The sequence below is a fragment of the Phocoena phocoena genome, chromosome 12 (genome assembly GCF_963924675.1).
Source record: "Phocoena phocoena chromosome 12, mPhoPho1.1, whole genome shotgun sequence".
Taxonomy (NCBI): Eukaryota; Metazoa; Chordata; class Mammalia; order Artiodactyla; family Phocoenidae; genus Phocoena; species Phocoena phocoena.
Genome location: NC_089230.1, coordinates 79,386,636 through 79,530,814, shown reverse-complemented (window position 1 = coordinate 79,530,814; position 144,179 = coordinate 79,386,636). Strand labels below are relative to the sequence as shown.

The 144,179-nt window shown below is 39.9% G+C and overlaps 1 protein-coding gene across 1 annotated transcript; it reads right to left on the bottom strand.

Annotated features, from left to right (window-relative positions):
* Positions 1-33,445: 33,445 nt before the first annotated feature.
* COL12A1 (collagen type XII alpha 1 chain) lies at positions 33,446-143,594 on the bottom strand. Its single transcript, XM_065889016.1, has 65 exons — positions 143,522-143,594; positions 136,276-136,392; positions 134,314-134,457; positions 133,823-133,882; positions 131,633-131,896; positions 131,294-131,458; positions 130,510-130,683; positions 128,467-128,757; positions 127,455-128,057; positions 126,019-126,291; positions 122,699-122,971; positions 120,801-121,073; positions 112,201-112,473; positions 107,022-107,288; positions 106,365-106,557; positions 105,653-105,774; positions 103,723-103,872; positions 103,522-103,641; positions 103,259-103,423; positions 102,537-102,683; positions 100,152-100,291; positions 99,507-99,636; positions 97,677-97,819; positions 97,235-97,364; positions 95,266-95,402; positions 94,042-94,171; positions 91,364-91,503; positions 90,978-91,110; positions 90,852-90,878; positions 90,012-90,154; positions 87,535-87,664; positions 86,768-86,907; positions 86,210-86,339; positions 84,858-85,000; positions 83,614-83,743; positions 82,836-82,978; positions 81,027-81,156; positions 79,144-79,263; positions 77,892-78,038; positions 76,328-76,444; positions 76,031-76,177; positions 75,425-75,499; positions 70,855-70,994; positions 68,842-68,965; positions 68,528-68,671; positions 66,611-66,775; positions 64,343-64,381; positions 64,107-64,245; positions 60,765-60,907; positions 60,350-60,459; positions 56,178-56,327; positions 54,685-54,762; positions 53,318-53,404; positions 51,744-51,797; positions 50,629-50,724; positions 49,375-49,428; positions 48,956-49,009; positions 44,544-44,597; positions 43,150-43,221; positions 39,728-39,763; positions 39,553-39,619; positions 38,846-39,034; positions 37,832-37,900; positions 36,675-36,845; positions 33,446-34,436 (listed from the first exon to the last, which is right to left on the bottom strand). Exons 1-65 carry the CDS (start codon positions 143,592-143,594, stop codon positions 34,261-34,263), a joined length of 9,363 nt encoding a protein of 3,120 aa, XP_065745088.1. The 3' UTR covers positions 33,446-34,260.
* Between the last annotated feature and the right edge of the window lie 585 nt (positions 143,595-144,179).

Genomic DNA, 144,179 nt, shown 5'->3' with positions numbered 1-144,179 from the left:
CAACTTTTACTTGACACATTTTTCCCTTTTAGATTTGGAGACCAAATCTTCTTCAAAGATTAGTTTCTGCATTTGCCCAAATTTATATTTGTATGCTGAAAGACTGAGTAGGCTCAATTCACTGCAGCCTAGTAAGACGGACCCTCAGGTCAGAGACCAGGAACCAGTGGATTACCCGGCCCTCAGGGCCAGAGACTAGAGGATGCCCTGAGAAGATTAAACATTTAGTACTCCTTCAAACCACAAATATATAAATCCCTTTGAACCTTTGTTTAGTCAGATAAAAAGAACCGGATTTTTCTGCTAATAAAAATTTTATGTTCTCTGTTCATGTTCAAAATAAGGGATTTATTACATGCGTTTACTTTATGTGCTTCTGAGCCAGTCAGCATCTTAGCAGGCATTTGAAAGGGTTTAACTTTAGATAATAAAACAAGTCAGTCTTCTTGGGAAATAGCCTTATGCCACATATTATTTGGTTTCAGAGTAGCAGCTGACTATGCCTGACAGCTTTGGAAGAGGAAACTCTCTTGTCTCTTGGTAGAGTGGCTTGGAATTGTTCCATGAAGTTTGCACAGATTTTTAACAGAGATGGAGACGTATGGGTGAAAAGTGTTTAAATTTCTACTAGGGGCACTGTCTCTATTCGCTGGATCAAGACAACTGGTATTTCATCAATTATGTAAGTAGCAGTGGAAACTTGAGTTAACTGATGCCATGTTTCTAATTTATTTTAGTGAACTTTTTTAACACCTCTTTATCTGGCTCTTGTTCAGATTGCTAATGACTTGAGCCTCTGAAATCTCTAAGTTTCCTGACTATAATCAGACCCATACTTTCTTAAGTGTTATATGACAAAAAAAATACAAATACAAGAAATGCTTTTCAGAAAGGTACTTGTCTATGAAAGGGAGCGTTGGTACTCCAATTCATGGATATCATTAATTTTAAAAAGCTAAAGCAGGACTTCCCTGGTGGCGCAGTTGTTAAGAATCCGGCTGCCAGTGCAGGGGACACAGGTTCGATCCCTGGTCCGGGAAGATCCCACATGCCGCGGAGCAACTAAGGCCGTGTGCCACAACTACTGTGCCTGCGCTCTAGAGCCAGCAAGCCACAACTACTGAGCCGGCGTGCTGCAACTACTGAAGCCCATGCGCCTGGAGCCCATGCTCCGCAACAAGAGAAGCCACCGCAGTGAGAAACCCGCACACCACAACAAAGAGTAGCCCCCGCTCGCTGCAACTAGAGAAAGCCCACGTGCAGCAACGAAGACCCAATGCAGCCAAAAATAAATAAATTAATTAATTTTTAAAATAAATAAATAAACATGAAAAGATAAAGCAAATACTCTCCCCCAAGAACACGGAAACAAATGTCTTGAGCTGGGTTTTGCCTTGCACAAATCAATAAAGAATCCCTTAAGGACTCCAGACAACAGTCTAACTTTAAGTTCTCAGTCTCATAGAACAACTATTTTAATTAAATACAGAGATTCCCCCACCAACTTCAATCCTCAATTATTTAAAACTTTTTTAAAAGGCATTAAAATGGCTTTAATAAAGATACTGACAAACTCATGACCATGGAGAGCAGAAAATGGGTTTCCAATGAAAGCAATGGTTATTGCTGCTATTTTAATAAATGAGGTACTATAATTAGGAAGGTCTGGGCGCTGCCCTCATGCTGTTTAAATTAATCCATAAAACTCTACATGTGCAGCTTGTTCCACACTCACCCTGAAAAAATGTGACTGCAGAAGGCAACGAAAGTCCATATGTCTACTGCTAGTAAGGAAGGCTCACTCGGGAACACTTTGTAAAGGCCCGGGATGTGCACAGTTAAGGTTAGGATTCGTAAATTGAGATAAAAAGAAACATCATAGATGCTGCTCCATAAACCTGAGTGTTCAAACATCTCTCTGCATCTTACAACTGTGGAAAGAAAATAAAAGAGAAAATTTTTGCACAATAATGACTCTCCCAGGAGAATTTCCTTTCCTGTTCCCTCTCAACGAATCTGATAAGGAAATGCGTGGGACCAGAAGTATAGAAGTTACATGAAGTAATTAATATCACTTTTTATTTTTAAATCCAAACTTTAAAAAAAAGGACTATAATTAGTTGCAGGAAAAATTCTTTGTATCCAAAGTAATATTAATGGGTAAATAAATAGAATATGCTGTTTTTTAATAAATGTTCCCCCCAAATTATTTCAATCAGACAGGAAAAAATCCTATTGAAAAGAAATTAATGTGGAAGAAATTCAATCATGTTCCAACAAGCACACATCAAAAGTTGGCATTCTGTAATCCTTAGGTAAAACTAGCATTCCATTAAGTATCAGAGATGCAAGCATTTTTCCAGATAAATAAATTCCATTTCTAGTCTATTACTTTGGAAAGGCTGACAACTTAGTTAAGTATATGGCACACCCTCATCAAACACTCTCCAAGCCACAACATCCTGGAAGAATCATATCAGTTCTCCTTTCTAACATCTACAATTAATAAAAAAGATATGAATTTTCTATATATATTTCCAAGTCATAACAACAGACTACAATAACTTCATAGGGAGTATTTGAAAGTTCTGAAACAAAATCTGAGTGAATAACAGAGGGAAGGACATACTATGTTCATAAATGGGAAAATTTACTACCATTAAAGTGGCAATTTTATCTCAAAATAAAATACAAATTTAAGAAAATTCCAATTAGAATCCCAATGTGGTTTTATTTGGAATAGATTAAAATAACTATATATTTCATGTGAATAAAATGTGTATGAATGAATTAATAAGTGAAAACTGCCAAGAAGTGTTTAAAAGAAAAAAGGAAAGTTAAGGGGTAAGAGACTTATTAGAGAAATGTGGCCCACTAGATATTAAAACTGACTTTAAAATCACTATCACCAAAACAATATTTTATTGACATGAAAATAGACAAGTAGACAAATGGAATTAACTAGAAAACCCAAAGAAATCTTAGTATATGAAAAGAGTGACATTTCAGTTTTTAATGGATGGATTATTTAATGGTATTGGCAGAACCACAATCCATCTAGAAAAAATGTCATGCCATTTACATGAATAAATTTCAGATGGGTTAAAGATCTAATTGTGTGTGTGTGTGTTTTAAGTTTTTTTTAATTGTATTTTGGTAAGAACACTTAACATGAGACATTAACAGATTTTTAAGTGTACAATATGGTACTGTAAACTATAAGCACAGTGGTACCTCTAGATCTTATTCATCATCAAATCTCTAGAGCTTGTTCATCTTCCATGACAGAAATTTCACACACTTTGATTAGTGACTCTCCATTTCCCCCTCCTCCCAGCCCCTGGCAACTGCCATTCTATTCTATGAGTTTGGCTGTTTTAAATACCTCGTATAAGTGCAATCATGCAGTATTTGTCCTTCTGTGGCTGGTTTATTTAATGGAGCATAATGTTCTCAAGGTGACCCATGTTTTCACATATTGCAGGATCTAATTTTATATACATATAACACAGGATACGTATAGACCTTCATCAGAAAGACAGGAAATCCAGAATTCCCCAGAAGAGAAGACTGGCAAATTTGACTTCTTTAAAATGTAAAATGGGACTTCCCTGGTGGTCCAGTTGTCGAGACTTCACCTTCCAATGCAGGGGGTGTGAGTTTGATCCCTGGCTCCCACATGCCTCGCAGCCAAAAAACCAAAAAACATAAAAGAGAAGCAATAAATTCAGTAAAGACTTAAAAAAAATTTTTTTAATGTAAAATGCCTCTTTGATAAAGATTGTATTTCCTCACAGAAGACATTTGCAGCCCTTGTAATTAACCATTGGTAAATATCTGTAGATGAAGAGCCCCTCAAGCTGCCCATCAGAAAAATGGGCAAAGGATAACTGACAGAAGCAGAATAGAAAATTTGAATGGCTAATAAGCATATAAAATGAGCTCAAGTTCATTGCTTGTTTTCAAAATGCAAAGAAAAAAAAATGACAACAATGAGAGGCTATTTTTTACACACCAGATGGGCAAATATTAGCACTCACTAATGCCTGGTATTGGCAGGGGCTCTCATATACTGGTGATGAGAATATGAGTAAATATATTTCCAGCAAGTGATTTGGCATATCTATTAAAACTACAAATGTGTGTAACCTTTGATCCAGCAATTCCATATCTAACGTTACATTCACAGAAATAAGACCACCAATACCTAAAGATGAATGTTCATGAATGCTTTCTGCAACACTGTTTGTAGCAGTAAAAACTGTTAACCTCCATCTCCATCAGTAGAGGAAGAGCTGGATAAACTAACATAAAATCACACTTAGAGGATCCATAGAATATTGCTATTGAAAAGAGTAGGTTTATCGATATGTAGTTACCCGAAAAGATATTCATCATATACTCTTCACGTAAAAAAAAAATTTACCAAACAATGTGTATAGTGTAATTGTGAAATTTTAAAAACTCTTTGTGTCTGAGAATATTTGTAGATAAACAGAAAAAAAAAAAAAAAGCATGGAATGACACATACCAAATGGCTAACATTAAATTCAAAGAGTAGGAAGAGAGACTCTGTAGATCAGAAAGAGAAAGGAGAAGGCTAATATTTCATTTGCTATCTTATTACCTGGGGAATTTAAAGATACAAATACATTGTAAGGCAATATGTTGCCATTGTTCACGGATACTTTTTTCATCTAAATTCCACCTGCTCCTTTGGCCTACGCATGTTCCCACTGCTGTCATCTGGCCTTCAAAACAGGTGGCTCATGGATAAACGACTGATCTAAGAATTCATGTGAGTCAAAAGCATTTTATTTACTAAGACATTGCCCAAAATGACCTAACAGAGGCTCTCCAATAATTATAGTGAAAAGGTAATTTCAACCTAATTTTCCCTATGAGTAGTAAACAAAGAGGGGAAGAGAAGTAAGCCAGACCTCTGATATCTTACTTCTTAGAAATTGTGTAAAACAATCTGTGGTCTGGGCTTTCTTTTTTATAAAACTTTGGGCCTAGGAGGAACGTATCTCAAACCAGCTCAGTTATTTATCCAATTATTCTCTGAAAGCATATCCATTGACACATGAGTATTTTTGTACGCAAATACTCATAAAGTTTTACTTTCTAAAGAATGGGAACAATTTTCAAATTTTTAAGCACTTTCGTAATAATAAAAAAGTTACTAACATTTTTGGAAAGCTTACTTTGTATCAGGCACTGGGCTAAGCGCTTCATATACATATTTTATCCCACTATGACAACAATCCCATTAGGTAGATATTATTATACACTCTGTTTTACAAATGAAGAAGCTGAGGTTAGGGACTGTATGTGATCTACACAAAGGTACGCAGCCAGGAGTTGGCTTGGCCATTAGGGAAGCCACTTTGCCTCCCTATAGAATATCAGAGGCTCCTACAGAGTAAAAGAGGTTTCCCTCAGAATGTTCTAAGGGCTGGTGAAACAGGTCAGCCAGGGGTCCCCTCATAGACAGGACCATAGGTGTTCCAAAAGATCCAGTCATTCTTAGGGTGGTTCAAGGACAATGAACCATCAGCCAATGAGCTTTGACTTCATTACCTAAATCCTACAGCAACGGGGCTGTGATAAGTGAGCAGGTAAACACTCTAAGAATAGAAACAGCAATAATCCCATAGGACACTGGGAATATGAGGCATCAACAGACCTTGGATCTGCACAGCAGTGCCACTCACTTTGCATCCACTCCAGGAACAAACCAGCAACAGACACAGTTAGAGGCTGTTTGCAGTGGTGAGAGATATTACCCTACATACCAGCACAACAGGATGGGGAAAGAGCCAGCACCATGCAGCTCTGAGCAGACCAACATGCAGCAGGCCTGTGAGTTGGACAAGGACTCCCATCCGACGGGGAAGATGCAGAGAAATGTTTCACTGTAACTGCTATATTGACCCTGTTTTTAAAAACATGCACCATCCTTGCAGAAACTTCCCTAGATCTGACCTATATTTTCCCACACAAAGAACTTTGGAGAACTCTACCTCATCTTTCAGTTTTGGGGGGAATAGCCTTTAAGGAGAGCTCATTCTATTTAGAATGTGAGGGTCAAACATGACATTAAGGTATATAGAGCCATAGGTAAAGTGAACTCCATAAACTTACAGAACAGAATCGTAGGGCAACAAGATTTAACCAGCTTGTATTCACTTAACTTTGCAGATACACAAAACTAGGTGCCTACTGGAAATACAAGGTTGACCGTCCAGTTTTTTATTGCCCACAGGGATTTTCCGATGAATTAATTTCAATCTATGGAAGACAAGCTAAAAAGTATTATGGCATGGTATCAGAGAGATTAAAAGATTGAAGAGGTTTGCTGTAGTCAGTCTAGATACCAACAAGAGACAGATGGTATGCTCAAATAAAGAAAATATGAAAACTTTAAGAAAGGATTGTTGACAGAGGTGTGGGTAGGGTATAGGGAAACCCCAAGGGCCTCAGGAGCAGTCATTCTAGTTACCACTCCTGTGGCTCAAGAGGGAAGAGGAGGCAAGTTACCAAGAGAGCTGTGTGGAGAAGACCATCTTAGAAGAGCTGTGACCCTCAGCTGAGGCAAAAAATCAGCAAGTTGAGAACCCACAGGAAGGGGTGCCTCCCCATGGGCCAAATCCAGCTCATAACCAGAGAGCAAGAGACATTACTGATGTAATCCCCAAAGGTCAGCCTGCTTGCCATAGAGCAGGGTGGAGAATAAGAAAGAGTGACTGAAGCGACAAAAGGAAGATACCCAGGACAGCATCTGTCTTTCCACTCAACGCCTGTAGCAGGCCAGGCTGCTGACAGTTTAAAACTAAGAAGAACACAGTATATTTTGGCGTAGTCCACGGAACAGAAACATCTCATTCAGAGCACAAACTGAATGGCACAAACATGCCTTAGGCAGTTCGGTCAGAGGACAGGGGTTCCTTCACTGCAAGAACAAAAAGATCGTTAACTTTAGACTTGGCTTCTCCTATTCCATTTGTAGAACCAAAATATACTACAAGCATACATATCCACAGTATCAGTATCTGTATCAATACAGTATCAAGCTGTAACCACATTTCCTTAGCTGCTTTCATTACAGCACCTGACATAGAGAGAAAATTAACTGGGAAGAGACAGAAAGTAAGGAAGATGAATATTCTTAAGTTTATTACAGGCCACATGCACATATTTTAAACATTACTTGTTTCCAGCAGGTCAAAGGTCAAAGCTACCTGTAGGAATTGTGATGGTCTCCACTTGAGCCAATAATCATTCCATGTGTCCAGGAAAGTTCATTTTTCAGTGTATGTTATTGGCAAATTATCAGAATTGTATGAAGGGCTTGGACTCCCTTCCCTCTCATTGGAATATCTCAAGAGTAATTTCAGCTGACATCCAGGATTCATGACCATAAGATGATATGTCACTATAAGATTTTAACATATGGTAAGTTCAGATGTTAACCTAAGAGTGTCACATCCATTAATACCTCTATAATGAAAAGTATGCCAGAATATCTTATATTTTGTCTGCTGGTTGGGTTTGCAACATTTAGATAGATAGATAATAGATAGATGGATAGATAGATAGATGATAGATAGATAGATAATAGATTCTTTACTCTCCATTTCTATATTTTTTTTCAATTTAGAAAAATAAAACTTGGCTCATTTCTTATGCAAAATGGATCAAACTTCCATCTAGGAATTTCAGAGAAAAGTTCTCTTTCAGTAGTCAATTACTTTGGTTTAAAAAAAGAAAATTGTTGGTCAGAGAAGGATTCGCTCCCAAGGTCTCTCCAAGCATCCCTCCTGCTTGTTGTGAGATGGACTCCTAGTCTCTAGGGCCCAGTTTATGAAAGAGAGTGGGCTGATGGAGAATTCCAGGCCCGGAGGGTTTCATAGTGAATTCTACTAAACATTTAAGGAACAAGTAATAACAATTTGACAAAATCTCTTCCAGAACATAAGAGGAGGGAACACTTCTCAATTCATATTGTGAAGCCAGCCTCGCCCTGATACCAAAATAGACAGAGACACGACAAGAAAACCATGAACAAAACTATGAACTCTCATGAACACAGACCAAGGGTCAGCAAACTGCAGTCTGTGGGCGGGCAGGCTGTAAATAAAGCTTTATTGGAACACAGCCACATCCATTCATTTGCTATGGCAGAGTTGAACAGTTGCAGATGCAACAGAAAATATGTGGTCCGAAAGGCAACGATGTTTACTATACGACCGTTTACAAAGTTTGCCAACCCCTGACGCAAAATTCCTCAACGAAAGAGCAGCGAAGTTGAGTTGAGCAACATGTCAAAGCATAAAATACCTAGTGACCGGGTCCACAAAGGGCAAGGCAGGGTGGGGTAGATCCCAGAGCCAAAGTGGGGTGAGGAGGGCGTCTACGCGTGGGCACCGGGCCAGCAGCCCAAGCAGACAGAGAGAGTCTGCAAAGTGAGCTCAGGGACCCAAGTGAAATGAGAAGGCATCCATGCTGCGGGCAGCAATGGCAGTAGGACAATAGTTACCTACACAGGGGATGTAGACAATATGGAAGCATGCAGAGAGCAACCTTCCTGCACCGGAACTAAAAATCCCGAAAGTCCTAAAAGAATCATGAGGGTGTGTCAGAAGGTAAAAGATGCCAGTTTAAAGGGCCTCCTACCTGCCCAACTGTGGACAATTATGATATTAATGGATTATAATTTATTGAATAAAAATAGGTATGGATGAGTTCATACTGATAAAGAAAGAAAGAAGCTGTTCTTTACGGTTAGAAGGCCAACTAATAAGTGTGGAAGGAAGAGCTAAATTATAAAAACTTAACCTTTTGGCAGCCATCCTAGTAATAATTAATTCAGCCAAGAAACACCCATGGATGTTCAAACCAGAGGCACTGGCGTGTTGGAGTCAGTGGTTAAATCTTCAGGAACTTTGTGAATCCGTTGTTAAAATTATTACAACGTAAATTATTTGTACGTGCAATTAACTCAGTTATGTATAAATAAAGGTAGCAAGCACTCAAACCTCACCCCTTGGGCGCAAAGACCTCTCCCCAGGCCACGGCAGCCCTGAGGACAAGCTTGTCTGCTTCGGCCCTGCCTGCGGCATGGAGGCCCCTTCATCTGACTCAGGCTACACCGTCCTGTCCTGCCTCCCTCTCTCCTCACTTCCTCTGGCAGAAGTAAGATTGTCACCTGCAGGTCTAGACTTCTATATTAACAGGTCAGCGTTGCCGGAGACAAGAAGCTTTCCTTCCCAATGGTTCTAGCAAATGTTCCAGCCTGCCACGGACTGGCTCGATTCGGGTCACACAGCCACCCCTCGATCAGTCCCTGTGGTAGGGGAGGCGCTAAGGACCTGGTTAGAATATGCTGACTGTAGAGGCCAGGTCCAGGTGCCTGGCCCTGGAACCAAGGAGCTGGGCCAGCCCCTCTGGGACCACGTGGGCTGCGGTTGCCGGGGAGGTTGATTCTCTGAAGGAAAACTGAGAGCTAGGACCAGAAGAAAGAAGAATAGAAGCGGGGCAGGCAAGAAAACCCTGGAGGTACCCACATCTACGGGAAACAAAGTACCCACATCTACGGGAAAAAAAGTACCCACATCTACGGGAAACAAAGTGGACCCATCAGGCAAGGGAGAGAGCAGCCCTTCAGGGAACTAGAAGGCACGAATTTCGTGGGAAACAGGGAAGAGAGTCATAAAGGGGGGAGGACGCAGAAGTGTTCTATTCAGCAAACATCAAAAAACAGTATAAAAAGAAAAAAGGCTTTGTATCCAGCAATCGTTAGTAACACTGTGAGGGCTACTGGAGCAGAGTCGGGGAGGGGATGTTAGTCATAGTTGAATAGTTCACAGAATGATGGTTTAAGTGAATAGTGAGGAGGTGGAAGCAAAAGGCAGAGACTCGTCTTTCCAGAAGTTTCTCTGACAAAGGACAGAACGAGATTCAGTGTGTAACCTTAACCCCGACCATCTAACCCTAACCCTAACCCTAACATGATTTTCCTGAAGGGGAAAACCTGAATATATTTAGAGGCAGACAGGAGGAAATGCATAAATTGTGCCACGTTTGAGAACACTGGAAATGTACTGAGATAAAGGAGTAGATAGCTAGTGGGCTACTATTTGAGCTGTGCTCCAAATGACGTCACTTTCATGCTGTCTAAGAAATGATCCTTTGCTATAAACTAAATATTTGTGAAGACCAGAAGGTATCTTACTTCTTCAGTTTACCAAAAAAGGCAGACACAGTGCCTCTGAATAAATTAATTAACAATATAAAACATGTTTTAAGTGTGCTCTGTTGAATTAGAGGGCTCAAAATGAACAAATTGCACTTGGAAAGGCTCAGATTTCAAATCTTCGATGCCAAGCAAACAGAAGCAGGCAAAACAAAACAAAACCCGGCCAAAGCTGCGAAATTCCCACAGAGGGAGACGTGTCCAAGTAGTTTAGCCTTACACTGGAATATCATACATCTATAAGTCATTCAATTTCCCGGAGAATATTTGCTCAGTATTTATTTTAAAAATATTTGATTGCCTACTATGTGTTTAATAATAACACATGTCTATAATGTGGGTTTCCATTAGTGTAGATTGAGAAGCTGTTTTGTTTGACTGTTTTCCAGATAACTTCTCTGATTTTTTCAGTATAATCTAAAAATATCAGTCACGGGGACAGCCCTCCAGTTTGGAAATCTTGATGCATTCTTGAATGAGAACACACTGTGCCTTGGGCAGGAACTGAATCTCTTTGCTCTTTTCTCCTTCCTTGAGAGTAAGCCTGGTTTAGAAGAATAATCTGCCCATTTGAACAGTGAACATAGCTGCCTGCTTGAGAGAGTCCTTAAGTCCACATCTGCATAATCCTAATGAAAAATGAGAAATGAGTGAAGAAAAGTCCCTTAATAACGATATAATACCTCTGTCCATATCTGTAGGATTTGAGTTTCCATTCAGTCAGAATTGGCTAGGAAATTCAAATGTGTCTTCAGCACAGCAAAGGACACAAAACAGATGCATGATGAGGAGTTATTGCTCTTCTGGTTCCCTGACTCTATGCAAACAAATATGTTGACAGGTCATCTAACAGTAATTTTATAAGCAAGTTCTGTTTCCCTCGGAATTAAGCAAAGTAGTCGTACCCTAGGCAGGAAAGGAACTCTTTTTTCTTTTTTTATAACATCCTTATTGGAGTATAATTGCTTTACAATGGTGTGTTAATTTCTGCTTTACAACAAAGTGAATCAGTTATACATATACATATGTTCCCATATCACCTCCCTCTTGCGTCTCCCTCCCTCCCACCCTCCCTATCCCACCCTTCTAGGTGGTCACAAAGCACCGAGCTGATCTCCCTGTGCCATGTGGCTGCTTCCCACTAGCTAGCTATTTTACGTTTGGTAGTATATATATGAGAGAGTGGCATGGACATATATACACTACCAAAGAAAGGACCTCTTAAGTAACATGGTGCCCCGGGTCTGGTTCTCCCTGCTCTGGCTCACGGCTGCCTCTCTGTTTCTCAGCCAGTGACTGGAGGGGAGAATTCCAGAGTGACACTGAGACCCAGCCATGCCAGGGGAAAGCCTGGATTAAATAAATTAAACAAATCCAGGCACTTCTGATCATGTCACACTCGGAGTGAATATCTCCCTCCCCGTCTCTCCATCACCTCCACACTCATCCTCAAGATAAAAGTTAGCCTTCTCAGCTTGATTGCAAGGCCCTTTCTCCACCATCTGGTTCCCATTTCCCTCTCCCGACATATCCCTGTGCCCACCCGGTCTCCCTTCCCCCTCCACGCTCCTTCACACCTTTTTAAAAGTGACTTCATCTGACAGAAATGTCTTTCCTCTAGGAAACAAAAATTGCTTAGTTATATTGCAATGTTCTTGTCTGAGAAAATAGTAAAATCCCAAATGTAGTGCCTCACTGGTACCTCTTGCCACCTACAAAATGAGCCTATGTTTCAGTCTAAAGTTTTACTTTTGGTCTTTTCTAGGGAAGCCTAAACTCTGTTTTTGGTAATCCACTTTGAATTGATAAATCATTAGAATTCTAATGGAAACAAGAATAACACCGATGAAAGCTCAAGAGAAATACTCACCATCATATATATGATAGGTGCAATTTGACTTTCACCTTAACGGTATGGATTGGACTCTATTGTGTATTATATTTACAGCCACTATTGCTGGCTACCTTTGCTCACAGCTGAAATGCTGAAGGACTTAAGGGTGTCAACAAAAATTTTTAAGTAAAAAGTCATTTGAAAATCATAATTAAAGCCCATCATTTAAAAGGTCTTTGGAAACAATAATTTAAGCTTCCAAGGGCCTTGGGGATTCAAGAAGTTAATTTCAGATCAACTCTCATGACTATGATGTATCATTTCTATAAAAGCTATAGTACCAGAATAACTGGATATTATAGTCTACAATTTCATAGAGCTATGTATTCTAGTGTTTTATGGAGATAAAGAGTCACTAGGAGTTTCTTATAATCTGTGATAAATATCAAGAGGGAATATCTTAATGATATTCATCAGAATTTAGAGAATTGGTCACCAGTCTCCTCTTTGGTGTTTCTCCCGTATACTTTTCTTCCCTACAGCCCCAGGTTTTGATGGCTTCTACACTAAAACTTAGGCCTTCTATTGCTTTTCCCAAGATAATTTCTTGGTGTTTTTGGATCTGAGAAACATGAGCTATGGATAAGGCAACAAGGAAAAAGAAGATGACCACAGAATTAAGTGCCGTGAATAACGACAGTGTACATGCCAAAAAGATGACATACTAATAGAATGAGACATTTAGGTCTTGCTCTGATGTGCCAAAGCTGGATTGATTCAAGCTGCTCTTGGAATAAGGATTCCTTGGAACCTTAATGTGCAAATGATGCTGGCTGGGTAAAAAATACCCCAGATAAAATCAAACAAAACTGATAAAAGCTGGAAGAAATTCCAAAAGGTATCCATATAGCATTCGTGTAGTAGGGAGTGTTCCTTGGCTTCAGAAGCCGATTCTTACACCTAGAAAAGCTATTCCCATCACAGACATCAATTAAATGATTGCTCTCGCTTTTAACAAGAACGTCTATGCTCATTTCAATGGACCTTTCCTTTCTTATGATGAGTGAAAAGCAATGAGCAAAATCAAGGGGTGGCTGTTATTCCATTTGTTCTTATTTTCAAAATGTATTAAATTACGTTAGACAGCTATCCTTGAGCCTTTTCAAAAAACCATTCATTCCGATATCATATGATTATAGTATTTTTGTAAGTCATCACCTTCAACATTTCTTCTGGAAAAATTACTTCCAAATTAAATATTCAATGAAAACTCCTCAGAATATCACTGAGGTCGTTTTCTTTTCTCCTACATTTAGTCAAGGAGCGAACACAATGAAGCCACTCCTCTTCAGGTGCTCATTTGTTGAACAAAATTTAGCTCTCGGTCCCTCTCGCTCTCTGTCTCTTTACAAATATATTTCTTCTCTCCATCAATTTCATCATTTGTTTTCCTCTGCTTACTTTTCCTCCGTAATCTCTTACTCATCCCCACATTCAACATTTCAGTAGCTCACCTTCTGCTACAGCTCAACAGCACATTAGGACCCTCTAGGAGAGAGGAACTCTGTAAGCTGAATGAATAACTCTGGTTTTATTTAAAATTTATGTGGTTTTTCAATAAAATATAAATTTAAACCCTCCAATTTTGTGCTTTCTAAGACCTGGAAATGGAAAAGTATGTTAAAAAAAAAAAAACCTCATTGGGAGTGGCAAGCAGAACGTGACAAAGTCTAGGAACTGAATGAACGAAGACACTGGCCCTAGAAGGGCACCTAGAAGGATCTAAAACTAGAGTCCAGGGGATGCCCACATCTGCAGGCTGCAGCTCCGCACACGTGCTGTTAGGCAATGAGGGCAACCCACCCGTATCTCCGCACTAACTTAATCTTCCTTAACTACAGCATTTGGGAATCAAGGAAACAGCTGCCTTCTCCCACAGGAAGTCCTTATAATCCACTTCTGCCCAGCTTCCTGTGCCCTTGCATCAGTTTTCCTTATCTAGAGGAAATCCAGCCTGAGACTATGTGTGGCTTGAGAATTTTCTTAGTATTTTTCTCTTACAAAGATAAACATTTCCTTACAGTGCCTGAGATAGTTTCCAGTTCACCCTGCTTGTACTTGTATCTGCTTCCACTATCTAAAAATGACAAGGCTTGTCATCCAATCCAAACTGCCACTTTCTTTTTCAATCACGTACACCATGTATGGTTTGGAGTCAGAGGGTAATGTCTTGCCCTTTCTGCATGAGGTGAAACAGAGGTTCAGAAAAGCTAAAGCATTTTCTCCAGAGATCCCTGAACCAATTAGTGGCCAGTCTACTTCTAATTCCAATCCAGTGTTCTTCTCTGGAGTCTTGACTCCTTGTGTATCAGTCAGAGTTACAGAAGGAAAGAAATTTCTCCCAAAGGGTGCAAATGCTATAAGGCTTTAGCAAAAAGATGATTTACATAGGTGTGAGCAAGTTCAGAACATAAACTAAGAACGGTAAAGCATTCAGAAACTAGCAACAGGAACTTGCTAATGGGAAGGCATTACCATTCCCAGTGCTGGAGGCATGCAGGTAGAAACATCTATGCTGTTGTTGTCAGAGTTCAGTGGAAGCTGAGGGTGAGGAGAAAAAGACACTCAGCGACAGGCAGAGCGTGGTGGGACATGGCTACCGACAGAGATGGGACAGCAAAGACTTGCCCCCTTCTCCCTCTCGCCTCCTGCTGGGGCTTCCTGTTGCCCGAGCCCCACCCAAAGCCAGACAGGAGAAGATCCCAAGTGATTTCTTCCCAAGGAGTCAGCTTCCACAGGCCAATGGTGCAGGATGGATTTAGAGGTTAGGGCTAGAGGGTGAGGAAAATAACCAATAACCAGCACACTTTATTTAGGCCATATTTGTGAAATGATGATTCTATTTTTCAAGGTATCATTCATACCGCTAGAGATATGAATCATTCCCATTTGAAAGAGTCTGCTTAATACTTAATTGACATTTCATCCTTGTGTAATCTTACATATAAAAAAAACCTATGACCTCAAATACTCCTAAAAACTACAAGACTCTTGTTTCCTGGTCAACCAATCGTCCAGCATCAGAAAACTCATGTTACCAGGCCACGAGCTGTCTGGAATGCATATGAGCCTCCCTAGGAGAGTCTACGTAGATCACAGGAGAATTTTCAATGCTGTTTCTCATGAGAGGCTCCATGGAAAAAGCTGGAGAGAGGTCTGAACATCTGATCAAGATAAAACATCACAACTGGTGAACTAACACTCCCTCAACACTCACAGTCACTGAGTCAAATGCAGCCCTAGCTCCACTGCTCCAAAAACGGAAAGTGCCCTTGCATCTCATCAAAGATAAATGTCCCTTGTTCCCATATATCCCACTGGTCTACAATGCTATCAACACTTTCTATTCCATGTCTCTAACAGTGCTTTCTCATTTTATTTTCTACGTATTTCCACCAACCAAAAGGACTATGGAACTTCATTGTCTGCAATTTGTGTTACTCACCGAATAAGCATAGTGAACATACATCTTCAGATACACACATACTCTCATCCTTCAGATTCTGATATCATCCTTACCCCTCCCCAGGGAAAATGTTTCCCACAATAATTGAGAATCACTAACCTAGAGTCCTTGGGCCACGCAGGTGGAGAGCATTCATAATGAAGTTATCTAGATTATATTTTGATAGCCCAATTTTCTCCTGGAAGTATTCCCAACATCCCAGACAGAAGAAGTTTCCCCCTGGCTTTCCATGATTTGGTCCAGACTGGGCTTGTCACACACACGTATATCTGGTACAGCTATTGGCCCCAAGCGTCCACATAAAAGTGGGACAAAGACCTTCTTGGCCAGTCTGACCCGTATGGTGTGGGACCTTTAAGTGTAGAATTCATGTCTACAAACTGTGACAACCAAAGGAGAGCTCTAGTTTGAGCTGTGATCTTAACGAGGCAGGCTTCTTGTTCTTCCTTTTCTTAGCCTTTCAAATTCCATTCACCAGACATCTTTACATGACATCTGGTGTCTTCATAGGTTCCTCCCCTTTCCCCTAATCAAACCTTTTTCCAAAATTCATTTGCCCTGGAATATAGACCACAAATATCTTAAAGTGTTGTCCACCGCACACTCCACCACATACACACACACACAATGGACTTGATTATAAGCAATGATCAAAGTCAGACAAGAAAGGAGCAAGCCAAACACCATGGAGACTGATAAGATCTTCAAAAGAAAGATGTCTTTAACATTGAATTCCCTGAATTTCTGACTTCTACTCAGTTCTAACCCAACTTTTACTGTCCCATTTTAGAATTCTGGGATGTCTCTGTGCCTTTACCTGACCCAGATGGTGGACCTCCTTTTTCTTATTTTTAATTTTTTTTAATTGTGCATCTCTTTTTGAAATATAACTGAATACAAAATTATATTAGTTTCAGGTGTATAACATAGTAATTCAACATTTATATATGTTACAAGTGGATCACCATGTTAAGTTCAGTAACCATCTGTCACCACACCAGAGTTATTATAATATTATTGACTATATTCCCTTTGTTGTTCATTACATCCATGATTTATTTCATAACTGGAAGTTTGTACCTCTAAATCCCCTTCACCTATTTCACCCAACTGGCTACCATCCTCCCCTCTGGCAACCACCAGTTTTTTCTCTATATCTATGACTCTGTTTCCGTTTTGTTTTGTTTGTTTATTTGTTTTGATTTTTAGATTTACATATAAGTGAAATTATACAGTATTTATCTTTCTCTGTCTGATTTATTTCACTTAGCGTAATACCCAGTAGGTCCATCCATGTTGTTGCAAATGGCAAGATTTCATTCTTTTTTATGGCTAAGTAATATTCCATTATATATATATGGAATATATATAATTATATATATACAAGATATATGTAATCTTTTTATCCATTCATCTAATGATGGACACTTAGGTTGTTTCCATATTCCATATCTTGGCTATTGTAAGTAATGCTGCAATGAACACAGAGGTTCATATATCTTTTCAAATGAGTGTTTTCATTTCTTAGGATAAATACCCAGAAGTGGAATTGTTGGATCATATGGGAGTTTTTTTTAACTTTTTGAGGAAAGTCCATAACATTTTCTATAGTGGCTGTACAAATTTATATCCCCACTATCAGTGCACAGAGGCTCCCATTTCTCCACATCCTTGCCAACGCTTGTAAATTTTTGCCTTTTTAATAATAGCCATTCTGACAGAGATGAGGTGATATATCGTTGTGGTTTTGACATGCGTTCCCCTGACGATTCATGATGAAGAGCATTGTTTCATGTGTCTGTTGGCCATCTATATGCCTGCTTTTGAGAAATGTCTTTTCAGGTCTTCTGCTCATTTTTTAATAAGTTTTTTTAATATTGAGATGTGTGAAGTCTGTATATAGTTTGAATATTAACCCCTTATCAGATATATCATTTGCAAATATTTTCTCCCATTCAGTTGGTTTCCCTTTTGTTTTGTTGATGGTTTCTTTTGTTGTGCAAAAGCTTTTTGGTTTGAGGTAATCCCATTTGTTTTAGATTTTGTTGCCTTTGCCTGAGGAGACAGACCCAAAAAATATTGCTGAGACTGATGTCAAAGAGTGTATGGCTTATGTTTTCTTCTAGGAGTTTTCTGGTATCAGACCATACGTTTAAGTCTTTAAACAATTTTGAGTTTATTTTTTGTATATGGTGTAAGAAAGTGGTCCAGTTTCATTCTTTGCATGTAGTTGTCTGGTTTCCCCAACACCATTTATTGAAGAGAGTATCTTTTCCCCACTCTACATTTTTGCCTCCTTTATCATAAATCAATTGACCAGATAAGCATGGGTTTATTTCTAGGCTCTCTATTCTGTTCCAATGATCTATGTGTCTGTTTTTGTGCCAGTACCATACAGTTTTGATTAGTATCGTTTGTAGTATAATTTGAAACCAGGGAACATGATATCTCCAGCTTTGTTCTTCTTTCTTAGAACATTTTGACTATTCAGAGTCTTATGTGTTTCCATACAAATTTTTTAATTGTTTGTTCTGGTTCTATAAATAATGCCATTGATATTTTGATAGTGATTGCATTAAATAAGTAGATTGCTTTGAGTAGTACGGACATTGTAACAATATTAATTATTACAATCCATGAGCACTATATTTCTTTCCATTTCTTTGTGCTATCTTCAATTTCTTTCATCAGTGTCATAGTTTTCAGAGTAGTCTCTCACCTCCTTGGTTAAATTTATTTCTAGGCATTTTAACCTTTTTCAGGTAAATGTAAATGTTTTCTTAATTTCTCTTTCTGATAGTTCATTATTAGTGTGTAGAAATGCAACAGGTTGCTTTTATTAACTAAGTATCCTACAACTTTACTGAATTCATTTATTCTAATAGTTTTTCGGAGAAGTCTTTAGGGTTTTCTATATATAATATTATGTCACCTGCAAACAGTGACAGTTTTACTTCTTCCTTTTCAATTTGGATGTTTTTATTTCTTTTTATTGTCAGATTGTTCAGCTAGGACTTTCAATATTATGTTGAATAAAAGTGGTGAGAGTGAGCATCTTTGTCTTGCTCTTGATTTTAGAGGAAATGCTTTAGGCTTTTCACCATTGAGTATGATGTAAGCTATGGGTTTGTCACTGATGGTCTTTATTATGTTGAGGTATGTCCCCTCTATACCCACTTCATTGAGAATTTTTATCATAAGTAGATGTTGAATTTTGTCAAATGCTTTTTCTGCATCTATTGAGGTTATAATATAATTTTAATCCTTCATTTTATTAATTTGGTGTATCATGTTGATTGATTTGTGGATGTTGAACTGTCCTTATAGAGAATAGAGGAAAACAAAAACAATTGGTAGAAAGAGGAGAGAGCAAATAAATAAGCAAATCAAAACCAAGGGCTACTATTTTGCTGGAGTTTGTAAATGTAACTGATTGGCACATTGTTTTATGCAGATCTAATGGTAGAACACAAAATCCATATAAATCCCCAATATAATTTAAGGACTATCAGGTTTGCTTCTTAGGTTTCCCGGGGGCTGCCACTTGCCTTTATTGACTCCCAAGTTGACCTGTCTCCTCCCCCACCAGATGATTCCTTAAACTGACACAAATTCATTTCTTATGCCTAGTGAGACTTTTTTTTACCAGTATTATCAGGCTCCTGGTACATCTGTATCCCCTGTAAATGCTTATCTGTTTTATCTTCAGAGATTTTGAATCTCACTAATGAATAAATTCTTGTTCATTACAATGTACAACACTTATAGACCTTAAAAAAAATGACTAGCAATAGTCTTGACTAAAGCCATGTGGATTAATTCATGTTCTCCTTACTATTACTTGATGTGAAACTTAAAGATTGTTGGAGAATAATTTTAATAAACTATTATAATAATTCAGAGCTTGGGCTCTGAGTTAGAGTTTCCTGAATTCCAATACCAAATTTGTTACTTACTAGGTCTGTGACCTTGAGTAAATTAGTAAATCTCTTCAAACTTCTGGCCCCATATTCATTTTATAATAGATTGTATATAACAGTAGATTTGTGATCAATAATAATTGCTAAAAATGCTTTTGAGCACTTACTATGTGTCAGGAACTGATCTAAGTGCTTTCCATGTATTAACCCATTTAATGCATATTGTATGTTTGTCATCTTGGTGACACATGATAAAGAGCTTAACAAATGTCTGCTATTATTAATAATGTTAATGAATCAACTTAAATGTTGACTACCGCCTAAAAATCAGAAATAAAACAAGGGTCTACCCTTTTTTCACAGTAAAAACTAGCTTAGTCTTTGTAGAATATAATCTTTCTATATTTGTTTTCAAGTATGTTGTGGCAATAATGAGGCAACATTTTTACCAAAGAGATTCAGATTAGCACCATCCTTGACAATGATAAAAGGGAAGTCTTCTTCTCATTGTTGACTTAGCTCAGCCATAAGCGTCTCCAAGAAGACTCCCTCCTAGGAAATCCTCCACACCCCTCACATACCCTGCCAACATGGATCAGTTTTTCCCTTATCTTCTACTACTCTTCTCATAGTATCACATTCGATTTTAATAATCTCTTTAATAGGATTTCACTGAAGACTCAGCATATGAATGTCCACTTTCAGTGCACTAGTGACCAAAGATCTAATGAGAATTTGAGGTAGATTTTTTAGGAAGTTTCTCCCCACCCACAAGTTCCAGGAAGAGTCTTTGGATTTCACATGGAAAGTACTGAGTGGTTATGGCTGCCTGCCTACAAAATCAAAACCCCAAACAAAATCCATTTGAGGTTCTTGCGTCCCAAGGCGGCGGAGTCCCCACCTCCCCTTACCAAACCACATACCACAGTATATCAAAGGGTGTTTTAACTCCTGGTTGACATGTGCTATTATTTTTATTCAATTCTGAAAGGGTAGAGTGGTTGACGAAATGGCCCAGACTCTTTCATTTTGTTCATAAATAGATTATTGAGCTCTAAATTTGTTGAAGTGATTTTCTAGATATATATTTTTTATTCACCTGCAGGTCAGAATATTTGCAGAATGGATATGCTAGAAATCCAAGGAATAATTCAGTCAGTAATTATCTTATTGGCTAGCCCAATTTGAGGAAGCTCTCAAGATACCCAAGATAAAGTCATAGTAAAAATTGGATTGCATCCAGTTTGGATCGTACATGTAATTAACATCTTGGTGCCATTACCTGATTCATAGGTCTCGTAAGATATTTCCGCTAGTAACAATACCTATCATTTCTTGAAAACATTTTACTAACATGACAGCATCTAATCCTTACATCAATTCTAAAGCTGGTTATTAGCTTCACTAAGAGTCCTCTAAATTCTAGATAGATCTCTGCTAAAAAATATGCCATGACAGATATAATCCTGTTAAACAGCCAGTTAACTTAAGGACTCAGGAGGAATTTCCAATCAGCCATAACTTAGACGTAGAATGTTTTTGAGGAAAGCTACATTTTTTCTCTGGCACTTTCTCGCTCATAACAGCTTGCTCGTATCCTACTCATTATAATGAATCACAGAACATCAACATGGAAAGAATCCCTATATCAAATATAGAAAAACACCCAATTCTACTCATTTAGAAATTTCCACTAAATTAAAAATCGATTACTATATATCAAGTGTTTATACATGTATTAACTCTAATTACCTCTAATACAACATTGCAAAAGAGATATTATACCCATTTTATAGATCAGAAAAGTAAAGCTCAGAGAAGTTGCGTTACTTTCCCAAAGCAGCTAGTAAGTGGCAAAGTCAAGACTTACATCCAGGTTTTCCTGGCTCCAGAGCCTTTCTTTTTCCCCTACTGTACTGCCAGCCCCCAGATGGGCTGCTTTCTCTTGGTATTTTGTTCTTAAAAATGTAACCCTACTCCACAACCTAAGAACACAATGTTATTTAAGAAAGACATAATACTAATGCCTTCAAAAATTGTGAAGCTATTCTCATTAACAAATTCTGATAAAGGTTTACATACTCCCAGAATGTTCCTGTTTCATACATCCTTTCCACTTTCCTCCTCCACATTCTTCCATCTGGTTAAGTCAAGACAAGGAATGTTAAATTCCTGTGGTATAAGATCCTTACTAAAACCTTGTGCAAAGTCTTCATCATAATCCCCAAGAAGCACTGAGAAATCCAGTCACATGTCAAGACAAATTTACTGGATCTACTGGATGGCTAAAGTGGAGAGGGAGCATCTATTCAGGGACCAGCACTCGGCATTACATCATTATCTTCTCTGATTCTATTGATAAGAGGGAAGAAGCTAAGGATGATCCGCTATCAAAATGTAAAAGGAGAAACAGATGTTAGAACTTAAAGTGATGGAATGAAAACTGAAGAGAAAGTAAGAAAGCTTCAGCTGGAAAGTGAACGGGAAAAACCCTAGCATAAGCTGGAATAGCTACTGGAGACGTTTCTAATGCCTCTTCACGGGATTTGTATCCAGCTTAATTTTTTTTTTTTTTTTTTATTTTATTTTTGACTGTATTGGGTCTTCGTTTCTGTGTGAGGGCTTTCTCTAGTTGCGGCAAGTGGGGGCCACTCCTCATCGCGGTACGTGGGCCTCTCACTATCGCGGCCTCTCTTGTTGCGGAGCACAGGCTCCAGACACGCAGGCTCAGTAATTGTGGCTCATGGGGCCAGCTGCTCCGCGGCATGTGGGATCCTCCCAGACCAGGGCTCGAACCCATGTCCCCTGCGTTGGCAGGCAGATTCTCAACCACTGCGCCACCAGGGAAGCCCCAGCTTAATTTTTTAATATGGTCAAAAGTACTACAAATATTGGCATGAATGTTCCCACAACTCTAGAGGTAGGTATGAGGCCCAGCTATTCAGAACTTTGGAATCAAAGAGGTTAAGAAAATTCTTCATAACACAGAAAGCACCTGAGTCAGTGTTCAAACCCAGGTTTATCTGAGAGCAAAGTTCGCACTCTTAACGCCATCATGATTTATACACAGGATTACGCCTTCATCACCACAGGTAAACAGTAAGGACAGCAGAGTGTAGGAGAAAGGCACAGACTGAAAACCTCTCTTAACTGTATGAGCTTCAATAATAGTTTAATTTTTTGAAATTTTTTTCTAATCTGTACAATGAAGATAATAATACCTATAAGAATAGCTAAGTAAAGGCACTTAGCACCATGTCAGGCACAAGATAACTTACATGTGAGTTTTATTTCATGTCTTTAAAATATCTATGAAAAATATTTTATAACTTCATTAGAAGTTCTCCTAATATCTAACTTAATGTCTTTGCATTAATTACATTTTGCATTCTGTTCTGAAATTAATATTGCTAAATGAGAAACTAAGAAACTGAGAGGTCAAGAAAGATATATATATATATTATTATAAGAAAATCTAAAGTTAAAAGGTATATATAGAAGAAAAAAATATGTAAATTGTCTGTTAGCGTAGTTCAACTTGAATAAATTGACCTTAAACAATGTATTCCAGTGGCATTTGCTTTGAGGGATCTAAAAAGCAGAAATTTAAACTGATAAATATCTCACATCTGCTTTGATTTGGCAACCGTGGGGGATATTCTGATTAAAGGTATTTCCCATTTGACACACTTGGCTTATCCCATTTCGGGTAACTTGAACTACAATCAAAAGCTCCAGTGGGGTTTCCCTGGTGGCGCAGTGGTTGAGAGTCTGCCTGCCAATGCAGGGGACACGGGTTCATGCCCCGGTCCGGGAAGATCCCACATGCCGCGGAGCGGCTGGGCCCGTGAGCCATGGCCACTCAGCCTGTGCATCCGGAGCCTGTGCTCCGCAACAGGAGAGGCCACAACAGTGAGATGCCTGCGTACCGAAAAAAAAAAAAGTTCCAGTGATTGACAACACTTCTCACCAGGACCTCTCTCAACAATTAATTTTATAACAAATTAATTGTTATAACAAACAAATTAATTTTATAACAACTTCCATTGTCTAACCATCCTGTCATATGCTGACTCTTGGGGGCATGGCTTGGGCAAAATAGTTCTTTCTAATGGAATAAGGCAGACTTTCTTCTCTGTGTCATTTCTTGAACACCTTAGGCTTTTTTTCATTAATAATTCAACGGGATTTGGGAGCAACCTCTTTATCTTATTTTCCAGTTATGAACCCTGAAAAAGAAAAGAACATGAAATGTTTCCTATAATCTAGCCAATTATCTTCCCTTCATTGCTCACGTTGCCTTGAATTCAAAGGTATAGGTGTAGGTTCGAAAGCTCAGGAGCTTCCTGGGTGAAAGCTGACACCAGCCCCTGTACACAGAGGGCAAGGAGAGACCAAAGAAAGAGGCAGAGCACTCCGGATTGGTAGGCAGCAGGTTTAATAAGCAAGGGGACTTAACTTAGGGGGCTTGTCTTGGGCAGCCCCAAGACCAGAAGATCTCCACATCCACCTACCAGAGTCATGAGTTTATATGGAGGCCTTAACTGGGTGCAGACGTATATTCAGTCCAGCTGGTTCAAGACCACATCACTCCCTCAAGGCTGCATCCTTGAAAACAGCTCCTAATGTAAGAACGGTGGGTGGAACGTACGTATACCCCACAGTTAGAGGAGAGGGGTGACAAGCCTCCAGTTGCCCAGATCTAGCTGGAGGGTCAACAGGCAGTCATGTTCTCTCGATGATCTCCTCCAACGGTAGAACAGCACCATGAAAAGAAGCACAATTGTATAATAGCCCAGGGTAAAGAATAAACAAGGCTTCCTGTCACTAGTGGCTCTTACAGAGGGAAATAAATAAATAAATATTGTTTTTAAAAAACGGTGGTATCCTCCCCTGCTCTGCAACAGAGTGGGCATGAAGAATTTCAATTACATGTGCATTATTCAATCTTCATACAGTATTTTGATGTTTCAAATAAAATTTTGTGTATCAAGGAAGAGAGTTTTTTCCACTGAATGACAAATATTTATTAAACACCCCCTAAACACCAGTACTCTGGTGGCTGCTGGAAACATGGAAGTAAACAAAAGAAATATGATTCCTGCCCTTATATAAACTTGCTACCCAGTGGGGAAGGCAAATTGGGTAAGAAATTGCTGGTATGATAGAAGTTATCAATGGGAACATAAGTGGTATTCATGCACGCTGCAGGGATCTTGAACTTTGAAAGTGACAAACGGGTGTCCCAAAGGAAGTGATTATTTGAGCATCAAATTAAAGGATGAACAGGATGTGACCAAATGAAGAGAGCATGTTCCAGATAAAGGAAATAGCACCCAGGAAGGCTCAGGATTAAGAAGGGGTAGAGCAGGAATTCCAGTGTGGCTGGGGAAAATCAATTGAGATAAGTGAGGTATCACTATGGCAAAAGTAGGAAGAGCCCAGATCCTTGATGACACCTGAGTCTTGATGAGGTTTCTGAATTTGATACCATCCAAAAATTTAGGAAATGCCATGGTATGACCAGATTTGCATTCTTCACAATCATTTTGGCTGCTAAGCTGTGAGAAAAATGGATTGGAGAGAGGTAAGAGTGGTTGGGAAAAGATCAGATGGACTGGAGGAATCCAGACGAGACGCTGGGGCTTAGAGGGAGAGAATGGCAGTAGGGATACAGGGAGGTGACCAATTGAAAGATGCTTAGAAAACAGAAGCCAAAGGATTTAGTGATGGATATGACGTAGGAGGTGAGAGAAAGAGAAATCGTGTCAATTCCCGGGTTCTGGATGAAGCAGTTGAGAGGGTGGTGGAACCACTCACCAAGGCAAGAAACCTGTAGAAAGAAGCTGGTGTGGAAAGGAGGGTGAGGGGTTTCACTTTGTTCATATTAAGTTCGAAATGCCTCTAAAACATCCAAATAGAGACATACCAAGGCAGTTGGAGATACATGCCTCAAGGATCAGAAGAAAAGACTAAAATACAGTTCGGGCATAAAAATAATATCCAAAGCCAAAGAGAGAGGGTGTAAAATTTCCCATCCTTGCTGATCACGTGACTCAACCTGAAGAATATACTTAAATTACACAGATTCTTGAACCTCCGTCTCCAACATGCTGAATGAGAATCTCTAGGTCATAGCTTGACTCCTTAGCTGTACTCTTTAATTACCTGGGAACTTTAAAAAATCCTTATCATCAGACCTCACCCTAACCCAATTAACCAGAATTTATGAGGGTGGGATTCAGACATGAGGATTTTTTTTTAAGTTCCCCAGGTGTGTAGGCAAAAGTCAAGAACTACCGCTCTAGGGATATGGCTGGTAATCTACATAATTACAAAAGCATCCGATTATACAATTATCGGCCAGATTCCAGCTTATGCTTTCAGTCACCCTTCATTCAGGTGTCTGTTCAAACAGGCATTTCCTACCACCCTACGTACACTAGAATGCATACCCAGCACTGTCTATCCTTTAGGCCTGCTATATCTTCCTTCATAGTACCTAACACCCTCTGACTATATATGCTCTACCTGTTTACTTATTAGTGTCTGTTCTCACTCCAAAAATGTAAGCCCCATGAAGGAAAGGACTTTGTCTATGTCTTCCTATGTTCGTTGTAGAATCCTAGCACCACTTCTAACAGCACCTACCACTGAGTAGGTGCTTAGTCCAATATTTGTGGAAGGAATAAAAAAGCGTTCAGAATTCAAGGAGTAGAGATGCTCCTTTTGTTGACACAGGAGGAAAGGGTGGGTCCAGATGCAGGTGGTTTTGTAGCCCTGGTGATAGAAAGGTGAGGTTCCAGTTTGGCTTCTCATTTCAATACGAAATAACTTCTATGAGAAGTAACGAGAAATCTCGTGATCAGGATGAGGTATAGGTTTGGAGTTTGGAAATTTTTGTAAAGAGTTGAGAATGTGGCTAGTCAAATTACTGTGTTGATCACTGAGGTTGATCATAATGGATTTATAGACTTAACCCTCTGCCCCAATGGTTGATTTTCTCCTACTGTGCGAAGTACCCTGGGTATAGTCATGGATATTACAAACAGTTGGGCTAATCTGGAGTTAGGGTTTTAATACATAGGTGTGAGAGAAGAATAAAGGAGCAACGGAGTTTGGCTCATCTGGATAATTGAGCTATTAAATGGGGCTTTTCCTTTTGACTCAGAAGTTGACAAATGGCCATAAAGATAAAAGAAAACCATTAAGTACCACGCACATTCTAAAGAGAGCCATAAAGCACATTCCATTGGAACGTCCAAGAATTGGTAGAACTGGCTCTGCCATCCAAATTGACTCCATCACACCAAAGCAGCCTATATTTGCAAAAGAAAGAATCAAGAAGAATTCTTGGAAGCAGGTGATCATTGGTGTAGGGTAGAGAGTTGTGGTTTTTACTTTCTATTATAGAAAGAGTGCTTCATAGGGAAATCAGCTCCGTGCTTTGTGACCACCTAGAGGGGTGGGATAGGGAGGGTGGAGATATGGGGATATATGTATATGTATAGCTGATTCACTTTGTTATAAAGCAGAAACTAACACACCATTGTAAAGCAATTATACTCCAATAAAGATGTTAAAAAAAAAAAAAAAAGAGTGCTTCAAACCTTCACCCAGTGAGCCACATGAGAGAAGCTCTAAGGAAAACCATTTACAGAGATTGAACGGTGTCTTCAAGAAGAGCAAATTATTCCATGCGTGGGTATGTATTACACGGTAGACTTGCTGACCTAACTTACATGCCTACGTGCTTGAATGGGGGAGAATGAATGGGAGGCAGCAAGGCGAAGAGAGGTTGCATTTGTGGGAGCAGACTTTCATTTTTCATTTGGCTTGACAAGGATGCTTCAGTCTCCTGTGGTCAAATGGGCACTTAGAAAGTCACCAGACTTGGGACATCTTACTGGAATCCCCCCTAAAAGGACTTTAGGTTCGGGGAGAGGACCTGAGTAGCAAGTAGCTGTGAGGTATTCCATGGGGACAAAAGCTGACTGGGGGTTGGGAGAGGTCATTCTGGACATAACTGGGTAGTGGACGGGGCCCCTGAAGGCTCCTCTGAAGAACACACACAGGTACCCAAACGAGAGAAGTAGTACTTGGGTACATATCACGCAGTGAGCATTGACATTCAGGAGAGGATTCTAGTAGCACACATTAAGTGGAGAAAACCTTAACCTCCTTTTTCTCTAGCCCTCATCCCCTAGCTGAATTCTGAAGAAGCTGGAGTGAAAGAGCTGACATACCATCTCTACAGTCCACGTCCTAAATTTTGACTTTAAGGTAGACGGGAAAAGGAATACTAAATTAGATTTGAGATTAACATTTTCAAGTGGATTAAACTGCATTGGATTGGACTGGAGTATTCACACTTGAAATAATCTAAACGCAATGGGCTCTGTCTGAGGTATTCAAAGGGACAGAAAAAGATTATCCAACAGAGCATAACTGAAGGCAGTGACTAAATAAAAATAAAAACTAGCTTTGTACTCCTTGGAGTTCAGGTGGTTCATTAAACTGGGTATGTTACCAAGACATGAAATCCAAGATGGATAAGGAAAGGAGTGAAGATAAGCAGGAGGTGATGGATAGGAAGATCACAGAAGCTTCATCACATTGAGTGTCATGACGAAGCTGAAAGAGCTGCAGTGGGGGTACTTGAGTAGGTGAGCTGGAAACCCAAGAAGATTGGTCTGTCTAAATCAGCGATTACAGGACTTCCCTGGTGGCGGGGTGGTTAGGAGTCCACCTGCCAATGCAGTGGACACGGTTCGAGCCCTGGTCTGGGAAGATCCCACATGCCGCAGAGCAACTAAGCCCACGCGCCACAACTACTGAGCCTGCGCTCTAGAACCCGCAAGCCACAACTACTGAGCCCGTGTGCTACAACTACTGAAGCCCATGCGCCTAGAGCCCGTGCTCCGCAGTAAGAGAAGCCACCGCAATGAGAAGCCCTCGCACTGCAACGAAGAGTAGCCCCCACTCGCCGCAACTAGAGAAAGCCCACGCGCAGCAACGAGGACCCAACGCGGCCAAATATAAATTAATTAATTAACTAATTAAAAAACAAAAAAAGACAGTGATTTCAAAGTAGTGGCAATTTGATACAAGTCCAAGACCTTCAAGAGACTGAGTAGCTGAGATTAAGTAAAAGAAAATGATTTTGAAGAGAAGAAGGTAACTGAGATAATTATGTATTTGTCATCCAACATGGATGCTTAAGACACCCAGAAGATATTGGGGTGGATAAAAGCACTGATGGCCCTGTACAAGCCCCTACTGAATGGGGTGGAGTGACCATGAAGTAAACAGACGACAGTTATGGGGAGTTGAATATGAGCCTCAGATGATGACAGTGTTTTTCAGAAGGAAGGATTGTTGGTCTGGAAACAGTGCTGAGGAGTCAGGAGGACACATCCCCACCCACCAACTCTGGGAGGTATCAACCATCTCTGTGGTGGCTTCAGGGTCAAGCCAGGAGGTGCTGGGATTGCTCACTGAAGAGGCTAAGGTTTTGGGGGAGTTTGTTGAGAATGGAATGGGAATTCCAGATGTTCCAGTGGAAAGGCTGATGATAAAGGAGGAATAGGGAGTTGGCAGAGTCAAGATTTGTAGAGAAATCTGTAAACCTCTTGAAGAATGCTGAGCAGAAGACGTGACATGGTCAGGTTTGCATTTTAGGTAAATCACACCGGCATGTGTGAAAGACTTCTTTGAGGGCTCCAAGGCTATACGAAAAAGGACCACTTGAGAGACTGTGATTTGTGGCTAGAAACTGCCTCGAACTTGTTAGATGCTCAGTATCTCCTTCTTAAACACTAGTTTGTGCCCCCAAACAACTTCTTTTGTTTGGAACTGGATGTGACTATAAATGTAACAGAACCAAAGTCCTTTATCTTGTAGCAACGTATAAGGTTTTTGTGTCAAAATGTAGGAAAAATGAAGGTAAATTTCTTGCATTTCTCCTCTCTTTACTAACTTGAGCTTTTCTTTTTTTTTTTTTTTTTTTTTGCGGTACACGGGCCTCTCACTGTTGTGGCCTCTCCCGTTGTAGAGCACAGGCTCCGGACGCGCAGGCTCAGCAGCCATGGCTCACGGGCCCAGCCGCTCCGCGGCATGTGGGATCTTCCCGGACCGGGGCACGAACCCGCGTCCCCTGCATCGGCAGGCGGACTCCCAACCACTGCACCACCAGGGAAGCCCTTGAGCTCTTCTTAATAGTCATAATCCAGAGAAGGGGAGCAGGAATCATCTGTATGACATTATCTAAGCATTACTTCGGGTCTGCACAGCGACTCCCCATTTCATTTTAAAGGAAATTGGATAAATGGTTGATTTGTATAAATAAACTGTCAATGAATCAAACACACACACACAAAAAGTGACTGTGATTATACTCCTGATAAGAAATCCCGAGGGTCTAAAATCAAGTAGTAACAACAGGGTGATTAAGATATGTATGTAGGAGCTCAGTCAGCTAGACTTGATGAATTGGATGTGAGAAGTGAAAGAAGAGCGAGCTTATAATGACTCTCAAATTTCTAGCCTCAGGAACTGGTGGTTGGTGGGGACGATGGAGGAAAATCAGATTTATGAGGAGATATGTTCGGATTGGGGTGTTGTGTCAAAGACTAAAGTCTCGAGTTGACACCCAGTATTCATTTCCCCTCATATCGTTACAGGTAGCTGATTTTAGTTTGGTACATGGCCACCCAAAATAATGACAGCATTTCACACCGATAGCTGCATGTAGCCACGTGACAACGCTCTGGCAATTGGCATGTAATATAAGTTTGGTGTTGTAAGCTGTGCTTGCAACTTCCAGGAAGCCTCCTTAAAAGGAGGGGTGAGTTTTTCTTCACTCCTTCCTCTTTCCTGCAGGGGACTATGGACATAATAGCTAGAGGTCTACTAACCATCTTGGTCTAGAAGTGTAACTTGGCCACAGAAGCCACAAAAAAGCAGAGCAGAAAAACAGAAGGGGCCTGGGCTTTGACTTCGTAAAGACGAAAAATAAATTTCTGCTTGTTTAAACCACTGTTATTTTGTGACTTTCTGTTAGTCACAGCTGAATCTAATCCTAATACATATCACATGTGTTTATCCTGAAGTATCTGCGGGACTTCAAGGAAGGATATACAGTTGGATATACTGATATGGAAGCAGGCAAGAGATGAGTTGGAGACAAAATCCATGAGTGACCAGCACACAGGTCATTTCCTGAAAGCAAACCCATGTGATTTTTCCCAATAGCCTTCAGCAGCCTCATTTTGAGATGAAAAAGTTAATGAATGTTCACTTAGACATTCACATGTCAATTCATTTTCTAACCACAAGTATAAGGTGAATTAGGGATCAATATTAATGTGTATCTAAAAGATTGCCTCTGAAAATAAAAGATTTACCACCGCTGTTCTTTGTATAATTGGCTGCCCTTTATAAGGCACTCAGACCCCATGAAGATAGTACAGTCACGTCTCCTCTTATTATAGAGTAATTATGGCTAAAACCAAACGATGAATAATCTTATGTGCCAAATACAGTGCAATGGATATAATAATAAATACTTAGGAACAATTACATTGATGTGATTTGTAGAAAAAATAAAATGTAAGTTTGACCAAGTGAATAGGCAGCATAACTCTTTACAGACTCAAAAACAGATACTCACAAATATGAGAAAATATACATGCAGCCACCTATTCAACTTGCTAAACTGCTAATCCCATTGTACAAATATTCTATAAAAAAAATATTCAGCAGCTAGGATCTGTGTAAGAGCTCTTTTTAAAGTTTGCAAACTTTCCCACTGTAGACCTCATTAGAAGCTACCACCTCTTCCCACCGTTATTTCTAATTTCTTAAAAATAAAAGCCTTACTTCAAATAAAAGTTATAATGAATTTCTCATAATACTTCCAGATCTAAAGAACTAGAAAATGTTTCAAGTTGTTCTGCATTCTCTCAAAGGAAGTGTGAATAAATAAGCCAGCACCTACAGGTTTGATTTGGAGGGTGTGGGTTACCACTGGTTTTTAAACCCAGACTATCTGGCCATCTTCTCCCTATCACTTGTCAGTATGCACTCAGGGATTACAGAAATAATTTTAACTTCATCAAGGAGGAAATATAGTATGAAAGTAAAAATCCCAACATATATCTCAGTTATTTATTAATTTGTACTTAGGACTGCCTTGGTCCCTCCCCCCTCTCCCAGCACAGACTAGAAAGTAGCAAATCTGCATCGCCAACATCAAGAATTGAACCCACATCCAGCTGGTGAGGGAAGGTGGAATTACTTTGCACCTCAAATCCATGTGGCCCTGGGACCCAGCTGGGTCAGTGACAAGGAACTGAACCCATCTTCAGGCTCCCGATACAGAGGCTCATCATCAAGGAGTATCAGAAACCCAAATGAATCAGAAATTAATGAAGATAGGGCTTCCCTGGTGGCCCGCGTACCGCAAAAAAAAAAAAAAAAAAAAAAAAAGACATTAATGAAGATATATTCATAGAACCTTGAAAGATGAAAGCTCCTGCCCAGAAACTAAGGGCTCCCAGGAAGGGAGAGGAGAGTATCTGATGATAAAACCAGGTGAGAAGCACAAGGCCTAGAGTCCTAGTCTTGCTTTGATGACTGATTAGCTGAGTCTGTTTCTTCATAACAGAAAGCAAAGAATTAGACTGGGATGATCTCAGTGGTCTCCTTCAGCTTTAGAATGTACGTATCAGAAATTACAGCTGAATGCTATGAGTTTGGCAATCTGCTCGAAACCTCTTGATCACAATACATTTATTATCTAGTCCTTTTTTTTTTTTCGGTACGTGGGCCTCTCACTGCCATGGCCTCCCCCGTTGCGGAGCACAGGCTCCGGACGCGCAGGCTCAGCGGCCATGGCTCACGGGCCCAGCCGCCCCACGGCACGTGGGATCTTCCCGGACCGGGGCACGAACCCGTGTCCCCTGCATCGGCAGGCGGACTCTCAACCACTGCGTCACCAGGGAAGCCCTATTATCTAGTCCTTTTTTTTTTTTTTTTTGACTCGTGAATTTGTTTTTATTTTTATTGGGCTATAGGGGATGGGCTGGGAAATATCTCAGTAAGTTATGCCCTACTAGGGAAATGTCCATTCTAACTTTCCTGGGATAGCTTTCGGAGCTTTTTCTTTTTCTTGGAGCTGCTGTTCTTGCTGACAGCAGCCTCTTCAGGTCCACTGCTGAGAGGCTCCTCCTTGGAAGAGAATTTCCTCTTTTTCTTGGGGACCCTCTTGATCGCGGTCTCCAGGGAGCATTTAACTCAAGATGTTTTGCTCTGTGGAAAATGTTCTTTCAGTATTTCTCTCTTCAATAGATGTCAGTTCTTTCAAACAAACATTTATTGTTTTCTTTGATATTTAAAATGATGTTATTGTGTTCATAAAAGTAAAAATAAAGAAGGTATCACTAAATGTAAACATTTCCATTAAGGATTATCCTCTTTGCAGTTAAACATGCTATTGGGTAAAGTATGGTATAGGAAAGTGACTGAATGCATATGAAATCTTGTGGCTTGTTAAAGGTTGTTTGGTTGTTTGGGGTCTCCTAGGATACTTAGTTGTTTTTCCACCAACCCACACTTCCTCTACATTCCTAATAAAGCCTTTGGAATCTGCTGGGCTTTTTAAGGCTCTCTCACTACCCTCTTTCTATGACTTCACCACATCATTAAAAATCTAAAGTTATTTAGCATAATTCAATAATATTAGCAAGATTTGTAACTGTATCCAAGGATATGAACTTGTTTGTTTTAACAACCGCCTGGACAGTCCAAAAGGCCATTAAAGAAAAAACATACCACGTCAAATTTTCAGTAGTTTTATTGAAAAATGCCTCTTTTGTTTCAGAAATAAATAATATAAGGCAGTGAAATTCACAATCTGCAGTTAAAATATAAAAGCAGCAATTCTATGTTCATAGTCTTGCAAACATTTTCCAACTGCTTTTGATAACTAAGAAACATTATGTTCTGGGAAAAAAGAAAGTTCATACTAAATGTACAACACAAACATGCAATTCCATCTCTGCAGAATAATCTGCAATTTGGTATGAATGTTAGCGTGTCTAAAACAAGGAGGTTTAAGGCAATATGGAACTGTATCCATTTGATACAATAATTTCAGCTACATGGCTTAAGGTTTGTGGTTGTTAAAGGAGATGTCTAAGAGCATACTATGCCCTAATGTATAACAGAAGATAGAAGAGGAAGATAAATATTTGCAACAGAGTTGACTTTTCCCTCTTTTTTGGTTTTAGGAGGGGAACTGCTTGGATCGGGATGTAATTGAACTGCAAATAAGCATTGGAAAAGATAAACTGCCCTCTCGAAATACACAGTCGTTCTGGGTTCCAGGACTTAACAGCTTAACCTAAGAGTTTCACTGAGGCTTCCCGCTGTGCTACCTAAAGGCACAAGGCGCGTTCGTTCTCTCCCTGCAGCTTTTGTGAACAAAGTATTTCGCAAGCGCTTCAAGAGCAAAGGCAAAGACTTCTACAGACTGCGTGCAGCGAGCTAGGCTTCCTGCAGGAACAAGGTTCTCTACAGCCAGAAAGGGTACTCTCGGATGAAGCAACGCCGGAAGAAACGTGACAGATAACACATGCACTGCTCCGTCTGACCTGTAAATGAGAATCCCAACACCTCCCCCCAGCCTGGCCGTGCTGCGCGCGCGCGCGCGGTGTCAGCTTCACTGCCGGGGGCCGCGGAGCAGGGCGCGCCGCCAGCGCTCATGGGGAGGACGCTCCTCGGCGGGCTCGTCGGCGCCATAGTCCTCGTACTCGTCCGCCGTCCGCTCGGGCTCCACCGGCACGATGAAGGGCTCGCGCTCAGGCAGGTAGGCCCCGCCCTCGGGCACGTAGGGCTCTGTCCGATTCAACATTACAGTTATGGCATGATTTGGAAGGCGCGCACACACACACACACACACACACACACACACACACACAGCAAAAGCTAAATCATCACCCGAGGGGATGGCACTTCAGTCTTAATCTCATAACTATAAATAGATAAATTACAATGTTCTGATTGCTTCCATTTGCAGAGAGAATTTGGTGATCAATAATGAAACGGCACTTGTTTTTAACCTTCAAAGATCCAGCAGTAAGTACAATCATTGCACAAATACCTGGGAAGGGTCAGAGACTGGGCCAAGGAGAACTGTAAACCAACCTAGGTGGGATATTGCAAATCCCCAAGCAACCGTTCATGACTTCAAACCCCTCAGTTCAGAGAACCATTTGGAAAGATGAGGAGGTATGGGGAAGTGACACTGGCCCCTAGAAACTGAACTCTGGAGGTGAAAATCAACTATCACCAGGTAATATACAGTACATGACATGTTCTGTGGCTGTCTCTCCCACGGCCTGAGTTACAGCTGGTGGGTGAGGACCTCCAGTGACTACAGCGAAACAGGAAGAGAAGAAGTGACTCTCAAACTTTGGTTTGAAAATTGCGATCACAAAATCCAAATGAAAGTACACGTACAAAAGGTAATCATAGTAAGACACATGCCCTGAATCAGACACATCGCTAACAAGCAAGAGATGAGATTCTATTTGGTGTTATTCCGGCAGAGAGCAAGCAGCAGGCAGAAGCTGATTGTACAGGACTGTTAAGTGATTTTAGTGGACAGGATCACATACAAATCATTTACAAGCCATCATTAGTTTATTATTTACATAAGGTATTTCTCTTTAACCAGGTTAATTGTTTTTCTCAAAATGGCATCATCTCTGCGGTTAGTAGTTTTATTATGCGCCTCTTTCAAAGCTGAGGCTCCTCGTGAGCTGTGTGTGTGAACGTTTTCTTTTAAATAATATTTTTCTACATTATTACTGAAATGCATCAGGCTTATAAACTAACACCACTGCTTTTGTCTCATTCAAGTTAGTATAAAGAGTCTCCACCCTCCGTTATGATGTCCACCCAGTTCATTAACCATATCGGTGGTGAGATTTCCATACAGACTCATTTCCTAATAAGCACGTGCGCAAACATCTCAGAAACAGGATTTTCATGTATTCAAACTGTAAGCAGCGCTGGCGACTTAGAAAATGTGTTAGCCGGAACCTGAAACAGGTCAAAGATGATAGTTTTTAAAAGTTGAATTACTATGCAAAAAAAACATCTATACACATTCATCTAAGTATGTAATGGTTAAAGTAGATATGTATATATCCATATATTTCAAGTTATTCACACATACCAGAAGGCAGAGGTAATTTAAATTTCTTTCATAAAGAGGGAAATTGTAATTGTGGGAGTGGGTTGCTTGAGAAATTTACAATTCATGATTACTTCTGGTCATAGGTAAGGATGCACGTAAATATATAGATATATAGATATTTAGATATTCAACTACTCATGCACTACTTGCTAGTAGCCAACCATATCAAACAGCAGGATCATTTTTAAAACTTGCAAGATGCTCGAGGGTGTGCTGATGAAAAGATCACCGCTGCCCGCTGCCCACAGCATTAATATATTTATTGTCAGATCAGCATATCTCCTTCATCCCAACAGTCCCCAAAGTCAGGCTTAAGAGACTCCTGCCTCCTGTAATTGTCGAGTACTAGAATTTCAGGACTGACTCTAAAAACATTAAGTCCCAGAGTTTATAAATATTAATTCCATGGACAATGTGAAATAGTGAAATATTTTCAGTTGTCTGCACCATGTTATCAAATAGTCTGCCTACACATTAGAGTCTCAAAACAGTTTTTTAGATATATTCCTGTATTCAACAAATCCCTCTTCCCAGCCTTTAGGGTTAAAAAAAAAAAAAAACAAACAAAAAAAACAGTCAATTGGTAGCATTCTTTGAACTCCCAAGAGAAATAAAGAGAGGTTTATGATGTGATCTGGTAAGTGCAGAAGTATAGAAAGGAGGAGAAGATAATTATTCAACTCCTAACAGTGAAATAATGTTATAAAATTAACATTAATTCTTTTGAGAGAGGATAACAAAACATACAACTGAAAGAGTTGACATCTTCAAGAAATCCTCAAATCAACTTTCCTTCCGTCCTAGGGAACTTCATTTCCATAAAGGTTTTTTAATTCAGGTGAGTTTGGGTCCCTATAATGGCAACAACATACCTGGATAGCCTTGTCCATTGTATGGGATGCTGGCACACTGGGAAGAGTCACAGTATCCAGGAGGACCTGGGGGGCCTCGGATACCTGAGTTTCCAGGACGACCAGGGGGACCTGGAGGACCTCTTGAACCTGTGGACCCTGGTGGACCCGTTCTGGATTCTCCTTGTGGACCTATTATGGGTTTAAAAGAAATATTTCCCCTCTTGTCAAACATATCTCCTGAGGCAGTCAACAATACTTTGGCACCTCCACTACTTCAAGACTAGACGATTCACTAGTGTATGGTAAGAAAATATTTCCTTAAGGAATCACCAGTATGACCCAGTGTAGAACTTTCTTACCAGTGATTCAAGAATTAATGCCAAAAATCCAACTATGTTAATGATTTTATTCAAAGAAAACTGACTTAGCAAGAATTGAGCCAAACTAAAGATATCAGTGAGTTCTCTGGTTTGCTCCCACTGTCTTAGAGGTAAGACTCGCTGCAGGAAATGGCTGTGGTAGCCAAGGCAGACATTCGGGTTGCCTGCTCCACCTCTAGACTATGTGAAGCAGTGCTATTTCTGGATCAAGTGACACTTACTCATGGTTAACATAAATGTAAAGATTTAACCTCCAGGACTGACCATGGTTGCAAGGGTCTCACGGACCTTATAACGAAGAAAAAAATTCATTTTCAATCTAGTAAACAAAATGCACAGAACAACTATTATTTCCTTCCAAAACATCAATAAAGAAACTGTGAATGAAATCTTGTAACGTGTCAGGATTTCTAATGAGAGTATATTTCCTCAGTCTACTAGCGACCTCTTAAAGAATACCAGAAGGAACAGGAAATGACAGCATCCTTAAAGGCTATGAGGCCAAACAAAACAAACAGGAATCCCATAAAGAGAAAACAACAGCCCTCTGTGTCACTAAAACTCAAACCCTCATATATTAAAGTTAGAGTAAACGCTTAAATAGAACGCACTGAAACATTTTTGAACAAAGAGAACATAAAAATGAGGAGGTTATACAAGTGGGACTTCTTGCTAAAATATCTTCCGTGATGGTCAGTATGCCTGAAGCTAACAGGATGAGTTTGTGCATCTCGTGGGGTCGTATGCTCTCTCGGTAATGATATGTTCTCTTGTTTGATCTATTAGCAAACCTACCTGAGGGGCCAGGCAGCCCTCGAGGTCCTGGAGATCCAATACCCCTTTCACCTTTCTCTCCCGGCAAACCTAAGCAAGCACAAAATGGGAAAACACAGAGGGAAAATGATCTGGAAATATGTAGCCTTCATCGGAACTGACAGTACTTGATTCAAGTAATTCATTTCCCGTAGTGAAAGCAGAACCCAATTTTTCACAGAAGTCCACGCTTTAAGCCAAATTCTTTCTAGACATTTGTGTAATTCCAGATTCATGGCCAAGAAACAGATCTGGCTACAAGTCAGGGGAAAAATTACTTGAAGAAAACAAACACATCTAATATATTATTTTAGAAGCTGTAATTAAGAACAGAAATCTTGAATAAATAGTTACAACTCACTGAAGACGTCTTAAAGGTATCTTATCTTTAGTAGCCCTATCAGTACTGCATCTGAATAATCAGAATTATAGACATATCTACGTTTTCCACAGAATGTTAGCCATCACTTTGACAAGAGTACCCAGCATCCTGAAACATCTGGAATCACATAATCCTGTTTTTCTTCTTTTCCTTCAGTTATACTTATCTATCATGAAATTAAAGCCACATGAACACATAAGACCAGTTTCCAGGCCCTGAATAAAGGAACCAGAAGAACTTAGATCCAAAATCTTAGGGCTGCTTGCATTCAGTTGCTGCCCAGCTCTTGCCAGTCAAAACAATAAGATTTTATGCCTGATTCAGTTTGCCAGGATACAGTTTTTCCCATTAACGACAGCAACAATCAGAAAATAGCGTTGTCTTTACTGAGCTCTCATGACAAAATCTTCCTGTTTTCTAAGACAGGGATCTCTACAGTCTGCGGCTGCCTAAAGAGAAAGACAGGTTCATGGATGCACGGCTCTTCTGGGGCTGTCCAAACAAGACCAGTGTAGTTTGCTACGTCCAGTCTTCTACATGCTTTTCAACCGGACCCAGCTCCTACACTTGCAGATTCCTACCTTTATCCCTATGCAGCAGTCAGGAATGCCTACCTCGTTCACCCGGGGGTCCCTGCATCCCTGGTGTGCCCGGGAAGCCTGGCCGCCCCCCAGGCCCTGGTTCCCCTCTGGCTCCCGCGCTGCCAGGGGGCCCTGGAGGACCCGGCGGGCCTGGTTGGTTGCGACTAGAGTGGTAGTCGTTTGGAATCTGATTCAGCATCTGATTGAATCTGCTCATCTGACCTAAAAAAAATAAATAAGACTTATTAGTAAGAAACCCAATAAGGGGGCTTCCCTGGTGGCGCAGTGGTTGAGAGTCCGCCTGCCGATGCAGGGGACACGGGTTCGTGCCCCGGTCTGGGAAGATCCCACGTGCCGCGGAGCGGCTGGGCCCGTGAGCCATGGCCGCTGAGCCTGCACGTCCGGAGCCTGTGCTCCGCAACGGGAGAGGCCACAACGGTGAGAGGCCCGCGTACCACAAAAAAAAAAAAAAAAAAAAAAATACAATTTTGTATCAGACTGAAGGTAAGGATAGCAGGCTATTATTTTACCTTGGTTTATTGTTTTATCTTAATGATAGTCATTAAAATATCATTGGCTTTATCTAACAGGATACAAAACTGACAATGTATAAAAATAAGAGCTCACGAAAACGAAATAGAAACATCTATCTTCGAAAGTTTAGGACACAAATTGCATTTTCCTGCAATTAACTAAAAACAACACACACACTCATACATTAAAAGGAAAAGAAATGTTACCACTTATCAGTTGTTCACAGACTTGTCTTGCAACTGCTCGCATCATGTTCTGGGAAGCAATGTCTCCCTAGTTAATTAAATCAATAAGTAGGATCAGCATATTATTTCCATAGTTTCAGAGTCCAATGTTTAACACACGATATAAATTTGTAGTCAAATTTTAAGAAATACATACTCTATCACCTTTCTCTCCTTTCAATCCCGATGGACCCTGAAATATAGGAATTTCAGATATTAGAAACTGACAAACATGGTCTAAAATGACTCATGAATGGACGGGATGATGAAAGAGGGCAAGGTCTGCTTTCTAACAAATTGGCACAATGACACATCACACTTACATCCATGTTACTCACATTTTGTTTGTCTGTTAAAAGGAATCTAATCTGTCTCCCTGTCTCTCCCTCTCTCAGAAGCACGTGTCCTCCAGTATAGTGCTGAGATGTGAATTTTATGATCACCAATTTAGAAGTTAGGTACTGTGCATACATTTTATGATGCCATTCACAATATAGGTCTGGAACTGAAACACATGTAAAATTGCCCTTGCTACCATTCTACTTTCCTTTACATCCCCATGGCTGGGGAGCTCAGGTGGTTACTTCAGGTTGTGCATGAGGTAAATCTTGGTTCAGTTAGAACCCATAAGAACCTGTTCTAGTAAGAGCTTTCTGTCAATTCCCTAACTAAATATGTATCTGTAACTTCTTCCAGTGATTTTTTGTGCACTGGGCATGAAAGGAACCATGTGCCTCCCTTATTAAAGGGCTCAATCCAAGTGGTGGTTCCCACATCCAAACGCAACCACAGAACATTTGTCCCTATTCTGTCAGGCCTCTCACTGGCCATGAGAGGATCTTGGAAAAAGTCTTCCTTCTAGTGCAAGAAGTTTTCGTCTTTCAGTATATCTCCAGGCTGCCAGCTGAAAGGAACGCCCAAACCATTGACAAATCTGATGGTCAGATAACATCCCAAACCAAACTGCCTCTTACCGTCTCCAGGACTCTTGCCTGAACGGCTCCAATATCCTCCTAACTGGTCCTCCTGCAACCCATTTGGCCCCTTTTGAGTCTGTTCTCCACAGAGAAGCCAGACTGATATTTTTAAAAAGAAAATTGGCGCATGTCACCCTTTGGCTCCAAGGGCTTCCCATCACACTAAGAATAAGATAAGAGATCCTCACCATGGGCTGGGTGGTCCACATGCTTACCTGTGCCCAGCTAGCTGACCTCATCTTTCATCCCTCTCCCCTCACTCCCTTTACTTCCGGTGCCCGGGCCTCTCTGCTGTTCCTTCCACGTGCCACCTTCGTCCTCCCTCGGCCTTTGTTCATGCTGTTCCCACTTCCTGCTCCCTTGCTTCATTCCACCTCCTCAGACAGACTCCCTGACTGCTGTATCTGAAATAGCCCCCTTCCACCACCACAATTACCCTCTAACCCCTTACTCTGTGTTTCTTTTCTTTGTTATCACTACCCATCATCACCAGAAACCGTATTGTTTATTTACATTTTGGGGTCTATATCCTCCACTAGAATCTCCATGAGGGCAAGGACTTTGTCTTGTTTACGTTTATATCCCCAGACCTTAGAACACGGATGGGCACATTTAGGCACCAAACAAATGCGTGTTGAGTAAATGAATAAAAATGTTCCATCAGCAGTTCCTGGAAACATCCACGACACAACATCAGGTGTTACAAGTTAGCAAGAAGACACCACTGGTTCCAAGAGCTAATGACATAAGCTAACAGTGACTGAGCTAAGCTCTCTCCTAAGACCTTTATACTCCCGTCTGCTAGTTTTGGTTTTAGAAACTAAAGGTAAGATAGAAGAGAGAAGAAAAGGAGAGGTAATTTGCTACCTTAGAAGGATGAGGAAGATAAAGGGGGGAAAGGGGGTAGATAAGGTCCAAATAAATGTTACCAAATTATAGTCATAAGAAAAACTGGAGTTTGCCCTTTGCTAAAAGTACTGGACTCTTATGGAAACATTATTTAGTTTGGAGCCTTTTGTAAATTTCAGGAAATTATTTTTTACACTTACTGCTACTTTGTTCCCATGTGTTCTTTTTTAATTTACTGCCACTCTGAGATTGTTCTGGGATGTATGATTTAGAACTCATCTTTGTTGCCAGTATCTAGAGCTCTCATTTCAAGTAAAGGAAGTAGAAGTTTCTTTCAGGTTTCTAACTTCAGCCATCAATTACATCAGTGATATTCTTACGGTAGACTCTCTTTCAGTCATAGTAAAATGAAATAGAATTCTGAAAGGGTTAACAAGTTCCATGTACTTTTAAGGGCTCTTGTGAAGTTTCTGTCATGATTCATTGAGGAAAAGAAACTAATAAAGTCATATGCTAGAGTACACACAGAGTAAGAAGTACACCAGGAGTCCTTTCATCTTTATGCTGCTTGCTTAATTTTATGTAAACATAGAAGGCAGGCCATACCACATGAAGATTTTAAGTTAGTTTGACATTAAAAAAATTTTTAAGCTTGGGTTTATATAACTTTGGACAATACTTCAGAAGAGAGAAGTTCTGTTCAGAGAACAGCCCTGATAGATGTGTCATTACTAATAATTGGACTTGTTGATCTTTGAGATAAATTTTTATATTTCAGAATTCTATTCAGACAAAAAAAAAACTGCTTAAAATAAATTTATTCCTCATACATACAAATAAGGAAGAGCTTGTAACGAAGAATATGGAGCCCAACAGTCATTACAAATACTTCTGGGTATTTTAGAAGCTATGAATTCAGTTTTGGAGATGCTGATTTGCAAATAGAAGATATGCATGATACCATCTCAACTATTATTTTAATCAAAACATCTAATGAAAAGATAATTAAACTGGATGTAAATTGGAGCAGGGCAGTATAAAAAAGTATAATGGGGCTTCCCTGGTGGCGCAGTGGTTGAGAGTCCACCTGCCGATGCAGGGGACATGGGTTCGTGCCCCGTTCCGGGAAGATCCCACATGCCGCAGAGCGGCTGGGCCCGTGAGCCATGGCCGCTGAGCCTGCGCGTCCGGAGCCTGTGCTCCGCAACGGGAGAGGCCACGACAGTGAGAGGCCCACGTACCGCAAAAAATAAATAAATAAAAAAGTATAATGGTGGGTGAGATAAATCCTTTTAATTCTGGGACTAATGTTCTAGCAACCTCAGCACAAGAGAAAAGAGCCAGCAGTGTGGCTACAGGATACTGACAAAGGGTTAACTTCTGCAGAGCACCCATGGAGGCACCATGCACCATCATGTATTTTTCTATCTTAAGCTGCATACCGCTCCTAAACAAAAAGAATGATTTTGCTGACCCAGCTCTGAGTGTTTATTCAGTGCAGAAATATGTGTCTTGGCTTATAATCCCATTCTCCTTTTAAAGAAACCCTATGACCACAATTTTCATCCCAGAATGTTATAGCTTAGAGAGAAAATTTTTAGAACTAGTACCAAGTTAAATCCATGGATTTAGCATAGCTTCAGCAAATGCTTCACACACATTACAGCAGAGATAACATAAATATGCCACAGCCTTGCAGTCTCCTCATTCATGGCCACAGTGGAATGACTAGGTATGCAAGCCGTCCACTTACTGGTCTGCCGTGGTCTCCGGGTTTTCCTGGTTTCCCACTCGGTCCTGTGACTCCTGGAGAGCCTGGGCTTCCCTACAACACAGGGAAGCTTACCATCAAAGAAGAATTTCATCTAAAGTAAACTAACAAAGCATGGCTGGTTTTAAAAGCTTTTAGCACATAATCACATACTAAGGAAGAGCAAAATCAAATTTTAAGATAACATGGAGGAAAAAAATCTTGAAAATTCCCATTCAATCTTTATGGACTATGTTTAATCAGTTTCACTATTCACGGACTGTGATCCTAGTAAACTGACTGCTAAGTGAATTTGCAGAAAGCAATTCCTATTAGTTTGTTTCTATTACCAAACCAGAAAACTCATCAAAAGGCAGGAGTGAACTCTGGCTGGGGAAAATACTGAGAAGGTAACTGGGCACCACGTGGTAGAGTTTCCCCTTGTCTCCTGGGAGTTGCATCTCAGCCTAGAAACTCACTTTTTCTTTGGTGCATTCAAATAAAGGGTGCCTCCTCTTCTATCATATCAGCACCCTCTATCCCATCAAAACCATAAGAATTTCTCCCCGTTCCTTTCAGCACAGCTTTAAGACATTTTAGCAACATTTTTAGTAAAATATTTATAATATCGCTAATCAATACATTATGTCTAAAGCTAAAATATCCTTAAAATAGAATCATCAGATTTTGGTAAAACAATCCTTTATTCATCAATTATGTAAATTTTAATATCTGTAGTAAATACTTCAAATCAAAGTTTATTATATATTTCAACTCTACTTGAGAACATCTATATTAAACATAAATAATAAAATTATTTTAACATATGCTCTCCAGTCCTCATATACAGCCAGAAGCCATGGAGAGCATCCATCACCTCAAACAATGTAATTGTGATCTCACCTGGATGCAGGTATACAGATGCTTCTTTCAAAATCATTGGCTTCAGTATTTTCCCCACAGATCTTAATTAGAAAACCTACTCGGGTAAAACTTACTTCCTCTGAATGACTTAAAGCTGTTCGGTAATTAATGTCCTTAAAATTCAAATATCATAGGCTACGGACTCTTAAAATTCTAGAACAGGAAGTAACCAGTAAGGTCATAAAACCTACCACTTAATGTGGGCATGGAAGGAACTGGTTGGTTAGGGATATTTTTGTTGTTGTTGTTTTTCAAATATAACTTGATTAAACAGAAAGACTCTCTATTTTAACACCTCTGTTTTCTCTAGCCCATTTTGATTTAGCAGAATAAAACCAAGTAGCTCCCTCGACGGTGTGCCCCCCAGCACAGATGGAACATGCCTCAAAGGTCAGGTTACCAGGCTCTTCCCTAGCAAGTGGGGCTAGGGGTTTAGGGTGGGGAGATAAGAGTGTCACCTATTCCATTCTTACCAGTGGCCCAGGGGGGCCCCTAGGTCCCATTGCTCCATCTTTTCCAGTAAAGCCCTATTGTAAAAATGAAATTAATTATAGATTAGTGAAATAATGACCAAGTAAAATGGAAAGACACTAGACAGGTTGATAAGAGTGACAGGTGAGGGATTTAACCCAACTGCAGGTAACCTTTCAATATAAAGACAAATATGCCAAAAAAGGTTTTCCATTGAAGTTATGCTTTTTATTGAATAATTCATTTCTATACTCAGTCATTTATATAGTTATAAATATAAATAGAAATCATTTTAAGAATCAATCCAGTCTTCTCCGAAGAAAGCAGATTCCTTTTATGAAGATACTCAGGTTTACTTTTATAAGAGTGTAAAGAAGTCTAAAGGAAGACTAGCCCTTTCTACCAAAAAGTCAATGTCGACTAACTGGCCCAGGAAGGATCAAAGTAAGATGAAGGGAGTGTTGCATCACAGAAGATGCAGGAGGGGCCAACCACCTGGTTAGAAAACCCCCTTCCTTGTTTCCTAAGCAACACCAGACAGCCAGGGCAGGGCCACTGATGCTTCACTCCTCAGGGATTTCTCTCCTCCCCTCCAAGAAAGAGGCAAAACTATCTTAACTCCTCCACTCAAAAGAAAGGAAATCCTCAATCCTCACTCAATTTTTTTATCGGTCCATCTCTCCTCATCTCACAGAAAGGCCAGACCCAGTTAGGGTCGCACTGGGAGAAGAGATCTGTACAGAAGCACCGGGCATCTCTGAGCAGCTTGCGTGGTGCCAAGTGACCTCTGCCTGGAATGAGTCACTCGCTGCCCAGTTAGCATTCATCCCAAGTACAGACCTCTGAAATCCAGCCAAGGATTTCTGAGTCAGGTCGTTTTTTGTGTTGCTGCATTCCTCTGTCAAAGGAGATTTTTGTCTCCTTTGAGAATATGTGTTAATTTTATGCATATTCTTGGATTCTAGCACAAATCAAGAACATTTGGATCAATACCTCCATTAAGTATCCACACTCCCATTGATTTTACAAAATAGGAAGTTTAAATTATTTCTTTAAAATTGTGTTAGAAATATTCCACCCCCTGCAAAAAAAAATTTTTTTTTCCAGAAACTTATAAACATTTCAGACTGTTTTCTGGAAGATCTAGGCCAGACTACAAGTTCATCTCACGTAACATCAACACTGCTTCCGAGAGCCACTTAAGAAGCAGAAATGCTCGGAGTATTGCTTGGACAGTTCAAATGGCATTTCTACCATCTAAGTTTCCTCCAGCTGCTGTACAAGATACACTTTTTTTTTCACTTTTTTTAGGTAAGTATCATATCTCTGAATAATCCTCCTTCAGTCATCCTAAGAACTTCCTGATCAACCATTTTCTCTTTTTTTTCTAGCTTTATTGGGGTATAATTGACAAATAAAAATTGTATGTATTTATGGCGTACATGTGGTGTTTTGATATATGTATACGTTGTGAAGTGATTACCGCAATCAAGATAATTAACACATGTATCACCTCACATAGTTATCATTTTCTTAGGTAGGAGAATATTTAAGATATACTCTATTAGCAAATTTCAAATACACAGTATGGTATTAACTATAGTCGTCACACTGTACATTAGATCTCCAGAACTTATCTTGCATAACTGAAACTTTGTATCCTTTTTTAAAAATTTTTCATTGGGGTGTAGTTGCTTTACAATGTTGTGTTAGGTTCTACTGTACAGCAAAGTGTATCCGCTACACGCATACATATATCCCCTCGTTTTTGGATTTCCTTCCCATTTAGGTCACTGCAGAGTACTGAGTAGAGTTCCCTGTGCTATACGGTAAGTTCTCATTAGTTATCTATTTTATACATAGTATCAATAGTGTATATATGTCAATCTCCATGAAACTTTGTATCCTTTGTCTAATATCTCCCCATTTCTCCCTCTTCCCCGGCCCCTGGCAACCACCGCTGTACTCTGTTTCCATGAGCTCAACCTTTTAAGGATTCCATACATTGAGAGAGATCATGCAGTATTTATCCTTCTGTGCTTGGCTTATTTCAGCTGGCATGTCCTCCAAGTTCAAGGTTCATCCATGTCGTTGCAAATGACAGGATTTCCCTCTTCTTTAAGACAGAGTAATATTCCATTATATACATGATATATATATATCACATTTTTTAATCCATCCATCCATGGATGGACACTTTGGTGTAACCAACCATCTTCTTTTAGAAGAAATACGTATCTAAGTTGGGGTGAAGCAGATTTTATTCTGATGGCCTCAGAAGGGCTACCACTGAGCCATCTGTAGCACTTTGTAGTGTAATTTTTTTTTTTATTCTCCGTTTTCAAAACTGTAGCAGTTATTGCTGCTTCCCTCCATGGGAGGGTGGCTGAGAGGACCTATGGCTGCTTTCACAGATATACTGCGTGTCATGCCTGCACCTGTGGCTCTCTTGCTACTTTCGGACAGTCCCCAGAGCTGTGCCTCATTTGAAAATCATCTGTGCTGAAGGCAACCCATGCCTGCTGTTCCTACCACCTCCACCTTGGTAACATGTCTTCCTCACCATGGTCCTTGGGCTTGCTCTCCTGAGCTGTCTTCTCTTCTCTTCTACCACAGCGTTCAACTTTCTTTCTTTCTTTTAGTTTTCAGCGGAGATGCCTGCACCCAAAGTCTAACTTTCCAAAACTGTTTATGTTCCCTCAGCTGTGCCTTCTACTGTCAACACTAGCAGTAGGAAACTATAGTGGTAGGTGATGGAAAAAGACAAATGATTTCCTGAAGACTTTCCTTAGCCTCAACACGGGAGTCCTGGGTGGCGTCACCAGGACTGGGTTCACAGGTTAGAGCTAGAAGAACGCAGTCCTTTCCACTCCCTCAATTTTCAGGGACACAGCGATGGCAGCGGTGGCTGCCTGACTGCCAGTTCAGGAGGAACGTGTTGATGGGATGGCACTGGCCACCCAGCGAGTCTGCACAAAGCCCGCACTGCATGATGGGCCCAACAGGGCTTCAGTAGCAGCGGCAGCAAGAGAGGCGGCCCATCATTTTTTTTTTTTAATTGGACTATCGTTGGTTTACAACATTGTGTTTAATTTCTGCTGTATAGCACAGTGACTCAGTTATACACACACACACACACACACACACACACACACACACATTCTCTTTCATATTCTTTCCCATTATGGTTTATCACAGGATATTGAACAATATGCATCATTACTTCCTGATTGCGGTATTTTTGGTTTTGTTGACTAACTGAATAGACTGACTTGTCACCTTTGCAATCTCACTATTGTCCTTTATTGTAAAATAAGAATTCCAAAAACCTGAAGTGCCAGTCTCAAAAGAGTCAGAAGAATATGTATATAGAAGTACCACTGGGTCCCAGACTCCCAGAGAATACAGTTTTCTCTTTGACCTCACTCTCTCATAAACTCAAGAGTAGGCATTGGAGCAAATAACTTTCACTGGCAAATCATCCAAATCTGGAATTATCTGGGCAAAATCTTTGCTCCATCCGACTGACCCAACTCTCCTGCCCCACGATGTCGGGGAGGTGTTAAGGGTCACAAATCAATGCCTTTAGTGACAGCTATTATAGCCCTGGCCCTCTGAGACCCTGCTGCTAGTCCTGTGTTTTAACTTGGTAAGTCAGAATCCACCCAACTCTCAGACTGTTGTCTGGACCAGAAGGTGCTGAAAAGTCATTAGTGCCTTGGTTCCGAGCAACTCTAAAATAGTTTATTAAAGCATTCGTCGCCTCCTATGAAAGCAAATTTTCTATAACATTGGATTAGAGCACAGAAGCCATGTTCACTGTGCTTCTCATTTACTTGTCCTAGAAAAAATTGGGTCTCCTGCACTGATTTCATCATAAGTCAAGAGCAAAACTGAAATCTGCCACAAATGAGCAAAATCCCTACTAGGTTCCGGTCGGCTTTCCATCACAGAGGCCTACAGGGGGTATCTGAGTTCTAAAGGTGTAGAAAAGATGTCCCTGACTGCATAGAAAGTGCCACGGAAATCAAGACTGTTCTTAGAGTTACGTAAGAGATGCTTCATAACAAAGATGTTAATTTTAGGATTCAAAGCAATTTGCTAGGATTCGTGAATCTCTCTCCAATGAACCAAAATTCCTTTTAGGGACTTGTTTTTCCAAATATGATAAAGGAAAAAATTTTTCCAAAATTAAAATTCTGACAACTCATTTGAAGTCCCACCATTTTGTTTCATAGACCTTGAGATTGACCTGGTATCGGCTGGTCCGCTGATATTAGCTTTTCTGCCTCCCGTGAGATGTGTGAACTCCGCATCTCCAGCCACGCAAATTGAATTATGGGGGGTTCTTAATTAATAGGCAACAATGTGATATCATTTCCAACATCTTTACAGCCTGCCCAAGAAAACTTACTCTGTCTCCTGGAGGGCCCATTGGTCCTGGTGGGCCAGGTAATCCCGGGGTTCCCTACACAAAAGGAAACAAACAAGTGAAACACTGTGATTAACTTCTTGTGTGAGAAAAGGGATTTGTGTTATTCTCTAAGATGTTTGGGGAAAAAATGCAGGGGGCTCTGAAAGGAAACAGACACTCAGAAGCAAGCCCAGTGCCAGCCCAAGAGGAAGATGCTCGCTCAGTCATCAAGCCCAGACCTGACTGAACAGCACAAGCTTGAAGCCTAAAACCAGGCAACGGAATGGAAACGACGCGCAGCACATGGCCAGGCTTCTGCTTTACTGCGTAACCGTGGCTCACCTTTTGAGGCACCACAAGGGCAGCTACGCAAATAACACTTGACCAGCAAAGAAGAGGCAGCGTGAAGAACAACTCACCGTCCGACCTGGAAGTCCCGGCTCTCCAGCATCGCCCTTCATGCCCTGGCGACCCTGGAGCAAGCAGCGGGAAAACAGGTCTCAGGTGTTTTACAGAAATTAAGTGAAAAGGAAAGACGTGAGCCATTCCTGAAATCTCTGTCACTTCATAAATCCAGTGAAGCATATTTGTGATGGGAGGTGAACCAATTATTTGGGGGACCGATGTTCACTTTTTAAACTACAAATGCTGTTATAATTTCCACTTATCATGTTATGGGAGAATTTTATATAATCATGGGAGAATATGTCTCCTTTGAAAGAACCTAATTTAACATAGGGATTTTCACAGAAATAGAAGTTGAAGGGAAAACTGTTTTTTATTTAATATAGTTAATTTGGCGCTCATTTTAATAGATATTCAATGAAACACTATAACATAATTTTGGTCTTTATAACTACATGCTAGAAGACACTTGTTACACAGGCAAATCTGAATTAATTAAAGCTGATAAACTTCATTTAGTAGCAATAATAAGAAAAGGTAAAAGCCCCTAAATCTCCCTTTTGGACATAAGAAGCTGAAAGTAGATGCATTTAACCCTTTTGAGTGTAAAAGGTCTAGCCCTTCAAATGTTTCATTTCTAGTGATATCTGATACAGATTGTTTTTCCTCTAAATGCCAAAAGGATGTATGTGTCTTCTATTATGGCATCTTTAAAAAGGAGTTTAGAACTAAACTTAAAACTATGAAATTATCTGTATTCTTATTCATTTACTGTATGTTTTAAAGTATGGGGAAAAGTAGTTAAATAAAATATGAGCCTTTAAAGATAAAACACCTCTTTGTAAGTTCAGATTAGCATTTGGAACAAAAGGTAAACATTTTATTAAAAATTTTTATAGAAGTAATGATGTAGATAAATAAAGCAAGCTTGCCTTGAAGTCATAAACATTAGAAAAGGACCCCGGGGCTGCCACAGACTCAAAGCATTATCAAAGCTTTCAGGATGTTGAAGGATATTTACATTACTTAGTAAAAAATGTTTTTAAAGGTCAAATAATTAGCAACAATTTTTCCTACACAGTTACGTATTATTACATACAGTATTCACATATCTGAAATTACAGTCATAGGAAGTCATCTCAATGACCAAAATTTGTTGAGTTCTCTGAGAAAACATTTGAGTTTGGCGAAATAGAATAAAAAAATGTTCCAGTTAAACTCAACGTTAATCCACCACCCTCATTCCATACAGAAAGCTTTGTGCTTACCTGTTCTCCTGGAATAGAGAGGCCGTTGGGTCCCTGGGGGCCTGGCGGACCCTGGGGACCGGGAGGACCTGTATCTCCACGAGGACCAGGGGGGCCCTAAATACACGGGAGAGAAACAAGCACAAAGTCATGGAATGCCCTTCCAGTGCCTGTCTTCATAACTCTAAGACACCAATCATATAATCTTTGCAAACATTGTACAAATCTGTCCATCTATAAAAACATGTAATGCCATTCCTTTCTTCCCTTTGCTACTCATTAAAAGAACAACTGGAAAGTCCAATAAATTCACAAGAGCACTTATATTTCCAAAATTCCTATTAAAAGTAGGTTTCTAAAAGAAACACATTGAATATAATATATTCATATATTTATAGTCCTAGATTCATTCAGAGATCAAAGCTCAAAATTCACTGGATTTGATTTCTTTTAAGCTCGCCCTGATTTCTCTTAGACCTGGGCTTATTTCCGGGACTAACGTATGTAGAAGTCAAGCAAGGAAAGAGCAGATACGTTCACGCTATGCTGGAGCTTCTTTGCAGTGTGTCTAGGTGGAAAAGGCACAAACTTGGAGTCAGACGGACCTGGATCAGTCAGCACCCCAGCCTCACTTTCCTAACTGGGTTAGCTTATCATTAGTGATAGTATGACAAAAACTACACATCATCTTCATAATATATTCCCCTAAGAAGCTTCAGTTGTCTTATGGAGACCAGTATGGAACCGGTAGAAGGGGCTGGTGACCTGCCATGAACACACATGTGGCTGCTCAGCTATTTCTCTGAGACAGGTGAACCGTCGTCCCCAGCAGGACCCTGCTCCCTGTGGGGTCTTCCAACTGATGGCCAGGTCACCCCCTCTGCTTCCCCATGTGACAGCAGAGCCCTTAGGTGCTTCTGCAGATTTCCCATGTGCGATTCCTACATCAGTGAGATGCCCGGTACATTCTTTATCTGGCTAGCCTAATCCATCATTTTGACACCCAGAGAAAAGACAGAGATAATTATTGCCTAAGGCACACTAAACTTGAATCAATTTGCTCAAGTTGTAGAAATTTGAATAACCAGACTTTAACATGCAGGTGAAAATAAAAATGCACTCTAAAATATACTTACAATTGCCCCACTGATACCTCTTTCACCTCTGGGACCTTTAGCACCAGGTCCTCCCTAAAATACATAGTAAGAGTACATTTTAGAGTGAACACAGGGAAGTAGGAAGAAGTTGATATATAAAAATTGCTTCGAGAAGCAGTGCATTCTCCAGACAATACAGTTATTTATAAAATATGGAAGTAAATACTTTATATCCTACAAATGTGTGGGGAAAGAGAATTTTGAAACTTTGTACATTCTAAGGATCTCATTTTTACGTTCTGAACTTTTCTTAATTGTTAGCAAATTTTGAAGTTTATTTGAGAATTTGAGGTTTACTGGGAAAAAAACAAGCATTACTTAAATACTATAGTTAAGTATTTTTAAGGAGAAAAATCTGTTTTGGAATTATATGAATGCATTCTTCAGGGACAATAATATGCAAAAAGAAGAACTCTCAAAATCTCAGAACAAACAGGAATTCAGAGACCACTGAACAAAGACGAAATAAACATGATAGTGAGATCCAACAACGTTATCATACAATTAGAGGGAAAAAAATCCCTACTTCTCAAGAACATCTGAGTCACATCCAGCATATAATTTTATGATTACAAATATAAATCAGGTAAGTCACTGTTAATTGCAAATAGTCTTATGTTGAATCTTGCTTTGCTCTTTAATATCTTTATGTTTTGCTTTAGGAAAACTCACATCACAAAAATATGTTTACAAAATCATCAGGACCACTGGTAATTCCAGAGACATTTTGATTCCGTATATGCGGAGCTAGTTTGTAATTAACTTAAAATCAATTTACATTATTTGCTATGACCCATGTATAGTAAAATCTGGTGTTCTGAGGCTCTCTGAACTGTTCGTATGTTAATTAACCATTTTCTTAAAAGAGTTCCATAGAGCTTAAAGGTATCACTTCCATTCTGAAAAACCAGCCCAGGTCAGATGTTAGATTGACTAAATCGGGGAGTCCACATTGATTAATGAGACACATGAGTGTACTCTTCAAGGTTTTGCATTGCATTTTCTCGGTCTCCCCTCCACCCATGAATAGACCTGGTCAGTCTTCCCACTCAAGTTATTCCTAACACCAACACTTTCACCCAGAGTTTATGATATCATCACATATGTATATTATCCTCTATGTTATTCTCTGATATGTTTGCTAATAACGTACACATATGCTAGGTTCTAAACAAGTTGTGGTTGGGCCAGCCTCTCAACCATGGCTCCATAACATACGTACGAGAAGCCTCAGGAAACAAAGGAATTTTCAAACTCAAGTGATCACAGAGAGAAACCCAGATTCACATCTTTAAGAGAAAAGCTCTTGAATGCTAGCCGATATCATTCATTCTTGTGTGGCTAGAGAAATGTGTTCAGATGTGTTCAAATTTTCTTCTTGATCTACTCCACTTCAGATCTCAAAAGATGCTACAAGAATGGTGTACAATGCAGCTTGTTCTGCCCTAGAACACACCAGTGGCTGGGAGCTTCTTACGCGTGACATACCGGCCAAAGGGTGATCATGCCCAAGATTTACCAGGAAAAACTAGAGGAGCTATTTGTTTCCTTACCGCAGGGCCTGGTGGTCCTGGAGGTCCAATGCTGTCCTGCGTACACGTGCAAGCATTTGGAAGACTGGGGCATTTTGCTTCATCTCTCTGAAAGTTTGAAAAGAATATTTATCTATGAATTGATGGTAAAAACAGCTTCCCATCCCCCATGCTCACTAATCTTATATACACAAGGGAATCTGTTTCCCAACTTGAAGAAATAATTTTTAGCTATGATTACAAACAGTCTTATGTTGAATCTTGCTTTGATCCTAATGTCTTTATTTTATGTTTTGCTTTAGGAAACCTCCCACAACAAAAATACGTTTACAAAACTATCATCGAGACCATTGGCTATTTAATCCAATTTTCTCTAGTCTGGCGTTAGAGAAAGGCTGAGTATCTCAGATATGGAGGCCCATTTCCTTCAGAACAAAATCTAAAATCCTTTCCAGGCCTACAGGGGCTTACAAGCAGCAGCACACCACCTTGCCCCTCCCACTGCCCTTCACTCTGCCCCAGCGCTCCCTCATCCACTTCTTGCTTCTCAGATGTTTAGGGCACCTTGCCGCCTTAGGGCCTTTGCACTTACAGTCCCCTCTGGCTGGAAGTCTCTATCTCCATTATCCACATTGTTTGTCCTCTCACTTCACTCAGGTCTCTGCTTAAATCTCCCCTTATCACCGACGGCTGAGAGTACTCACCTGGCTATCTCTCCCTGTACCCTGGCGTGTTTTCACGCAAGGACTTTTCACTCTATAACGTACTGTATACCTACTTGTTCATTCCTCCTCTCCCCCTGCCTTTCACTAGAATATTCCCTTTCACTGCTGTAACCCCGGCACATAGGATAGTGCCTGGCTTACAACAGGCGCTCAGTAAGTATCTGTTGAATAAATAACGCATACTCATCCCGTGGGTACATGCAGCTCACTGTTGCCTAAAGCTTCAAATCCATCATCAGCATTCACCTTTGTAATTATTACAACCTACACAGATACTATGGGTAAAAGCCATCATCTTGAAAAGAAATATGGTTATTTCTACTTAGATATCCAGAGAGGTGACGGCTTATCCTGTAAAATGCTGGTATTTTACAAGCAATAGGAAGGACTCTGCAATAAGTGGGTTTATCAGACGCACTGATTCAGCTGGACTTTTCTGACTATGCATAACCACCTTGGCTGGCAGGGAGGATTTCCATATGTGGTTCTCTACATTCTTGATTTTGAGGGAGGGGTCCCCAGCCTGAGCCTTGCGTGTCCCCGGCTCCATCCTGGAGATGCAGCTGCAGAGGGCTACTTGCTCTCCCAAGCCATCCACGCCCACATCCCTTATTCCTCGGGGACTCTTAACACCGCCACAGAATTCCATTCTGTTTTACTTACCCTGGAAGGAATATCACAGCATCTGTCTCTACTGGTCCACACTGGACTGCAGACAATATCAAAATTCTGGATTTGGAACTGCAAACAACCAACAGCAACATGAGCTAAAGATGCGTGAAAACATTTCATATTAACGTTTCCACATTTTAACCTCTGCCAACTTCTCACAGAGACGCTCTTGAGGGAACAGGCAATGAAAGCAATGTGATCCTTACTTCATAAGAACAGAAAAACCTATGCCCGAGAGAAAGCGATAGTAAAGCAAAATGCGTACGTGATAGTCCCACTTCTGATCCACTTCCTTGGCTAAAATGAAATGTTTGATTGAGTTTTGGGTTTTTTTAAGAAAACATTAATTTCTTTATTTACTTAAAAATTAAGAATGTACTTAATTCTGAATTTGAAGACTACACACATTTAAATCAACTTTTAAAAGTCCACCCTTGCAGAAAAGTAACATTAAAAAAAAATATTCCTCACTTATTCTAAAATTGATGCCCTTCTTTTCATAAGTTCTTACCTAGGGGCTAACTGATAATTTTATGATTACCTTCAGCTTAACTATTTCAACATAGTATATATTTTCTATCTTTCTACATTTAAAAAAATAGAGCTCTTTTGATAAAAATTGTTTCGCTGCAGCCATTCTTTTATAAACCTAATGGAATTGTTCTATTTAAATATCAAATCCAATATTCAATAATGATTTTAATCACAATTATATTCAATTTGCACTCTTTGGTTCTACATTGTGGAATAAACATTTCACTTTTGAATCAAGAAGAAGGAAATCCTATCCGTGGAAGAAAGCTACATTCAGCAAATGCAATTTTAAAAATAACAGAAGCCAAGGCTATTAGTCTTGCTTTTAGAACAATGTTATTATTGGTCAACATTTAATATGAACTTAATTAGCCTGGTACAGTGAAAACCTTAGGCTTAAAATGTTACTACTAAGTAGCATTGTAAAAGGGTTGGCAAGCCCCCGCCTCCAACTTGAGCCAGTGACACGTGTGAGTGAGGGGTGGCTGACCGACTACACTCATCTTCCTTCTGAGGCAGATGTGACCCCCCAGTGAGGGGAGAGCAAGTCTGTGACGGTCACAGCCAGTGTCCACAGATGCGTAGTGTCCTGAGTGCGCACATTTTTATTAATAGTTACTACCTTTGAAGAACAAAAACTGAATTGGTTTAGATTTCACTGATTATCCTGGAAACTATTTGTGTTGTACTCTCCAGTTTGATTCAGTTCCAGGTCGACTACACGATGTTCTCTGGTGCCTTGACAACTTAATTTGTTTCTAGCAGTAAAGCCCATTATCATGTTCTGTCAGTAGCATATTTTCTCAGTGTAACTTTTCCAGCGTTTCAATCTAACCAAGAAATAAAACAATTTAAAACTCACCGAGGAAGAAAACTTCCCTGATTACTTTTAAAAATGTCATTTCAATCTTAATACAAGGTACCAAGAAAAATAAAAATGTGTCACTTACTGTGGCTGATTTCCTCTCCCCTTTAAGTAGTTTTCCAAGAATTTCATAACCATCAGTTGTGATATTTCCAGCTTCCCTGATGTCCTTCTCTATAATTTCATAGCAGTCAATGTAAATCTTAACACTTTTGGAGGTCACTACGATATGAACCTAAAAAGATCATTTGTTTCCATTACAAAATTTCTACCCAGAACAACCTGGCTCCTACATATTTCAGATCACAGTTTTTAAAAAATGTGTTCTTAAAGCTATTCTCGTCCCAAGTCAAGAGGCTTGGACTAAGAATCCAAGCACCAGGTTGCCGTGTCAATGTCATTTATTAACAGCATCAAATTAAATGAACCACTTAAGCTTTCTGGGTCTCAGTTTCCTTCAGCTATTATACACTTGCATAATTTCTTATTTTCCCCACTCTGTACTCTTCCTGAGATGGCCAGAGATACTGTAGTAGATCAGATGCTCCTGTAAACTATAAAGAGCTATTCAGAAAAGAAGCAGACTCAACAGATGTAGAGAACAAACTAGTGGTTACCAGTGGGGAGAGGCAAGCGGAGGGGCAGGATAGGGATACAGCAAAATAGGGGTAGGGGACTAAGGGGTATAAACTATTATGTATAAAATAAGCTACAAGGATATATTGTACAGCACAGGGAACAGAGCCAATATTTTATAGTAAGTATTTAAGAATAAATTTTTTTAAATGAGCTATTCAAATACAAGTTAATAAATCATTAATATATTATTATACTCAGGACAAAGGAGCCTCGAATGTCTTCCACTGATTTTGCTAAATTCCATTTTTAATTTGTTAGTCCCTAATCCCTGCCAAAAAGATCTTACACACCATGTAGATACCTAACATAGGAAAGAGCTAGCACGTGTCTTTTATAGAGATTCAGCTCTGGAAATCAATAGATTCAAGATTCAGTTTCCTTATAAGAAAATAATCTTGTTGATTTATTTTTTTATCTGATATTGAAGACACTCAGAATCTCAAAAAATCTATTAGTACAGATAATTAAGAAAACATCTGTATTTCAGTCATGTAAAGAATGGCTGCGGGTAATCTTTGACTTTATAGTTATACTCAGAGTTTCCACTTATCACAGCCCAAATACTCAAGTAAGCCCATGATGATTACTTTGAAAAGTTTGGCTCCAAGTTAAGGAACAGAAATGCCCTTAAATGCTTTGAGTAAATAAGCATAAGACAATCTCTCGGGATTTTTTTAAGCAGTAAATATTTTTTTCCACATAGAATCACCACCAAAACACTAATTTAGTGCATCTATAAGTGGTAAGTATGAATTATATATTGCTTTTATATAAAAGTGATATCTGGCTTACTAAAAATAATTTTAAATACCCCCAGGGCAATCATCTAATACTGAACTCAAGAAGAACACCATACAAACATTCCCAAGATATTTATTACCTAATAAGAACTAAAACTTATTTGTTGGCTCTTATACGAACAATCTCAGAAGCAAACATTCACAAACTATTTGAAAAATCATAGTATCCAGAAAAATTATTTCAAAATCAAAACTTTCAATTTTTGAAACAAAGTTATTCCAAATACACTTGTCATTCAATGCTAACCAGAAAGAAACACATGCTAAAAATATATTTTGCTACAATCTCTTCAGTGTGTTTCATTGCATTTTAAACACATGCATAATTACATTTCAGAGCGGCTTTTGTCTGGAGACCATTGTCCCAAGTATTTAGGGACTCTTTCCCAACTGGGAAGCATTGTTGGACACAGACCAGTAGAAAGAAATAGGAACACCCTTGTAAACTCATCACCCTTCCCAAGGTCTCCCATTCCCTAAAACCTTATTTGTCATCTATTCCACTTCTTTGTCTCATTAGAAATCTCTCTCTTGAATCTATGTCGTCTGTTACAACAGGATGGAGACATAGAAAACGCTTCAAGAGAATTCTCCAGAAGCAGTAGTTGTCTGCCATTCCTTACTTAAGCTATCCCCATCTCTCCCAAGAGCCCCCTGTATGTTATTCTCACTAATTTGCTGCTATCAGAGAACTACTCGTTCTTATCTCAAGGACTGAAGAACTTCAGTTCCTGAATTACATGGAAAATGAGAGAAGAGTGTTCGAATCCTTGGATCAGTGGAATGTAAGTAGCCAATAGTGATCGCACTTGGTACTTGAATAGATAGGATAAATGAGAGTAGGTCAGAAGAACGGTGTGGGGGAATGAAGGAGGGAAAACAGTATAATGAAAAAGTAGAGGAGGAACTAAAAACAAAGAAAGACATTAGAAAAAGAGAAGGTAGAGAATTTGAGGAGAAAAGAACGCTTGTGAGAACAGGAAAGAGGCATTATGTAAAACCTAAGAATACAAATACTTCTCTCTATGAAGCCAAATTAAGAAGGGAATGTCAAAAAATAATTATCTTGATTTGCAATAATTAATGACTGTCACTCTTGACCTCTTCAAAATACTGCCTTATTTTGCTCAGTAAAATGAAGCATTCAATGAAAGTTGGAAATTAGTAATAGTTACATTATTAATAATTGCTCCTAAATGGTTATCCATTGGTTAATAGAGGGCTGAATTTCTAATATCTTCAGTGGGTATGGAAGAAAAATAAAATAGTCTTTTTGGGCGAGTTATTCAAGTGTAAGATTAATAGGTGTATCAATGAGCCAAAAAAAAGTTCCTAAGAACTTTGCCAGATTCAACATCTATTATCGGACAAGGAGAAGTTGAAGCCAGTAATATTTGTCTAGAATCTGCTTTCCCAATGAGGCATTTATTTTGCTGGACCTTACCAGGAAAGTCTGTAAACTGTTAAGCAAATATGGCTTTATTCTCAGAGATCTCTGATTTTCCATCATTGCTTTTTGCTTCTCACTAATGCGCATGCTGAGGCCTCTCCAAGCCCCATGAAGAGAGTCCCTTGTCATCCTCACCAAGAATCTGATTCATGAATACAAAGAACATTCTGGAAAGAAGCCAAGATTCTCAGGAAGAGAATCAGCAAGAAATTCAGCTAAATCTACCCAAGTACAGGGTCGTTCTTCAATTTTCACTTGAGAATCACATTGAACTAGAAATATTTGTCTTCTGTGTATGGGGACTAACTTTCTGAGCACTACACTGGGGAAATTTTAGACTACTTGTACGACAAGTAGTCTTCCTCCTGTTAACTTGAGTCAGTGGATGAAGAAATTCCATTAAAAAGTCCACTCCTGGGCTTCCCTGGTGGCGCAGTGGTTGAGAGTCCGCCTGCCGATGCAGGGGACACGGGTTCGTGCCCCGGTCCGGGAAGATCCCACGTGCCGCGGAGCGGCTGGGCCCGTGAGCCATGGCCGCTGAGCCTGCGCGTCCGGAGCCTGTGCTCCGCAACGGGAGAGGCCACAACAGTGAGAGACCCGCGTTCCGCAAAAAAAAAAAAAAAAAAAATCCACTCCTAACCTAGACGGTGCTTTTCATTTCTAACGCTGCCAACTTCAGCACTCTTATCTGTAAGTTAATTTTCCTGACAGCAAGTTTCTATTTATCCTCAATGTTGAGATTTAAAAAATTAAGATCATCAAGAATAGATAATCCCCTAAGAATTTATCTTAGAACTTTTAATAAGATTTTTTTAGAGACGTTGTAAATGTGTTCATGCAGAAGTTAATTTAGTAAACAGTTGTCTTAATTATTTTGATAGTTAATGATAACTTTTGGACTGGCATGTTTGTAACTTTTCAATAAACAAGCAGGCAGAAGCAGCTTACTATTCTCTATAAAAGAGTAAATAATTTGATCAATTAAATACAATCCACAAAAATTAAGCTTTTGAAACAAAACGACATAAAGGTTCAAAGTAAAATGGTAGGTATTAAAATGGGCATACAATATTGTATATACTACACGACTCATATTCTGAAAAGACATTAGCATTGAAAACACATTGAAATATTAATAGTAGTTATCTCATGGTTAGTAGAATTATCGTTTTAAATTTCCTTCTCTGAATTAATCAAATTCCTTGAAATAAGGTATTGTTTTTAAAAGACATGGCTATGTTTCCACCAGTTTAACATGACATTTTAATAAATAATAAATTAAATTAGTTTAAATTTTAAGTCATATACGTTTTTCTACAAATAACTTTTTCTATAAATATTTATTTTTCTATAATCTTACGTTTTTACCTTATGAAAACTTCCATAGAATAATGTCTTCACTTCCTCTGTGTCAAATGTAATAGTTTGTACCTCACCCCTTGTATCCTTGTTAAAGAATGATAATGTCTTGCTAGAAGCTGTAATCAACACATAATTGTTATTAAATCAAATGCATGGACACTCTATATTGAAAGTATTAACAAATAATTCTTGTTGGAGAATTCTCTAAAAAAATTAATAACTTCAGTTAAGATAAAATGTAATTCAAATATTTACTGATATATTTTTAGAACTTTAAACATAAAAGCATAATCAAGTAAATATATATATATATATATATATATATATATATCCAGAAGGTTCTTAAAGAAAGAGAAAAGGAAAAACATAATCAAAAATATGCGTGCATGTGCCTTAAAATAAGATAAATTATAATCCTTACGATCTGCAATCACCCCAACTTGTGGTTTGTAGTCTCTGTCTGTGATCTGCCAAATTGCGAAAGGGTCATTGGGAGTTTCTGGGAGAAGTCTGAATAGTAATATAATCGTATATGAAGTGGGGAGGCCATTGGGATGTAGATCTCTGTTGGATGAAACAAAATTAATTAATTAATAAGGATTTCTCACCAGAAATAGAGGATATTTTAAATCTTTGGGCTAGAATCTCATCATGAGTAGTATTAGAAGCCATTTGTAATAATCTGGTTACATATTAGAAGGGGAAAAATTTAAGAATGACCTCAAAATAGCAAACACTAAAGACCCATTATGTAAGCAGTAATAGATGATTTATAATCGGATAAAGTCACAAAAGTCTGGGAAATTGCCAAGTGGTCTTTCATCCTACTGGTAATAAATCATTTCTTCTAAGCACATAGATAATTATAAAACTATATAATGATTTTAGGGTGATAAAACTTGTATCTAGGGATGTAATTTAAAGAGAGTAAATCTTACTAAATATATTTAATTTCCAACATCAGGAGTATGAGATCATAAGCAAGATGGCTTAAGGCTTTAATTGCGCCCTCCCTGTATCTAACAGTTTTTACACTTCCCTAGTACTCCCTTAAAATCAAGTAAATCAAATAATCTCCAGAAGGTCACTTGTTCCCCGAAACAAAACCAGTAATAGATTTTATGGCCACGTACATTGTGATTCAATTAAAAGGAAATGTTTCTTGGCTCTAAGGCTGTTAGACGTAAAATGTGGCCCCATGTGTCCTTCTAGGGTTGAGTCAGTCATTGTTCTGGGGGAATCTCTGAAGCAGAATTAATGGTTTTTTGTCTGAGACCTTTTAATAGTACTATCTTCCTGAAGGTAGGAAAAGGGGCTTAATAATCAGCTCTTGGAATGGACTAGAGGACACGGGGAGGGGGAAGGGTAAGCTGGGAGTGAGAGAGTGGCACGGACATATATACACTACCAAATGTAAAATAGATAGCTAGTGGGAAGCAGCCACATAGCACAGGGAGATCAGCTCGGTGCTTTGTGACCACCTAGAGGGGTGGGATAGGGAGGGTGGGAGGGAGACGCAAGAGGGAGGGGATATGGGGATATATGTATATGTATAGCGGATTCACTTTATTATACAGCAGAAACTAACACACCACTGTAAAGCAATTATACTCCAATAAAGATGTTTTTAAAAAAAAATCAGCTCTTGGACAGAAGAGAAGCAACTCCTCCATGGATTTTGACAGAGGGCATAGACTGTCTCTTGAGGTTTTGTGTCCTAGTACCACACTGCTAGTACTTCTGGAATATAACGCTGGCCTACTTTTTTTTTTTAATTTTTATTGGAGTACAGTTGATTTACAATGTTGTGCTACTTTCTGCTGTACAGCACAGTGAATCAGTTATACATACACATATCCACTCTTTTTTAGATTCTTTTCCCATATGTATAGCACAGGGAACTCTACTCAATACTCTGTAATGCCCTACTTCTTAAAGCATATGTTCTGGGCAAGCTGACACGATGCCTTTTGTACGTCCATAAACTGACCATCTTCATAACATTCCACATTAAAAATAATTTCTCCATATTAATTCATTTCTCACCTAGCCCATTTTTCTCCTTTTTTAGTTAATGAGTGATTAGGAAAAAAATTATTTAATTGCATTTATGCCTCTTTCAGCCACAAGTTCTGAATCTTAAGAGGACAGTGGTCTGTCATAAGTTAAAATGTAGGAATCACATCTTGAGGTGACAGAATTACATGCTGGGTACTTAGGTTCATTGGTAAACCTAAAACTGCGAACCAGTGTGGTTAACCATAAAAGAGTTAGGAACTCACAGTGTGGTCACACTACAACAATAAAATCTGTGCTTCCTTAAAAGAAATGAGCTTTGGTTTTACTCTGAATTTTCCATCAGCTTTCTCAGAGCATTTCAAATTTCAGGCATCATTGTCTGACCCTGTCCTAAGTGTTGGAAAACTTTATTTCTTCTTGTTCTTTTCCCTCCATAAGATGCCAAACACATATTTTTTGACATTCAAGTGTTTTCATTCTAATAAATAAAAAGTACATATTTTGGTTATTGGACCCAGGTACAAACTTTCATCAAGTAAAATAACCAACATCTAGAGCTACCCAACAGATTGCCAGAGCACCAGCCAATAAAAACTAACTGTTGGGCTTCCCTGGTGGCGCAGTGGGTGAAAGTCCGCCTGCCGATGCAGAGGACACGGGTTTGTGCCCCGGTCCGGGAAGATCCCACATGTCGCGGAGCAGCTGGGTCCGTGAGCCATGGCCGCTGAGCCTGAGCGTCCGGAGCCTGTGCTCCGCAACAGAAGAGGCCACAACAGTGAGAGGCCCGTGTAACGCAAAAAAAAACAAACAAACCATCTAACCAGCATTCAGATTAAGAAATAGGACATAACCTGTTGTAGTAGCCTAGTAGCTTCCTATGTACCCTTGTCCAGTTTCCCCCATTCCCTGCAAATGGTAACTATACTATCCTAACTTCTAACACCATAGGTTAGTTTGCCTGATTTTGAATTCTATATAGTAGGAACCATGGAATATACTATTTTGTGCTTAGCTTCTTTTGCTCAGCCTTTTAAAAAAGAGATCTGTCAAGGGCTTCCCTGGTGGCGCAGTGGTTGAGAGTCCGCCTGCCGATGCAGGGGACATGGGTTCGTGCCCTGGTCCGGGAAGATCCCACATGCCGCGGAGCAGCTGGGCCCGTAAGCCATGGCCACTGAGCCTGCGCGTCCGGAGCCTGTGCTCCACAACGGAAGAGGCCACAACAGTGAGAGGCCCGCATACCACAAAAAATATATGAAATAAAATAATTTTAAAAATCTAACTGCTGCTTGTCAGATTACAGATCATGGACAAGCAAGGCCACTGCAGTCTTTCATCTTGTGGAGTCGGAAACACTGGGGAGAATTCCTCTTCTCATTCTGCATTGATTCCATGCAGCCCCTCTGCAGCAAGGGAGAAATGTTCAAAAGAAGTTGCCTCCCTGTTTAAACGACCTCTCTTAGAAGCGTAACTATAATCCTAGACTTAAATTCAAAAGGATCAGTAATCCATCATATGGCAGACACAGGATGAGATTCTTGGGTCTCAGAGTAGCAAGCTTGAGTCCTAGTCTCCCGTGTGACCCAATGGAACGCAGTTAACCCAACTGTACTTAAGGAAACTAAACCAGGTCATCCATAGGACTCAATTCTAAAATACCAGGGTTCGAAGACATCAGCAAAGATTCCAAGCCTCAAGAAAGCATCTGGCCCGTGGTAAGAAAGGGAACTCCTGTTGTCACACTCACGCTGTAGGCTGATTCACAAAGGCGTTCTTCTGAAGCCTGTAAGATGAGTAGCTGGGAAAAGACCCTGACTCCAAAGAGACTCCTTGCACAAAAGCAAAATTCTTTTCTGTCAGGTTGTATGCTTCAAGCATCTTAAAACCTTTACATCAGAAAAAAAAATATATTGAAATGAGGTCATTTTAATTATCTTATTGCTTGAAATCCTGAAATAAATTAGCCCGAGTATGAACGCTTACCTGGTGAGGTGTAGCCATCCAAATAAATGAGAGGACAACCTGCAAAGTACAGTGTTCTTTAAGTACGATTCACCAACAAGGTATACAAACATTATACACGCACAGAAAGCACCTGCATACATACATCAAGTAACAAACCTGTTCATTCATTTACAAAACATATCAATCTAACGTTTTCTGAGTTATTTTGTGTAGACTTTCCACGTGTACGTGAAATTATACTACTGACCGGTGTGACCATGTTTTCTGGACGTTCTTCAGTCCAGCTGGAATTTTACAATGTTCTTAAGAATGGTAAGATTGGGGCTTCCCTGGTGGGGCAGTGGTTAAGAATCTGCCTGCCAATGCGGGGGACACAGGTTCGAGCCCTGGTCCGGGAGGATCCCACATGCCGCGGAGCAACTGGGCCCATGCGCCACAACTGCTGAGCCTGCGCTCTGCAGCCTGCAAGCCACAGCTACTGAGCTCGCGTGCTACAACTACCGAAGCCCATGCGCCCTAGAGCCCGTGCTCCGCAACAAGAGAAGCCACCGCAATGAGAAGCCGCGCACCGCAACGAGGAGTGGCCCCGGCTCGCCGCAACTAGAGAAATCCTGCACACGGTAACAAAGACCCACCGCAGCTAGAAATAAATTAAAAAAAAAAAAAAAAAGAACGGTAAGATTGAATTAGAGGGGGGAAATTTATAGATGTTTTTCAATAGATTAAAGAACTTTTACTGATGAGGATGATTATAAGTTTTGTGACTTTCTGTTTGAATAAAAAAAAATTCCACAAGGACTCAGAGGCGAAAAATATACAAATCAATTTCCACTGCAAAGTGAAGGAGCTGTTACAGTGGAGGATTCCTGGACTGAATGTCAATATCATGACACAGTGTGAGTGTGTTTCCTGTTTGGTAATTGCAATCATTGTTGCTTCTGTTGTGGTCATCCATTTACGATGCTTGGTGTCAGTTGATTTATCTCTTGTAAACATAAAATACAGTGTGTGTGTGAGTTGTGAAAAAAAAATAGAAATCTAAAAAAAAAAAACTTTTCTCCCAGGAAACTTCAGATTTGTGCAAGGGCAGGAGGAGTTTGTCGCCACCCAGTCTTCTCTGCCAAGCCATAGAGGCTCACACCGGCCACCAAACTTCACAGCGGCAGGTGTGCAGCGGGTCTCACCCTGGGCCCTGGAGCTGGGGCAGCACAGGGCTGCATCCGGGACCTCGTGGAATGGAGGGGGCAGCTGGTGCTCCCTGCTCACTTGCACTAGTGTGATTCCATTCTGAGCTTCAGCGTAAGTTTTACGGTAAACCACTGACGTTTGTTTACTACTGCCGCCTCTAACCCGAGTTCTGAGATCTCAATATAATGTTGCATAGGGGAAAACATAACACTTAAAAAGCACAGCCCTGCCTGGGATCAGGGGTCTAGACCAGCCACGCAACTGTCTCCATAATCTAAGACCCCAAGAATCAGAGTTCATGGATGGAGAAGAGGAACAAACCAACTTCAATAATCAATCTTTTGTCCTTCACTGTATTTTAAGAGTTGAGCTTGAGGTCTCGGTATAATATGAAAAATCTACACTCAAGTAAACAAGTGGGGACCAAGTGAATTTCTACAGTGCACACTCACACAAGTCAGTTTTCTCGTGGCTCTCCTGAAACACGGATGTTGACGGGACAAATACCAATTGATTACTAACAGGGAAAAACCTTTATCCCACGGAATGCTTCTGTAAATGCATTTCTAAGTTGAAGATTAGTTTTCTCAAATGTCACAGGCATTGGGATGGTGGGAAAAGGATATATTCAAACACTTTATTTCCATACAAGGAACATTACATCTTCAAGGCTAAAAATGGACCTCTGACAAGCACACAGTTAGCGTGATCTCAATAGGAACAGTGATTCATCAGGTTCTCAAGTGGTTTCCCAGGATCTATTTATGCACGGACTTGATCTCATATAGGATAGGGAATGGTCTACCCCAGCGGTCCCCAACCTTTTTGGTACCAGGGATCGGTTTTGTGAAAGACAATTTTTCCACGGACGGCGGGCAGTGGCGGTTCAGGTGGTGATGCAAGCAATGGGGAGCGGCTGTAAATACAGATGAAGTTTCGCTCACTCACCCGCCGCTCACCTCCTGCTGTGCGGTCCGGTTCCTAACAGGCTGTGGACCAGTACCAGTCCGCGGCCCAGGGGTTGGGGACCCCTGGTCCGCTCAGTAGTTACTTTTTCAAAACAACTGAGACTATGGATCCATGTGGGTCATGACTTACTTGAAGTGGCAGTTTCACAGACAAATGTGATGAGGTTGTCCTCTATCTTCTCAAAAGATTCAAAGTCATCCACAATGAACACGTGCCGCTCGCTAGGTTTGCTGGCTATGTTGGCAAGTTCGTTGTAGTCGACATCAGCCACGCCAACTACAAAGACACTGAACCCTGCAGAGCAGTGTTTATAGAGAGAATTACACATCCTTTTTTCCATCCTTTATGGTTTAAACAATTCAAAACAAAGTCTTATCAGAAACGATGCCATATTTTCTCAGCTAATGCAACAAGTTCTTTTAATTGACATAAACTCTCTTTAATGAACATGTACTTTTTCCAGGTCTTCCTATTTTCTGGCTTATAAAATTCAATTAATTGGATTTCCTAAAATAAAGTCTTAACAATTAAAAGGTGAACATTTTAATAGCAGAATGACTTAATGTGGTACTCATTTCCTTCCACACATCCACAGGCCTAATATACCCATTAATTCTGCAGCTGTCTTAGGCAACATTAACATTTCAAGCTCATGTGCCTCAGAAACCAACAATAGGCTCATTTTAAACTCTGAATTCCTGAAACTGATTTACTCAATAAACTCAGGCTCAAAGTCAGCACTTTGACCACTTTCAAAATGGAATCTACAAGTCCCACTGGCAATAAATTTTCACTTACTTAGGCTAATACAAATAAACAAAGTTTTCACTCCAAAAGCTTAATTCAACAGTAGAATTAGTTACATAATTAGATATAAATAAGGTAACTTGAGAAGCAAATATTCATAACCCCAAAGTTAAATCACAAAGGAGCCTAAAATATACAGGAATCTGCTCAAAGTGCATAACGTAACAGCAACAATTTATAAAAAGATCAGTGCATAGAACAATCTCTGTTGTAAGAAGAAACAGTATGACTTAGCACTAGTCATGACTCACTTTTAGCCAAAGACCCATGTATGTGCAGATGACAAATTCCATGTAACGAAGGACTTTACAATTTACACCACAATAAATCATGCATAGCATAGAATTCTCTCTAAAATACGTCCACCTTGGACGCTGCCTGAAGGATTGGGGGTGTTCACGCAACTATAAAGACTTAGTTTCATCTCTAATCATCCTGAATAACTAATCCAAAGGGCAGTGTGACAAGGAGGCTTTCAGCATGCTTGATTGACAAGATCTACACCAGCAATATCTCCTTGAGGTCTCTCTGCTCCTTTGCAGTGAACCTTCCAGCAATCTGTTTGGGATCTGCACCTGCCAGGACGTGCTAAACCTATGTCTCTCCTTGCATAGGACTGAACCAGCACCAAGACTCATTTATGCTATGGCAGGAAGCCTGCTCGAGGATCATCCCATTACTGCTGTTGTGTAGGCCTCCAGCCACTATGGGGGACTGACCCTGAGGCACGTCTTATACAAAGCATACACCATGTCATTTCTGAGCAGTTATCAAACCATTCCGTGATGAAATGTAAACTAACATTAGAAGGGTACGGAATACAGAGTAAAACAGAAACTAAAGTAAAATCAGTAATTTTGGTCTTTTGCAATCATTCCTGGACGTTTGAAACTGTGAAAATAATGAGTGCCATCACTAGGCATCAAACTTATGCTTGTGCGACGTGGAAAACAAACTTACGGTTACCAGGGGGTAAGGAGGTGGGGGACAAACTGGGAGATTGGGATTGACACATACACACTACTATATATAAAACAGATAACTAATAAGAACCTGCTGTATAGCACAGGGAACTCTACTCAATACTCAGTAATGGCCTATATGGGGAAAGAATCTGAAAAGAGTGGATATATGTATATGTATAACTGAATCACTTTGCTGTACACCTGAAACTGACGCAACATTGCAAATCAACTAGACTCTAATAAAATTTTTTTTTTAATGTATGCTTGTGCTTACCTGACTGTTGGATGACCAAAGCCGCCTTCTTGACCTCGTCCTGTGACCGACCGTCGGTGACCACGACCAGCACCTTGGGGACATTCTTCCTCATACCACTCTCCCAGGTCAAGACCTTCTCCTTGATAAACGTGAGAGCTTTGCCTATAGAATGTGGCATGGAACATTTTAGGGTCAGCTCAGTGGAAGCTCTCCAAGTGCCCTTAGCCACGCCCAACTGAGAAGCGTTAGACTTCTATGTTAGACTTGCACTCCGCCTATCACTCCAAAGGCTTTGGAGAGTAAAGGTCCATGTACACGCTGAGGAACTGTACCTGTCCTTGTGTTTCCTCCTCTGTAGCGGATATTCTGGAGGGCCCCCAGGGCCAGGGCCTTGTCGTTGTACGTGTTCAGCTTAAACTCAGACTTGACCTCGTCGCTGTACTGTACAAATGAGACCTGAAAGGAGAGGCGGTTTGGTGGTGAGGGTAAGTCACCTCTTTTGATGTTTCAATGGTCAAGTGATTCTTCTAGCTGCATAAGGGAAAAAGAAGTCTATTAGACCTGACAGAATATGGTATGCTCTTTATAGCTAAAACACTGACTACTGTTGTCTCGCTAAATTCTCTGAGTTCTGATCTTCAATGAAAGTGTCGGTAGTTGATATGAATAATGTACATGCATTGTATTTATTCTCTAGGATGTAAGAAGGGATGGGTAAAGCTGGAGAGCAATGAGATTCCAAGATCAGAAATGAGAACATACCATCTTGAGCTCAAATACTGGCTAAGCAATGGCTTCTCGGACAACTGACCCTTCTCACTGACCACATCTATTCTTCATTGTAATAGAAAAATGGCACATGAGTGATAATAATCAGCACTCATCACCCATTCAGTGACAGTGTGATTTAGTGGAAAGAATAAAAGCTTTATAGCCAGGATTCAATGGGCTCTAATCCTAGCACTGCCAGTTAATAGCTTTGTGACATTGGGTTGGTTCCCAACATCTCTGGGCCTTTGTTTTTTATCAGTAAAATGGAGATAATTATACTTACTTCTATGGCCAGTTTAAGGAATGAGAATCATGTATACAAAGTAGCTGGCACAGAGAAGTTAATAAAATATGGTGGCTTTTTTTCTTATTTTTTATCAGAAATCTTAATTTCTAAAAGGATTTCAAAAAAGGCTTACTGGCTCACACTTTAAATTAAGACTGTAACTAGCCTGGCATTTTACTCTTCTTGGGTTGGAATAACATCTACAGAATTATTTGGGGATTTGAAATTTAACATATTCCACAAAGCATTATTGCATAAAAGAAGACATGATTTGTTGATGAAATTATTTGTGATTTATGTCAAAAATCTCTTATTTTCATAACATCTGTAAGATGTACCTGCCTGAATAAAGAAGAAACTTCACCAAGAGAAATGGGAAGGGAAAGAGGATTCAGAAAAATAACAACACAATACAGTCTCTTGCCTTAAGGGAGTCAATGATTTAGACAGAAGAGAATCACACAAATATTGACAATATAAAGAGATACGTGCCGTAACCGCAACATAGACAAAACCCTTCAGGAGTCTGAAATGCCTAAAACTATCAAGGAAGCCTCTCCAGAAAGGGTAGAATTGAAGTGGGTCTTCGAGGTTGCAGAATCCAGGTAGTAAGTAACAGAGCCACTGGCCCTGAGTCCAGGGGTATGTTGGGAGTGGAGGAGATTCGCAGCTTTACTGGTGGGTCAGAGCTAAGCGAGGAATTATTCTTTGAGGTGTGTCATGGAAGGATTAATTTTTCTAAGTTCCCACTCCAGTAAAAGCAATAAATTTGGAGTGATTCCAAAGCAAGATAATTGGTAGTTATCATTGTAGGAAAACAAATTAATTTCCCTTTGAGTTAACAATGGCCTTTCTTCTTCTGGTTCAGGTAATATCTGCAATGTCATGATAGAGGGGGCAGTAGGGTTCCACACAGCCCCTCCAGTCATTATCCATCACTGAATCTCCTGACTTAACGGGTACAACAATCACAATGCATTTAACTTCCAGAACATAAAATGACCTTTCAGGAAAATGTATCATTGTCAAAAGATTTAAGCAGGAAGTTAGAGCTAGACTCCCCTAAATTCTGCAGCAGGAATATCATCTAGCCAAGAGAATACCTAGAGGAATATTTATCTTTCTATTTATTTATCATTTGCACCCAAGTCCTTCCCAAAAGTCTATGTGTAAAGAAAAGGAAAATAACAAAGTCAAAATGGAGTTTATACTGAAAAGTCTTTCTACTTAAAAGTTTAAAGGAAATAGCAAGACATTACAGATGAATAACCTTTGAAACGACACCCACCTGAATTCCAGCAGGACTGATTTCATCAAAGGCTCCCACAGTATTGAAGATGAATTTTACAACTTTGTTAAAATTATCATCCCCGATACTCCAGGAGGCGTCAGTCAAGAATACAATATCTGCCTTGGCCCCTTTGCACACTGGGGGAAAAACACAGAGGAAGCCCCAAATCTCATGAATTCTTTCATTTAAGTGAAGTCACACAACTGAGAAACGTAATCTAACACCCTGCTACTCCTCCAAGTGTGGTTCAGCAGCAACGGCATCGCCTGGGAGCCTGATGGAAATGCAGAGTCCTGGGGCCCACCCCAAACGTCCCGCAACCGAATCAACAGTAGCAAGGTGCCAGATGATTCACGCGCACAGAGAAGTCTGAAAAGCGCTAGTCTAACTGGCCCTCAATTGCTGCTCTGGAATTACTCCATCTGGTCATTCTGCAAACATATGCTCCCTCCTCATGGGATTCTTCAAGGAGCTTCAAACAATAACTAAGGAGGAAATCAAGTGAAAAAACAACCATGCTGAGAACTTAAGAAGAGCCCTCAGTGGGTATGGAGATTTTTGTATATAATTATCAAAGACTTGGTGTAGATAAGGTGTCTTTTCATTTTAAATTAGGCCACTAGAATCATATGGAGGGAGGGAAGGGATGGAATAAAATAAAGAAACACCTTTAATTAGAATCTTCAGACTTGAAAGCTAAAAATTCTGAAAATAAAAATTTAACATTTTAGTGATAAAAACTTACCGTGTAGAATGTATAACACCAAGAATAAACCCTAATGTAAATATGGACTTTGGGTGATAAAGGTGTGCCAATATAGGTTCACAAGATGTATCAAACGTCCCACTCCGCGTTGGCAGGGGGAATGTTGAGAGTGGAGGGAGGCTGTACATGTGAGGGGGCAGGGCATGTCGGGACTTCTGTGTCCTTTCAGCTCAAATTTGCTGTGAACCTAAAACTGCTCTAAAAAATAAAGCCTATGAAGAAAAAAACCTTAACGTGTCTTTTTTTTTTTTTCAAAATTCACAATCTTATATGTTGTGGAATACGAATACACCAGAGAAGTAAGTCATTACCACCAAAAAGGTAACAAACATATCCATCCCCCCCAAAAGTTCACTGGTGTCCTTTTATAATAGTCTCTCCCCGTCAGTCCTCTCCACACCCCTTCCCATCCCCAGAAAATCACTGATCTCCTTTTGACATGATAGATTAATTTGTGTTTTCCAGAATTTTATATAAATGGAATCAGACAGTATCTTTTTTCTTTCCTCAGGCATCTTGCACCCAGCATCACCATTTGGAGATTCATCTATGCTGTTGCGTTTAACAATAGCTTGTTCCTTTCTCTTGCCGAGAAGAATTCCATTTATTCCATTATTGCTTATTATTTCACTTTTTGATGAACATTTGGGTCATTTCCTGTTTTTTTCCAATTACTTGGTTTTTTTTTTTTCTTACAAATAAAACTGCTATGAATATTCCCGTAGAAGTCTTCATGGGAACATATGCTTTCACTTCTCTCGGTTTAGCACCTTGTAGTGAAATGACTGAGCGGTACCGTAGGTTTATGTTCAACTTTAAGAAACCGCCAAGCTGTTTCCAGTGTAGTTCTACATTTTACATTCCCACCAGCGGCGTATGACGGTTCTAGGTACTCTACGTCTTTGCCAACACGTGGTCATTTTAATTTTAGACATTCTAATAGGCGTAGTGGTGTCTCATTGTGGTTTTGGCTTGCATGTCTCTAATGACTGATACTGAGTATTCACATATCTTCTTTGGTAAAATGTCTTTTCAAATTTTTTCCTCACTTATTAAAATGGGGTTGTTGGTATTTTTATTAGTGATTTGAGAATTATTTATGTAATATGGATATAAGTATTTTAGCAGATTATGTGATTTGTAAATATTTTCTCCTAACCTACGACTTGTCTTCTCATTCTCTTAACAATGTTGTTCAAAGAGAAGTTCTTAATTTTGATGAAGTACAATTTATCAATTATTTCTTTGCTCACATTTTTGGTGTGATGTTGAAGAAATCTTGGCCTAATTTCAGGTCACAAAGGTTTATAGATTAATTATTATATGTGGGTTTATGATCCATTTTTTAAAATGTTTTTTTATCGTGGTAAAAGCCACATAATATAAAACATACTATTTTAACCACCTTTAACTATACAGTTCAGTGGCACTAAATACCTTCACATTGCTGTGAAACTCTCACCATCATCCATCTCCCTAATTTTTTACCTTCCTCAACTGAAACTCTGTCCCCACTGAACACTAACTCCCCATTCCCCCTCGCCACCCCCCATTGCCCTCCTGCCCCTGGCATCTACCAATGTACTTTCTGACTCTACGAATTTGACTGTTCTAGGTACTTCATTTAAGTGGAATCAAACAGTATTTGTCTGCACCTACTGTATAGTGGAATGCATTTTTAAGGTGAACTTAATATATGCCCTACAAGCAGATTGTACCTTCTTTTTTTTCCCCCTGTGCTATACAGTAGGTTCTCAATTAGTTATCTATTGTATACATAATCGTGTATATATGTTAAATCCCAATCTCCCAATTTATCCCACCCCCTTTCCCCACCTTGGTGTCCACACGTTTGTTCTCTACGTCCGTGTCTCAATTTCTGCTTTGTAAATAGGTTCATCTGTACTATTTTTCTAGATTCCACATAGATGCGTTAATATATGATATTTGTTTTTCTCTTTCTGACTTACTTCACTCTGTATGACAGTCTCTAGGTCCATCCACGCCTCTGCAAATGGCACAATTTCCTTTTTATGGCTGAGTAACATTCCATTGTATATACGTACCACATCTTCTTTATCCATTCCTCTGTTGATGGACATTTAGGTTACTTCCATGTCCTGGCTATTGTAAACAGTATTGTAAGTAGCTGTAATGAACATTGTGGTACATGTCTCTTTTTGAATTATGGTTTTCTCTGGGTATATGCCCAGGAGTGGCATTGCTGGGTCATATGGTAGTTCTATTTGTAGTTTTTTAAGGAACTTCCATACTGGTCTCCATAGTGGCTGTATCAATTTACATTCCCACCGACAGTGCAAGAGGGATCCCTTTTCTCCACACCCTCTCCAGCATTTACTGTTTGTAGATTTTTGGATGATGGCCATTCTGACCAGTGTGAAGTGATACCTCGTTGTAGTTTTGTTTTGCATTTCTCTAATAATTAGTGATGTTGAGCATCTTTTCATGTGCCTCTTGGCCATCTGCATGTCTTCTTTGGAGAAATGTCTATTTAGGTCTTCTGCCCATTTTTGGATTGGGTTGTTTGTTTTTTTTGATATTGAGCTGCATGAGCTGCTTGTATATTTTGGAGATTAATCCTTTGTCAGTTGCTTCGTTTGCAAATATTTTCTCCCATTCTGAGGGTTGTCTTTTCGTCTTGCTTAACATGTCTTTAAGCCAAAAATATTTACTGAATTCCTTTCAACAGTCTAAAGAAACACACTACTATTTTATCCTATAATAATACACTTTTAATTTTTAATTTTACTTCTTTAATAGGCTTAATAACCATAACATTCTAGTGCCTTCTAAGAGAAAAGAAAAATACTTTCAATTAAATGTTGGAAACAGAATGTGGGAAAAGAATAAACCAGTAGTTAATTAGCTAAAACTTAATTTGATGAAGCCCTGAGCATTGCCCCAAATTACTGAGAGACCAATCTTAATAGCTCAGTCTATGTCTTTTTACCAGTTTACTACAAGGGACAATTATTTCTCCAACCTTGGTGAATGGAAATATTTTAGCTTTGTGTAATCCAGGGCCCTTCTTAGGTCAGAAGTCGGGAATTCCAAAGCCAAAGGCCCAGGGGTTACGCTGCAGATTTAGCCCAAAAGGTCCCCAGTGCCTGTTGATGCCAGCAGCCACAAGTAAGAAATGCCCTCCATGCGACAATGGATTATTTAAGGCATCCCTAGACCTTCATCTGCAAAATCGAGGAAACAGAGTTCCAGCTGAAGAGGCAGAGTGGTTTATCACTGGGTTTTTTGTTTTTTTTTTTAATGTCGGTTCATTGGTTTGTTTATTAATTTATTTTTGGCTGCGTTGGGTCTTCGTTTCTGTGCGAGGGCTTTCTCTAGTTGTGGCGAGCGGGGGCCACTCTTCATCGCGGTGCGTGGGCCTCTCACTGTTGCAGCCTCTCTTGTTGCGGAGCACAGGCTCTGGATGCGCAGGCTCAGTAGCTGTGGCTCACAGGCTCTAGAGCATAGGCTCAGTAGTTGTGGCTCATGGGCCTAGTTGCTCCACGGCATGTGGGATCTTCCCGGACCAGGGCTCGAACCCATGTCCCCTGCATCGGCAGGCAGATTCTCAACCACTGCGCCACCAGGGAAGCCCTATGACTGGTTTTATTCACACTAAAATGGGCCTGGAGCAGAAGAGCAAATGACTGGTAATCTTTGCCTTTAATTGAAAAACTCTTTAGCAGGAATAATAGGTCAGAAATGTTCTATATCAACTGCATAAGTAAGAAGGCTATCAATACGGATCAGCTGAATGCATTGCCTAATGGCTGTACTTACCTTCCCGGGCTGGTGGAATCGTGGGAGGGGGAGGAGGTGTAGGCGGCTCTGTAGGAGCTTCTGTTGGTTTTACAGCTAGAATTAAAAATAATAATTAGAAAAACGCAACATGTGCACATTTCATATCTCAGAAAGTAAATCTTTAGAGCCATTTCAGTCCTCGATAACAAATCAAGTGTCATGGGCACTGACATACTGGGAATCCTAGCTTATCCCAAACTGGTACCATTGGTAGTCACTCAACATTGACTACAGCAGCACGAAGCGAAGCCCAGATGCAAAGGGAGAACGTAAGACCTTCAGATACAGTCAGATGAGCAGAGGTCACTAATACGGATCCATGTGCACCTTCTCACTGTCAGCTAGAGCCAGCTCTCCCTCCTTTAGGTCTTTCCTTACAATTACGCCAACTCTGACAGGGCAGCACGGATCTGCAGCAGGTAAAGGTGCTGAACCAGGTGCAGACGCCACCTCAAGGACCTGCCACCATGTCACTATTGCCGCTCGTAAGGAGAAGTGTCACACAGGAGTCACTTATGTCTCCCACACCCAGAGCATCCTACTCTGAAGCCTTACAGAGACTCCCCAGATTACTCAAACACTTACTAGTATGTTCTCTGACAGAGACACCTGGTCCCTCAAGATTTGGTGTCTGCACAAAGACAGTGACGCCATAATCAGTGTCTGGTGACAGGCCGGTGAAACAGTGACTGGTTTCTGATCCACGCACTGTGATTTCCTGTCCTCTTGTTCCTGATTAGGACAGCAGAGGAAAAATGCCAGTGTCACCAGTAATTATATTTAAAGACATTTTGATACATCATTTTATAAATAGAATGACACCTTTACTGAAGTTTTAAATGTGGCTACTATGTGCTCCAGGTCATTTTTTTGCACACGTACCGTCTGCAGGGCTTAGTTTTAGCCTGTAGGAAGTGGCTGCCCGGTGAGCTGACCATCTAACACAGAATGTATCCCACGCGACCTGGTGAGTTTTCAGATCTGTCACATTCAAATATACTACAAAAGAGGGACAGAAAGAAATAGATTTACTTCATAAATAAAGGCCAAAAAAAGCATACTTTTTGGGCTTCCCTGGTGGCGCAGTGGTTGAGGGTCCGCCTGCCGATGCAGGGGACACGGGTTCGTGCCCCGGTCCAGGAAGATCCCGCATGCCGCGGAGCGGCTGGGCCCGTGAGCCATGGCCGCTGAGCCTGTGCGTCTGGAGCCTGTGCTCCACAAGGGGAGAGGCCCCAACAGTGAGAGGCCCGCGTACCGCAAAAAAAAAAAAAAAAAAAAAAAAAAAAGCATACTTTTAATCACAGCACAATTTTAAAACTTCCACTGTGGCTGACAAAAATAATGTCTAAAGTCTCACATTGTTTCTTCATAAGAAACAGATATGAAACAAACATGAAAACATGGTATTGTCGAAACCGACCTCCCTTTCTATGACTGATTTTCAAGGGTAGGAAAATCCACATTCAGACGTACCTCTGAGATACTGCAGGTTCAGTTTCAGACCACCAGAATAAAGCAAATATTGGTACAATAAAGCGAGTGACACAAATATTTTGATTTCCCAGTGCATAAAAGTTATGTTTACACTATACCGTAGTTTATTAAGTGTGCAATAGTGTTATGTCTAAAAAAATAACGTTCATACCTTCATTAAAAACACTTTATTGCTAAAAACTGTTAACCATCATTTGAGCCTCCAACGAATTGTAATCTTTTTGCAATAGTAACATCAAAGATTACTGATCTCCGATCACCATAACAAACATAATAACAATGAAAAAGTTTGAAATATTGCAAGAACTACCAAATGTGGCACAGAGACATGAAGTGAGAAAATACTGATGGAAAAATGGCACCAGTAGACTTGCTCCGTGCCGGGTTGCCGCAAACCTTCAATTTATAAAAAAACACAGCATCCGCCAAGCACAATAAAGCCAAGAGCAATGAAATGAGGTCTGCCTATAGCCCCTCTCAACGCAATGAATGTCAACGACACCTCATGAAAAATAATAAAAATATTTTTCGAAAGGCTATCTGCTAAGTCCGCAAAGAGCCATTAAAGCACTTGATGACAACAAAATCTATCTGCAAGCTGAATCAGTCATCATGGCATTTATGGGAAAACTTTCCATTAGATCAATACATTTAGGTAATATATGTTTAACATCAAATGTCAGGAAAAACCACATAGCATCCCACATGGATAAAATCATAATTTTTATCTTTTAAAATTCAAAATGTATTTTCTATGAAACAAACATATCTCATACATTTTGTATCCTTGATTATATGACGTTAAGTATTTGTTTAGCCGGACACAAAAGAGTTACCTACTCAATGCCGAGGAAACATGCGTAAGAAAAAGAAAGAAAGAAAATTAAAACAGAAGGACCTGGTCATTTACACTACGCTTTTTCTTACAACCGCAAGAAGCTACGTGACTCACAGGTAGTGCCTTGGTCCGTCAGAGGGACACTGAGACCAGAATCGTACTGCGCGTAAACATTCACGTCATAGGTGGTGCTGGGGCTGAGATTGTGTAACGTGTACGATGTCACTTCTCCAACGAAGACCTCCATGGGCTCATTGGAACCTTTAATAACAATCACAAAAATACATAGACATATGTCATCCCTAGTCTCATATTTTTCTTAAAATCAAATAACTTATACTCAAATGATAGTATGAACACCATTAATTCCATAGCCCTTATGCACGTGCTCCCCGTAACACCCGCCGCATTACATGGTGAATACAAAACTGGAAGCAGAGACCGAATCCTTTTCCTTGTTATTCTCAAAGCATAGCACAGTAGCTAGCATGTGTACTAATGAGTGTAGCAGGTGTGTAATTACTGTTCCTTTAACGAATAAATCATCACACCGTCAACTACTCTAGACTCTCAAGCCTCTTCTTTAAGCTCCAGTTTGCAGCATAGTGCTTTGTACATACTGGGTGCTCAATGAACATTTTTCTGTTGTAGAGATGATTTAAGAACGTCTATCTCCCACCCCGTTCCATGCAGTGTGGTTAGTTACTGCAAGTCCTCCACCTTGAAGTTCCCTCTCCATTTCTTACACAGGCTCACATATCCTTACACTTGCCTTCTCTCCTTTATTTTTTTCTAGCTCACATCCTTCCTGGGTGCATGGAAGATACCCCAGCAAATTTACTATAAAAGTACTTTGCTTCCATTTTGCTAAACATACAGACAGAAGATGGAAACACAGATGGCGAATAATTTAATAGAGGGGATGTCCATTTAGGTGAAAGTGCCCGTGGGAAGCCAAAAGAAAGCCTGTCGTGAATAAACTAAAATGCACATGCCCCAAATGGAATAATACCTTGACCTAATGGGAAAAATACACAAGTTTATACTAATTAAGTACTCATCCTTTCACAATCATTTTAACATATAGGTTGTCTGAACACAGCTTCAATTTGTGCAATTTTATGAACCAGATCAGACGCTTTCATCATGCAGATTAATGGGAGTTGCATCTAAAGCCATAGTAACAATGACACTTTAGAACATTGGCTTAAATACTATTTCCAGAAACGTTACCTCCGGTAGGAGAGGACTTGATGTGATAACTGAGCTATCAGGAGAATCTAATCATGGGGGATGCAACGAAGAACACCCTCATGCACAAATAACCCTCCAATGCATTTCTAAGATGATAAAGGTGCTTCCTTACCCACTGGCTTATACACAATTTTATAGCCAAGAACGGGAGATGGTGAAGGATCCCAGGACACTCTGAATCTCGTATACCATTCATCTGAGATGTGTATGTTCTGAGGAGGAAGTAATCCCACTGAAAACAAATATTGGCACACGTTACTGACCTTTTATTGACAAACGAGGAGAGAGCACAGAACTTTATGAGTATTGACCATGAATGTTGACAGTGCAGCCTCATGAGAGCAAACTAATAATATCCCATATTGTCCCGCTCCAGAAAACAATTAAAAGGTCTTGAAATGTTCAACAGATAGCTTAGTAGTTTTCCAAATTCAAACAGCAAATCAAATGGACTCAGGAACCGGTGATTTCTAGAACTGGATTCAGAATTATAAAAAGTAAAAGGGATCTCATACCATTTTTTTGAATGTTATAGATCACAGATTGTTAGAGCCAAAAAAAGGATTTACAGACTATTTAATCCAACCATCTTATCACAAAAATAAGATATGATTTGCCCAAGACCACACAACTAGCTAGTGACCAAAACGAGGTTCTTCCCCAGCACCACTATAACCTCTACCAACATAACCTAGAGTAAATCCTCACACCTCCAGAGTACTACCCAACTCTATCTCCTATTAGATCAACGCTGTGAGGTAGCCTGTTAGTCAGCCACTGAGTTTTTATTCACAGCATTACACAAATAAGGACTTAACTTCAAAACCTTTTTTACAAGAGAAGCCAGAAGTGGTTTTGGCCCTTCCTAGAAAACTAAAGATCTAGTAGAGATTTTTGTATGTTCTTGATTAAGTACAGAATTCTGAAATACAGCATTTCCTCCAGAAAAATACCAAAATATATTCTGAAACCTAAGGGAAGAGTGAAAATGGGAAGCTGTTAAATTAGAATCATCTTGAGTCGCTAGATGGAGTCTGTGTTGACTCAGTCCTGTAGACAACAGTTGTCAATAAATATACAAATTCCTGGCCTCCAAAGACTGAGCTGAAACACTCTGGCCCTGCTTTTTTCTCAGGAGTTTTCAAATGTTACCTCTCCCAAATCCTGTAATGTTGTCAAGATCATTCAAGTAGAAAAAGAGTTTGGGCATCTAAGTGTAGCAAGGAGCCTGAAATCATGTTACTTAAGTGGATTTTTGCTGAACAAAGTGGAAGAGTGTCTTACCCACGTCTCCCAGTAATGGAACCCAGCGGACCCATGGCCCAGCCCACCTTCACGCTCAGCCAGGGACTCTCAGCTTTGGCCGCGCACCAGAACTTCGGCAGGTCTGGACCACGTCTAGACCATTAACATCAGTATCTCTCGGGGTGGCGTCCAGGCGTAAGCCTTTTTAAAGGTCCTCAGATGATTCCAGCAACCAGATTAGAGAACTTTTGATCTAAACCATAAGGAACTGCTACCCACGCAGGCTAGAAAAGGGGCCTGAACCCTGGTAATCCATTAGTACCATAGAAAAAAAATTTTTTTTAAAAAAGCTGAATTTGTAAAGACAGAAGATGATTACCAATCATCCTGCTTCTTTTTCGTGACTTAAGATTCTATGGTGATGGGGTCTTTCTTGCTGAACACTTCTTTGACTGAGTTAACAGCTATAGCCTTAACCGATACCACACAAACTAAAACATTATTCGGTGACTAAGCAGTGGTTTTCCAAAGAATAAAACTATCTCAAGCAAAGCAAAATATGCAGATTTGTGTCTCATTTTCCTTCTTTCAGTGGACCTTTAAAAAGTTAATAACACATTCTGTTGTCACACCATTCTGACAAAATTCAATACCTAATACAAATGTTAATGCAGTATTAATGGAGTGTCTGAGACGTATATACTCAAATACTACCAAATTTAAAGATTATAAAAGGTTTAAGACATTTACCAGTTCTTCCATTTCCTGTCAAATGGGTACCATCTCCATCTTCATAAACAGCAATAACAGTAATTTTATATGGGGTATCAGATTGCAGGGGCTGTAGCATTACATTGTTCCTTCTGCCTGGGACAGTGGTCTGCAGGGGAAGTTAAATTATGAGTTATCATCAGCTAGAGGACTTCCAGATCAATACTTTTGTACGCATTCCCATAAACAGTAGTGTTTTCTTCATCGTTTCTTTTTCTTGCACAATGCTCAGGGCGAGGCACACTGTCTACCACTGTGCAGCAAGGGGAATGGTTTTAGAGTCAGGCAGGTCTCAGCTCAGATCCCGCATCAGCCACCTCCCAGTCTTGTGGCTCAGCGTCTCAGAAGGAAGGATGGAAGCCGTGAGGATGAAAGGCAGTATCTCGTACAGCACCTCCACACACGTGACTGAGCACCACTGCACTCCCTTCCTTCCCCACTCCTCCATGTGTGTCAGTTTCGTGGGACTCCTTCCACAAATGTGCACCCTGTGCCCACCGTGGGCCAGGTGTGGTACCAGCCACTGGGGAGCAAAAGCGGACTCAGTTTCTGTCCTCAAAAGCATCAGTTTTGGCTTCCCTGGTGGTGCAGTGGTTAAGAATCCGCCTGCCAATGCAGGGGACACAGGTTCGAGCCCTGGTCCGGGAAGATCCCACACGCCGTGGAGCAACTAAGCCCGTGAGCCACAACTACTCAGCCTGCGAGCCACAACTACTGAGCCTGCACTCCACAACGAGAAATCACCACAATGAGAAGCCCGTGCACTGCAACGAAGAGTAGTCCCAGCTCGCCGCAACTAAAGAAAGCCCGCGTGCGGCAACGAAGACCCAGAGCAGCCAAACATAAAATAAATAAATTTATATTAAAAAAAGTATCAGTTTTGCTAATATTAATTAGGGGAAAAAGAGGAAATGGAAAATACATTCAGCTGCCCCCACGAAGAGCAAATGAACCAGACAGACCTCTCAGTCTCTCTTCCAACTCTATGCTTTGCTTCTACAAAAAGCAGGGATCACTTAAACCATAGATTCCAGCACAGAGTCCCCTAATTCTAAATGGTGAATTGGGAGGGAAATTACATTTTTAATGTTTTCAGAAAGTGACGGGAAATTGCGTATTTATCCATGGCAAGGCTGAATAAACACTAAAGCAGGAGCTTCTCTGCTTTGGCAAACTAAGTGTGGTGATACCGCTTACCCCGTCTTGATCAGAAACTCTTAAATGGCAGTTACATGGGTTTCTGATTAATAAAAATAGGAGCTTGGGGCTTCCCTGGTGGTGCAGTGGTTGAGAGTCCGCCTGCCGATGCAGGGGACACGGGTTCGTGCCCCGGTCGGGGAAGATCCCACATGCCACGGAGCGGCTGGGCCCGTGAGCCATGGCCGCTGAGCCTGCGCGTCCGGAGCCCGTGCTCCGCAACGGGAGAGGCCGCAACAGTGAGAGGCCCGCGTACCGCAAAAAAAAAAAAAAAAAGTTAAGATTTAGAGTCACATAACTCGAACAATAAGTTAGGTAGCTCAGAATAATAGCTATCATGTTTCACCAACTCAGTTCCTATGATATAATTAGATAGTTAGAAATACACATTTTTATGAGATAAGATAATTTTTCAACCTGTGTTTAGAAGAGAAATGAGCCCAAAGATACTGATCGTGCAGGTGGCCCCAATATCACATCAGAGAAAGACTCAACTGTAATCACAGCACTTCCTAAAGAAGAAAGCTTCCTTTCACCCTCCAACCAGGTAAGACATGACAAAATGCTCAAATGAATGAGTCACCGACTCACATATTCATCAACTGGGTCACCGATGGCGGGAGAGTAAATGATCCTGTATTGCTGAACTGGCCCATCAGCGTGGTCCCAGGCTACCGAGAGGCTGTTGGTTGTCTCCCCGAAGACCCTCAGATTTCTTGGTCCACTTCGTGGTACTAAATAAATAAATACCACAGAGTTAGTTTCCTGTCTGTGACCACAGTGGACACCGGGGTGGAGGGAGGGGCATGAAAGAACGGGACCCAGGGCAGGGTAACCGTACCCCGGTCCTTCACGACTCTCTGGGTCGCTTACTCCCTTGTGATGAAATACACATCTACGGCTCTAACGTGAAACCATAGCCAGTAGAAAGTGCTGCATTCAGAGCTACGATGACATGCTGAACTTCCAGTGACAGAGAGCTAGGTTTGAACGTGAAAGTACAGGCTGGGAGAGAAAGGGATTATTTTAACTGCTATAGGCACCTCCTGTTTAATGAAACAGAGAGCCCGCGCCCTAACACTTCCAAAGTGCCCCGTTGGTGAGAAGACCCACCGCAGGCAGAAGAAGGGAAGAAACCCCTCCGTAACTGGGGTACCAGATGAGAAGACGGCCAAACGACGTCACTCAGCTGGGAGGGCAGTCATGGGCCCAAGGCTCCAGGCTGAACGTGACTGTGGGCAACCCAGAGGTCCCCTCACCTGCACAAGGTAGAGGCGATTCCCCACACTCCTCACTCGCCACCACCACCCCCTAGGCCTCCCGCCCCAAGTCACAAGGGAACCCGGTGGAGAAAGGATTTCCGCCTCACACGTGCGGCCCTGGGCGGGGCTGGGAGTCCCCTCTGCATCCGAGTAGAGGGCAACGATGTTCACGGAATAGGGTGTGTCCGGAATCAGCCGCTCCAAGTGCACCGTGCGGGTATTTCCCGGCACCACGATCTGGAGGGGAGGACACACCAGATTCTGCTCGACCACAGCCCAAATGCTTACCGAGTCTTTTATTAGTCAGCATCGTAATATTTACAGTAAAAGGCTGAGCCCAGCACAGCAGAAACCACCTTCTGTGCCACCTCATGAGAGCTGTCCAAGCCACACTGTTAAGGGCAATTTATCCTCAGAAATTTCCTCTCCAAAAAAGTTAGTTCATACTTGACCCTTAGTAACTTCAACTATCTCCCATTTGTGTTCATGATAAAGGTTCTCAAATACAACATCCAGGGCTCATGAGAGTTACCCAAAATAATCCCGAATGTTAGATACACATAAGAAAAGGGACCACACACACACACACACACACACACACACACACACACCAGTAAAATAGAGAGCTACTCCATGCAATGGATAAGGGCAGTACTGTCTGAATGTGTCCTACCATACACAGGGACATACAAATCAATATTCTTACAGAACACATCTATCCCTCCTCATTTGTTTACCTTTGTTCATTGTCATTGTTTATTTTGGTAAAGACTTGTAAATTAAATTAGTCTATAAATTTACTTTCCCATAGGTGTTCTATCCCTTGTCCAATTAGACATTTCTGATCTCAAAATTATTAATCTACTTAGAAAACTGCATAGTACTATGGATTGAAGATAGATTGGGCAACTTGTTAAGAGCCAATGAAGGCAAACTTTAAGGTATTTTCATAACAAAGACGTGTATGTTACAACAAAAGCCCATACTGACAAGGTCTAGCAATGATTTGCATTCACTTCCGGGGCTTTCAACTTATATAGCTAATTTGCATTTTTCCAAAATTCATTTTTGCTAACTAACCCTATAGTTAATACACCTACTTTAGTTCATCAAAAGCAATCATTTAAGCATTACACATGGGCAGGCCCGTGGCTTGCATCCTCACAGGCAACCAAACAGGACACAAACTTGAGCCTAAGCTCATCAGGAAAGGAAGTTTCCAGGAGACCCGGTAGGTACCACACCAACTGACTTATTGTTCCGGGCCAGCAACTAAAGCAGGAGGCTTTGTAAAATGCTGTGAAATCTACAGCATTCTTCTGTCGAGCTCTACGACGACAGCATGACTTACAGATTCCGAGGGTCTCTGGCCAGCCAGGGGCGAATACACGACGCGGTACTGCTGCACCGGCCCCGGCGCCGAGCCCCAGCGAACATCCAGGCTGTTTGGCGTTGGATTGTACACTTGGACGTTTCTTGCCAGCCCTCTCACCACTGAGGAAAGAAAAGCCAACACATATTTCTTACATCCGTTTATATATGTCAAGCTTTTGCTATCACTTCTCCAAAACTTCTACTCTGTTAACAGGATAAAATACTGTCCTCCTTAAACTTCTAATTATCTACACACAAAAGCAGATGAAAATTCTGCAAATCCAAATGTAGTCAAAATTAGCCAACTATGTCCTTGGTCTATACGGAAGCAAAGTTGTTGCCAATAAAAACAAGCTAGTGAAAGTACGATAATAGCACTGGGTTGGCCATAAAAAAACAAGGGGCAAGGGACAAGAAGCTTCAGTTTTCCAACACAGGTAATGGAGAGATAGAGAAGAGGATTTTATAGCTCTGCCTTCTAGGTGAAAACTAACAACACCGATGAAGCCATCTAATTCCATCAGCTACATTCACCCATTCATTCCTTCTCATTCAACAAATAGATACTGAATGTCTTCTGTGATTAAAAGAAAAGGCAAAAGGAGGGAGAAAAGATACACTCAGTTCTCAGTTAACTGCCCCAATAGGGACTTAGAAAACATGCAAATTAAATCCATGTATTAACCCCAAACTCTAGTTTAGCCAATAACATCATCTCTCCAGACCGCTAATCTTTTGCCAAAAGAAGTCATCTGTATTTGCTCTCTTTTAGCCATCAGCAAGTGTATTTTTAAAGCCAAAGAAATATTTATAGGTATGCCCCAAAGCCTTTAAGCAGTACTAGAAAGAATTGTAAAACCACTATACGCTGGTTTCTCAAGATGTTAATGGCGACTGAAAGCACACAGATTTTCAGCGCCAGGAAGCACTTCATCAGCAAACCAGAGAAATGTGCGATCAAGTAATGTGACGAACAGATTTCAACAACTGACACTACGAAAGCCAGTTACAAAACACTGCCTCACACAAATTTATAAGGCACAAAGCAAAGCTCATGAACTTCTGTGAGTGAAACAGAATCCTGGTGATTACACACACATTTATAAATCCTGAAATTATCATTTCAGAAGAAGAATGCCATTACAACTTTTTATTTCATACACTAAAATATTAACAGTTGGGGGCGTCTGGATGGTAAACTATGGGTAATTTTTATGTTTTTGCTCTATCATGAATTTTCCAAATTTTCTTCAATGGGCCTATATGGCCTTTACACGGAAAAGCAAAACGTATCATGAAAAAGCAATATTTTTCTGCCTTCTTACTTACGTGTCCTTCCAGTATCTGATGTGCGCCCTCCGTCACCTTCAGAATACGCGGGAACTACTGTAACAGTGTATGAGGTATCTGGCTGCAGACTCCTGAGAATGGCATAATTGGTATTCCCAGGGATTGGAACCTACAGATTTTAATAAAATGTAAAGTATCTGATTTGAAAAAACTTATAAAAGAAATAACACTTCGAATAATATAATACTCAAAATATTAACTCAAGACCAAGCCAAGAAGCAAGTTCTATAATATTGGGATGTAATGATGCGCCCCCAGACGGACTGTTATCAGAGTTTCTGAAGGCTTCCCTACACTCACCCCAGCCTCCCTCTCAGAACTCCCTGAAATGATTATTTCCCCTAGCCCCAACCCCCCGCAAAAACTCCCTGATCACCCAGGCACAAGACACCAACCTACCACCCTCTGTCAAGTCCTACCAAATGAGTATGAACTTCTTCAGCACTAAGGTAAATTGGTTAACTCTTTAGCTCCACTTTGCGATCGTTCCGCTACAGCTAAAACAAACGTGCTTTTTTCCCTACGGGAAATAAGTACCAGTTCCTCCGGACCGCCTGCTGTGGGTGCGTAGAAGAGCTTGTACTGGCGAGGACTGCCCTCTGCGTGGTCCCAGCGAACGTTCAAAGTGCTGGTGGAAGGGTCGTACACTCTGAGGTTCCTCACGGTATTCAAAGGTTCTGAAATGCACGGAAAGCACATCACAGTGTGGTCCTAACAACCCAGCGCTCACAAAACACAGGTTCACTGATGTCTCCCCACCCCACAAATATTTGCTGAAGTCCTGAATAAGGGAAAGAATGTCTGTGATCATCTGACACGTGTCTCATCTCTCCAGAGAGATTTTGGCCCCTGAGCGGTTTTTGTTTGTTTTATCCTAGAAAGTAATAAACGTCTTTCTCCTTGAACAGAGACAGATGACTCCAAGTAAGGATATTAAAAAACAATTAAATCATTATTAACATGCATTTTAAAAGATTAGCAAAAGCCTGTGTCACCCCAGGGTTTCCAGGGAAAGATGCGATTCCATCCCCGTGAACGTTATTTTAAAAGCCGTGGGAGGGCTTCCCTGGTGGCGCAGTGGTTGGGAGCCCGCCTGCCGATGCAGGGGACACGGGTTCGTGCCCCGGTCCGGGAGGATCCCACATGCCGCGGAGCGGCTGGGCCCGTGAGCCATGGCCGCTGGGCCTGCGCGTCCGGAGCCTGTGCTCCGCGATGGGAGGGGCCGCGACAGTGAGAGGCCCGCGTACCGCAAAAAAAAAAAAAAGAAAAAAGAAAAAAAGCCGTGGGAGACTGGGTTCACTTACTGGTCTTGCCCCTTCCTGTCATGCGACCGCCTTCACCGTCTGGATACAGGGAGGACACAGTGATTGCGTAAGGAGTGTCGGGCTTCAGCTTCTGTAGGAGCACACTGTTTTGCCGTCCTCCTACCATGGTCTTGAGTAAAACAGGGATAAGTGTGAGCCTTGCTCTCTCCATCTCACTAATCTGTTAGAAAAACGCTCTTTCTACAGGGGAGCTGTTTGAGACCTTTGCCAAGACCTTTGCCAAGATCCGGAGTGAAACCTGAAAATGTATCTTAGGGTATAATTTTAAATGTAAAATATGCACTTTCGATCACAAAAAGGATTTTAAGCCTTCAACTGGTGACCTTACAAAGATATTTCAACTTGCTAGCCGCCAGCACTGTGAAATTTCATCCAAAACACATTTCACAGATCTCCTCCCCAAAAAGGCATTTATCATAAGTGAGCTGCAAAGGAACTTTAAGATAGCAAAGAATTGCATAATAGTAGAGGCTCTGCACCATTAAGTATTATTCTTACCTTTTTACAGATGTTTGCTATTTGCTTTAGACACATATTTAAATGACTCAGCAAAAGATCTAAAGCTTTTGGTTTTCTCCCCCTCAAAAACTGCCCCTCTAACAGCATGAGCTGTGTAAACTACGTGACGGGACACTCTGCCAGGCCACACTCAGGATTCCAGCCTTGTGGTAGGAAGCTTTTTCAATATCCTCTGATTACAGAGTTTGAAGGGTTTTATTCATTGCTTAAGGCCATCTAGTTATCTTGCTGAAAGGAAATTTGTATGATTTGTTAACGGTCTACCAAATTCAGATGTTTATGCCATACTAATTAAAATCGCATGAAAATGGCATGCTGCCCACGAATCCACATGTGGATGGTTGGTCCAGATGTTTCCCACTTAGCACGCATCCACTCAAGCAGTCTGCGTTTCAGAGAAAACCTCAGTGAAGCCCCCTCAATAGGGGCAAATTGAACCACAGGGGCTAATTCAAACAAATTTAGTATTTGAGGTTATGAGAACAAAGTATCAATGTATTTGATACTTAACAAATCTGAAAGCATCCACTTAGTAGAACTAGCCTCAGGAGGAAGCAGAATGGCGTGTGCCTGCTTCTCCCATCCAGCTCTCCAAAACATGCCAGCGTCAGTGATTCATCGCTTTGACTGTTTCGTAGACTAGCATTAAAATGCAAATATCCTTAAGAATAACAGACCTTAAGGACTTATCAGCTAATACTGTACAGAGGATAAGTTTATGAGACTCCTTCTAATTATAACAAACAGCTGAGAGACAGGAAAGAGAGACCCAGGGCAGCAGCTGGATGGTCAGTATCACCAAGAACAGAAATGCTAAGGACAAGCTTCGCCTAAATCTGGCCTGGCACAGACGAAAGTTCTGTTTCTGCCATTAAATTATCAGTCCATCCAATGTGTCTTATTTTATATAAAAACCAGTTGATGACACATGGTATTTAGTTTACTATTGATAAACTATAAGAAATTCTTAATCCAAATGTATCACACTACCTAAGTCTAGATCTATGGAAACCTCAACACAGCAGCTCACAAGAGCATTAGTTCAGCTAAACCCACTTCCTGCGCAGGTTCAGAGACCTTTAACCACTGCCAGCATCTACCTCTGCTAACACCTCTAAGCTGGGAAGAGGTATGACCCATTCGCTGGAGCTCAGAGAGTCAGACAATTAAAAGTTAATAACTCACTCTCTCTAAGGCAACATGAGGAAAAATCACAGCCCCCAACAGTCAACAGAATGCTAGACCTCACCAAAAGAGGTATTTGCAATAAATCAGAAAGCATCGCCCTATCTGTGTAAAAATCATGCTGCTTCCTGACTCAGGATAATGTGTGCAGCTCTGATCACACATTTCATAAAACGAAGCTGAAGAAGGTTCAAAGACAGACAGCTAAAGTAAGCAAGGTAAATGGACAAGGGTTCTTGTTAAATACGGGAAGGCTGGGAAGAAAAAGAAGATGAAAGCCGAGTTTACAGTAGTCCCACAGTCCTTCTCAGGAACCTCCATTTGGATAAATATAAAAGTGATAAATAGCATAAGTTAGGTTGAACAGATACCCAGATGTAGAAACATCAGATCTAGAAGATACCTTATGACATGCAAAAAACAGAAAAATTAGAATAATGGAAGTTTAGCAAACTCTCAACACTTGATCAAGTTAGAGATGTAAGAAATGAAAATACAAATAGAGTCAGAAATCTAGCTATTTTCATGGATGACCCGTGCCTAATAGCTTTTAAGGAAAACATGAATGCATGGAGGCACATGCCTGATGCTGTGAGGCTCCATCAGGGATGAAGCCAAAAAATTCCATCCGATACAGTAAATCTTGCAACTCTCAAAACAGTAAGTGTGACTAACTAAACACTGGGAGTGAGAGGGGTTTGAGACGGAGAGGGTAGAATTTATCCAAGTCACTTTTTTTCAAAATGAATTACCGTTTGTTCATTGCCTTCCCCTGCTGAAGGCTGATAGGTGATTCTGTATTTCTGCACACGACCGCTAGCAGGATCCCACTTAACAGTCAAGCTGTTAGAAGTTGCATTGTACACCTGAAGGTTCCGTGGGCCACTTTTTGGAGCTGAAAAAGGATTGTTGAGAAACAGAGTAAACAAACTGGAGAATGCCTCTCCCACGAATACGCACTGTTCCCAAGGAAATCAAGAGAGCTGTATACTTCTAGGCTTAGAACTAAAAAAATTTTTTTAACATCTCTATTGGAGTATAATTGCTTTACCGTGGTGTGTTAGTTTCTGCTTTATAACAAAGTGAATCAGCTATACTATACATATATCCCCATGTCTCCTCCCTCTTGCGTCTCCCTCCCTCCCACCCTCCCTATCCCACCCCTCTAGGTGGTCACAAAGCACCAAGCTGATCTCCCTGTGCTATGCGGCTGCTTCTCACTAGCTATCTGTTTTACGTTTGGTAGTGTATATATGTCCATGCCACTCTCTCACTTCATCCCAGCTTACCCTTCCCCCTCCCCATATCCTCAAGTCCATGCTCTAGTAGGTCTGTGTCTTTATTCCCGTCTTGCTCCTAGGTTTAGAACTAAATTTGACCCGATGGTAAATGATGGTCATTGACTCTCAAATGACTCCTCAACAAATAGTAGCAAAGAGCAAAGATTTTTGAGAAAGACCTGTTTAAAAGAGGCCCCAATCAACACCGTACGATTTAAAAGCAGAAGGCCTGTTTGCAATGGATTTGGTGTTATTTTTCATTCATTCATTCATTATTTGGTCATCCGTACAATCAGCAAATTAAATTCTTACCTTGTGTTGTTAAGGGTATCAAACGCACTACAAAAAACAGAATATGGGGAAATATTACGAATATAGGCATAGCTCTATTCTGTTCATTTTAAGATAACAATGTCCTACTGAAGGCTGAACACCTACTTGTGCGCTCGCTGCCAGTCAGGTCATCGCTTTCTGACTCATCGGGATAAATGGCAGTAATGGAAACTTCATAGAGAGTGTTCGGGTTCAGGTTTTCAAACACCAAAGTATTCTCATCTCCATTTAGGATGGTCTTAGGGAAAGAGGAAGAAACAACAAACCCACACAAGGTTAAGTCGCCGGCTACATCGTGCACTCCACGGCAGTTGGTTGACATCATTTAGCCAGATATTCCTCCTGCTTTGAGGCACGCCATGAGCTCAAAAGTCACTAGTAGGGAAGGATGCTTTTCAGTCAACAGAGGTAATACACATTTCAAACAAGAGTCCCTATAATGAAATGCGATCTCAAAAAAGAGAGAGAGAGCAAAAAAGAGTTAACACTACCTCCATCTTATCTGTGCTTCCCGAAGGTGCCCAGGTGATTCTGTAGAGAGACACATCCGAAGCGCCGTGATCCCAAGTCCCTCTGAAGCTCTCTGGTGTTACTTCAGTAATCTGTAGGTTTGCTGGGGCTGGCACAGTGCCTGTCACGAGAAAAGGCAGGACTGTTTTTCGATGTGATCCCCAAACTTAATATAATAAAACTGCCTTGTTCTGTTTTAACGGACATGGGAAAACTGGCTGACAACATGGCTTAGAACCAAGTATCTAACCAATTCAGTTCATTTGCAAGTAAATATGAGAGAGAGCCCCGAAAACTGCAAGCATTTTATGGCTATAACAGACTACTTCCCGTCTATTAAAATGGTGATTTTTTTTAAAGGTACCGTTTAGTCATACTGTTCTAACACAGTGGTTCTTCATCGTTTTGTCCCTCCCACTTTTTGAGAATCTAAGGGAAACCCTGGACTCCTTTGCACAGCAGTACAGAAGCACAAACTTTAGCCCATAATATCAGAGAGTTCATGGACCTTCATGGCCCGTGAAATCTTATGATCTAAGTAATCCACGCATAAGCTTTTCCTGCAGATCACTAACCTTACACATAATGTGAAGCTGACTGTATCAACTCTACTCAGAGACAGGACCAGCCCTGCAGTGCTGATGATGGCTGAAATCCCAACTAAGAGCCCTTCTGTTGACCAGGCGCTGCAGCTGGTTTGCAGCACAAGCAATGTGGAACGTCTGACACCAGTTCTGAGCTTTCATTGTCAATTATTTCTCTATCTCCTGGTAACCAAAGCCAACTACACAAAAGCCAGAGCCACCAAAAATTTGTTTCTAATAGTTACAATGAAAAGGCCCATTGAGATAATACCACTTTCACAAGCACAACTGCAAAACAAACCAACCATTAAGGGTACACTTTGGATGTATCTAACAGTTCTTAGGAAATCCTAAGGATTAAAAACAAGTATTAATTTAGTATATATTAAATGACAGGCTTTGACTAGGCTTTCTTCCTGACTTTTTCTGCCCTTTACTGTTCCTTTACTTCCCTTTAAATTCCTGTTGTATTTATGAACATCTGTCCGCCTGCTCATATGGACAAATTTTCATCTCTAGCCACTACCCTTCCAGGAAAGAACTGATGCCAAGAAGGTTATTAAAGTTGCTAAGAGATTTCACATGGTAAGAAAAGAGCAGAAGTGGATACTGTCTGAAGTTAAGGAGGAGGCTGTGAAATTTGACAAGATGCCTTGATCATGTATAGACAGTTGGGCACTGAAGGAGAAGCTTCTGAGCCTCTGGTGAGGGAGTTGCTGGATAGGAAGTAAAGTTCTGGACTATAGCACTGATCCCTCACCACTAGCTTCCTGGGCGAGGCTGGGCAAGTCATTTAAATTCTCTAGACTCCCTGTGCTGTCCACCATGGGAGCCACCAGCCACATGTAGCTATTGAGCATTTGAAATGTGGCATCTGAATTGAGATGTGCGAAAAGTGTAAATTAAGACACACCGGATTGCAAAAAAATTACTACCAAAAACAAATGTGAAATATAAATAATTAGTATACTGATAAATGCTAACATTTTAGATACACTGGGCTGAATAAAACACATTATTAAAATTCATTTTTCTCCTTACCTTTTCTATTTTCTAGAAAATTTTGAGTTACCTCTGTGGCTCCCATTATATTTCTTGGGAACCCTGCTGGCTCTAGACCTCAATTCCTTAACCACCATTTAATTAGGAAATGATGTGCTGAGCACTGAGGGAGAAACTAGAGACTCAAAATTGAGCAAAATAAGTATGTTTGTGCCTTCACGAGGAAGGGGCCAGGGGGAAGTAGAATAGTCAGGAAAAGACCAACAGGCAGTAATAATTGGGTTAAATACTATGGAAGCAGCATGATAGGAGAGAAAGCGACATCCCTTGAGGTGGCCCAGAATGGAGCAGGGAAGATGGGGCCCCTGCAGGTGCCCTGTATTCTTCCACCTTCCCTCTGTGGAATCTCCCCTTCCTCTGAGTGCCATGTAACTCACCTTCCTTACATGATCCCATGTATTGTTACTTTTTATCTTCACAATGGAATACTACTGAGAGCAAAGATGCTTATATTTTGTTAGCCCTGATAGCACTTTACATATAGTAAGATCTCAAAAAAAATTGATAACTAATGCATGCTTTCCAGAGAAAACGTCCAATATGCTTTCTCCCCACCCCCTTACACACACACACACACACACACACACACACACACACACACCCTGGTTAAGTATCTGGAAGATGAATTAGTGACAGTGGCTGGTAGAATAATAGGAAAGAAATTATCATAAAAGGAATGGACATAGAGATAGAAGATGGGAAGAAATCTGTGAACCCAAACATTATTAAATTCTGGCAAAAATAACGTTAAGAAATGCACAGAGAACTATACTCAGTATTTTGTAATAACCTATAAGGGAAAAGAATCCGAAAAGGAATACGTACATACATGTGCGTGTGTGTGTATAACTGAATCACTTTACTGTATACCTGAAACTAACACAACATTGCAAATCAACTACACACCAATAAAAAAAATTTTTTTTTAAAGAAATGAAATAATCCAGTAAGTTCAGTGACACATGCATGCAGTGTTGTCTTCCAATTATCAATAAAGCGTAAACACAACTCACGGGTGGTTTCCTGAGCAGTCACTGGGGGAGACTCCCCTTCATCATATACCGCAGACACGCTGACTGTGTACCGGGTTTGTGAGAAGAGGTCTTTAAGAGGTGTGCTGGCCCATGACCTGTCCACCTCTACCTACAATAGAGCAGTGGAACTATTTTTACAAAGTTTAATTTTGACATCCCTCTGTTGTTGGCTATATCTCTCAACACAAGAGCATAAGAATTGTGGTACAAAAAACAGCAGTGTTTTCCAATTTGCATAAGAGTCCAGGAATTGGAGATCATTTAAAATGTTTCCAAAGTGGAAAAAATGTATGTACTGAGCTGTATCTGGCACTAGTGTCTGGTAAATGATGACTGCCTAGGAATTCAAACAACCTAATCGTTTCCCCCACTTCCCCGTCTCCCTTTGTATCACTGCGCGATTCATTTCGGAAAAATTCTCCTGTGCATTAGCTGATTAGACCCACTGGTCATTGCACTGCTTTTGACGTTGAAACCCAGAATGAAATGAATGTGTGCACAGGTATAAAATAGCTTGTGTACAATCCAAATGACCAGCACAGTCTGTAACTGGGTGCTTAGAGAAACCACTTCTAGCTTGCAAAAATGCCTCTGAGATTCTCACATGAATGCCCCTTCAGGCAAACATACGTTCTAAACCCATTCGCTGGTGAAGCTCCTCGGTTTGCTTCCACTTTGAAGCAGGCTGTCATGGAAATAGCTCTCCATCTCAGCATCATCTCAAAAACTCTCAAAGCCAGAGGGGACAATCCTCTGACATTATCTTCCTACTTTCTCTCTGTCCTGCTCAAGTGTCCTATCTTCCCATTCCCTGACAAACTCCCCCTCTTCTTTCCTGCATCCCCTTGCTAGCTTTCATTTTGAGAAACATTATTATGACATTTTTCAGTAATTCGTAGAATGCAGAGCGCCATATGAAGCACCTGCAGGAGAGCGAAATGCCATCTAAACTCTATAACTCTTTATCTCCAAAGGGATGATGTTTTTAGGATTAATATCACACAGCAAAACATTTCCAAACTAAATGCAAGACGGTCCAATATATTACCAATATTCAAATAGTGCTCTATAAATATATAACGTTTCCAACACTATGTTCATAAAGTGACAAGTATTCAAAACACGTTATACTTGTTTAGATTCTTCTGTTAAACCTGCTAGGACTAAACAAATATTTCTAAACCCCTTCTAATCTCAACCTACCTCTTTGGCATCCTCTTCCGGGGTTTTGTAGCGAACAATGTATTTACGCACTTTTCCAGGTGCGGGCTCCCATAAGACGTTCATGGTGCTGTGAGTCACATCTCTGAGTTTCAGATCTCGAGGACTGGGCAAAGGCACTGGAAATGCATGAGAAATTGGGGCCAGATGTGGTTCTCAGCCAAAAAGCTCTAAAGCATCCACACAAGCTTTCAAGAAGTTGTTTGGAGAAAACTTAAAGGTGTACAGCAAAGTAACTAAACAAATCGGCTATGATGATAAAAGCACTTTGATTCTACCAGGTACAGCTGAATTCTTCTTAAGGAGGCTTTTTAAAAACAGGATAAATTTAAATTTTTATCACAACTCTAACTTCTCATTTATATGTTAACTTTCTCCCACTCTATTTAAATAAGCTCTTACTTGCTGCTCAGCTATAATAAACCATAATTCACCATATAGGTACAGCTCATGTGTCTTTATCAGATATTTAAGTCGGTTAAGATAGAAATCAAAATGAGTCACGCTTCCTGAAGAACGTGATAGAAAAACAAATGGTTACAAGAGTGAAGCATGAAGATGAGACGAAATTAAGCAACCAATAAGCTTACAAGAAAACCCACAGGAGCCCAAACGGTGAGAAGAAAATCCAAATCATAAATTTTCACCAAGTCAAACAAAGCGTTACCTTACAAAGGACCGGGAGGATAACTAATGGAGAGATTTTCTCTTGTTCTATGAGACGTATCTCACTCTCTCGAGCTGCCTCTTTCACCAACTTCCTCTGTCTCTCCTTTCAAGTCTGTAAATCTCTCTTCCTGAACCTCTGTCTCCACTTCCATGTTTCTGCACCTCCATCCCCTCAGTGTTTTCGTCTCTCAGCCCCTCTCTGTGCCCTCTCTTCCCCTACTGCTGCAGTCTAGCCCCACATCCAAACCCATATCCGCGTTCGTCTTTCAGCCGCTCCCCGCTCTCTCCACCTGCCGTCGACCCACTGCCGCAAACCACCAGCTCCAGACAGGATCCGACATATGAAAGATGATTATTTGTTGTCAGTGATGTATCCTGCTCCACCTTGCGGGGTTTCTCTTTTCTACCTCATCATGCTTCTGTCTCAACACCGTTCCCCCTTGAACATTTCTTCCAACTTCTTAATTTCCTTCGAAATGTGGTCTGAGACTCACCAAATTTAAGCCAAGACATACTTAGAATCCCAGCACGCCCACCTCGAGAAGCATGAAACAAAACTACTGGCTGGGTAAGGCCAGGATCCTAAGAGCAATCGCTGTCACTTTTCAAGAAAAAGCACCTAAGTGCTAGTGAAGCAAACCAGAAACACAAAAGGGGCTGAACAATACACACAAGAGAAGTGCAAACCACGAAAGAGTCCGGGTCCTCCACGCTGCCCTACATTTTTATCAGTACATTCCCAACACCTAAGCACAGGACTGGAGTGTCGTAGATGATCAGCATGTTTGGGGACTGAGTTCATTTACTTAACAGAAACAGACTTATTCATGTGTGCCATAGTTTCTACTTCAACAAGAACTTAGAACATCTTGATCTTAAACCTAGTATCCTCCTCCAAAACTACACTCACCCGACATTCCCTTCTCACCAACGCCATATACAATATTTCATGGATCTACAACAACATGGATTGTAAGATGCACCGTTATTTCATGTTCTATTCCCTGACTGACACCTCACCAAGCGCAATTGTAAGACACCATTGACTGTAAGATACATCTCAAAATATGGGAAAATAAATGTGAATCTTACAGTCAATTTAAGATGCTGCCATAAGTCCAGAAATAACCTTAATTTCTCAAATTAGATTGCCATAAGTAATAACCCTACAACTGACACGCAAATTATCAAAATTATCGTTAGCACGATCGGGTGAAAGAAGCAGCCTGAAGAGCGTGTTGTATTCACAGCAATAAGGGAAGAAGAACTGGCGACGTCTTACAGGTGACCTCCCTTGCAGTGAAGGGGTCGCTGGTGAGGTCGTGAAGGGCGGCCTGGACCGTGACCGCGTACTCAGTATTGGGGAAGAGGTCGTTCAGCTGCATATCGCTCACTGTCGGTTCCATGCGCATCTGCCGACGGACATGCCGAGGGGAGACAACACATTCCAATTAAACGTTTCCACTAACCGGGGATGGACAATTACACCAATCTGTGACTGCCAGATTTTCACACAACTTTGATTTTTCATTTCTCTGCCCCGCATTTCCTTTCTCAGGCTGATGTTTTTTTAAGATTCGTCACAGGTCACAAATCTAATCTTGTGTCTTTCTGTTTTGGGTGTAAAGTTATAAACGAGTTCGTGAGTAACTGCCCCTTAATGGGGACTCTGCAACCGTGAAGTCCCAGGAAGACCCAACAATAAAGAAACAAACGCCTCCCACCTCTTTGGGTTTGGTCGGCTCTGTGGCGTTGATGGGTTCGTAGGACAAGGCGTAGCCAGTGGCGCCCCCCACTGGCTGCCACTTCACGTGCATGGTGGTCGAGCCAATGTCGTAAATGGTCAGGCTGACCACGGGCACCGGCACTGTTGGAATGTAAAAGAAGACACCAGTCTAGCTCTTGTCAGTCTGCTCATTTTTCAATCGTTTCCTACTTATTGATATTTGTATACGCTAAATAGAAAATAGGTTACTGTGAGAAATCAATGAGAGCTAATATGACCCTTTCCTCTCCCCGCAAAAACCCGATCTCATTGTTTATCGCCACCTCATACTAGGACTGCATGTGATAACTATTTCATAGAGCAAAGAAGTTTAAGTGTAAAATGGCATTCTAGCGAGTTCATGTGGAAGCCAAAACAGAGACCAACTTCCTGAGATTTCAATCTCTTTTTCCGGAACATCTGTAAGTTGACCATTTTCATTCTTCGACCATAAAATTTCATACATAAAAAGCCAACATAATATTTCATTTCATTTTTCTTTTTAAAACATTTTAAATGAGGGTGTCATCTATTAATAAGTGGAACTTAGGGGATTCTTCAGAAAGAAGATTAGCCCACGAGGCAGAGTAAAAGGCTTACTGCCTTCTCTCCACTTAACACCTACACAGTTTTCTATTTTTTGTCCTAAGATTGAGTTTAAAGTTTTAAGGAATTAGCAGATTAATCCTGCCCATTATGAAATACATTATTTCCCACCTCTGATGGTCTAAAATAAAGGGAAATAAGAGAAGAGATAAAGACCTAAGAGACTGAGCAGTGAGTAGAGGCGATTCAGTGACGCCCACTCCTGCCTCTTGTAAGAGGCCTCCCCTCTTCCTGGAGCCCAGCCACGAAGGAAAGAGTATTTTCATATGGCTTCAGAAACCCTACCAGGAATAGGAGTGAGGAACATCGTTCCCCAAAGCTCTACTCAAAGCCAAAGCCATTAGAGCTTCTCCAGTAAAGGCCAGAGTCCAAAAGTCAGTAAAAAAAAAGGGGGGGGGGAGCTCTCACTGCCAGCAGGAAGAACTGAGCTGGTCACTCCTGCAAGCTGCTCTTCCAAGTAATCTGAGTCCCACTCCCCACATGGTATCTTCCCTTAAGAAGTGGATAACTGTTAAAGGTACTCTTCCCTCTAAGATATCTCAGACCATGACTACCCAGCCAGGTCCCATGATGGCTACCCAGCCAGGTCCCATGATGGCAGAAGCAGCCAGTAAAAGGAGACTACCCAGCCAGGTCCCATGATGGCAGAAGCAGCCAGTAAAAGGAGAAAACCGCAGAGTATTTATTGAGGACCTGCACAAAGTACGCATTCAGTAAATATGTGTTGAATGGATATCGAATAAAGGAATGATTTGGAAGGCTGACAGAAGTCCCACACGGTACAGATGAACTTATTTATGAAACACAAATAGACTCACAGACGTAGAAAACAAACTTATGGTTACCAAAGAGGGTAGGGGGGACAGAGAAATTAGGAGTTTGGGGTTAACATACACACACTACTCTCTATAAAATAGATAACCAACAAGGACCTACTGTAGAGCACAGGGAGCTCTACTCAATATCTTGTAATAACCTATGAGGGAAAAGAATCTAAAAAAGAATGTATGCGCATAACTGAATCACTTTGCTGTGCACCTGAAACTAACACAACACTGTAAATCAACTACATTTCGATAAAAATTTTTTAAAGAAGAACACCCAAAAAAATCCCACAAGGGCTGTCACCTCTTTAACTTAAAAAATAAAACAACGATAAGATTTCTTTTTCAATCGGACTTACAGGTTGTGTCTGTGCCCTTCAGGGGTTCACTGTATTCGTCTTCTACCACGGAATACACATTAACAACATACTCAGTTTCAGGCTTCAGATCCTTCAGTACTGCGCTGCTTTCCAGTCGGCTCACATAAAACTAGGGGGAAAATTTTAAAGAGAATAACAACTTACGTTATAATCACTTCCCTCTTTTCTCCTATAATTGTGAAGTGGTTAACTACAATGAGCTCAGAAATCATATTTTAAGGAGACCGTTGTCTTTTGTTTTTGGAAACCACCAGATGACAACGAGATCTTGGACAATTCATACAGTTTATTCTCCCAGCTGTTGTTTCCTTATTTGTAAAATTAGCGGGTAAAACTAGAAGGTCTTCAATGTTCCCTCCCTACTCGATGATTCTAATATAAACTCATGGATAAATTAAGCATCCTCTTAATCCTTAATTAAAAATACTTAATTAAAAAACCACAAGAAATTAAGCAAAGCTCTTTCCCTCTAATTAAGCCCAAATGGAAGTGCTTGCCTAGCAAGAAATGGAGAGCGCCATCTTGGACTCAGTTCTGCCCCCTACATCCCCCCAGCATTCCTCTCAGAGCCCTAAGAAGGAGGACCCAATCTCAGGACCAGGAAGGAGTGGGTTATCTACTCACTTCTTGCCGTTTCCCTCCAGAAACTGGGTAGTATTCCACCTTATACCTATCCACACTGTCAGAAGGAGGTATCCAGCTCACTCTCATAGAACGATGGGTCTGCTCAGAAATAACTAGGTTGGAAGGTGCTTCCAAGTCACCTACACGAGGAAATGAAGTACATACACTTTTTTCATTATCATAGCAAGGCGACGACATTTAAATTTGGTTGAAATGGTGTTTCGCTCCATATTTCAGGCTTTTACGTGTATTCTTTCACATACCAAGAAGTTACGGTGAATCAGCTTAAAGGCCCAGTACTCCTAAGTCCTCTCTGAACGGGTGGCCAAAGGGTTCTTCGGCCTCTGGAAACTCAAACCTGAGCTCATGATTTTTCATGAAAAGTTGCTCCCCCTCTTCCTTAAAGCACCGCAGTTTATCAGTCACCTAGACTCAAAACCTCTGACTTAGCCTTGGATACTTGCTCTGGTCTCTAACCTCGTACATATCCCAGTAAATGACACCGTGAGTCCTGACAGCTCCACTGCCTTTATCGCTCTTGGCACCACCCAAGTCCACCGCCCTCATTATCATATTGACTATTTATATGCACGTCTTATCTCCATAACTATAAGTTATACTCTGTGAAGACAGAATTGGCGTCTTATTCACGTTTAGTTCCTTTACAAGATCTAATTCGGTGGTACGAGAAGTTTACCACTTTCTCACTCAGAAGACAGGAGAAACCAGCAAGTCTTCTAAAATTCGGGAATATCCTACTGCCTGTGATTGTACTCTCTGTTCAGAAGTACAGGTGAAATGACCGATACAGAAAAATATTTGGAATACATGTCAATGAAAATAGAAATATTAGGACCGTTAGAAAGATGTTCCAAACGATGATTATACGAGAACTAATGCAGTGACTCCGTGAGCACGGCAAATCATTCTCCTATAAACTCTTTCGACTTTCTTTGTGAGCCAAAGCTGAGAAAAAGAATTTCCATTCTTAGTATCCTAACCTTTATTGTACTTGGGTCATAATCAAGCCTACAAAATTATCAAGCAATTTTACTGTCTGGGAAACTAAATGAATGCAACTATTACATAGCTGATGTAGAAAAAAAGAAAGAAAAAGAGATAAAAGATGTTTTCATCCCCACTCAAAATTCTCTCCAACTAAATAAAACCACAACTCTCTCAGCTCATCCAGAGCCAGATGCCTACAAATTCTGGATTCCTGGCTGGTCTGTTTCTCCTGGGAAAAGGCAGACTATTGTTCAAAATCCAAAAAGAAAATCTGCAAAATTTTGGAGAGAGAAATTCAAGAAGGAACATTCAAATAAATGTAGCCTCGGTATCCAAAGCACGTGAAACATTTCTACCACTTTATTTATGAAACTCATTCCAACTTTCCAAAACCAGAATAAATTAGTGAAAGACAATCTTTACCAGAATCTCCATGTATTTAAAAGAAATTTTTCTCATATAATAAGAACCATAGTTTCTATCGTTAGTTTTCCAAAAACCTTCAATTTGGTGCTTACCATGTTTTGCCCTATGATTTACACAGATAGTAGTCATTTTACACCACTCTTTGTCACTAAAAATTCACTTCCATAATTTTATTTCTAAATCTTAATTCCTTACCAATAGCTACCTTTTTTCAAGGACCTCTCAAAATGTCTTTACCCATTTGGCCTTGAATAAGTAACTGAACTTCTCTAAATCTGTTTCTTCAGTGGTGAAGAGAGATGATATCCTTTCTAAAAGACCAAATTCTAAAATTATAATTTGTCTTTATATTTAGAGGTTACAAGTGCAAAGTATCAAATGTGATCATCTGTAGTTGGGGCAAAGCAAATCATACATAAGACCCCTCTTCCGTTGCTAATCCAAAACAAAAGGCAGCAAACCTTAGGAAATAAAAGTCTGGGAACAACCATTTAATAGTTATGTAGAGTGAAGATGCTTTACCAGAGATTAGATATACACCAGGAAAGAAAGCATCTCTATTTCTTCCCCAGTCTCACTTGTGAGTGTGTGTGTGTGTGTGTGTGTGTGTGTGTGTGTGTGTGTGTGGTGTGCAGGCACATATAAACAAAATGTATCCTCAGATAAGCTAGAAGTCATGTATAGTTTGATGCCATCAGAAAAAAATCAGGGACTAAATCAATGATTCTCAGCTGGAGGCAGTATTCTCCCCAGCAGACATTTGGCAAATTCTGAAGATACTTTTAGTTGTCATGACTCAGGGGATGCTACTAGTATCCAGCGGGAAGAGTCCAGGGATGCTGCTAAACATCTCACAACGCACAAAAGAATCCACTTCCTCCATCCTAAAAAGAATTATCTGGACCAAAATACCAATAGTGCTGAGGGTGAGAAACCCTGGGCTAACCTTACCTGGACCTTTGACGCTGTTACACAAGTTGACGATGAGGTCATCCACGATCCTGGAGAGGGACTCAAAATCCGCCACATTGTATGCATGGGTATCATCGGGATCTGTCGCAATCATCTTTAACTCAACTTCATCAGCATTCTTAATACCTTGGGGAAAATGGATATACGCAAATTAAAAGCATGTCTCAGAAAAAAAATTAATGGAACAAAGCAAATTATTTCATGGGCTACCCTTATATATTCAATGTTAACTAGAATGTATATATGATTTTCCTGAATAATAAACTGATTACATATATAAAATAGAAACAAAAAATAATATAAACTAAAGGCTGTTTTGTTTAGCTTCTTCTAAATGCTTCTGGCACTGAGTGCCCACCAAAAAGTGTCTCTTCAGTGTTTTTCCTGGAAAGTGAAATAAGGGATATCAAAAATAAACATGGTGCTGTGGAAAACCAAACAAGAATTTTCCTGAATCCTATTAATGGTACATTTGTCCTTTTGATTCATTACTCTCTTCCAAGAAGCCACGTAGTTTCATCCCATTACAAGGAGAAAAGAAAAACATGAATGAACTTCCTGGTACATTATTTTGATAAATGATGTGATAGGGCAAGTGTGTCTGTTTGTTTTTTCATGCTTCAGAAAATATCTTTAACTACAAAAATACCCTGGGCACGTTTGTCACCCCTGGGGGCGTGGCAATTCTCGTCAATGCTCACCAACAGCAAACAGTTCCACGCCCTCATCCTTGAGTTTTTTTGAAGGTGCCTCAACATCATCTTGTGATTTTCCGTCAGTGATGAGAACGCCGATTTTTCGAGCTCGAGGCCTCATGCCAGCTTGGGTCTTGAAGCTCTGTTGGCGAATGAAATTCAAAGCCATGCCTAGTGGGATTGTTAAAAGAGAATCAGTCACATCATTTTTCAGCCACAAGCTTTGACCGAAAGCGAGAGCTGACAGCTCGCTGGAGCACCTGACTCACCTGTGAGGGTATTGCCTCCTTTGTAAGGTAGGTTTGCCACAGCCTGCAACAAGCTCTTCTTGTCTTTGTGAGCATTTAACTGCCACTCTGTTCTGGGGTCCCCGCTATACTGAGCAAGGGCTAAAAGGACACCATTGGCATTAGCATGTATAAAAGAGCATGATGGAGACGTCTAAATGCCTTCAATGTTGTCACACCTACCAATCTGTACTCTTTTGGGGCCAATCTCAAAGACTTCCACGATACGGGAGATGAAGCTCCTCACGGTTCTAAAATTCGCCCGGCCGATGCTCCATGACCCATCCACCAGCAGCACGATGTCTGCTTCAGCCCTGGTGAGACACTCCATCCCTGACACAGCAATCGTGAGACAGCAGAGTAAGGAGCACATTCTTTGTCGGGTTACTTCCTAGCCACGCCTCTGCCACCCCCTGGGGGCTCAGTGTCGCCTAACTGCCTCAGTTCTGTGGCTCAGCGATGTAATTTGGAGTTGAAGGCTTTGAAAACAGGGCCATACGATTTATTAACCTCAAATAAGAGTCTCAGGAACCGTCCATCCCTCCAATAATTATTTCAGTGGAAAATCTTTCATTCATCTTTGGCTATATTTCTAGCCGCGATCATAGAACACGGAGAATTAAACCGTCATCGTGAATTTGAATGAGCTCACAAACCCAAAAGGTAAAATATCTAAGTGGGAATGTAGAGCCACCTAACGATAAGACAATAATAATTTTAATAAAACTTTTAATGTGATCTAGATTGGATGTTGCATTTTTCTAAATATTCAGCGGTCATTAGCAGACAAGTATGAGATGAACTGTTAAAATGTGTAAGCTAGAAAAAGTTTCAGTGAGCCAAAAATATCTTTTAAATTAATTAAAGCCCCCAGTATTACATATATTATGAAGGATTAGGCATATAACTCTTAAAATTAGAACTTTTTGAAGTAAAGATATAGTGTTTAAAAGTCTGATAGCTATTATTTAGTTTTTCATTATTTAACTTAATCATCTACTATGTATAACAATCAGGTAGATACAGCTGGTGAGGTCTGCACATTTAAAAAATCAAGAGAGAAGGAAGACAATCTAGAAAAAAGATACAAACAAGTATACAGATTGAGAGCTACAGAGACCACACGCACAAACACTGATACAAAGCTAGGGTGCTTTGGAAAGAGAGAATTATCCCAATATCCTCAGTGCACAAGCTACAAAATAAAAATATAAGTCAGTTAATTAACATCATCATAAGAGAAGCAATTGAACATTAATGCAAAACAGCAAGAGTTGACCCTTTCACTTCTTTTATCCACATCCATGTTTTCAAACGCTTTCTTTTCTAGGAGCTTATGTTACCAGCTACAAATTTTTCAACTTCTTGCCATGTTAGCATCTGATCTTTATATTACTAAACAACAACAACAACAAAAAAACTCGCTGAGAAAGATTCAGTGATGCCCATCACAATCCAAAGGCGTCACTGCATGTTGGACGCTCCATCAGGAGTTAGGATTCCCAAGTACTATTCCAAGCACCTAAGGCTTTACAAGTCTGCTCCTGATCTGCCAAGACTACTCTTTGTTAGCAAATGATTAAAATATTTAGAAGCAAACTCTACCCACCACCCTCACCTGGAAGAATGTTCAAAACTAGCTTCATGTGTATCCAAGTTGTAGTCGTGGCAGGAGCAGAAAAGTATGAGACTTTGCTTCCCAAGTCTTAGTTGCCCACCTATTTACGGAACAAGGTGCTGCTTGCTCAGCCCAGATAAATCATTTTTACGATGACTTTAACAAAATAAAACTGCATTTTAATTATTAGAAAGAGATTAAAGATAATGTATATTAAAGGTTAAAGATAATGTATATTATCATTGTAAAATCTCAACTTTAAATAATACAGTACTATGTAACTAATGCAACACTGACAAGAAAGCCTTAAAAAATGTCGGCAAAAGTGTGCTTAGCTGTATCTTTGAAGAATTTTTTAAGTATATGTTACGGAAATAAATTTTAGTGTCAAATTTAATAGTTAATTTTCATGGTATGAGTCACCTAACAATTCATATTTGAAAAAAAGTTGCAAAATACTGACTTTTCCTAGGGGAACGTAACTCAATTTCTTACCAGAGGATAAAACTGGCATTACAGTTGTGTCAGAGAGGGTTGTCATTTCTTGTCCAACAAGTGGTGAACTTTCTCCTCCATCAAACATTCCAAAAACATTTACTTTATAGGTGGTACCTGCCCTGAAATGTTAAAATATATAGTCTGTATGCATAATAACCTCAAGTGGTAGCATTTTTTTTTTTGCTTTGTTATAAACATTCAACTTGACTTACAAACTTTCATTCAGAGGAACTTATAATACATAACACTGCAGAAGAAGGAAACTAATTCCCGTCACATTCTAGTTTAAGCCCACACTCTGAGGTATCAAGGGGACCCTGCAGCCCACCCTGGGAGACGATGCACACTCGCATCTCAGGGTCAGTCACCTGGGCCTTTCCGGAAGGCATGGGGACTCCTACCTTCCCATAAGGCTGGCTGGTGATAAACTGCTTTTGGTGAAATCGTGCAATGTGGATGTTAATTTTTAAAAAGCAGGGTGTTACTGAAGAAACACCATCCCTGATCACTTAATAACAAGTCATTAAAAGAGTACAACTGCTCAGGCCTAAACTTGAGTCTCTGAACCCTAACCTCAACTTCAGCAGCACCAAGAGTGAGGAAAGCAACTTTGGCTGATTTTAAATACTCTGCCGGCAAACAGACACATACGTGATCATGTGTGGAAGGCACAATCTGTTAACAAAAACGGAATAGAGTTCATTCCTACCTAAGCTCCTCCAAAACAACTGTGTTGTCATATGGTCCAACCACTAACTCCCCCAGTCTTCTGTCATCTCCCGTGGGGTGAAATGTGACCTTGTAACCCTTGACCTCCCCAGGTGCAGGCTCCCAAGTCACCCGGAAGCTTGACATGGTTGGGTCAGATGTTTTGAGGTTTCTGGGTGATTTAAATCGAGAAGCTGTAAAGATAATAGATGTTAAAATATTATCCATAAGCCTAGGCTTTGGGGGTTTTTTATAGCCCCTACAATAAGAAGTTGAATTCAAAATATCTAAGTGATATACACGGCAATCATCACAAACAAAATACTTCAAAATATACATTTATAAAAAGGATTAAGTCAGAAAGCACAAGCTATAATACCCAATAAAAATCAGAATAATAGAGTGTTACCCTAGTGGAAGTATAAATAGTACTCCCAATTCAGAAGATTAGATTTTAGCATTAGACCATTAATATGTAGAATCATTTTACCAGGAACTAGATTGGTAAAAATCATATGCTAATTAGGCATCCTACCTAACTATTATAGTATAATTTATTACAGACTGCATTTTAGACATTTACAAATGAAGTAGATATATTAAAATCTCCCTTTAAAATATTACACACTTTCCCCCCAAAATTATTATGGTTTTATACCTGTTGTTCCTGAACCTTGCCTGAGCTTTCCTTCTCCTGTCTTGTAAACTGGGAGAACTGTGATGTCATACGTGGTCTGGGGCTGAAGTCGCTTTAACGTTGTTGAGCTGACAGTGGGTGACACCTTGGCAACCATCTGTCTCCCGCCCACACGGGGGCGATACACAACACGGTAGTTGACAACTTTCCCAGGTGCTGGTTTCCAGGTAACTCTCATTGTGTTTTCTGTTTCTTCATCCACTTTCAAGGTTTTCGAATCATCGGACACTGTGAGATGAAAGGAAGATTACAATGTATACTGTGCTGAAAGAAAATGTTTATGTCCACCTCCCCATTTACGTGACAAAACGCTATGTGTGGTTTCTTAAATACGTACACTATTCCTTTACTTAGCATTGTGAGCTCTCCTAAGTTCAGGATGGCTTGTGAGCCTAATCTCAGTGAGGTCACAGTGAGATGTTTTCTCTTCAACTGGCTAATAACTAAAAAATGGGAATTCATATTGCAAGGATTTCATATTTGCATTCCAGAGACTTTAGTAAAGAAAACACCCATTTCTGGAGATGAGCTTTTAGAATTTTTATTATATTTCCATCTGTAAAGAATTCCGGTAGAAATTACATGAACACAGGGTCAGAAATATTCCTTGAATCTTTTCAGAAGAAAGAACAATTCATAAATGACTAGCCATAGCGACCGCAGTTAACACCATCCTTTGTGACTGCCGTGTACATGTAAGACTATCAGCACAAAGGAACAGGAAACTGACACATAAAAATATCTCAGGGGGGGCTTCCCTGGTGCGCAGTGGTTGAGAGTCCGCCTGCCGATGCAGGGGACACGGGTTCGTGCCCCGGTCCGGGAAGATCCCACACGCCGCGGAGCGGCTGGGCCCGTGAGCCATGGCCGCTGAGCCTGCGCGTCCGGAGCCTGTGCTCCGCAACAGGAGAGGCCATAGCAGTGAGAGGCCCGCGTACCGCAAAATTAAAAAAAAAGAAACGGCACTACAAATAATGCATATGACAGAATTATTCAAAAGGGACCTTAAAACAGCTATTATAACTATATTCCATATGCTAATGATGGTAGAAGAAATGTTAAAGCAAGTTAAGTAAACACATAGAATAAATAAGAAAGACTCAAACCAAACTTCTAGAGGTGAAAAATACAATGTCTAAGAGGAAACATGCACAGGGTGGTATTAAGAGCAGATTAGAAATTGCAGGAAAAAAATTAGCAAACTTGATGACATGATAATAGAAACTATCTAAAATGAAACACAAGGGACCTCCCTGGTGGTGCAGTGGATAAGACTCCGCGCTCCCAATGCAGGGGGCCTGGCTTTGATCCCTGGTCAGGAAACTAGATCCCACATGCATGCCGCAACTAAGGGTTCATGTGCCACATCTAAGGAGCCCCCGTGCTGCACCTAAGACCTGGTGCAACCAAATAAATAAATTAAATAATTTTTTAAAAAAATAAATAAATAAAAATAAAATGAAACACAAGAAAAGAGAAAAGATTGACAAACTGAACAGCACAGCAGTGAGCTCTGTGATAACTTCAAGCAGACGAGTACCTGTAGAACCAGAGTATCTGAAGAAAGTGGGGGGCAATAAATAAAATATTTGAAGAAATAATGGTCTGAATATTTTCAAATTTTATAAAACTATAAACCCACAGATCCAACAATCTCAATGAACCTGAAGCACAAGAAACATGAAAAGACTACACCAAGGCACATCATAAGCAAATTACTTAAAATCAGTATAAAAAGAAAATCTTGACAGCAGCCATATGAGCAAAAGATATGCTATGTACAGAGGGCAAAGGTAAGAATGACAAAATAGATAAAGAAATTCAATATATGGTTATAAATTAGTTTTCTGAAAGATGCAAGTATAATTTCAACTAAGAGTATATTGGTTGCAATTTTTTAATTTTAGGGTTTAAAGAAAGTAAGAGAGGGAGGGTGGGAGGGAGGGAGACGCAAGAGGGAAGACATATGGGAACACGCGTATATGTATAACTGATTCACTTTGTTATAAAGCAGAAACTAACACACCATTGTAAAGCAATTAGACCCCAATAAAGATGTTAAAAAAAAAAAAGAAAGAAAGTAAGAGAATTCTCAGCCAATTCCATTACTCTCTGGAAATATTAAAATTTATTTAGTTAATCCTCAATTCTTTATTACTATTCTCCAGGTAAGTGAACTATTAAAAGAAAAAAATATATATTTTCAAACAAAAAATGTAAAGACCTTACATAGGATTTTGGAAAGAGTAGGGGAAAGAATAGTACACAGAACAATCTATTTGTTACAAATGTTGAATAAATCAATGTGTGTCTAACACTTTTATAGAAAGAGTTCTGCTAAAATATGTTTTCTGACCTCTTGTTTCCACCTCTTCAAGTTTTGTTCAGTGGAAAAGGACATCTCTCCCTTACACAAATTTCTCAAACCAATTTCATACAACTCAGAATTGAGAAAAATGGACATTTAAATCTTACGAGTATTGATCTAAAAAGAAACCTATGTCCCCAAAAGAGTGGGATCCCAAACTTTAAAATATTCCCAAATTTAAATATGTTAATAACAGTCAAATATTGTACTTCATACCTTGAAATGCTTCAAGGATCTCAATTGTATTCCTGATTTTTAATTGATTCTTTAAAATAGAGGAATTGAAGCTAAATAAAGTCCAACATACCTCATCTTAGCTTTAATGGGAAACTTTGGATTTTAAGGAGGGAAAAAAAATCCTTGTTGGCTTCCCATAAGGAAAAAGCAAGATTTTTCACTCCATTCATAGGTATGCCACATGCCATAAAAAGCTGTTAATACTCCCACTCTAAGTTCTTTTCATGTTTTAGTAACTCGCACAAGATGCTTTCCAACACCCACTGTACCTCTGCTAAACCAGCTGCCATAATTGGAGGGCCGGTAGAAAGTGTCCCATCTGCTGGCCTTCTAGCCACAATTCATGGTTTTCATTGTATCAACAGTCTGCATACCATGCCTCTGAGTGTCAGGTGAAAACAGAAAATGTTTCCTGAAAATATTTCCAAAATGTCTGCTTGGAAGTTTATAAGAAACTCTAAGAGCATGACCCAGTGACTCGACCCAGTTATCCGCACCATTTAGGACTCATCCACCACCTGAATATGCGACACCTGACTCAGATCTCTCAAAGTACTTTCTAAACTACCTCGCTTTCCACAAAGAGAGCAAAGCAAAACACAACAACAAAATGGTAGTAGAACAAAGAAAGGCTCCTGTCTTCCATCTTACTTGCCTAGCTGTTTGAGCAGCTGGCATACCCTCTAGAAAATGTACTTTCATTGCTGCCTAGTATGCTCATAGTTAGAAAGAGGCTTTTCTGTTCACTCACCTCTAAATCAATCAATTAGCCAAGAAATAGTGAAAATTTCTTAGATGCTCAGCTTCTTAGAGATGAAAATTTATCTAGGATTTCTGCTAACATACTTGCTTTGGACGAAAACATATCCTTGGGGAGATTTTAAATCCCAAATAAATATCTGAGGATTCAATCTTTTCACAAGAAGAAATGATGGAGGAGAATCTTGGGGGAAAGTTTCCCTCTTAGTATATAAATTTTGATAATTTCTCAGCCACGTGAATTGTATCTTCACTCCTACAAATAAATTTAGCTAGATGTGTCATATGTGGCCTAAGTTTACAACATGGCTTCTCTTTACAACAAGTGAATATTTACCAGAAATAGAGATGAATTTGGGCCAGCTTCTTAAACTATATCAGCCAATATATTCAGACACAAGATTTCAATCACTACCATGGAAACCAATCATGTGACTATCCGAGAAATGTGCCCTTTCTTGTATTTAAATCTCCTATCAGGAGTTTGATTTTTTTAATCCGGTTAATTTTGACACAGATTTAAGCTTAGACATATCCAACTGAGTTTGCCAGTGATTTAAAAAAAAAAAAAAGATGAATTCCTCAGAGAACTCAGACCAAAAGATTTTCGTTTAAGGACAACCTAAAATCCAGATACAGGACTTCATTGAAATTGCTCATGGTGTTTCCCTCTCTCCTCCTTTGGCAGAAAAACCACCCCTTTCCTCCAATTCTTTCTAATAAAAGGAAATGCAAGAGTGCCCCAATCTTTCCCCTTTTCCTAAAATCCTCCCAAGCAATAGGAATAAACTTTTCTCCTATAAATACTTAGAAATGCCCATCCTTAACAAATTACTTTTTAGGAAGGACAATTGAGAAATACCGACATGCCTCTCACTAGCCACCTGATAATAAGTGATGAGAGGGTGATTCAAAATTTTTCACAAGAAAGAATATTAATGAGATTAAGGTAAATTTTAGCCTCCAGAAACCTGAGTAGACTTGACTTAGCCTCCGCAAACATAGTAAAAATAACCTAGGATTAGTCTTGGATGTATCATATTGTATCATATTGTATCATATTGAGACAATCATAGTCTCAATAGCCACGTCATTCATCAACCTTCTCAAGGTAGCTGGGCACTATGCTTGGTGCTTTGCCCACTGTTATTTCATTTAATCCTCAAGACAATCTGAGGCTGCATTCTACACATTAGGAAACTGAGGCTCAAAGAAGGTTCCAGAACTTGGCCAAGGTAATATAGTTATAAATATGCCTGAATTTTCTTTGTCTCCATAGCTTCTGATCTTTATACTAGCCGAGCTTCTAATCTAGTTGATCTTTCCACCAGAAAAAAAAAAAGAGAGAGAGAGAGAGAGAGACTGAGAGAGAGACAAACACAGTTCACCTTTGAACAATGAAGGTTTGAACTTCGAGGGTCCACTTATACACAGATTTTTTTCACTAGCAAATGCTACAGGACTACATGATCTGAGGTTGGCTTTTTCCTGAGATGCAGAGGAAGCTGAGATAAGCAGAGCTGACTATAAACTGTACTCAGATTAACCCTCACATTGTTCAAGGGTCAACTGTGTAGGTAGTTGGAAGGGATTCAATATTTCAGACTTTGATATAATTTTAGATACAAAAGAAACCTGAATTTAAACCACATTCATTAAAGGTCCTAATTTTTGAGTCCCCATTTGTCATATAAGGAAAAAATGCAAGTGGTTATGATGAGCTGATAGCTATTAGGTAGCACCAACACACTCAAACCCCCTCGGACTGTTACCTACATTCAGTTGTGGCTTCTCCTCTCAAAGGTTCTCCTTCTCCGCTACTGTAAGTTGCAAATACTGAAACTCTGTATTTGGTCTCTGGCTGCAGATTTTCTATGATAGTATGAATTGCATCTCCAGGAAGACTCTTCTCTCCAGCCTCAATATCATCATACATCGATTTCCAAGAGACCCTGTAACCGCGAACCATTCCTGGAGCAGACGTCCAGTAAGCGCCAATCGATGTGTCGGTGATATCTTTAGTAATCAAATTCTGAGGTGAACCACGCTCTAGAATAGAAGTGAAAGGGGGATCATTTTTTAATGCCTACTATACATGTAAATACTCCTTCATCCTAGTAGACATCCTGATTTGCTGGAGTCAATTTGTCTAAAGTTGCCCATTTCTTCCTTCTAAGCTGTCTGTCCTATTCTGTCAGTGGAACAGAAGATGGGATTAAACTTTGGAATTATACCTGATTCCTGCCTATCACCCTGGCCCCCATATGTCCAATCAGATTGGAATGTCCTTCAGGACAAGAATGGCATCGAAATATGAAGAAGTACGTGCCTAAAAAAAATTCCAAAGGAAAAAAAAAGCATCTAAATCCCCAAATTTTACAGTTCAGTTCTTATTGTGCACAAAGATCTTTATTTCTTCACCATCATTTTTTCCTCTTATCTTATTTAAATAAGCTCAGTTTCAACATACCACTTCCAGTAACTCCAACAATCTCATATCACTTGCAAATCTTAATTCCAACAATTTTTTTTGGGGGGGGGGAAACTCTATTCACAAAGCTAAAAGGGCAGAAATGCAAAATTTCAATTACAGCTTAACCCTAAGGAAACTAAAAACCACCAATTCTTCTGGAAAATCTAAAAGCAATTAGTCATCAAAATAAAACACACCACTTGTTCTAGCCGATCGAAAATGCTTGCTGCTAAATTTTGGCTCTCTCATTTAAAAAAAGAAGTACAACCCAAACGGAAAAATACAGCAACCTTGACTTAATAGGAGACACAGATGTCTACCAATAAAACCCTAACTTTCCATAATTTAAATGTACGATAAATATACAGGTCACTTTATATTGGCTACCTTTACTAGGGTTTATGCCACAGTATGACATAAATATAAAACTATCTGCTTCTACAGCATACATTTTACCAGTAATTGTTGTGTATTCAAGAAAATGATATATAATGCTGCTACAAGAATGTTGAAGACTGTTATTTCACTTGAATCAGAGTAAAAATGAATATCTTTAAAATACTCATAATTATCTAAATTTCAGTACATAAAGATAACAGTAAATGAAAAAGAAATCTTAGTGGACAATAAACCTATCATATATGGTAGATTACAGAGGGAAAAATAAATAAAATGGGAGCTGGGCATCCTACCAGACCCCAAGATGAAATGGAAAATTCTAACTCCATTATAAATAACTTCAACTGCTGACAGGACATCTCATCTCTGGAGGGAAATTAGTTACATATTTCACTGCAACCTGGAGTATTTATTTTCAAGAACATACTGACTTATTTCCCCCAGTACTTGAGGTTAATCTTCATTTGAAGGTCTTCTTTAATTGTATTTGCTACTTAAATGGTCACACATCTTTACATCTTCTCTATCTACAGGAACATAAACAAAGTGTTTCTTTGGTTGGGTTGGGTTGGGTTGGGTTTGACGTGGTTGCTGGGTTTGTTTTTTTGCTTTTTACTTTGTTTTGATCATCGATAGCCCAACTACTGGTCTCTAAGTTTTAAATCTGCAGCATGTTTCCTCTGCTTGATATACACTACATCCTTTTTTCATACGTGCCTCTTCACTTAAATTTCCTAAGTTGCAGTTAGCAACAACTGTGGTGAAATAATACTTGAAAGTACTTGAAAGTGATTCTGAGATTAAGTGAGCTAACGAGCTGCATTAATAACATTCCCGAAAAGTATAAGACAAAGTTAGCTTAGAACGTGGGAATTATCTTCCAAATTGACACTGCAGTAATTTACAAACAACAATTTTAGTTTCTAGTTTTCCCAAAGGTTATGCTTCTCAGCCTGTTTTTCTCCCTACTTTCTATAGCACCGAATTTGTGACATTGTTTATTTCCATGGCAACACGACATCAATCTCACAAACACAGGCTAGTGATTTCACTGTGAGAAAAATAATAGGAAGGGAACTGTGGTTGAAGCAAAAATACATTCACAAAGATACTTCTGGGCTACAAACAAAAGAAGCCTAGCTCACGAGACATGTATTCCCATGGATTTTAATCAACTATGTTAACACTCTCAAGACCTGGAAAGCTAGAACAAAATATTAGTAAAACTGCAGTAAAGGCCTTTGCAAGGTTTGTCAACATCCTGGAAAGAATCTGTAAAACCACTTTTTAAGATTCAAATAAAATATTAGCTGAAAAATGTTCCTGAGTTCCAGTTAATGGCATGACAACACTAATTCAAGTGAACACTAAGTAAATTCTCAATCACAGAAAAAAATCCTCAGAAAATTATAGTTTCTGCCTCGCGCATAAAGGCATTACTGGCAGGCACTGGTACTGCAACACTGCATGTTCATGACAAAGAAATATGGAACCCAAAGAAAGAAAAAAGACACCTCAAATCAGAAGCCAAGATTGAACAGATAAACTGCTTCAATGGGTTTCTTGTTATGTCAGTCAGTCAATTTGATAGAAATAATCCTAAATATTAAGTTTATACTGTTGTCAAATGCACTGAAAAACAGTTTTGCTCCAAAAAGCAGGGGAGTTGGGTTTTCCAGCTGTTGCACTACACCCAAGAATCTTGAGAATATGATGTACTCGAGACAAGTCTATTTTATCAGACCTATAACCCTTGAAGTTTTAAAAAATGGAAACTTGGCTTGGCCAAATATTAACTTACAAGAAAAGCAGCAGTTGAATTCACCCTGTGATATGACTGGCAGGCTGCCAAATGGCCAAGCTAGTCTGGGGACCTGGTGAGCAGGCCATCACCTCCTGGGGCCCTGGGACCCTCAGCAACGCAATAATTGGACTGGACCTGATCAGATACACAGAATCACCCAGAGAGCTAAAGGCTCGGCCATGCCCAGGTCAATTAAATTGGAGTATCTGGAGATGTGCCTGAGCCCTGATGCTTTCTAAAAATCTTTTCAATCTCCTCTGTGATCCTAATTCCTCCACGATCCTCTACTCCTTTCTCATTTGGGGGCTTTTATTTGGAAGTTGTTTGGTCAGTGTGGGAAGGAACCCTCACACTCGCTTTCACTCTGAAATGAGAGACAGGTGTGATTAAAGCAAAGCTGGTCAAAATCGGCGGACACAGGGACGCTGTGTGGGACGGCGGGATGGTGTCTATATCGCATGGGTCTATGGCCACACACAACAAGTCACTCTTTAGGTAGTGGCACGTGCCCAAGGCTGACCCTCGGAGACCAGAGAAGTCGACTGACGCCTCTCGTCACACCCTTTCCGTCCCATAACATGAGTGGGATGTTCACCGCTGTCTCCTCCCCTCTATCCTGCGTCAAAAGGCTCTCAACGCATGCTTCTTCTTCAAGCGTTGATCACATTTCCCTGTGAATTAGGTTTGACCCAAGGGTTACCTAGCCAGACATTTGCTTTGGTTTAATATATTGAATTGGAGGTTTTGTCCTCAAACTATGGAACTTCGGACATCAGTAGCTACAGAAAGAGATTATTTGGCTTGGATTGGGTTTGCGAGAGTCTCTTTTTAGCGTACCTGGGAAGGAAGAGGAAAGAGAGAGGAATAAGAAAGATGTAAGAAGACCAGTATATAGCCTCTGTCCAGCAAAGGTTACCACTCTTCAAAAGGGGAAGACATAGAAACAGTGGCAGTGAGCAGAAACCAACTCCAGGAGACTTTTTGCCACTTTGTCTCAACGTTTCCCCAAACGTGGACCCACTTCTGCACCACCAAAGGCTCCCCTGTTTTGAGTTCCTCTTCTCCCTTTGCCCCAAGACTTACAAATCTATGTTTTATGATGTTTGGGTTTGTTCATGTTTTTTACCTAAGTGACATTGTTTTCAATAATTTAATCTCATGGTACTTGTTTTCTGCTGTTCTGAACCATATGCCTGCACTTTGCATATTACTTTTACCTCTGGGAATAGAATTTCCGGCAATCGTTTCAAACAAGTCATCTTCTGCAATGACGGCATTCCTTCATCTCTATTCCTTTGATTCCTTCTCAATAGTTCTCCTTTCTACTCTGTTCTGCCCAGTATAGTACCAGGATAGATGCAAGGAATAACAATGCTTTTCTGTCATAAATTTAAACAAACAAAATTCATCAGTTTTTGAAATTTTGATACTCAGTATTTCTGATCTGATTACAGAACATACTCACATATATTCAAAAGGCATCACTTCTGGTGCCTGCGTGCACGCATCTCTGTGCTGCTGAGGCAAGTAATTAGACAGGTGCATTTCTCATGACCTGAACATCCACAAGGGGTTGATTCTACTTTTTCCACAGATGAGGCCAAAGAACTAAGGCCTCATTTAAGTAACTTTCCTACATTTCCTTAGCTCTTTTCCATTTGCTTTCTAAAAAGCAAATCGTCATCCAATTCAAATATAATTATACACAAATTAGCCAATGATGATAACTGAAATATTAATCATTATGAAATGAAACTCTGTTTTCACCTTACAGATTGTTCCAGCCGGCTTTCATTGAGTTTCACATACCACTTTCAAAAATAGAAGTTAAATTGAAAATGTAATGTAAACCCTCTTCTGAATCAATTTGTCTTTTCCGTTAGAGCTCAGCTCAGAGTCATCCAACTTTCCACAGCAGAATACAGAAGACCTGCTCTGGATAACGTTCATGTGGAAACACACTTGATTTACAACCAACGACTTGGAGTCACCATTCCAAAGGACAAAGTTCACTATTGATCAGTTAACTTAATTACTTAAAGCAGCACATAGTTTTATAAAACCCCTAAACAAGTAAATGGACCTTCAACCTCAAAGCCCGGGTGAGATTTCTTCCGTTAAGTGTCACCTCTCTGATGTAACATAGATTTTTCTCTGATAAGCCATTGATTTGCAGAAAAGAAAATATGAATGACTGTTTGGTGATGGTGCTAAAGTTCCCTGGAAACATCAGAGTTGTTATACCCAGAATGTATGATTTTTCAAATTATGAGACAGCAGTAAATCTAGGATAACATAGAGGCCTTATTTAGTCCATCTTGGAGGGGCCCCATGTCACTCAACATCTTGCAGAAGAATTCCTGTGATGTGCTAAAAACCTCATTGTAACAGAATGTCAGCTGAGTTAGCTTGATTTGATGTATAGGAAGCCATTCATGTGTAGGACACTGGAGAGTTGCTATGGCAACTGAAACAAAGGAAATTCTGAAAAAATCATCTTTTCCATAGGCAAAAAACACACTCAAAAATAAAAGAACTGTATTATTCCAAAACTGAAATTTTCATTCACTTGTGGTAAATCTCTGAATTAAAATGGGCATTATTCATTTCGAGGTTTATAAGGGCAGGTTTGCCTCTCTGTAAACACTAACAGTGACAACCAAAAGTTCTTTCAAGACTTAAAGTTCGTTTACATGTACAGCATTGTTTTAGTAATTACATTAAACCCACTTGAACAACAACAGGAGAAAGAAACAATGTTAATCAAACCTAACAGTTTGGGCTCAGATCCCTCCGAAGTTTGGATCTGAAATGGTAATAAATTCTGCCTTTGTGATTCTGTTTCATACAGTACTGGGGCCAACCATGAACTTCCCCAACGCCAGTGCTGATAAATCTCTCTTCCAGGGACAGGGGAATTTTCTGATCATTGGCGACATTTCAAGAAAGCACTAGGAAACAGATTCAAGTTAGGGATGGTTGTAGACCACACTGATTATTTTTTTTAATTCTTTTTTAATTGAATAGAATGCACTTCAGTCAATCTATACAGTTTTCAACCCACAGAATGCCCTTGCTGGCTGAGCCATGCCACTGGACGGAAGAAACATTCCTTCAAGGTCTGCTCTAACCACCTCCTCTCCCCAGAGAAAAACAGATTAGAAAAACAGCAACCCTCAAAAGCAGTGGCCTGGCTCTGTTTCTGGGCTTTCCATTCCCTGCATTTACCATCATATCCTATTCCTGTATATGGTATGTGGATTTGGCTAGGTTAATATAATAACATGAAATAGAATAACCAGGGGCAAAAGCCTTCTATTATTTTCACTTAGTCACAACTATGCTTTCCCATATTCCTCAGGTTTACCACACATCGTGCAATGAGATAAATATGTTAATAAAATCAGGCTGGCGGTAATTTCTCTAATCCTTCACTACAGTAAAGAGCTTTGGTGTCAATGGAAAAAAATCTACTCTTACAATTTAGCTATGAATTAACTATATTTTTAAAGGGAACTTGCAAATCATCTAGCTTTCTTCCTTCTCAGGGAATGGGAAACAGTAATTTTTTAATTTATTTTACTACCTGTGCATCTCCCGTCGAGATTATTTCTGATCAGATACGTGTGTCTGCACACTCACACGTGCATACAAGTTGTTAGATTTTCTATACCCCATGCTCGAAGGCATAAAATTATAAACAGTTTAGCTATACACCTGGCCTAGAAAAATCATCATCCAGTAGTATATGTTTGCTGTTAAGTTAAAATGTACATTTTATTTTCTAAAAATTGGTAATACATTATTCTTAGTAAAGATGCCTTAATCTTTAGAATCAAGACTTTTGACTGAATATAAATATATTTTTAAAGTAAGAAATGCAGAAGAACTGCAGCAGGTTAAAAGGTACAAGCAGAAGTAAAACTATTACATTATTTCTAAGATACCCTTTATAAGAGAGAAATGTTCGCAAATATAAATAATCTCCAACTATTCTATAAAAATAAAAGCTCAAAAGTTGATCCTTAAAAAATCCTATGAATAACCTACGTTGAAATCCTGTAGAAAGCACATGAGAAAAAGAACTTCAAAGGTCAAAAGAAAAGGACAATCTTCTCAGAAATTCTGAACGTTGCTCCAGATACGGAGATCACATGCTTTTGTTGTTTGGATTATGTCTCCGTAATTAAGGCAATTTCCATTCCTCTCACTATTTTCAAAACTTTAGAGTAACCAATCAATATCTTTGAAATACTTACAAAAGCTGTATTTTTAGATATCAGTTCTAAAGTGAATGTTGTTTCCCCTTGATGAATTTCATATACGTGGGGTATTTTATTTAGAGTTGCCAAAGCGTTTCACTTACATTCTCCCATTTGATCTCCACAGTAAGTCTGGGAGGAAGGGGGAACAGTGGTCATCCCCTCTTTATAGATGGGTAGACTGAGGCTCAGCAGGGTTAAGGGATTATTTCAAAGTCACATGGCAAGGTAGCCAAACCAGGACTCTTCTGATAATCAGTACTTCACACGCTGCTATTTAATCTTTCGTTTAAATCCTCTTCTAATAATAAATCTCACAGAGTATTGGACTTAAACTCTTGATGACTCTTAGAGATAGAATTTTGATTAGAATGTTTTTGTCTACCTGTTCTTATTTCTTGACTAAGTCTTGACGTTTCAATCAAAACTGCCTCTTGTAGGCCTCGTCCCTGTCAATCATAACATATACAGTCCTCCAAGCTCTTGGATTCACTAAATTTGATGGAGATTTTGCCTAATATCACTGTGATCTCACATTACAAAAGATACTTCGGATTTATTTTCTTCCTACAATTATTTTAAATAAGTCATAGAAAAGATGGTGATAACAAAAGGAAAGCTATACCTGATCTCCCATTTAGGCCCCCAGCTATGGAACTGAGTCATCATTGTAACCATCCACGGATAATTCTTTTTAACACTACAATCCATTCTCATTGCGGTTAAGCTACATTTGTATTTTCTCTCACACAGGACTTACTTTGTGGTTGTGGTGAGTCAAATCTAAGCTGCCATTGTAGTTCAAAAGAGCCTAAGAGATATGAAGGCCTCTGACAATGAACTCCAGAGAACCAAGGAAACAGCTCCGGTCTCCATGGTTCTTACTAAGCACTGCACTAACTTTGAACTTCTAACTCTGAACTGAATTTTAGAGATCATTTAGAAAACAAATAAACAGTAACTTGGATTCTCACATTTTTCAAGCTATTGTGAATGCTTATATGCATGGTGTATGAAAAGAGGCCGAGAGTCCAAAAAAGGTTGCTGCCTGCTCCTGGGTGATGACAGCAGCTGCGTTACCTTGGGCAATCCAAACCCTCTTTCTCCGCAAATGCTTCCCAAGGCCCCTTCCCACCCAAGTGTCACACACCTATTCTCCATTTAACCAGTCCATGGCACTGCAGACACATTTCTACGGCCTTACCATGCGCTCAGCTCCCCAATACACTTCTCCCCAACCAAATTTAATTGTTTCAGTAGCTTACATTCTACGTCTCTGAATAAGAGGCAGTTTTATGACTACTTATTTTTCAATACAAATTCCTTTTAAGAAAAAGGATCGCACACTCCCAGATTTCATTCTCTGAAAACATTTTAAGCTCCCTAAATGCGATCGCAAGCAAGCTCAGGGATTTCTATACAATATGACAGTAATTACCTTCAAGCGTTGCCCCTTCTCCAAAAAGGGCATCTCCAGCCCCGGACGCATACAAGGCTGTCACAGATAAGGCATACTGTGTCCCTTCGTTTAATCCTCTCAGGACAGTATTGGCTGTGTCTCCCTTCACAGTGACCTCTTGAGTCTCGCCTCCTGCCACGGGGGTGTATGTGACGAGATACTGTTTCACTTTTCCTGGTGCCCCAGTCCAAGATAATTTCATAGTTGATGTCGTAGGGTCAGAAACTCTTAAATCTCTTGGGTTCCCTCTAACTTCATTAAAAAATAACAACAACATCAAAACTCATTATTTAATAAAATGACTTAAAATACACTTTGTTGCTTTATATATATATATATATGAAATCAAATTTATATCCTAGGTGAGATTATGGCTATCGTAACTATTGACTGGCCAGAAGAGTTTAAGCATCTCTAAATTGGTCCCTATGTGTCAGTAGAAACAAAGCAAAAGCCATCTAACTCCTCTTCTGTATTTACACATGCTAAGATCTTTCATGTTAGAATCTTTCATGTAAAAGACTTCAATGTTTTCTCTAAAAGTGGAACAAAGCACTATAAAATGTATACGTGCTGATTAGTATCACAATGGAGAGTTTAACTCTGCTACGAAATTATCAGTAAAAAGGTTTGTTAGCATAATGCTATGAACGTCTAAATGTGATGGCCATGAAATGCACCAATGTGATAAAAATGATAAATGATAAAAATAATGCCGTCCCTAGAAAAAATATATGAGAGGAAACAGCCCAAACGAGGTCAAGTCTTGGGTAAAACTCAAAGGCTGCCCATCTCTTTGCAACTATGTTTGGCTTTTCATGCCTTTCCTGGTAGAGTGGCCATGTGGTCTCTGAAGGGTCTCAAGGCACCCAAGTCTATGACTCTCCCCACCAGGCACACATCTCCAGCCACTTTAACTCCAGAAAATAGAAAGGTCAAGCATCATTGGGTCTTTTTCTGGTGCCTGGCACAAAGAGCCCTAGGTCCCCAACTGGAAAGAGTGAAACAGAAGTGACTTCCCAGAGGGAAGAGAGGAGGAAGAGAGCAGGTGGAAAGAGAAAGTGTCTCTGCAGGAGAGGCTAATTAGCTAGGCTGTACCAGGAGGGAAGTAGTGACGCAGGCCCAGCTAGAACGTGTCTGCACAAGGGCAATAAAGTCCACAAACTCAGATTCACCACGTATGAGCAACATGACTCTGAGCTATTATTTAGTTCCCTTGGCCTCCATTTTTTTTGTAGAACTAGGATAAAAAAGTAACAACTTCATAGATTCTATGCAGGGATTAAATGAGATAATATACGAAAAGCTCTTTGCACAGAACCTGATACAAATAGTTGCTTAATAACTTCATTATTGCTCATATGTAGTTATTATTATTTTTAAAAAACTTTAAAGATAAGGAATAAAATGAAAATTAAGTGTCTTAATTTTCCTCAATGAAACCACACATTAAATATTAATAATTTGCAACTAATATCAGAATCTATCCTAGGAGCCTAACCATTCCATTTAAATAAAAACATGTTAATATTCTTAAATATTCCTGAAGAAACGATATGTAATCCCTCTCAATGGTACATAACGGTTTGATTTTTAATCCCTAGTCATCCTTCAGTTTATATTCGAATATTTAATAATATTATTTTAAAAGAATATTTAGACCATCTCATAGCATTCAGGTTCTTTTGACACCAATAAACGTTGTCATGAGTAAGTCAAACATTTGAGTAAGACAAGTCTAATAGGACTACCGTCGAAGATACTCAGATAATTGAGACAAAGTGTCTCATGGCTCATAGCATCTGCATAGTTGTCCAAAGCTGCTCCTACAGTCTAAGATTTCAGTTGTTACCAAATGATGAGCATATTTTCTCTACCTTCTTCAGTGGCTGCATTTCCAGTCAACGGAGAGCCAGATCCTGAGAAATATTCAGGAATTACAGATACTTCATATTTTGTGTCTGGAGTCAGGTTCTCCAGCGTTCTCCTCCTCTGATTGGCTGGGCTGGTAACCTCTTTGCTTTCTCCACCAGCAACTGGTCTATAGATAATTCGATACCTTAAGACTCTCCCCGGAGCCTGAGTCCAGGTAATTTTAAAGCTATCTGTAGTCTCATCCGTCACCTTTAGGTTTCGAGGTGCTCCTTTTACTGAAATTTAAAAAATAATAAGTTGGCTGATTTTATGTGAAAAATAAAACAGTAGTTTTTGATCACTAAATTATAGCATTTCTCTCAGCAAATCCATGAGCAGCTTTTTGACAAACCTCCTGGTTCCTGCATGCATTTAGCCAGCTATTAACTAGATTCTGAAAGAGCAAACACTCTACAATACCCAGAAAGAAAAGAAGTACTGTCAACTTTTTAATCAAATAAAGAGGTATATAACAGTAAACTTTTAATATCATAAATACTCTATTAAATTGTAAATTAATGTTGACATAAAATTCAAAAATAAAAACAATCTGTTTCCTCAAACATAAGTAACAAGGCTTTCACTCTTACTAGATTTTCTCAGAAAAGTAGGAAGATAATACCTAACACCCAGGTCTACCACATTTACCCACTTGAACAAACTCTCTTATCCAATCAGTACCACAATTCATTTTTTTATCTGCACAGTCATTTGCCTTGAGAATAATTAAATCATACATGTGTTACACCAGATACATTGTAGGCACCTAATGAATGCTAGTTGAATCTAAATCCCGAGGTTAAACTACAATGTAAGTAACATCCACGCACTCAGTCTTAAATGAAATTTTCGCTAAGCCCATGTAAGAACATCATTTGATTTTGTGGTTTAATGGCCTTTTTGTTTAAGAAGCAAATTGTTCATATGGACAACACAGTCAAGAGAGATGAACTAAATCTACTGGGGTAAAACCACAGTGCAATATATCTGCATGCACCTCACATACAATTAGAAGTTTATCTAAATGTCCAACACATCCATAGACCACTCCAGGGAAAAAGGAGTTGTATATCTCCAGAAAAGAAAGAAATGGCAGGTGGCAGACTTACATCAATGATTCATTTAATATGGCAAGGAAAAAGACTAAATTAGTCAAAACAAAACTGATGGATTTGAATACTGGCTCTGAAATTTAATTAATGTATAATTTTGAGTCTCAGATCACTCAACAGTAAAAATGTGACTATCTGTAGGGTTACTGAGGCAGTTAAATGAGACAAGCCATGGAAACAATTATCATTGTTTGGAAACAATTATCACATCAATTATCAGTACCTGACACATGGCAGAAGCTCAATAAGTGCTAGTCTAATAAAGGTGTTCAATCAGACACTTCCTCATTGACAAAAGAAAATCTAAATCTCAGATTTCAGTACAGGCAGCAGAATTGGAAAGGTATTATCAAATTCTATTGTAGTAGCCCAATGACCAAAAACTAGAGTGTAAACGAATACAGTTGGCTCTATTCAAAAACCCTTTAGACTTCAATTTCTTCTTGAGGCATAGTTCCATCCCCATCCCAAAGTGCTGAAGAAAGAGGGCCAGGCTCATGAAGCCGCAGTGTGGGCATTACAGAGAAATCATCAGAAAGTCATAAATATCTAAGTGTGGACTGCTAGGTTATACTAGCACAAAAATCATAAGACAAGAAGACATCTTAGGCCATTTAGTTTATCTACTAGCCTTCGGGCAGAAATATACCTAAACCATGCACAAAAGAAAAATCAATCTTATTTGAAAATTTTTTCGGAGAAAAGATTCTCTAGCTTTTATCAGCAGGTAGACCAACATATACCCTCCCTGTGAGCCAGTACTTCTTTGTAACTAAAATTCCTCACGCTGCTGTTTCAGCCTCTTCTGTATCGAATAAAAATGGAGAAGAATGACTGATATCTCTTGTAATATTCACTGTATATATCAAGAGTAATTGTCTGGTGCTGGCCTGCTAACCAGGTTCACTGGAATCCTTTAAATGTCAAATGTAGAGAAATGTATCAGAAAGTATTCAAATCTATCTAGTAAGGTGGACACATCTAAACAAATATTGCTTAAAATATCTGGTAAACTTTGTACACCCATGTTCTTAGCAGCATTGTCCACAATAACTAAGGGGTGGAAGCAACCCAAGTGTCCACCGATGTTGGTATATACATACAACGGAATATCATTCAGCCATAGAAGAAAGAACATTCTGACGCGTGCTACAAACACGGATGAACCCTGAGGACCCTAGGCTAAGGGAAATAAACCAGTCACCAAAGGACAAATACTGTATGATTCCACTCACATGGAAACCTAGAGTCATCAAATCCATAGAAACAGAAAGCAGAAAGTTGCCATGGTCGGGGGGACAGAGGGTAGCAGGAATGGAGAGTTATTGTTTAACAGGTAGAGAGTTTCAGTTTTGCAAGATGAAAAAGTTCTGGAGATGAATGTGGTGATGTTAGCACAACCATTGAATGTACTAATTGTCACTGAAATGTACACTTGAAATGGTTAAAACGGTCACGTTTATGTTTTATGTATATACATGTATATTTTACCACAATTTTAAAAAAGAAAAAAATTTGGTAATATATATTCGCCATCAGAAGTTTGGTAGTTTCAGAAGTATCTGAACACGACACTGTTGGTACATGGGACAGAAAATGCTAGATAAGCAGTATTTCCAGAGTTAGTTCCATAATTATTAACAGTTCTCTATGTCTCAACCTCAAATTCATCACAATAAATCTAGGGTCTTTTACTTAAGAGTTTTTCTCTTTTCAAAAAGATTTATGAGGGCTTCCCTGGCAGTGCAGTGGTTGAGAATCTGCCTGCCAATGCAGGGGACACGGGTTCGAGCCCAGGTCTGGGAAGATCCCACATGCCACGGAGCAACTAGGCCCGTGAGCCACAACTACTGAGACTGCGCGTCTGGAGCCTATGCTCTCCACAACGAGAGGCCGCGACAGTGAGAGGCCCGTGCACCACGATGAAGAGTGGCCCCTGCTCGCCGCAGCTAGAGAAAGCCCTGGCACAGAAACGAAGACCCAACACGGCCAAAAATAAATAAATAATAAATAAATAAATAAAGATTTATGAGTAGCTGTGTTTTAAAGGTACTGAATCTTACGAGGGCATTCACAGTGTTGGACTATAGAGCAGATGGTTATTTCAAATGGTAACTTTGTTCTACAATAAACCGTTAGTTTGGGGAAAACAGTGGAGAACCCTCTCACACCTTCTGCGGTGGTCTCCTCTCCAGCTAAGGGTGTACTGAAGCCATCCTCGTATTCCGCGGTCACGTTGACCAGGTACAGGGTCTCTGGCTTCAAGTTGCTGAGAACGACACTGGTACTCGAGGCTGGCTCCACCACTGTCACCTCACCATCCCCAGTAGCCTCCTTGTAGGTGATGTGGTATGAAAAAACATTTTCTCCAGAAGGAGACCAACTGGTTTTCAAACTGTAGGAAGTCACCTCAGAAAAACCAAGATCCTTTGGAGGCACATAAGCTGTTAAGGGAAGAAAAAAAGGACATAGTTAAAATTTTTAAATCTATAAACCAAAAATGGACCTAACGACTACACACTTTTTCAAATGGCTTACATTCGTTTGGGAGAGTGGTCATTGAGACCAATGCACTGAGTAAACGTTGTACACAAGACCACTGAGAGAAAGCCTCTCACTCACAGCCCCACAAAGAGGTCCTAATCATTTGTCTTGACCATTCATAACACTAAGTTATGTGTTTAAATAACCAGTTAAAACTGAATTAGAGTTTTGAGCTCCCTAAGACAAAGCACTAATGGAATGGTCCTGCCCACAATTGGAATATTTAAAACAGTAACAGACCTAAAATGAACCATCAAAATGTTCCCATTCATCCCGGGCAATCAGATATTAACCTTTGGTGGTAGACAGATATTTCAAAGTAATAATTTAAAATTTTTTCCTAACAAAAGAATACTTATTAAACTAAATCATAGGAAGACACAATGTTTAAGGCACACTCACTGTCCTTAGGGGACATACAATCAAATTGGAGAGACAAGAGAGTGTAAAGTTATTAACAAAAGAAAGTAGTATATTTGAATGTCAAATGACTATAAGTGATAAGTGTTATAGCCCTAGAACAATTAAGAAGCTTGATGAAAGAGATGGGACTTTTAATCGAATGTTGAAAAACAGAATTTGGACAAATGAAGAAAAAAGGATAGGGAATTCCAGATGTGAGGAAGGATGCCCAAAAAATGGTCCAGGAAAGAGAATGCATGAGGAGGATTCAAAGATCCAGGACTATGTTCCAGTCACCTTTGATTCAAAGCAACTAGCTCAGCACCTAACACATGGTAGACACTCAATTCGTGGTTATTCAACTGGATGCGACAAATGGGTTTGATAAAGCTGGTTCCCCGCCCTGACTGAGGATCTAAGATCAAAAACAGCTCATGACTCTTAGGATAAACAGCTTTGTCACCAATAAATACCTGACCCACACCCAGGAGAAAGTCATATCTCAGAGCTAAATGAGTTAAGTTCAGTAGTTTTCAATAACATAGGAAGGTTACCTTTTCCTATAGATAAAAATAATTGACAAAGCATATTATCCACAATTTTAGAAGCACAAATGCTGTGTTCACGAAGAGATAACTTTTACTTTACAAAGCCTACTGACCTTTTTTCTTTATAGCTGCCAATTCTTGCTCAATTCTAAGACAGATAGACTGTGTGAGTTCAAAAGATATCCTCTGAAAAGCATCAAAATCTTCCACTGTGAACACATGGGTCTCAGCAGGAGGAGAGGCAATGGCTTCTAATTCTGAGCGAACAGCATCCTTCACACCAACTGCAAAGATTTCAACATCTGAATTCCTTAGTTTTATAGCTGGGTCTCTGAAAGCGTCGGAAGATTTTCCATCCGTGATAAGAATCATGACCTTTGGGACGTCGCTTCTTGAACCCTTGCTCGGCACAAATATTTTCTCTCTAACGTAAGTCATTGCTTTCCCAGTGTTGGTAGATCCTCCTCTGTAGGGGAAGGTGTTTATTGCTTCGATTATATCTTCAACTTTGGTGAATTTTTTCAATGTGAACTCAGTATGCGGATCCCGGCTGTACTGGACAAGACTTATCTGTACCCTATTTGGTGAAATCTCAAAACTTTTGACGAGAACTTCCAAAAAGGCTCTAACTTTAACGAAGTTTGCAATCCCAATGCTATAGGAACCATCAACCAAAAACACAATATCGGCTTTTATATCCACACCACGTGAGCATTCTGTGAAAAGAAAGAAAGCCCATTAAAGTTCAACAAATACAAATTAATCAATAAAATATAGATACAGCTGTCCCTCTGTATCCTTGGGGGATTGGTTCCAGGACCTCCTTCCCCACACCAAACTCCAGGCATGCTCATGTCCATTCTATAAAATGGCACAGGGAAGTAAGCCCTCCAGATCCACGGATTCCGCATCTGCAGATTCAACCAACGTCAGACCACACAGCAGTTGCATCTGTGGATACGGAACCTCAGATATGGAAGGCCTATGGTATCCGGTTTTCTTAGTAAGCAGCCTTCTTTAAAAGAAAACTATTGCAAACATTTTGTTTAAAAGTAAACCTGAACCAGCATACTAGCAAATGGACCTTCAGGTATTCCAAACTCAGTGATACACCCATTAACTCACCCACTTGAATTTTCATTGGCTGAGTCTTCTCCATTATTGAAACCGGTTCACTGGATGTCAGTCCCTTCATGGCAGAGACGCTGATCTGGTATTCTGTGTCTGCTGAGAGGTCACGAACATTGAGTGTGGTCGTCTGAGGACCCACACTCAGAGCATGCTGTCGGCTTCCTGCGGTCATGGGTGTAAGGAGAACTTTATAGCCAGTCACTGGGCTAGGAGATGGATTCCAACTTAGCTTAACGTATTTTGATGAGACTTCCGTGGCAATCAAATTTGAAGGAGGTTCAACAACTACAAAATAATGAGCAGAAGCGTGATTAAAAACAGTGAGATGCAACCCTGTTAATGAGGTCTTCATGTTTGCACCTCAGTTTTCCTTATTCGAATTAATCATGAATGCATCAGGAAAAGTTCCCCAATCCCAGTCCCCCACTTCCACCTGTACCCATCAAACCGAAAGAGACTCAGTGCCTGAATTTTAATCAGGGAGATGAGAAGTTTAGGGAAAAAGAAGTCCTTGGAGAAATTAATAATAGGACATCTGATGCCTAATTCATCCTCTGGGACCAAGACTTTCCATTCTGGTTTTGGTATTACACTCGTTGCCTTTATTCAGGTACCAAAGGAAGCACTTGATGCATATTTGTTAAATCAATGACTTACTCAATGCTTTAGAAAGTTTTTCTCTCTTAATAGTAATATAGGCATAATAATGTAATATTTAAGATACTTTGTAATATGCCAAGAAAGATAAAGGATTCAGCAGTTCTTAAATGACAGGTTCTTATCATCTTAAGCAATTGTATTTTCACTTATTCAAGATAAGAAAAAAAGTTCAGCTATGTTCATAATGCCACCAAACAGGGGTGAAACAATGGTTTACAACATGCATATTGACAAGCAAATACTGATCATCTAAAAATGTTCTCTCCTTACTCAGTGTAGAACATAGTCGTGTACTGGGCTGGCCAAAAAGTTCGTTCGGGATCTTCCGTTAAGATGTCTCGAACGAACTTTTCAGCCAATCCAACGCTTAGCAGATAACAAAGTATTTTAAGCTATTTCAGACCAAATCTTGCAAGTTTTAGATTTGCCAGTGGAATCAGTTTCCCAGAAGATATAGTTCTAAGTTTTTATAAGCCAGGCCACAACAGTGGATGATAAAATATGTACAAGGTTACTCACTGTCTTCTCAAAAAGGCAATCAGATGTAGTCCATAAAAATGACGCCTAAAGAAGTGAGAAGCAGTGGGAGGAAAGCAATGGATGTGCCAACTGGAAGTTTAGGCCCAGCTCTGGATTGATGCGGAGACAGTGCTGGGGAGCGGAAGTCTCAGGCGATCGCCAGCAACAGAGAGAAGAGGCCCCAAAACAGACTGCAATGCAGCCCACACCCCTTCCAGGGAGAGTTCAAACGGGGGCAGAACCAAACTTTGGCCTAACCTCGCACACACACCCTAGTGAAGGTGAGACACGTGAATGTTTTAAAAGACTGAGTAAAGAGAGGTTGAGCAGGGGAAAGATGGGCGGGGGTGGATTTTGTAATAAAGCAGAGCAAACAATCAGACATTAGGCGGTAAAACAAAGAAAGAGATTCAGAGCCCATGAAATAATAATAACATTGCCAAAATACTTGGGGTTTGTAGATTAAAGAGTTTATACGATTGAAGATGTAGCTCTTTAGAACTTATCTTTAATCAGTTGTGAATTCTTAGGCTAAGAGGCGAACAATTATGGAAACTGTGACTTTTTAATACTCCAAAGGACGCTTATGAAATGTCTTTTCTCTCTCCCATGTACTTAAAATCAATGACTGATAAAATGGAAGCATGTTCCAAATGTGGGAGGATCAAACTGACAGATCTTTGAAATATTCTTAAGAGCCCTGAAAACACTCTGCAGAGTATGCTGATGGAAACTCTTTTCCTCCGCCATTTAATAGAACCAGAATGCTCAACTAAATGTCCCCCTGCCTGTGAAGCCGTAACTGCTCTCAAGTAATGGAAGAGGGGGACACATGGGAACGCCCAACAATTCACTCACCTTCTTCTCCACTGACCAATTCCCCAAGCTGGTCGTCCACACCTGAGCACACCTGGGAGATGATCTCGTTCTGAATATCCACAATCGCGTCGAAGTTGGCCACGTTGAAAACGTGATTTAGGGAAGGTGTGGAGGCGATTTGTTTGAGTTCTTTTGCATCTGCGGCTTTAATGCCTTAAAAAAAAAAAAAGGACAAGGATATGGGAAGGGAAGTGTGGGAAGTAAAGACATTTTTCAAGTCCTATTCTGTCATAAACTGGAATTGTTTTGCGTCAAAGCATTTTCCCATTTCACGTAACATGGCCAAAGAGGCAAAAGACTGGTTGGTAAAGCAGAGTGGGCTCTCATGCCAACCATGCCATCATTTGTCCCTGCCATCTGTAAAGATAATACTTTTTACTTCCAGAGTCCTGAATGAGCTGGAACCCTCTGAATTCTTCAAGAGTTACATAAGAGAGGAAACATAAAAAAACACTTAATGATAAGAGGAGGAGGATCTTTATTAGAATCATTGGCCCAGCATTCTTTGAAAAGCAGAGTGTTGACCAAGAATGTGAATACCGCCTTACTTAATGCATATGCTAAAGGAGTTACGTGAGAGAAACAGATAAGCAGAACTTTTACTCAAAAATGATTTGGATTAACACTATACTATCAAATGCAGTAAAAACTGCTTTTCTTCCTTGAGAAAGAATCGTTCCTTGAGGAATCAACCCTTCATCTTCCTGGCCATTAAGTATTAAAGTAGTTCTAAAACGAAAATACTTAACCAAACTTGACCTACCCAAAGAGAACACTTCAACCCCAATACTTCGAAGCTCTCTTGCTGGAATTTCCACTTCGTCCTGGGATTTGCCATCTGTAATAATAATTGCCACTTTGGGAAAGCCAACTCTTGATCCAGCAGATTCCGTGAAAGTATTTTTAATTAAGTAATCAATGGCTTCCCCTGAAATGAAAAAGAAATATGTTCAGTTCCACGTGACACAAGTTTACCAAAATCAAAAGCTATGCGATTAATTTCAATATTATTTAACATATGATAATTTGGGCAATGCATCCTTTCTTTCCCAAACAGATACTTCATTTACCTTAAACAATACCACAATTTGTAAAAACGTACCTGTCATCGTGTTGCCACCTTTGTATGGGATTTTTTTAATTGCAGCAAGCAGCTCATCCCGTTGGTAGTACTGATTTAAGTTAAATTCCGTCCTGGTGTCAGAGCTGTACTGAACAACTCCAACCCTTGTCTTCTCTTCCCCAACGTCAAAAGCAGATACAAGAGCAGCAATGAAGTCTAAAATGTACTTGAAATTATTTCTTCCCACACTCCATGAGCCATCCACAAGGAACACTAAATCAGTCCAGGCACTGACAGAGCATTCTGAAATACATGTGATATATTTTTTAAATGACACACTAATAAATCTATCTAGCATTAAGGAATACAAACTAACGTGGCACAAAGGTTGGCTCCTAAAGTCATTTTGTTCATTAGAACTTTTCACATTGTTCTTTACCCACAACTGACATGCACAAAAGAATGTAAAACTTTATTGGCACACATAGAAGCGTTTTCAGTATGCATTTCTGCAACTATATGTCTTTAAACTGTTGTATAAGACACTGTGCAAGACTAGATACATATATGACCCATTCTCCAAGAGCCTGTGACCCAAGTACCGTTGCTATTGATTTGTCTATTTTTATAACCATATCCTCACTCTTTTCTCCAAGTAAAAACTATATAAAATATCTAGGAGACATACGAAAGAAATGTAAGCAAAGTGTTTTCATTCTTGGTATTCTGAGATCAATAAATACAAAACAATTGCTGTACCATTTAAGCAAATGCGGTAGGGTTGAAGAAAAGCGCGCATCTTTTTTAACAATTCTCCTGCATTTTACAATATAATTGTCTAACGTTTGCAGCTCGTTAGTCTAGAGGGTTAATGGAGTCTTAACAGAAGTACCAACAAGCATAAATGTGATGCAAAATCGCCATGATATCTTGTCCTAATTATCAATGTATTTTAAATGGACAACTAAAACCTTCTTGTACTAAACAAAACGGGGAGGAAACATTTTCATTCAAAAGTAGAAATATATGCAGTACCCTTAAATCACTAAAAATGCAAGAATTGGCCTTTATAACCAAACATATTTTTCCCTCTCTCTGTGGTCAGGTGGGGAGGGGGGAACAGGTTGGTTTTTATGAAAATCTGTCTTCATAAGGCAAAGCTGAGTGAATTTTCTGAAGATATTTTTGTCCCTGCAGTCAGTTGGTAGATAATAAGAGAAGTATTTGGCTAGGAAGAGGAGGAAAGGTCCTGGGAAATTTGCAAGCCAATACAAGTTGCATGCCTAAATAATTTTTGCCTACTATTTAATGGGCCAATTTAAGCCTACTGAAAGTCAGTATTTAGAATGATGCTTTGATTTAGAATAAATATTGATGATTCAGGGAAAATATTTGCATTGTAACTGCATACTATAAACTTCGCTTCAGATGAGCAGACATGAAAAAGAATTATAAACAGTGACCTGGCAGGAAAAATTCAGGATAAAGGGAACTTCATGTTCACAATCTTTTTATTGTTATCCTGAGTCATAAATCCAATTTACAAGGTGGCAAAATTAGAAGTCCAAGAAACCCTTCAGGGCTCCAACCCAGCAAGTCACACAGAGGAGTGTAAGACCAAAAGGGGCTAGAAGCCACAAAACCAGACACTAAAATTGCTTTCATTTGATTACAAATGCATCAACTTATCAGAGACGTCTTACAGAGACTCCGGAAACGGTTACAACTGCACCAACTAAGCCCATGTAAACACCCTAGAAACAAGCATAACATATACAGAGACATAGAAATACATTTTCATGGCAATGGAATTGCTGAAAACACTGTGAGGGCATCTCCCTTGTGGTCCAGCCTTATAGCTCTCAGGCATCCCTGAGCTACCACCTATTTCTATAGTTTGTCTTTGAGAAAGGAGTTAAGTCCAGTGATGAGCTTTGTTTTTCACCTACTGCCAAAATCCTGCAGGGGAACTTGGACACACACACATTTAAAACACTCCCAGTAAAAAGAATATTTAGTACATAGAATGAAAGGTTAGAAAGTCAGAACGTAGGTGTTATAACCACTTAGTCATACATTACTATTACGTTGCCCGTAGTTCTTGTAGATAAAGCTTACAGAAATTAATATAGGAGTGAGATCAAACTATGGACCTAGTTGGAACATCTCCTTCAGATTACATTTATAACTTTTGCAAAGCCAAGCAGAAATATTAAGGGAAATGCTTACTTTGTATCTCTGTTTTTCCAGGTTTCTTCTCCCCTGGCTTTATCGGGCCACCTGTTTGAACTGAATCAAAACTTGATTATTACAAAAAGAAACGGACCCATACAATTACTTCCTAAGAAGAAAATAAGTACGTTGTCTTTCAAATGTATGGTCCGTTCCCGGCTGGTCAGAGGATACAGCCAAATAAGCATTCCCTTGCAAATACATTATTTTTTAGGGAGATTTTAGATATATTTCAAAATGGATATTAACATTGTTGTCTGGCAAAGCCTAATGTTTTTAACAGTTTTCATTCATAATATTCCCGCTGTTTCCAGAGACCAGGATTATAAATCAGGAATGAATTATTCACAGCTACTAACATCTAGGATCACCGAAAGAATAGTTAATATGGATATAAATCAACTCTGCATAACAACAACTTAAATTTGAAAGTTGGAGAAAGCTTCTGCAAAATATAAGGTATAAAAGTACTTTATATGTGTGCTTACTTGTTAATTGGCCTATAACTGGTACACTTTCTTCTACTTCATCATATGAAGTGATTGTCACCACATACTCTATTTCAGGTATAAGCTCTGTTAATAAAGTTTCAGTGGTACTAGCTGCAAGGGTAAATTCTTTAGTGGGTCCGTCTGAAAATATAGAAAGAAAAACATCAATGCAACAAAACTGTTTTCACATATAACATAACGCATACTCAAAATCTGCAAATTCAAAATACACATTTTTTTAGAATACCCAAACATTATTTTTTACTGCCTTCCAAAACAAACATTTTGAATTCTAGAAATTCAGTAAATGGACTGGCATTGCCTTTACGTGTTACAGTCATATCCCATATTTGTTTGTGGACTCAAGTATTCCTCTAGATTAAAGAGACACCAGAATATCAAACAAAAATCTCTCATTATTTTTGAATATTAATGGTAGACAACAAGTCTACCATTTTATAAGTTAGAGATAAAGCAGAAAATAATTTAATTTTAAATGATGCATTGGAGGAGAGCACTGAAAGAAAAAGAAGGGCTGAAAATCAACTCAAAGACAACAAACCCCATAGGTTAAAAGGAACATCTACTGGAAAACAGCATCCTCTTCTACAGAAGTGCATCCTCCGTACTCCAGCGGGGGATGGGAGCATACACTAATGGGTAACCATGGTCCTCTGAATTGACTTAACTAGGCATCAAACATTTCAAGGCACAGTGTACTAAGCGTTTCCTTATATACTGACAATTATGTACTTCCTTCTAGATTATGACAAGGTTCAATTCAATCAGGAAACACAGTAGTTCTTAGGGACTAAGTGACTTTTAAAATTCTTAAACATATTAAATTTTCATCAAAACATAAATAATCGAAAAAGGTAACGAATGTAAAAGAACCCTGAGAAATGCTCCAGGTTTACATGTGGCGCATTGCAGAACCCACCAGGGCCCCCATGGGAAAACAAGACACCAGGGCTCTGCTAGGTTTTTAAGGTATAGGAGTCAGTCATCGCCAACATCTGGAAACCACATGAACTCTTTTCAACTGTTTTTCTGCTTTGGAATAAATGAAATAGTTAACGGCAAATATATTTGGGAAGAAAATATTCAAGGAATAAAAAGTAAATTCTTGATCGCTTTTTAAGTTCTCGGATCATGTGGGAGAAAAATACAGCTTCCCAATTTCCTGATAAACCAGCATTCAAAATCAGTGGTATTTTTTAAAGGCCACAAGTATGTAAACACATCTCTGGTGCTAAGTCATGTTGACATCATCTATCGCTTCTGTCAGCCAAAACAGACCTCTTCCTACCACTTGGCCAGTGCTAGTAAAACTGGTTATTTTCCCATTCCACGTTAGAAATAAAAGTTAATCAACAGAGATGGATTCTCCACACCTGGGCGACATCACGAATACTAAAGAAAACTTTTGAGAACAAGCAAAACAAGTTTTCTTCTTTCAAAGACGCTTAGCCTTAGGATCTACAGAATCTATCTAGTAAATCGTTGTCTTGATCATGGCAGCTCACCACCATCCCAGAATCTGTGTCCTGAGTACTGAAGTGTGCAGGACGCTGGGCAAGGCGTAACAACTCACTTCATCACTTGTCACTTGAAGTGGTGGACAGATTAAGTGATTCAAGAAAAATGTCAAGAAATGATCATTCTATTTGATAAAAGCAAAGATTACCAGCAATATTCTGATGGGGGGGGTCTATTTTTAGTAACAACAGCTTAGCACAGCAAACCAAGTCAATAAAGCTAACACTATAAAAATATAATAACGGGTCCTGGGCTGGAAATCTGGAGATCTGAGTCCACCAAATATCTTGGCGACATTAGGTGAACCCCTCAGGTTTTCTAAATCCTGGCTTCCTCATAATGAAATGGAAGGAGGGGAAAAGATCAGATTATATCCCCTTTGATGTCTCTGTCCTAAAATCCCATCATCACAAAACTTACCCGTTGTGGAGTCCACTGTTATTTTGAAACCCACAATCGGATCAGGTGGTCTTGCCCATGACATATGAACAGTATTTTCATCTATAATTTTAAAATTCAAGTCTGAAGGTGGGTCAACTGCAAGAGAGAGAGTTGATATCAGTTACATTTTCCAATGTCACAAAACGGTCAATTTAATTAATAAAGAATTGTATTGAGCAAAGCTTACTAAAATTGTCTTTGCATAAATTTGTTTCCAACAAATATAAAAGATATCTTGTTGGATGAGAATAAAATTAAAAGCTGACAAGATGTGACAAAACATCAGAGAGTATACATATTACGGAAGACAGCACAAAACACTTTGGATTCTTGAGTTGCTCGGTCATCCAAGAATGGCCAGCAAAATCAAGCGTAATAGAAACATATTTGGATACAAGTACATACAGGTACAATGAAATCACATATAATAACCACGTGTGCAAACAATTCACATAACAATTAAGGAACTTTCGATACATGCTGAGTGCACTTTGAATAAGCATGCCAAATCACGACCTGCTTACGACCACAGAGGTTAAGTGAGAACACTGACATAATACATTTTTTCCATGATGTGGAAAAGGATCGATGATATTTTGGTTCATTCTCTGCATCATTGCCTTGTTATTAATTTTTGTTTGATAATTCTCAATCTGTGGCAGAGATGAAAAATGTATTTTAATAAAAAGGAGGAATCATGGGAAATTTAGCACTGTTATGTCTCACGAGGAAATATACATTTAAATGTATATTTGTATTCATATAGACCAATGTTCAAAAATAGTAATAAGGGGTGTCAATCAGTTATAAGTATATAAAGAGTGATATACAGATGTTTATAAAACTAACAAACATTCTGCCTGTTTACACCAATTTGCGGTACGTTTGCAAGGTGTAAACCAACACTGTTATTTTCCTTTGCAGCAGGTATACTCCATACTAGAAGTGGCATTTTAAATTAAAATGCCAGTATGGTCCTTTACAAAACAATGGTTAATTATGAAAAGACAACATCAATGTATATTTATGGACATTTATTTACAGAACTTAAAGAAAATAGTGAGGAAGGATCAGCCATCTGAAGACACGACTGCGCATAAATCTTGGAGAAGTCAATGACAGGAATAATCGAAAAGTACAGAAAGCAATAGTTTACATACAAAACTGTACAGCATCATGCATGTGTCAATGAAATGTTGACTTGCTTTTAGTTTCCCACAATGAACGAAAGCCTCCATGTACAATAGTCGTTACACAAAGACATTCCAGAAATATTTTATAATGATATTCTCTCTGCAGTGTTCATGCCTCATCATGCAGCATTGTACTGACTCACTGTCAGTGCATGGTCGATGCATTAAAAAGTATTACTCTTGAAGCAGGTCCACACAATAAGATGACTTTCCGCCATACTCTTCTTAAAGTGTTTCGGATTGAAAGTGTTCCTGGTGAGTCAGAATTTTTGTCTCTCTTTTGAGAGATTACAGTCTCCTTTTAGGTTTTCCTAAAGGTCAATTGAACTATAGCAGTAGCTTTGAGACACGAGTCATAGAATTGAACTGGGGTTAGGTATTTATGTAATATTAATAGCACATTTTAATGGAAATTATACAAATTAAGCAAACATTTGCTTTAATGAACTGCTGCTTCCAACTGTAGGAGATGGCTTTTTATTCTTATTGGATACGCTAGTAATGGAATGAATGTTATTTTCTTACTATCCATACACAGGCAGTGAGATTAGACTATTAATCTACATGCATAGTTTAATTACTCAACATTCTGCCGTCTGTAACCGTTTTGCGAGGTTTACTGGCAGTCATCACTTAGTATAACAAGCATGCAACAGATGTTAATAGGACAATAGGTATTAAGAATATCATTATAAAATATTGTTCCAGTAGCAATGGCTCAGGACAAATTTAATGCAAAGGCAGACGCAACTGGCCTGAGCATGCTTTTAAAAAAAATCAGTACATGGAAAAACAGTACCACCAACCTTGCAAGGAAATTGACCTGAAGCAGCAGACATTAGGTTAAAGCTGCTGAGGGGCAGCAGCCGCCCACCTTGTTGATTTCCAAATGACCAGGATTCCAGAAAAACTGAAAAATTGACTGTTGGGAAAAGTCTTTAACATTTCAGAGGATTTTAAGGTGTTTATAGAAACTCAGATGTGGTACTTGGGGATCAAAAGTAGGAAAGAATGGTCGACCAGCTTGTGTACAACAGAGAGCCCTTTCCACTTTTCTTCTTGCCACTTTTATCTCTTGTAAAACCTTTTAGGCTTGCCATTCTGTTTATATATTTTGCTTGTTTGTCTCATGAAAAGAGATAATAAAGCAGGTGTGAGTGTGGACCCCTGTCAACTTGAATCAATGCGAAATGTATCTTCATTAACTTTGAAAATCTTTTATTTTATATAAAAATAATTCACAACCGCCCTTGCATTGTTACAAGCAGCATCTATGCAGATGCCAGAATATTTCTAGGATGAACTATCTACATAGGGATTATGATTGTAAAGAGTCATAGCTGTGTAGAAGAAGAATCTGAACAAATAGAAGTAAAATTATAAATAAATAAGATAGCAATCATATATATTCATAAAACTGAATACTGACAGTGAAGAAACTAAAATTTTAAGTATTCATAACACTAGCAGTTTAAGTTCATATTTATGAATAATGCTTTTTGTTATCAAAAAGCTATGCTATGAAAGCTGCATTCTGCTGATATCTTCCTTAGATAAATTGGCAGGATTTAGGACTTTTTAGGAATAATTATAGCTAGCATTTGCTGAGTGTCTCTTCTGTGACAGGCAGAGAGCTAGTTACTTTCTATATTGTCTCCTTCTTTTCTCATGATCACCCAGAAGAGTGGCCTAATTATCCCTGATTAACGGGTGAGTCAGTGAAATTCGCAAGGGTTAACACAGCTAATAGGCAGGAAAACTTTGATCCCATAGTCTGACTCCAGAGCATACAGCTTCCTACCATACTTGCTTAAATGTAAAAAATAAGAAATATTTGAGTGAAAGATTAACTTTAGAAACCAATATTGATACGTATTTGCCTATTAAAATATACATAAGTATTTCTCTACTCTATAAAAAACCTTTATTTGATGCCTGGTCAACAACCAATATGTGCTATTCAGACATCTCCAATTCAGATACAGATAGAATTTGGTATATTAACTTTACAACTTGTTCAAGCAATTTTGAAACCAAAGTATCTACCTTGATATATAATTTTTTTACAAAACATTGCTTTTAATTATGGCACCCAAGAGGAAGACATAAAAGTTTACCCAGAGGTGGATGGATGGATGGATGGATGGATAGATGGACGGACAGGTGGGAGGAGATTAGTCTAGTAAGATTTGGCAAGTGTATAAAATGTATTAAAGGTAAAGGAAAACTGAGAACACACTACTAAAATATCATCTTGATGAACTAGTAAGACCTTTAGTCTAATCTTTGCGATGGCAACACTGAGAAGGGTACTACCTTAATGGCAGAAACCTTGAGAAGTGCACAAAGTGTGGTTTTACTATATTCAGTACGCATTAGTTTAAATTTTCCATCCAAAGCTAGTATAAATTTAATGATCTCTGCCATGATACAGATACTCATTTCGTCTGTGTTTATAAGATACCAAAAATAAGCAGTTGAAAAGTTAATATTTTTAGACAAGTGATAAATTATTCTGTACAGGTTACAAAATGCATCCTTTCATGAGACTGACTGGGTCAACCCGTTTTCAAGCAAGAAAGCAACACAGCGTGGACAAACTAGCACGAAACCGGGACTAGAAGACCTGGGTCTTGTCTATGCCTTGTCCCTAGGCAATCAGGTTAGTTGACTGAGTTATTCAGCTTCTCTGGTCCTCATTTTCTCATTTGGAAAATGAGAGGATTAGAATAGATGATCTATAAGTTCCCGTCGAGTTTGAAATTTCTGTTAGAACATAAGTTAGACACAGGATTATAGAAATATACATTAATTAGCCTCTTAACCTAGACGTAAGATAATTAAAGCTTAAGACTTCAACTCACTCATGAATTAAAAATATCCAGTCGTTCATTATATATTATGAACTACAAATCAGACTTACTAAAATTACAACTCTATTTTTTACAAAACATATGTCCATCTCAAATTCTAGATTAACTAGAAAGGTGTCTAATTCTCAGGGAACACTGGCCATTAATCTTTAAATGCAAAGCGTTAAATTTTCTAAATGGCAATTTACATACTATATGATACAGGAACCAAAAATAAGTTACACATTCTAGATCTTACAGAGCACTGGCCAGGTTATAAGGTTAATAAAGTCTATGCTGTAGCTAAAAATTACAAATATTAAAAGCAAAAAAAATCACTTTCACTCTTATTTCTATAGAACAAATACTGTATTATGAAAAATAAAGTTCCTTGTGTAAGTAGGTAGAAGAAAACAACATGACAAAGGTGGTACCCCTATAAAAAGGGAGCAATGCAAAAAGTGAACGCCAAAACCTTTTAATTAAAGGTATTGAGCTTTCAACATATAAAAAAAAGTAAGTAGAAACTGACTGGAAAATAGTATGAATACAAGAGTACAAGTATGAGTTGCAAAAGGGAAAGAAAAGTAGCAATGGCTACTTTTTTTTTTTTAATGTACCCTTTTTTTAAAAAACATCTTTATTGGAGTATAATTGCTTTACAATGGTGTGTTAGTTTCTGCTGTATGACAAAGTGAATCAGCTATACATGTACATATTTCCCCATATCTCCTCCCTCTTGCATCTCCCTCCCACCCTCCACAATGGCTACTTTTGAACTAAGATCAAAATAACATATCAAGAAGCAGGGCTGCCAGTTGAATTTGTGAAATGTGCCATCAGAAATACTTCAGAGAAATTCTGTTTGCAGCCCATTGTCCCCAGAAAGGCCTTGGCCACAAACTTTGTTAGCCCTTCCCAGGCTCCTGGGGCCACTTAGCAATTAACACCCGAGGTTTGCTGTCCAGTACTGGAGCCACAAACCACACGTGGCTATCAAGCGCTTGAAATGTGGCCAGTCCAGATGAAATGCGCTGCAAGCATAACATACATACCCAATTTCAGACTTAGCTACAAAGAATGCAAAGTATCTTACTAATAATTTTTATATTGATTACATGTTAAAATGGTAATATTATGGATATATTAGGTTGAGTGAAATATGTTATAAAGATTAATTTCTCCTTCTTCTTTTTCCTTTTTTAATGTCATAACCAGAAGATTTTAAGTTACATATGTGGCTTGCATCTGTGGCTTGCAATGTATTTCTATTTGACAGTGCCAAACTAGAATAAGGCCCTCTCCAAATAACAGATCTTACAAAAGGATCATTATTAAATGCTGGACTAAGTGGGTGAGAGACAAGAAGAGAAACAGCTTAAGAAAGCAAAAGAAAGAGCTGTATAATGTGGAAATAAATACAAATCTAAAAGATAAATTATGAGAAATACGGAAACAATCAGTAATGTAGACAGTAAAATGTTCTTTTCAACTGCACTTTGCTAACCAGCCATTATCCAATTCAGAACTGATTTTTTTCCATTTACATCATTTCCAACTCAATTCTTGTCCTAAGACTTCTCAACCCTTTCTGATTTTCAAATAACTATTTTCTTAATGAGCAATAAATATGCCACTTTAGTGAATTATCTAAAAATATCTTTAGTAGGGCTTCCAGAAGTTCCTCAAGTGAAATTCCTTCCTAACAACGACATAGAAAGGAACATTAAAGGCCATCTCATCTGAATATTACTTCACAGAGGCCACTCTGAAAAGCCTCTACATTCATATATTAATCAGATAAGAAGAGCCAGCAAGTTTCCCTCACTTTTCTGAACAAGCCGTACATTTTGAAGACTCTCTGCTTTGCCCAATCTTGGTCTTTTGTACCTGCAGTCTCAAACTCGAGAATCAAACACAATAGAAAGTTTTTGAAAATCTCAGTGTGGTCATAAAACAGCTCTCCTTCCCCACAGCCTCTAAGAAACACAAGCCCCCCGCCCTACCCCCCTTCCACACTGACCCACACAGAAGTATTGCTCTCCTCCCTTAATTTCATCGGGGGCATTTCTGCATTGGAAAAAGTATACATTTCTTAAGATGCCTTTTATGGTATTACCCCATTTACCTTGCAGAACAATAAATCTAGTTTATCAGGTCTCCAACGATAACTGAGAGGACACAGAAGCCCCTCTTGGGTCAATATACAGAAAGGGCTTGTTCCGCGAATGCTGAGAAAGGAAGGCATCAAGTGCACACCGCAGCAAGCCTAAAACAAGGTTAAAACTCTAGCAGAAGTCCTTCGTTTTCCAAGGCTGGAGCGTACTGAGCCGTTTTGCAGACCCTGAGGCCCTGAGACCCATCTCCGAACCTCTGACCGACTCCGCACTCAGGTCTGAAGCTGAGGGAAGGAGGGAGGGGTAGGTGGTGCCCGGCTTGCCAGGCGCCCGCTAGCTTCCTAGCTTGAGAACCTTGGCCCAGACCCAACCTGTTCGCGTGGGGCTGGGCCTGGGCTTGGGCCACGGGTCTCGTAGCCCAGCGAACCAAACAGAGACAGCGGCGACCTCGGGCCGCGAGAACACACCCCGCGTCCCGGATCTCCGCTGGCCCGCCAGTCCCCTGGGCGGTTGGGCTGCTACCTCATTTGCCTGCACCGCCCGCCTAGCCGACTGAACTCCCCACAAAACACACAGACGCGCAGAGCCGGCTCTGTTGGAGTCTTTTATTGTGTGCTGTCACCGAGGTCGCAGTCCCGAGCCAGGTGCTAACCAGCCACGCGCACAAGCGAGCGCGCCCGCGCTCCGGGGCTCCTGGGTACCCCCCCCCCAGGTGTTCGTCCCGCAGAGCTGGGTGCAGCCGTCGCCCCCTCCCGGACGGCTGGTCCTCTCGGAAGGCGGCCGTGTCGGTGGCAGTGTGGACAGCACACCGCAGAGACCAGAGCAAGGAGGGCACACAGCACTGTACGGGACGGCTTAAGCAGAATACGAAAGAGCGAGACCTGAGAGCTGGGAAATGGACAGACCTCAGAGAAGGGGGCGTTTCTCCGAAGGAGAGAAACTCCGGGAGAACACACGAAGCGCAGGGAGAAACACAGCAAGCAACAGAGACAAGAAAGATCTGCTTCTTTCCTTTCTAGAGTTCTGCATGGTCACGGGGGAGAAGGAGGGAAGAGCCTTTTACCTTCTGCCTCAATGGAAGACAGGAGCAGGGCCGCGCCCAGGGCGGCGAGCGCTGGGGGAAGCCTGGTCCGCATGCTCGGCCTCGGGGCTCAAAGCCGCATGAAGGGATCTGCGGGAGGAAGCAGTGACGGCGTCAGAACCGGGTCCGGGCAGGCCGGGAGCCAGGTTAGAACTGGAGCCTGGACCCGGGCCAGGGCCCGACCAGATCTGCCTCAATAACCTAAGGCCCAGACCAGCATATAATGGGCCTATTGTGAAGCAGTGTAAGTCAAGTTCATCTGTAGCAGTTTAACCACGGGCACTAAGAGGGAGTTCAAGTTTAAAGAGGGTCCTGTTTTCCTGGAGGCTGGCCCTGCTTACCATCCGGGGTGAAGGCCTTACCACGCCCCACATGACTCCGTCCCCCTGGGTGATGGCTAATTCAGAGGTCATCTTTTCCCTGACTCAACCAAATGCCTCTTCCAGCTGGGGGTTTTATTTGGCCAGCCGTTTTTTCCTAGTTGCTGAACTCTTTAGGTAACGGTACTTTAGTGGTCTCGGGGTAATTTGGAAAAGTATAATAAACCTCTTTTACTCTCTTTTTTCTTCATTTTGTTCTGCCTACAAATACGCAGCTCTTGAAGGTCTGACATGGATTATACAGAAATATGTGCAGACCA

What these genes read in the sequence shown, in the direction of transcription:
- COL12A1 (XM_065889016.1), bottom strand. Translation starts at nt 143,594, where the DNA reads ATGCGGACCAGGCTTCCCCCAGCGCTCGCCGCCCTGGGCGCGGCCCTG. An exon ending in AGGTGGCAACACGATGACAG is followed by an intron (nt 131,459 to 131,632) that starts GTACGTTTTTAC and finishes TTTTCATTTCAG; the next exon opens with GGGAAGCCATTGATTACTTA. An exon ending in AAAACTAAGCCCTGCAGACG is followed by an intron (nt 76,178 to 76,327) that starts GTACGTGTGCAA and finishes TGTCCTAATCAG; the next exon opens with GAACAAGAGGACAGGAAATC.